The following is a 133,810-nucleotide window of genomic DNA, read 5'->3' as shown; positions in this document are numbered from 1 at the left end:
CTATCTGTGACTAATCACAGCACTGTCTGGAAAAGTTGGAATTATGTTTGCTGATAGTATGACAGAAATCAGTCTGACACAGCAGCAGGAGTTAGCCAGCTGGCACCTGAAGCCTTTATGAGCCATTTGATAAAATTATGTTCCTGTATACTGCCAGTAAACTTTCATCTATCAACATCTCCTTAAGAGTAACCAAAGATTCTCCATCCATCTCCCTTTTAATAGTTTACAAAGACCAATTGCCTACAGATAAAAATGTGATCTCTCTGTTTCCTTAAAATCCTATTTTAAAAAAGTGTTCCTTGCCCACATGAGGAAACACCTCCACATCCACCCAATCAAGCTAAAGATCTTGTATTGTAATCATCCCTTCTGGGCAGTGATAACAACCTTTTACAGCCCAGGCCATCACCAGCTCTGATCTCCCCACCATCGAAGGGATCTATCATAGTCGCTGCCTCAAAAAGGCAGCCAACATCATCAAAGACCCACACCATCCTGGCCACACGTTCATCTCACCACTGCCATTGGGAAGAAGGTACAGGAGCCTGAGAACTGTAACTTCCAGGTTCTGTAACAGCTTCGTCCCTACAGCCAATAGGCTATTAAACACTACAACATCATAACCTATGAACTACAATAGACCACTAGACTAAGTGTTCACACGGGAGGGCTGGTCCCCCGACGCAATATTCCACCTCTCCACCAATTCCAATATTGGTGGCCAGTGGGGGGGGGGGCTTTCTGGAGCGCTGGTATGGGTTCTTGGGGTGGCAGCTCAGTCCCTCAAGCCTGATGTGCTGGCAGCTCACTTACGACTGGTGGGCAGGCAGTTGTCTCATGGCTATTCCTTGAAATTCCATTTCAAGCAGGGTGCAAGGCCACCAAATTCAAATCAGCTTCATATCATTTCATGCAGGTTGCAACGCCACCACATTCAAATGTAGTTTCATACCATTTCATGCAGGGTGCAAGGCCACCGCATTCAAATGCAGTTTCATACCATTTCAAGCAGGGTGAAACCACCATAAAACCACACTAAACACCAAACTCACAGTTCAGTAGACATTCAGTGTGTTCAGTTGATTCACAGCTCAGGCAGAGTCGTGACCTCCCCCTCCCTCATCATGCAGAGTGAGCCACACCCACACTTCCGGGTTTTATAACCCCTCCCCCTCCCACCAGAAAAGGTGTGGCCTTTATGGCGTGATTGACTGAAGAGGGATTCTCAACATTTTTTAAACACTAATAACACTTTTATTTTTCATTGATGGGAAGAATTCTCTGCACCTGCTGAGCGGATGGGAACTGAGTAAGATGGTCAAAAATCACAGCCATAAATGGTAGCGTTTTATCTAAAATCAATATACAGTGCAAACAGGAAGTTACCCAAACCACCATTTGCAGTAGTGCCTTTTAACTTCAACCCAATTCACCATTTGCAGTAGTGCCTTTTAACTTCAACCCAAAGCACCCAAACAACTATTTGCAGGCAGTGCCTTTTTACTTCAAACCAACCATATTTTCATTTTCAAACCACATTAAGGGGACTCACAGTTGAGTGGACATGTGTTCAGTGTTATTCAGAGCTCAGAGAGACGTAACCCTCTGGCTTCCTCCATCTTGCAGAGACTGAGTGAGGCACACCACTTCCGGGTTTTATAGTCCCTCCCCCTCCCGGCAGCAGAGGGAATGGCAAATTTAAAAAAAACATTAATATCTCTCTGATTTTTCAATTATGGGAAAAATCCTCCGGTCCCGGAAGGCGGAGGGGGGCTCTGAGCGAGGTGGCCAAAAATGGCGGCTGTAAGTGGCGGCGTTCTCTCGGAAATCACAGCACAGCGAGCCAAAAGCGGCCTGGCCGAGCACGCGGTAAGAAGTGCAAAGGAACTAATGGAATGCTCACACAGGGCCGGCTCTGATGTCTATCTCAATAGACAATAGGTGCAGGAGTAGGCCATTCGGCCCTTCGAGCCAGCACCGCCATTCAATGTGATCATGGCTGATCATCATCAATCAGTACACGGGGTTCCTGCCTTCTACCCATATCCCCTGACTCCGCTATCTTTAAGAGCCCTATCTAGCTCTCTCTTGAAATTATCCAGAGAACTGGCAAAGAATTCCACACTCACAACTCTCTGTGAGAAAAAGTGTTTCCTCGTCTCCGTTCTAAATGGCTTACCCCTTATTCTGTGGCCCTTGGTTCTGGACTCCCCCAACATTGGGAACATGTTTCCTGCCTCTAGCATGTCCAAACCCTTAACAATCTTATATGTTTCAATAAGATCACCTCTCATCCTTCTAAACTCCAGAGTGTACAAGCCCAGCCGCTCCATTCTCTCAGCCAATGACAATCCCGCCATTCCGGGAATTAACATTGTAAACCTACGCTGCACTCCCTCAATAGCAAGAATGTCCTTCCTCAAATTTTGGGACCAAAACTGCACACAATACTCCAGGTGTGGTCTCACTAGGGCCCTGTACAACTGCAGAAGGACCTCTTTGCTCCTATACTCGACTCCTCTTGTTATAAAGGCCAACATGCCATTCGCTTTCTTCACTGCCTGCTGTACCTGTATGCTTATTTTCATTGACTGATGAACAAGGTCAGATCCCGTTGTACTTTCCCTTTTCCCAAGTTGGCACCATTTAGACAATAATCTGCCTTCCTGTTTTTGCTACCATAACCTCACATTTTTCCACATTAAACTGCATCTGCCCACTCACCCAACCTGTCCAAGTCACCCTGCATTCTCATAGCATCCTCCACCCAGCTTTGTGTCATCTGCAAATTTGCTTATTTGTTTACTCGAGTTACTCAAGCTACGAAACATCGTCCGCGACCCATCTCCTGGGATCTTCGGCTGAACTACTCATGTCACGGCAAACTCGCTCCACCCTACCTATGGCCAAGCAACTACTAGAACCACAAGTTCGTGCACCGTCGGTGATCCAATCCCAGCTCCAACGCCGCCACGACATACAAAGAAAATACTATGACAAAACCAGTTCTCCGCTTCAACCGCTCAACAAGGGACAGGTTGGCCGCTTACGGTCACTCAGAGGTTACGACTGCCTTGGAGTCATTCTGGGGTCAACCGCAGAGCCACGCTCTTACCTTGTCAGTATTGACAATGATATCTATTGACGAAGTCTCCAACACCACCTCCCGGTTAATGAACCGGCACCTCCACATCCTTACCCTGACCAGCCTGCCGGTCTTCCCTCACGCTCCACGAATGCCACCCCAGCGGTTTCTCTACCGGTGCCAGCGCCATCCCTGCCTTCCCCGGTGACTTCTCCGCGTTCACCCGATAAGAGACTTGATTCCTCAGAGAAGGATGAGGCGCACGAGGGGTACTACCATACATGTGCAGGTCATGTCTGCAAGGCAAACCCGCTGATTGGAGAAATCACTGGCTTTACTTGAGCAGTGCATGACCTGTTTTGTTTTATGTGCTCATATATGCACAGGCATGTACAAGTAAAATAAGAAATGCCCACAGCCTATGCTGGTGTTTTACAATATGCTCCACTAACCACTCTATATATGCTTTACTTCTTTAAGAGGAAGGATGTAGATTAACCCTTATTAATCCATGCAATTTATAATCTCCACTACACATATGTGCATGCCACCCATTACACGATTACAGTACTACACAGCTTTACACTAACAACGTCAGCCGGCTCACACAAGCCACGTCAAGCTGGATATGAATGGCTGGCAGTTCAAATGTTCCGGATTACTTATGGAATAAAGATTGATCTTTCACTATGTGTGTTGTCATGGATCATTCACAAACAATATCCTTCTTTGTTCTGATTGTAGTAGGGAGCAGAAAGCTGGAAGAGAGGTGGGATTAAAGCCTGGCAAGTGATAGGTGAATACAGGTTAGCAGATGGGGATTGATTATCAGATTGTTGGACAAAGGTCAGAGATCAAAAAGAGAGTTAAGGGCCTGTCCCACAGGTGATTTTTTAGGCGATTAGGCTGCCGCCTAGGAACATCTTTCTATATCTTTCAATTAATTAGGATACCTAACTGTGTCGTGATAATGGAAGATGAAACTAGGATGATCAATGCTACAGTGTTATCCTGGAATTTCTGGAAAGCAACCTGGAAACTGCTGCAAACTAAGAAATGAAAATCGTCACTATGCACATTGAAATTGTGTGTTCTTTTTCATTTTAGGACATTTCTACTTATTCAATATTAAAAGTATTTGAGTAACAAACTTGTCTAACTAAGAGGAATGATGAAAGGCAATTGTTCTTATTGACAAAAACCTCTAAGAATTCATTCAAGCAGTGACAGTGACAAAAAACTGGACTCAGTAGACAAATGTAGAAGACCAGAGAAGGTGAAATAAAATGTTTGCAAAAGACATTAAAAAAAAATAGACTAAAGTAAAGTCATTGAATAAATTATAAACAAGACCAAAGACCTGAAAACAGTGTTTAGGGGGTTGTGTCCATAGAAATCAATGAACTGGAGTGCGATGGAAGGAATTTAATATGTTTTTTTAATGATTTAACGTACAGTGTAAAACTCTGGAGAAAGAATAGAGAACAAAGAATTTTAGAAAATTCAAATGTAATTATTAATGTTAAATGTTAGTAAGAATTTCAAGTTCGTGCATCTCGCAACACAGCACGTTTGCATTTTTACACACGGCTAATGCAGTAATCTCTTTGTGAACGTTTATGTCAGATAACAGAGATTAAATTACATTCTTATTTATAATTTAAAATCTATATATTGTGCACAAGGTAGATAAGGTGCTAAATGTATGTACCTTTCTTATCTTTCCTGTTACAATGCCACATATCTGATGCCATTACCATTTTAAGCCAAGTGTTAGAGAACAGGAAATGACTTTGAGATTACAAGGAAATTCAACATCAGTTGTTGAGCCAGGTTGCCAGATACTGATCAGTAGTGATCAGTACATGTTAGACCCCAGTCAGATTTTCTACACCATTAGATCAATACTCTGGCTGGTGGCTCCTTAGAGGACTGCTACCAAACTTCCTCCTGATGGGTCAGTTAAGGGCCTGTCGCACCAGCATGCGATTGTATGCGTCTAGTGCGACCAAACGTGATGGCTTGAGGCGTACGGCCTTGCGGGGCTGGTCCACTTCCAACCGCGGAGCCGTCTGGAGTTGTGCGGGGCTGGTCCCGACATCACACTCACCAATCAGCTAGGCAGGAGGCGGGCCGACTGAATTTGGACGTCACACGGCATCGGGTGGTTACGTCATCACGCAACGGCACGCCGGGCGGTGATGTCATCGTGCAACGCCACGCGCTAGGCGTACGCCGTTAAGCTGCATACGGCGTCGAGACTCTGCGTACGCCCGTCGAGGCGCTGCATACGGCCTCAATGTGGCTGCGTGCCGACAGGTCGTTGCCGCGCGGAATTTTTGGACAGTGTCAGTTTTTCAGAGCCCCACGCGATGTCGGGACCAGCCCCGCACAACTCCATACGGCTCCGGCGATCGAAGTGGGACTGGCCCCGCGAGGCCGTAAGGCTCAAGCGACCACGTTAGGTAGCGCTAGCCACATGCAGTCGCATGCTGGTGGGACAGGCCCTTCAGTCTTTGACATCTGCATCTGTATTTTGATTTCCACAATTCCCGCTCAATGGATTCATCCACCAAATCCAGTGATAGGAAATAAATGTCCTCAACTGAGTGGCTGGAAACACTTCATCACTCAGACCCTCAGCATTGTGGGCCCAACACATTCTTTCAAATGAGTCACCAAACCTTGTTATAAATTTAAGTGCAAGTTATGGCCTCGTTCTTTTTCTTTACTTTATCTTTAAGTCTTTATTTAAAATCTAACTGTTTAAAGTATTTTAAAGTACATTTATTTTTGTTATTTCTTATTTTGTTAATAATTATTTACTTTAAGTATTTGTCTGTTAAAACTGTTCCTAAATATCTTGGCTTATCAGAGATATTGAAATCCAGTTAAAGAGATTAAGCAGGGCAGTAAGCAGTCAAAAGATAAGCAGGGCAGTCATGGAGCTGGGCCTCAAGTCCCATTACTCAAGTCCAAACTGTTGCTCACACCACTCTCTGCCTCAGATGATAACCGTAGCATTTAATCTATGGTCCAGTCTATCCCACAAGTGAGAGAAGGGGGGAGGGGGAGAGGATGGGAAGTGGCAACAAGTGCAGGCAGCAGGCTTGATCAACCATATTGAGTTTGTGAAGTTCATCAATGCAGAATTTTAACTCACCTATACTTAATTCAAGGAAGTAAGAAAAACAGAGCCTACACTGGTGCCCTATCATTACAGCATTGTAAAAAAACAATCAGTCCATCATACGAACGCTATACAAGACAAATTTAATCAGTTCTATTCTACAGCTCTTTCCTTGTATTGCAGTAATATTTCTCCCCTCAAATATTCATGCAAATTTCTGTTGGCTACTAAATCTGCTTCCATTGTATTTTCAAGCAGTATGTTCGAGGGGTAAACGCAAAATGCTGGAGTAACTCAGCGGGTCAGGTAGCATCTCTGGTGGAAAAAGATATGAGACGTTTCTGGTCGTGACCCTTCTTCAGATTATGAAAGGGGACCGAAATGTCACCTATCCTTGTATGCCCGATATATTAACTGCAGTTCATTACAAGCAGAGTGACCATCTTTTATAGAGACTGAATTTTGCCCATCTTCTTCTACTTCTTCTTGTGTATTGCTTGCACAACCTAAAGTTGTAGGACAACTTGTTCTATTTGATTGTGCACCCAGGTTGATTGCATTCGTCGAAACCACGCGAAGGTTGCAATCTCCCACCCCATTTTGCCCGTTAAACAGAGAAACAAAAAGTTGCAGATTTACATAAAAGAACATTGATGAGTCCTAACCCAAAATGCCGCCTATCCATTTTCTCCAGAGATGCTGCCTGACCTGCTGAGTTACTCTAATATAATAAAGGCCCTATTTCCAGCAGAGTACTGATTTTTTTTTACCCTGGAGGAATTTGTTAGAGCACGTTGTTAAAAGGGGATTATGGGATGTTTCTTGCTGCTTACTTCTCAGAAAAGAACCAAAAATAATAGGAGATTGGTCTTTTGACAAATAATTAACCAAATAAACATCACCCTGGAATTCTGTGTGGATGAGATAAAATTTAGCCTTAATCTCCGCTAAGTCAATGAGACTGATCATGCTTGATCAAGCCTGTTGTCTGCACTCGTCAGGGTTATTTATATGGTCTCAGTTGACATGCAAATGTATCTCTGAATCAGAAGATTGTGGGTTCAATTCCCATTTTGGACAGGAGCACAAGAATCTAGCTGCCACTAGTGCAGTACTGAAGAAATATTGCACCGGTCAAAAATGCTATTTTTCAGATTCAAAATTAATAACACCCTAACCGCTCTGTCAAAGTTACAATATCACCAGAAACAGAATTTGTTCATTGTAATTTTGTTGTTTGCATTGTGGGACTTTGCTGTGCACAAATTGGCTGCCATACCTCCTAAATAACAAATCCACATCAAAAAATAACTCAGTTATCTATAATTGGATTTAGGACATCCAGAAATCAAGAAAGACAGGATTTTAATTAAACATTTGCTTCAATAATCAATGGTGTACAAAGAGGGTTTATTTCAATGGCACATTAAGCAGAAGCAAAGATGTGCGATGTAATACACTCAACTGCATCATTCAACAGAACAATTAGCTCATAGTATGGAATTCAATACAGGATCACATTGTTCACAAATGTACCTGCACTGTGAGAGAGGTATATAGGTTAATTTGGAGACTATATCTTATTGGCACATCATGATATTTCATGGATACAGGGCACTACTGAGTGTATTCATTATTATTAGCTAGTTCATGATCAGTCATCTGTTTCCATAATCTGTTGGTGGCACTTAAACATACAGATGGTTTGCAAATTTTGATAAAAACAATAAATGCACATTTTCCAGGAATCAAGTGTTTCCCAACAGTTTGAGCAAGAGAGTGATACATATGTTTCAAATTTTCCAATTATGATTGATGCATAACAATGACTTCAATGTAGAATTCCACTGTCATTCAAGACATATGGGTGGCAAAGCCGTGAACTTCGCATGGTCCATGTGTGACTTGTATTGATGGGATACAAATGGAATGGAAAATGGAATACAAATGTCATCCTATGCATATTGTACTCTGTAAAAATCTACAGTATGAGCTACACACTGAGATGATGGTGAGGAGAAGGAAGAAGCCAAGGGCTGAAGTCCTTGCAGATTGGGGAAGTGCTCAGCTCAGAATATAGCCTGGTTACTTCCCTTTTTCAGACTACAGGGCATGATTCAGAATATTACAAAATATATTTTTAACAAAAACTAATATATATACTCTTGTGCCCTATACTCTCTTATGTACCATGATTAATTTCAGCATATTTAAAAATGTTTAAATTATTCTCAAAATAATTCCAATTAACCTACTTATGATTTTGATTACAGTTCACCTTTATAAATGACAATCATATCTAAATGCAAGTTCATTCTGCCTGCTCAGAGATAATTTCTATTAATGTAATGGCATCAATTTAAATAAGATTTGAAATAAAAACAAAAGTGCTAGAAAACATAGCAAGTCAGACTGCATTGTGCGGTGAGAGAAAACCAGAGTCATTCCAGGTCAATAAACTTTCATTATTTCTGATGAAGGGTCAATGACCAAAAACAAACTCAATTCTCTCCACAAAGTGCAGACTGACCCGCCAAGTGTTTCCAGCACTTAAAAAATAAATAAATAATTCAGTATCCAGCAACTCCAATTATTTGATTTTCAATTTCATGTCAACTTCTGGGAAAATCGAGGCACAGCTCCTCAATTTCATCACCTTTGCTACAAACTTTAATCTAGCCTTCAAATTCACTCACTCCGTGGCTTCGCACTCCATCCAGCCATTCTGTCCCCTGGCACTCTCCTCTGATCATGATCTTCAAACACCCTTTCCCAAATTATCCAAAAGTAATACTGGTATATTGAAAGTGATAGTGAACTTCATCATTGTCGTCTGCAATACCATGATCACAGGGGAAAGGGCACAGGTCAATATTCACCCGCTACCACTGTTCCTTCCCCTATGATAATTGAACTGCAAAATTTTGCCTTCACCAAGCCTCTCTGTGAAGGGCAACTTCGTACAAGGACAAAAAAATCTTGACAGGTTCTTCCAGGATGTTCAGTAAGAATGAAAATTGTTTTGCAGGATAAGCAAATGTGCATAATTATGTATGTTGTTTTATTTTAAAGACCACTGCATTTAAACCGCCGTACAAAATTCACAAACATTGTACAACTTTATGCGTATTTGCACAAAGCACTGGATTTTCACTCTGTACTTTCATTAATCCCCAGGGCTATCATATTTCGACAACCTTGTATAATAGTGGGATAAATTACCATTGTATTCATTTGCAGTTCTTGTACTTTAGTTATTCCATGCCAGCAAGTCCAGTGATTCATTGTGTACTTGTGCTGTGTTGTGTACTTCTGAATTAGCTTTTTAAAATTTATTTTGACAAACAAAAAACAAGTGTAGCTTGCTGTCTACCCTACCACTTCCCACAGGTGTTTGTTGTCATTCAATCATTTACTGATGCACTGAGATTAAATCATATATGTAAAATGACTATACAATAAGACACGCCATATGTTTCAAAAACTTTGCATTGCAATAAAATGATTGCAGCTCTATTCTTACTGTTCCCTGTTAATGTGTAATATCTTAAGGTACAAGAAGACCTGGCATGCTGGTATCCAGAATCTATATTCATTTACAAAAAAGATTGTTAAACTTCCTCTCTATTGTCATTGACTTTTAGTAAACGATTGGTCATTTTCAAGAGATGTTACATTATTTACAGTATACTAAAGGGAAGGAAGGGATTGAGCGAGATTTTGCAATAACCTAATACATTCTACTCAACATCAGTATTTTATATCCTCACAATTTACAGGAGATTTCACCAGGTTTAGATAACGTATAGATATATATGGTTAGCTTAATTATCATCAGGATAGCTAGTTACACTCTGTCCTTTCCAAATGACCATGACACATATGTTGGCTAATATTTACACCATTGCATTTATTTTCTTCCATCTTAATTTTCTTCCAAGTAAATACTGAAATATTATTATGATTTGGTTTGCTTTTGCATGAGGAGTCTTTTATTTCTGTAATGGTTGAAATTAGTTGAAATTCAGCAAAATTATAGTTTCTGGTTCCAGAACTTCTTGTATTTCTTAACACGTTTCATCATATTTGTATTTCCCATGATCACGACTTTGAAATTAGTCCATGGGATTATAGGGGATCCTAAAATTTAAACTATTTTAGTGGAGGCATTAAACCAATTAATTTGCTTAATAGGGTTGCTGAAACAGTGGTGCGAGAAATATTGGGCAATACTTTAATATTTATAAATGTAGTCTGATCATTTTACAAATAAAAATATTAATAAGAGTGACTGAAGCATAATAAAATATTTATAATTACGGTAAATCCAGACAGTTCCTGGATTACACAAGGGATCTATTCATGAGACCTGTCCATATACCGATTTTTCCATAGGTCGGTATTAGCTGTTTCTAGAACTACCAATATTGCAGTGCCTCTATAAATTAATTGAATATCCTCTGTTCACCCTAACACTACCCATAATGAAACTATCCAGTTGTTTATGAAACCACATAACCTTTTTTTATATTACTATTGTTACAAAAATAGGAGAATTCACATAAAATCAGATCACTGTAAGTCAAGTCTTCCATAAATTGGAGAGGGCTTGACCCTTCTTCAGACTATCGGCCTGGAACCTAGCCCGGAATCCAGGTGAGTTGACTGCTTCAGCCTGTTGGCAACCGGCGGTGGAGGCGACGATTAGTGGAGTAATTGGTCGCAGCCCACAGGTAGCCAGAGTGCAGGTAAGGGTTGTGTGGTGGCGGCAGGCGCTGCCTGGTAGCGACTGGGGAGCTTGGTGCTGGCTGGGGGTGGCGTTGGCTTACCAGGGGTTGCGTTGGCAGCCCGGCCTGGCAGTAATGGTTGGTAGGTCTGTCAGCTATAACTGAAATCTGTTATAAAGAGGTCCCTAATAAGGAGGGTTTACTGTATACTCTTTCATTAGACATTGAAAGAATATGCCTAAATGTTATTTAACATTATCTTATGAACTGGACATGTTAAACTCCTGAGGTTCTCTAATTAATAGCTGGGAAACTCCAAAGAATACTTCAGATTGTCACAGTGGTTCATTAAAAAAAAAAGAATTGCTGACTGATTTATTTCATCATTCTTATCTTAATCTACTATACACTTTTGTATGGCTTTGTGTTGCTTAAGAATAAACTGAATCAATTGTTTTCTCAAATAAACATATTGTTCCTCGTTATCTTTCATTGACTGCCATGGTTTAGAGAAAATCTTAACCGTTGAATGCCTAGTATTCTCCAAATACTTGCCAATCCAAAAATATTATAACTGCTTGATGTGCATCATACCAGCAACATGGTAGGTTGGTCTATAAACTAATTTCTTTCATAATGTAGAAATATATTTAATACTGTGGATAGAATTATCACCTCCATGGTTCATCATTACCCTGAATCACAAATTTGTGGTTTCTAGTCACACTTCAGAGATTTAAATACGACACCCAGGCTGACAATCCATCATCACACAATGGTATAACTGCACTGTCAAGTTTTAAATGGCATAGTAAACCAAGGGCTATTCTATCCTTGCAAGTCGATATAAATATCCCATGGCATTGAGTAGGGGAGTTCTCTCTCCTTGGTGACTGCCAAAATGTACCCTTGATTAAAGAAAATTACATACTTTTGACATTTGGTCAAGAACAAATTGTCTGCAATGTTTCCTATATTACAAAAGTAATACACTTCAAAAGTACATCATTGGTTTTGCAACTTCCTTGTATAGCAAACTGTATGATTTAATGATCACGATTTACTTGATTGACGTGGAACAGACCCAATCGTAACCTACTCCTGGCTGTCAATGCTGAGTGTTGTGTGTGTTTCTTCTCACTCTGCTGATTAGCCAAGAGACCAGGGGATGTTACCACAGTAAAGAAGTTCATGCCTAAAATAATTAAATCCGAACTAATTAAATAAATGGATCAGAGATGGCAATAGCTGTAACAGATAGGAATGGGTGGACAGTGACCATATTTGCAAAGAGGGTTGGCTGCTCGAGGAATCGTAGTTCAGAGTTCATGACCTGGAGTCTGAGTTTCAGAGGCGGTGTTATATCAAGGTGGGGAGAGTTATCTGCACACTGTTTTTACATAACCCTTTGCTTGATCAGTATATAGGGGCAGAAAGGTGTGTCTGCAAAATATGCAGGGAGAAGGATCCATTGGGTAGTTGTGGAAGCTCCTGTTATTACCCTTACTATCATGTGTGAGGTTATTATGTTTAAGAAAGAACTGCAGATGCTGGATAAATCGAAGGTAGACAAAAATGCTGGAGAAACTCAGCGGGTGAGGCAGCACCTACTTCTTCGCTCCATAGATGCTGCCTCACCCGCTGAGTTTCTCTGGCATTTTTGTCTACCTGTGAGGTTATTATCCTTTGTTTGGATAGGGCGAGGACTGCAGGGATGATGTGCTAACCATCCATAACACTGTGGCACTGGGGGGGGGGGGGGGGCATACAAGTAGGGAGAGAAAAGAGAAATACAGCAGGCATAGGGGAAAGCAAAGTGATAGGATCAGATTTTTTTCTCTGCAACAAAGCTAAAGAGCTCCAGAGGCAGTATCTCCTGTCCTGTACCAGGGTTAAGTACCTATTCTCTGGGCACAGAGGAATTTGAATTGATGTGGAAGATCCAGTTGTCACACTGCATGTATGATCTAACAACATAAGTATGTCTATTAAGAAACCCTCTACTGAGAGATAAGAGCAGCTCAGGAAAAATTAAAAGCAGAACCATTAAGGCAATAATCCCTGGATTATTACCTGAGACACATTGACAGAGGGTAAATGAAATTAGGGAAATGAACATATGGCTCAAAGATTTGGCAAATCACATAACTAATGTTATATTCTAGACTTTAAACTAATCAGAAGGGAGGAGATTCAAGTGAAGGGAAGTTCAATACATCAAGGGAATACTAGTAGCACAGAACAGTGAAGTGGTGAATGAGTATCAAAGCTTTTCAGAAGGGGCTGAAAATATAAGCAAACATTTACTGCAGAAATTGTAATTGGAAATAATTCACGATTGTAAAAAGTCAGAGTTTAAGGTTCTTTACCTGAATGTCTGTAGCATTTGTAACAGGATAGATGAATTGGTGGTACAAATAGAAGTAATGGAGTTTGATTTAATACCGATTACAGGCAACATGGTTGCTGGACGACCAGGACTGGGAATTCTATATTCCAGGTTATTTGATGCCCCTAAAGAATAGGCAAATAAGGAAATGATGCAGGGTAACTTTATTAATCAAGGAAGGTTATTAATGCGGTGCTGATCAGTGATATAGGAGCAGTGGATCATGATGTTGAATCATGTTGGGGAGAAATAAGGTATTGGAGAGGAAAGAAGACACTGGTGGTCATGGTCTATCGACCCCCAATGTGGCTTCTTGATAGAAACAAGTTTAAACAGCTGTGTAAGCAGGGACCTCAAAGCTGTGTAAGCAGGGACCTCAACATGGTAGAACTCTTCCTCAACTTAAATAAGGTCAATTACAATGAGTTGAATGAAAATTTGACTGGAGTTTTGAGGGAACACAGGTTTAAGGTAAGGTCAGTGGATGAGTAGCGGCAGATAGTGCATAATGCAGAAACGGATCCCCGTCTCAATGGGAACAATAAACAATCCATATTTGGCAAAGGAAGTCAAGCGAAATATCAGAACAAAACTTCAGTATGCAAAGCAGCAACAGCCAGTGATTGACGAGAGGACCAAGACATTTTATGAAATCATCAATGGAAGATTGAAAAGAAGGGATAAACTTGATTATGAAAGTAAACAGTCAAATCAGATCATGAAAAGTTTGGGTATAACTTTGGATATATTGAAAAGAAAAGGATAATTAAGGTAAGTGTGGCACACCAAGAAAATGAGACAGTTTTAATCAAGGGAAACAAGGAAAGAACAAATAATTTAAACAATCAATCTTCACAGTGGACGACACTGAAACATTACCAAAATAACGAATGGTCTAGTTTCAAATAGGATGGGAAATCTCGTAGCAATCATTATCACGAACAGCAAAGAATTGTACTAAAGGTGAACAGGCACCAAACACCTGCATCCAAGGGTTCTAAATCATATTAATTGCAGAAACAGATTTGGTGAAGTTTCTTCAAACTCATCAAGTTACTGAAACATACTGGAAGATTGACAAACTGAATGTGACACCTTTGTTCAAGAAGGAATGGAGACAAAAAAGTAGGATGCTACAGGTCAGTTGATGGTAGAATTCTCAAATCTATAACCTAGAAAGAACAAGTGGTCCATTCAGAAAATGTTAATGCAATCAAACTAAGTCAACTTGGTTTTATGATAGTAGCTGGAGTTCTTCAAGGATATAAGAATAGCGTCAATAGAGGATAATCTATAAATGGAGTATACTAGTATGTTGCAAGAAGGATATTTGGACTCTGCAACAGGATACAGTTAGGTTGAGAGTGTGGACTAACATGTAGCAAATGGTGTTTAAGGTTGGAAAGTGTATGGTAATGCACTTCAGTGGGAAGAATTAAATAGCAGATTATTATCTAATTGGAGAGAGACTGCAAGCGAGTGTCGTGCAGAGGAGTTGCTCCTGTGTATGAAGCACATAACAAAAGCAGGAGGTGGAGCAAGTGAAGGTTAATGGCATTTTGGTCCTGGCAACGGGGGTGGAGTTTTAAAAAAAAATGAAATCATTGTGTTAATAGTACAGGGTGAGTCTGTACATGGAGTACTGTGCACAGTTTTGGTTCACTTATTCAAGTAAGAATATACCAGCATTGGAGACGGTCCAGAAGAGTTTAACTGGATTAAATTCCTGAAATAAACAGGTTGTGCCATCATGACAGCCGGAAAAAAAATACAGTCTTTGATGTTGAAAAGAATGAGGCATAAAGATGACAGGACAGGGTGGATTTAGGATGTTTCTAACAGTGGGAGAGTCTCAATTGAGGGGAATATATAAAGGGACAGTCGTTAAAAACTGAGGTAGAGAATTCCAGACATCCTGACAGAGAGTGATGGCTCTCTGTAATTCTCTATCCTGCTATGGAGGCTACAGTTACAGTATTTAAATAAGAGAAAGATACATTTGCAAAGACTGCGTAATTGAGGAAGAAGTGGAACTGACACAGAGTTGAGTCCTGAACCGGAACAGTTATGACAGGGCTGCCAACTCTCACGCTTTGAGCGTGAGAATCACTTCCTCAAGCAAACTCTCACGCCCTCACGCTGATCATAAATTTCTCACGCTCTGTGGTGAGAAATTCTGTGATCAACATAAATTTCAAAACTCGGATAAACTGCATGGTCCGCGGGTGTTGGAGAGCCGGGGCTGAGGGAGGGATGGGAAACAGAAGCAGCGGCGGGAACAGATGTGGGGAGCCGGGACTGGCGAGTGTTTGCCGAGCTGCGAGTATTTGCGGGGCTGGCGAGTCGCTCGCTGCAGCTCCGGCTATGGAGCAGCTTCAGTGCAAGTCCCGGGCCGTCGGAGGCGTCGGAAGAATTGTGCCGCTGCGGCGAGAGTCTCTGTGCTGAAGGGACAGACTCTCAAAGGGAGGTGGAGAGAGGGAGACAGTGGGGAGAGAGAGAGAGGGGGAGTGAATGGAGAGAGAGAAGAGGGAGAGGGGGGAGAGAGAGGGGAGATTGAGGTGGGAGAGGGGGAAGAGAGAGGGGTGAGAGGGAAGAAAGAGGGAAGAGAGAGAGAGAGGGGAAGGAGAGGGTAGGAGAGAGAGGGGTGGTAAATGAGAGAGGGGGAAGAGGGAGATAGGGGGTAAGAGAGAGATGGGGGCAAAGAGAAAGAGCAGATAGAGACAGAGGAGAAAGAGAGAGGTGAGAGAGCCAGGGGGAGAGTGAGGTGGGAGGGATAAATGGGGGTGAGAAAGGAGGAGGAGAGAGAGAGGGGGGAGGAGAGACAGAGAGAGGGGGGAGAGAGGGGGAGATAGAGAGGGAGGGAGAAAGAGAGAGAGAGGGGGGAGAGAAGAGGGGGAGAGAGATAAGAAAGAGAGGAGGGGGAGAGAGAGTTAGGGGAAAGAGGGGGAGAGAGAGAGGGGACGAGAGAGAGGGGGAGAGTGAGGTGGGAGGGAGAAAGGGGGAAGAGAGAGAGAGGGGAAGAGAGGAGAGAGGGGGTGGAGAGAGAGGGGGGAGAGAGAAGAGAGAGGGAAGGGGAGAGAGTGAGAGGGGGAGAGAAAGGGGGCGAGAGGAGAGACAGGGAGAGAGAGAGAGGGGAAAGAGAGGGGGAGGGGAGAGATAGAGGGGGAGAGAGAGGGGGGTTGAGAGGAGAGAGAGCGGAAAAGAGGGGGGGGGAAGAGGGGAGAGAGAGAGAGAGAGGGATGAGAGTGAGGTGGGAGAGAGAGAGGGGAGAGAAAGAGAGGTGGAGAGAGAGGGGAGGGAGAGAGTGGGAGAGAGGGGGACGGAGAGAGAGAGGGGGAGAGGGAGAGGGGGAGAGGGAGAGAGAGAAGCAGGGCTGCCAACTCCCATGCATTGAGTGTGAGAATCACGCATTTCACCAAATTCTCACGCTGATCACAAATTTCTCGCTCTGTTGTGAGAAATTCTGTGATCAACGAAAATGTCAAAACTCACATCAACTGCATGGGCCGCGGGTGTTGGAAGCAGAAGCAGCAGCGGGGACAGATGCGGACGGGGAGCGGAGCTGGCGAATGTTTGCCGGTCTGGCGAGTCGCTCACTGCAGCTCCGGCCATGGAGCAGCCTCAGTGCAAGAGTCCCAGGCCGTGGGAGGCATCGAAGCATTGCGCCGCTGCCGTGAGAGTCTCTGTGCCGAATTCGCCCAGGTGACCGGCATGGATCAGGCTGCGGCTCGGTGCATTCTGGAGGACAACCAGTGGGGACACCCTCCTACTCCCCCCTCCCCCCCCCCCCCGGTCGCTATGCTCCCTCGGGCTTGGTCTCTCGCAATTCCTCACTCCCAACTCTCACCCAATGTTGGCAGCTCTGGTTATGACCATGTCAAATGTTGGGGCAGGTTTGAGAGGGCAAGTGGCCTACACCTGCTCGTATTTTCTTCTGTGCATGATATAATTTCTAGCCAAGTGAAGACACAAAGTGCTTGAGTAACTCAGCAGTAGCGCAGCACAGTGGCGCAGAGGTGCTGCCTTACAGCTCCAGAGACCAGGGCTCAATCCTGACTACGGGTGGTGTCTCTACAGAGTTTGTACATTCTCCCCATGACCACGTGGGTTTTCTCCGGGAACTTCAGTTTTCTTCTACATTGCAAAAACGTACAGGTAAGTAGGTTAATTTGTAAGAACTGTAAATTGTCCCTGGTGTGTGGGACAGTGCCAGTGTACGGAAGATCGTTGGTCGGCATGGTGGGCTGAAGGGCCTGTTTCTGGGCAGTATCTCTAAACTAAAAAGGTCAGAGCATCCATGGAAATCATGGATAAGTGATAATTCAGGTCAAGACAATTCTTCAAGTATTTTGGTTTGTAATCTGTTTAGCCCTATTTCTTTAATTAAAATGTTGCCACTCGAATTAGGATTACTGGATCTCCAGTTGAAACAACCCTTCTAAATGACATAATTGGGAAACAATGATCACAAAAATTAAAGAGATGTGCTGGAGTAACTCAGTGGGCCATGTAGCATATCTGGAGAACATGAATATATGATGTTTTGGTTTGGGGCCCTTCTTCAGACTGATTGTGGTAATGGGGTACGGGGGGGGAGGGTAAGGAAGAAAGCTGGAAGAGGGGTGGGGGCAGGACAAAGCCTGGCAAGTGATAGGTGCATTTTGGTGAGGGGGGGGGTTGATGGACAGATGGTTGGGCAAAGGTTAGAGATGAAAATACTATAGGTGTGAGATAAGGATAGAAGATCTGCGAATTGTGAAGTCAGAGGAAGGAATATAGGCGGAAGGGAAGGGGGAGGAGAAGGAGGAGAAAAATTGCCGTGAGTCCAGATGGGGCACATGGAAGAGATGGGGGGAATAAAAGGGGGGAGGGGATAGTAAGTTACTTAAAATGGAAAAGTTACCTAAATTTCAATATGGTTTGTAAGCTACCCAAGTGGAATATGAAGTGCTGTTCCTTCAGTTTGCATGTGGCCTCACTCCTGGCAAAGGAGGAGGCCCAGAACAGAAAGATCAGTATGGGAGTGGGATGAGTTAAGTTTAGTTTGGAGATATAGCATGGAAACAGGCCCTTCAGCACATTGAGTCCATGCCGTTCTGTCCTACACACTGGGGGCAATTTACAGAGGCCACTTAATCTACAAACCTGCACATCTTTCAAATGTGGGAGAAAACCAGGGCACCTAGAGAAAACTCACACAGTCACAGGGAGAACGTACAAACTCCATATAAACATCACCCATAGTCAGGATCGAACCTCAATCTCTGGTACTCTGAGGCAGCAACTCTGCTGGTGCACCAAGAGGTAATTATTTACAGTGTCGGATTTGAAAATGAAACATCTGGATAAAAAGTATATGATTAGAAAAAAATGTAAGATGAGTAAAAACAAAAGCTACTTTGGTCAAATGGAAGAAAAAATAATAAACGGAATGTTTTATCAACAGCTTTCAAAAACGAGTTTAGAAAGATGGGGGTTCTTATCGAAACATATAAAATTCTTAATGGAATGGACAGGCTAGATGAAGGAAAAATGTTCCTGTTGTTGGGGGAGTCCAGAACCAGGGGTCACAGTATACAAATAAGGGGTAGGCCATTTAGGACTGATATGAGGAAAAACTTTTTCACCCAGAGAGTTATGAATCTGTGGAATTCTCTGCTACCGAAGGCAGTGGAGGCCAATTCACTAGATGTATTCAAAAGAGAGTTAGATATAGCTCTTAGGGTTAGTGGAATCAAGAGATATGGGGAGAAAGCAGGAATGGGGTACTGGTTTTGGATGATCAGCCATGATCATATTGAATGGCAGTGCTGGCTCGAAGGGCCGAATGGCCTACTCCTGTACCTATTTTCTATGTTTCTATAGGTTATCAGCACTTGGTGTTTTACATCCAAGGACTCTAAGGGGAATTTGAGAAGATATAGTACTTGCCTTTAACATAACTTAACATAACTTTTTATTTAATGCATCAATAAATAATTTGAAATGGAAACTAGATATGTGCATGACAGTGAAAGGAATGAAAAGTTATGCTGACAGGAATAGATAATGGGGCCAGGTCCTGTCAAGAATAAAAATGTTGACATAGAAATGTTGGACATAATGCCCTTTTTTCTGTGCCTTACATTTTTTGTAATTATATGTAAAAGTAATTGTACCAGAAGACTGGAGATAACGGTATAAATCTTTAATAATGAGGATATAAACCAGATAATTTTTGACTAGTTTGTCCCTTTTCAATTTCTTGTACTCCATTAAGGCAAGATTTTTCACTTCGATGAATGCTTGGCACAATGATCTTGGCATCAACCTCACTTCTCCAATTGGTGACTGTTCAATTTCCCGAGATGAGTCTTTTTAGCTTGTTGTTGGCGGGGGGGGGAGGGAGTGGAGGTGGGTTTGGTGGGTGATTAACTGAAGGGCTGGGGAGGGGAAGAGGAAGGAATATGAAAATTAATCTTGCAACTCTGAGGCTTGCAGTTGCAAAACAGTGAGTTGCCTCCGAATCAATTGAAGAGAAGGGCCCAATTTTTTTTTAAAAGGAACTAGTGAGTGCTGAGTGCAACTCAGCAATTCTATTCTCCCATAGAGGTGGTGGTTGCAAAAACACAACAGCACGATGAAGTTGCATGGTTTCTTTTCAGTCATGAAATAAACTGTGATGTTTGGTGCAATTTACCACATGATGAGCATTCACTCAATTGTGAGTAGGTATTTTCAATGTTTTTTTCAACTATTTTTGATTAGCTGATGTGGGCTCTTGGAGCCCTGTCATCTGATCCCCTTCTTGCAGCCAACCTGCCCCCCAAAAAATGTTAGACAGGATAATGGACTAGAACCTGCTGCCAGCACCAAACCATCAACAAGTGAATACAAACACAAGTAGGCATCTGTTGCACATCCTCTGCCATTGATTTGCTGGTGTTCCAGGCCCTTTCACTAATACCAAGGCTTGCGCAATCTAATGTGGGAAGGGTGCATCAGGGTCAATGGTGGTGGGGAGTGAGGGTGCTGGGAGATTACACAGAATCAGCCCTACACTCAAAATGCCAAATTAAACATTGGCAAATGGCAATGTTTTGCCACCAGCGTTTTGTTAGCAGTCAAAAGTATGAAGGATCTTGAATGCTTCTGAATATGTGATAAATATTTTATTTTAAATGGCAAATAAAGAGCACTTCATATGCTGACTATCTAAACAAAAGCAGAACATGGTGGAAATATTCACGTCAGACAACATCATGGAGGAGAAAATTCTTGACAAAGTACTGTTTTAGCAGAATGGCAACAGAAAATGAAGTGTCAGCTGATAGTGGCCTGCAGTTTAAGAAATACTATTGTAAAGTGTATGAGATTGATAGCTCCCACTGAATGGTGAGGTAAAATTATAGTGCATAATTTTAAGATAATTGTTAAAAATGAATTAAAATGGAAGTTAAAAATAATCCTTTTTAATAAATAGGAATTTGGTATATCCTGTGGACTTCTAATCAAAATAAATGTTCTTTTTAAACAGAAGTCCATACATTATTTGAAAATTTATTAAGCTAGTTGCTTTCAAAATGGTAATTCACAGAGTTTGGAAAATGAGCAAGAGAGCAGGATTAGCCTAAGTGGCTTATGAATAGAAAGACTGGCAGAGACACGATGGCCAAATCTGTCTCTGTGTTACACCATTTCAAGACTCTAGTGCAACAATGTGGCATCTCCCATTTCCCACACAAGCCTTACAGTGCTGCCTGAGAGAGGCAGCCAACTGTGCCAAACTGATTCAATACCCACTAGAAACTGGTTTGAGCTAGCCCAGCCTTCTTCCATAGAGGACCACAAACAGGCAACTAACGGCCTTCTGTTGATTTTTTTCAGGCAGCTTTTTCAACAGAAAATGATATAAATCTGCATTTCAGGTTTCATTTGCTTTAATTGGAACTTATCTGAACCGAATCAATTGTGACATGTACTTATCTTACTCATTTCCTGTGAAGTTGCGTGAGGGAAGATTTTATTTCTTTAAATAAGTCTAACATCACTGTCACACAACTTGTTTCTATCCCCGTCTCCAATACCACCCTCTTCAGTTTTCCCTCCCTTAGATACAGTTTGGAATAGGGAACACACTTCACTTCACCATCATTACCTTCATGTTGATGTACATTTTTAATGATACCAATGAACAAGCTTCAGTAGATTATTGAACAGGATGTAATGTGTGCCACTCATTCGTCATGAGGTTCTGTGGTTGGAATCAGCTCAGGTAATAAGAACCCTCCACTATTTGGACTGTATTATAAATGCCAATGGGTTGTGGCAGAGTGGTTCCAGCTAGATTCTTATCTCCATTATACCAGGAACAAATTCTATACTCGACACACTGACCTTTTTGCCACTGAGTTGGCTGGTATTTTCCTGCTGCTTCGTGTATACAAAAATGAAGCAGTATTATTGTTTGAAGTAAAATTGTAAGCTTTTTTTGTGAAACTTAAATGTCAAACTGCTATATTTTTCTGCAGAATTTTAACAAAGCATAAACACTATTTAATCAGTCTCACTTTCCTGCATATTTTACCCTAAAAAATTATTACCCTTTTGTTCCTTATTGTCTTAAAGCCTTCAGCTATCCTTCCTGTGGAGCAGCATCCTGTCATTTTCCACACTTCCTTTCTAAGTTCACTGAGTATAAGAAAGCAGCAAGCCTGTCATGTTTCCTATTTCAAGCACACTATAGGTCAATAAAAGCTAACACATTTTTTTTAAGATATTATGGGATAATAAATATCAACAAAACATATTTATTTCTATGCTGCGAAGCACCATGATAAGTAACAAGTAACTTTTTCATTAAAATTAATTAAATTATCTCCAATTTATGTGCATGTTTCTCCACTTAACTCTTTAGAAGCAAAGGGTTGACAATTTTAAATCCCTGTTAAACCTGAAAATCTGCTTTATAATTGTTTCTACTATTATTGTACCAAATCTATGGTTTTCCACCAAGTACATTTTTGGCTGCTTAAAGGCACATGTGAATGACTGGGAGGTTGTTGCAAATTACAGCAGAGCTCCACTAAGCTTGAAACGGATTCTGCTGAGTACAGCAAGGTTACCCCAGAGGAAACCATGTCACAGATTACTTGTTTCAACTTACTGATGGTCTGCTCCATCTCTTCTCAGATGACAGAATAGCTTCTACTGTTTGCAGGCTCCTCATTTACTTGCACGATCCAAGCCACCATTAGATGGCTTTATTATCCAGTAGCCATCCTATGGTTTGTCATAGTGTTAACATTTGCTGTGGCCAAAACAGCCATTGTTACTGTCAGCTGCCATGCATGATGACCTAGATAATGCATTACATATGGTCACGTGCCCATTGGACAGTGTGAGTGGCAATTCGTTGTGGTGTTACATCAAATATAGTGTACAGTGGATGACACCCCATAACTACAGAAAAGTTACTAGCATTGAACAAACTCTCTGCTGCCCCGATTTTCTGCTTCAAGGAGAGAGACTGCAATAGAGCTAGCTCTCTTTGAATTACAGGATCTGAAAGATATTGCAATATCTCCAGTCCAACATTAAGAACTAGTTCATAAAATATATGCCTATGGTTACTTTGAGACCCATTATCAGCATGTCCTTGCTTTGCTCTGGATTTATGAATGTGGCCGTAAAAGTAACTAAGTAAGTAAGTAAGTTTATTGGCCAAGTATTCACATACAAGGAATTTGCCTTGGTGCTCCGCCCACAAGTAACAACATGACATACAGTGACAGTTACGAATGTCTCAGAAAACACTAAACATTAATAATTATAATAATAATAATAATAATAATAATAATAATAAGGCATTAATGATAAAACACCATTGATCAAGCATGTGAACCAACAAAATGCCAGATCAAAGGGAGGCTACAGATTTTTGGCTGTTACTCGTGGATAAAAATTGTTTTTAAGTCTGGCTGTGGCAGCTTTGACAATCCGGAGTTGCCTTCCAGAGGAAAGTGATTCAAAGCGTTTGTGACCAGGGTGAGAGGGGTCAGAGATGATCTTGCCCGCTCGCTTCCTGGCCCTTGCAGTGTACAGTTCAACAATGGGGGTAAGGTTGCAGCCAATAATCTTCTCTGCTGATCGGACGATTCGCTGCAGCCTCCAGGTGTCGTGCTTGGTGGCTGAGCCAAACCAGACCATGATGGAGAAGGTGAGAACAGACTCTGCGATGGCTGTGTAGAATTGGACCATCATTGCCTGTGGCAGATTGTGCTTCCTCAGCTGCCGCAGGAAGTACATCCTCTGTTGTGCCTTTTTGACTGTGGAGTTGGGGATGGGGGATTTCAATGAGGCCACAATGACTGAGCACAGACATTTCACGTGATGTTCTGTGCTGAGACCCTGGCAGTAGAATTGCTTCCTGAATATTCCAGACAGATGCAAATCATGCAGGTCCTTCACCTCCCCTTGCAGTAGCTTGGCTAGCTTAGTGTGCCTCTGCTCAATTTCCCCCTTGTGCCACAATTTAAAGAGAATGCTTACTAATACAGCATGGTCTGTGAATACCAGGTTTCTCACTAGTTTAAACTCAATACAATCCTTACCACATCCTTTGCTAGGAATTATTAACAATTTGGAAGAACTTTGGCAAGCAAAGACAATGTCCAGAATCATTGAAACATTGAATATTAAATCAGTAACTATCCCAAGAACAGTTATTTCTCTTAAATATCATAGAAACATAGAAAATAGGTGCAGGAATAGACCATTCAGACTTCGAACCAGCACCACCATTCAAAAGATCATGGCTGATCATCCAAAATCAGAACCTTGTTCCTGCTTATTCCCCATATCCCTTGATTCCGTTAGCCCTAAGAGCTAAATCTAACTCTTTCTTGAAAACATCCAGTGAATTGGCCTCCACTGCCTTCTGTGGCAGAGAATTCCACAGATTCACAATTCTCCGGGTGAAAATGTTTTCCCTCATCTCAATCCTAAATGGCCTACCCCTTATTCCTATACTGTGACCCCTAATTCTGGACTCCCCCAATATCAGGAACATTTTTCTGCAACTAGCCTGTCCTCTTGCTACTGGGTTAGCTGTATGCATTTAATAGAGACCATTTGCTGGAACACCAATCATTGAACATCGAGCTTCAATGTGACAGCATTAACTCGCAAGCAGACAGCATGATCTGAAGAGTAGGTTTGCAGATGACACAAACATTGGTGGAGTGGGGATAGTGAGAAAGATTGTGTAGAAAAGAACTACAGATGCCAGTTTATACTGAAGATAGACACAAAATGCCAGAGTGACTCAGCAGGTTAGGCAGCATCTCTGGTGAAAAAGGACTGGTGCCATTTCAGGTTGGGAATCTTCTTCTGAAGAAGGGTCCTGACCTGAAATGTCACCTATCCTAACCTACTGAGTTACTCCAGCTCTTTGTGTCTATTTTAGAGAGAAAGGTTGTTTGTCAAAATATTACAACAAGAATAAGATCAATTGGAACTTTGGGCAGAGAAATAGTAGATGGAATTTAATCTGGACAAGTGTGAGGTGGTGAATTTTGGAGGTTGAATGCAAGAAAAAAGTAAATGGCAAGACCCTTAGGAGCAATAACGTACATCGGGATCTCAGGGTGCAAGTCCATAGCTCCCTGAAAATGGCAACACAAGTGGATAGACATAAAAATGCAAAAAGCATGTTTGATTAATTGCTCCGGGATTATCTATAAAAGTTAGGAGGTTACATTATAGATTTATAAAATTTTAGTAAGGCCACATTTGGAGTATTATGTGCAGTTCTGGTGGTAAAGAAGGCATACAACATGCTTCCCTTCATTAGTCGGGGTATTGAGTTCTGCTTGCTGCATGACAAGAATGATGTGAAGGCTTACACGAGGGTACAGAAGAAACTCATTAGGATATTGCCAGAATTTGAGAGTATTATAAAGAGAGGTTGGGCACTTAAGTATATGTAACTATCCAAATGTCTTTTAAATGTTGTTATTGTATCTGCCTCAACCACTTCCTCTGACAGTTTGGTCCATATATGGGCCATCTTTAGTGCGAAAAAGTTGCCCCTTAGATTCCAATTAAACATTTCCACTCTGACCTAAACACGTCCTCTATTCCCTTGATTCCCCAACCCTGAGAACAAGGCTGTCCCTCATGATTTTATATACCTCTATAAGATCATCCCTCAGACTCCATGGAATAAATTCCCAAACTACCCAACCTCTCACTATAATTCAGTTCCTGTTTTACTGCACTTTATCTTGCACTAAATATTATTCACGTTATTCCCTTTATCAGGTTTCTGTACACTGTGGATAGCTCAATTGCAATCATGTATTGTTTTTCTGCTGACTGGTTAGCATGCAATAAAAGCTTTTTGCTGTACCTCAGTACATGTGACAATAAACTAAACTAAAGTAAACTATTCACGATCAAAGTCCTATTCTGGTTTTACTTCCGAAAATACAACACTTGCACTTATCTGTACTTAACTCCATTCGCCATTTCTCAGCCCACTTACCCAGCTGACCAAGATCATACTGTAATTCTTGCTAACAGCCTTCACTTCACTTCTTTTTCCCTTTCTCTTTCTCTATTTCTATTTTGCTCTCTCATTTATTATATTGTTTACAGGGTACTATGTTTACATATTCTGTTGTGCTGCTGCAAGTATGAATTTCATTGTTCTATCTGTGAGATAGGATAATAACACTCTTGACTCTTCTACAATCCCACCTATTTTAGTGTCAGCTGCAAACTTACTAATCATGCCTTTTACAGTCTCATCCAAATCTTTGGCATGAATAACAAACAAAAAAGGGCTCAGCACCAATCCCTGGACTAAACACTAGTCATGGGCTTCCAGTCTGAAAAACAACCCTCCACCATCCGCATCTGCCTCCTACTGTTGTCAATTACATATCATAGCTGTTCCAATGTATCCAATTATAGTGAAGGTTTTCTAATTAAAAGGTGATTCACCCAAAATGTTAACTGTTTCTCCCATCACAGATCCACCTTTTCTCTGTTATGCTAATTTTTTCTAACTAACTTTACTAAAGAAATTGAAAGTTTCCAGGTGCATGTTTTCCAACGGGACCTGCAGGTAAAGACCATGACCTTGGAGGCTGTCTGTGTGGAGTTTGCACGTTCTCCATGTGACTGAATAGGTTTCCACCCACATCCAAAGGACACACGGGTTTTCAAGTTGTTAGGCCTCTGTAAAATTGCCTCTAGTGTTTAAGGAATAGATGAGAAAGCGGGATAATATGGAACTACTGTGAACAGGTGACAGAGAACTTGGTGGGCAAAAAGGTAGACACAAAAAGCTGGAGTAATAATAATAATAATAATAATAATAATAACTTTATTTATAAAGCACTTTAAACAACTGCAGTTGCCACAAAGTGCTGTACATGAGAACTCATGGACAAAATGTTATTACAAACCATTAAAAACCGTAAAACAAAGGACTAAAAAACAGTAAAAATATAAAAGACATTAAAAGCACTAAGAACAGGAGCAATGTCTCAACCAATGTCGAAAGCCAGAGAATAAAAATGAGTTTTTAGGGAGGATTTGAAGATGGACAGTGAGGGGGCCTGTCTGATGTGCAACGGCAAGGTGTTTCAGAGTGCCGGAGCAGCAACAGAAAAGGCTCTATCCCCTCTGAGCTTCCGCTTAGACCTTGGTACCTCAAGGAGCAGCTGACCTGAGGCACCGGGCAGGAGCATATAGGTGGAGCAGCTCAGAGAGGTAAGGCGGGGCGAGCCCATTCAACGATTTGAAAACAAATAAAAGAATTTTAAAATGAACTCGAAAGTGCACTGGGAGCCAGTGAAGGGAGGCCAAAATTGGCGTAATGTGCTCCCTCTTTCGAGTTCCGGTTAAAAGGCGAGCGGCAGCATTTTGAACCAGCTGGAGACGAGCCAATGAAGCTCGTGCGACTCCAGAGTAGAGTGCGTTACAGTAATCCAGCCTAGATGTAATAAAGGCATGGATTACTGTTTCAAAATGCTGCCGCTCGAGAATGGGCTTCACCTTTGCCAGCTTCCTTAGGTGAAAGAAGCTGGACTTAACCACCGCGCCTATTTGTTTATCTAGTTTAAAATCACCGTCCATCCGAAAACCCAGGTTTAAAACAGTTGGCTTTACGGACAATGCCAGTGGACCCAAGTCAACAAAGGGAGGTTCACGGCAGCCATTGGGGCCAAACAAAATCACCTCTGCCTTTTTTTCATTAAGTCCCAGAAAGTTTAAGGCCATCCAGGACTTAATGTCCTCAAGACAAGACAGAAGTGATTTTAGAGAATAGTCGTCTTCTTTCCTGAGTGGCATATATAACTGGCTATCATCTGCGTAAAAGTGAAAGGAGATGCCATGCCTTCTAATTATTCATAATTGGTAAATAAAAATGGATATGTTTTTCTCTTCATTCACTGCACTGCCAATTCAATACATCCATGAAGCATTTAAGAGGTTGTTATACAGGACCCAGGCCTTGGTGTCCAGTGGTAGCAGAACCATAGACTGTGATTCTTCCACCAAGCCCTTGCTGTGACTGCGCTGAGATTCAGCGCACCTCTCAGTGTACTCCGTCACGTGGAATGTGCCAGTTAGCAGTTTAGAGTTTAATTTTCAAAGGTTTCAAAGGTCTTTTATTGTCATGTGTACCAATTAAGATAGTGATATGCGAATTACCATACAGACATACTAAAAAAGCAACAAGACACACAACAACGTAAAAATTAACATAAACATCCACCGCAGCGGATTCCCCACATTCCTCACTGTGATGGAAGGCAATAAAATCTAATCTTCCATCATTTTTCTCCCACGATCAGGGCAGTCGAACCATCCGTTGGGGCGATCGAAACTCGCACAGACGGCGGTCGAAGCTCCTACAGCTTGGCGTTACTGATGTCGGTCTCTGACCAGAAACAGCGAGCTCCATGATATTAAAGTCCGTAGGCACCCGCGGTGGAGCTCAGAGGTCGATCCCTGGCAAAGGAATCGTGGGGTCCGTGATGGTAAGTCTGCAGGTACCCACGGTGGAGCTCTCGAAGACGGTCTCCAGCAGAGGCCGCCAACTCCTCGATTTTAGGCCGCGGAGCGGACGGAGATACGATACAGAACAAAAAAAATTGCATCTCCGTCAAGGTGAGATATTAGAAAAAGTTTTCCCCAACCCCCTACCCTACCCCCCCCCCACATAAAACCAGCTAAAGAACACTAAAAACATGCATTTAATACATACTAGAAAAACAATGAATAAGAAAGGGACAGACAGACTGTTGGTGAGGCAGACATTGCTGGCACCATCCGGTGGTCACTCACATTTAGTTTAGAGATACAGCGCGGAAACATACCCTTCGGCACACCGACCAGCGATCCCCGCACATTTACACTATCCTACACACGCTAGGGACAATTTACATTTATACAAAGCCAATCAATCTACAAACCTGTACCTCTTTGGAGTGTGGGAGAAAACCAAAGATCTCTGAGAAAACCCACGCGGTCACGGGGAGAACATACAAACTCCGTACAGACATCACCGCAGTCGGAGTCAAACCCGGGTCTCTGATGCTGAAAGCGCTGTAAGGCAGCAATTCTACCGCTGCATCACCGTGCCACCACCATAAGCAGTCGGCCAGCCAAGGTCTTTGTGTGTGTGTGTGCGTGTGTGTGTGTTGGAGAGTTCTGTTGATGAATTCTACCAAGTAGTTTTGACGGTATGCTCAAGAAATCATTCCCTCAGATAAATCTTGTCCTTCTCCCAGAGAGCCTGAAGGAGACTCCATGCTGACCACTACCAGATGGCTAGTCAAAATTGTTCCTCTGCCAACATTTTTCTAAAATTTTGCTTACAATTCATTTGGCTGCATCTGGAGTATTGCATGCAGTTCTGGCCGCTTTATTACTGGAACAACGTGATAGCTTTGGAAAAGATGCCAGGTTTAGCAGAATGCTGCCCGGTTTAGAGGGTATTGGTTATGTAGAGAGGTTGGGCAAACTTGAAATGTTTGCTCTGGAAAGTTGGAGGGCAAGTGGAGACCATAGAAGTCTATAAAAAATATGCGAGGCGTAAATAGTCAGACCTTTCTCCCAGGGTGGAACTGTCAAAGACTAATGGGCATAGTTTTAAGGTCAGAGGGGGAAAGTTTAAAGGAAATGTGCAAGGCAAGTTTCTTTTACACAGAGAGTGGTGGGTGCCTGGAACATACAGCCAGGGATGGTAAAGGAAGCAGATATAATAGTGGTTTAAGAGGTCTTCAACCCGGCAGATGGATATGCAGAGAATGGAGGGATATGGATCACATGCAGGCAGAGGAAATTAGATTAACTTGGCCCATGTACTGTTTGTATGTATTATGTATGTTCTATGTATGAATGACAGAGAGTGCAGCATTCAACTGAAACACAACTGAATGGAACATTGTGTGACGAGGCAAGGCCCAACCTTTGCAAGACTGGGGATGAATACAATGTCCCCTTTGAAATGGGTGACACCACTGCCTGTCATCTTATTTCTTTGTGCTTCCTGATGGATTAAACAAAAGGCTCTGTAAAGCACATGGCAGAAGAAAGTGAGCAGCCTTGTCTAACTCCAGATTTGATGGGCTGGTTATGCAATTCATATTCATTCATTTGAACTGTCCTACTGATATCTGTGTAAAGCATTTGCATCCAATTCCTGATTCCTTCCCAAAGCCCATATTGCAGAGCAGGTTCATCATGTATGTCAAGACCTTCTGCTAAAGGCCTCGCCTGGTCAGTAGCGTAAGTCCACCCATCTGTCCAGCATGTAGTCAATGGTATCACTGAGCAACACAAGGCTACCAGAGCCTTTCCTGCCAGCCAGAGTGCAGGATCATTGACAGACTAATCAATGATGAGTTTGCATGTATCCTGAGCATTGCATATTGAAGTGGACAGATGCTATGTGCCCAGTGGCGTAGCGTGGGGGAGGCCAGAGGGGCGGTTGCCCCGGGCGCTAAATTTTTAGGGGCGCAAAAAAATTGTTGGATAAATCTTTTTTATAAAATGGCAAAAAAATTTGTTCTAAAGGCACGCTGCACCTCTTTGGCAGCCTTCCCCTGAATTATTGTAATAAAATGTAAATTTTTTTGCCATTTTATAATTTTTTTTTATCCAACAATTTTAACCAACCAGCGATCTCCGCACACAAACTTGGGACAATTTACACTTATACCAAGCCAATTAGCCTGCTGCCTACAAACCAGTACATCTTTGGAGTGTGGGAGGCAACCGAAGATCTCGGAGAAAACCCACGTGGTCATGGGGAGAACGTACAAACTCCATACAGACAGCACCCGTAGTCAGAATATATCTCAGCCATAATATCTAAAAGAAAGGAATCTGGTGCCCAGGGCAGGAAAAGACGAAAAACAGAACAAGAACAGCTTGCTAAACTAACTGGAAGTCTTGACAGATTTATTGTGAACACTGCTGATAGCACCAGTGATGAAAGTACACCAGAATCTGTATGTCCAGATAATCCACTGCCTGTAAACTGTTCACTTTCTGCTTTAGAAGCAGAGACAGCTTTGCCTGAACATGCTTCAACATCTGGGCAGTCAAGTGCTCTTTCAGAGCATATTGATATGAAAGTTTTCACTGATATTGGTTATTGGCCAGAAAATGTAGATCAAACTTTGAAAAATGAACTTGTTAAGAGAGGGACGTCTGAACTGCAGAATAAAGATGCATTTTTTTCCAAGAGATAATAATGGCAGATCATTCTCTAAGGATTGGTTTTATATGAATTTAGATAATGGTGAGACAGTTTTAAGGACATGGTTGCTGTATTCTCCGGTGAAATGTGCTGTATATTGCTTTCCTTGCATGCTTTTTCAAAAAAATAAAGGAAGAAGTTCTTTTGCACAGCCAGATGGATTTAAAACATGGAAAAAGCTAAACCCCAGAGTATTAGATCATGAAAAAAGTTGCCATCACGTCGAAGCATTTGAAAAGTGGAAAGAACTTGAAATGCGACTACAGAAATGTGAAACAATCGATGCTGCTGTTCAGATAGAACAACAGAAGTCATTTGAGAAATGGAAAGCTGTATTATCAAGAATTCTTAATTGTGTGCTGTATTTAGCCAGACAATCCTTACCCTTGCGTGATCACTCAGAAGATCTAAGTGCAAGTGATAACTGTGGAAATTTCCTTGAAGTTTTCAAGTTACTTGCCAAATATGACCCAGTTGCTAATCAACATCTTCACAAAGTTCAACAAGCAGATGGCTATGTCGTGTCTTATCTTTCTCCACAGAGCCAAAATGAGTTCATCCAACTACTTGGTGATCACATCCGAACAGATATCTTTCAAAGAATTTTAAATGCCAAGTATTACTCTATCATGTTTGATAGTACACTAGATATTTCGCATACCGACCAAATGTCCCAAGTAATTCGTTTTGTGCATATTGAAGATACAGAAGTCACAGTTGAGGTGTCCTCTATCGACTTCATTCAGTTACATGGGAAATCAGATAATGAAATGACAGAACAAATTTGTGACAAGTTGCAAGCAGATGGTCTAAAACTTGAGTACTGCTATGGACAAGGATATGATAATGCTGCAACTATGGCTGGCCACATACCTGGTGTTCAGAAACGTATTCTAGATGTAAACCCCAAAGCAGTGTTTGTGCCATGTAACAAGCACTCACTTAATCTTGCTGGTGTACATGCAGCTAGTGTTGGAACAAAATCTGTGACTTTTTTTGGCACTGTGCAAAAAGTGTACACATTTTTCTCAAGCTCTACACACAGGTGGGATGTTCTTAAAGAACATGTGCCAGTTAATGTGAAGCGATCCTGTGACACAAGATGGAGTTCAAAGCATGAAGCTGTACACGTTCTTGCTGAGTACACTGAAAAAATAATAGAAGCTTTGGTAGTCTTGAGGGATGGATTAGATGAAACCTCAGAAAGTTAGTTTGCATTATGACCTATCCTTTCTTTGCATTCCTTTATTTTTGGAGCCCAGTGCTTACTGAAGTGAATGACGCTCAGATATACCTACAACAAAGAGGACTTGGACTTGATCAATGTGTTCAAAAGCTAAAAGCACTGACTCTATTTTGTGAGGAAAAGCGTGATTCTCTAGTCACAGAGGCAGCTGAGAGAGCTATGCAGATATGCAATACATATGATATTTCTACAGAAAGAAGAATTGGAAGACGAAAGAAGATGTCAGGTGAAAAAAGTAGTGATTCTGGCTTAAGTTTAATTCAGGAAACACGTCGGGAACAACTTGAGGCAGTAGATAAGCTAACAGCTGAAATTACAAAACGTACAGTACAGATGAATACACTTCATGAGCTATTTGCTTTTCTGCAAATTCAAACATTGTTAGATGCAGAAAAAGATGACTTAATTGTTCGACACATTCAGCATTTATGTGTGAAATATTCTGACTTGAATGCTACAGCTATGACTGCTGAAGTACATCGTATTAGACGCCATATTGCTTTATTGAAAGAAGTTCATCCAGAAGAGAGCATTTCTACATGGACAGCTTTAGATTTGCTTTGCTAGATAATTAAGTGGAAGCTGCAAGAAAGTTTAACTAACATTGTTGTGGCACTGAGAATTTTTTTAACAATTACTGTGTCCAATGCTAGTTGTGAAAGGGGTTTCTCCAGTAACCTTGCAATTTTGTCTATTGAGAGAAATTTTCATGTAAATTTTGATAGTGTAATTGAAAAATTTGCAAAAATAAAATCCAGAAGATTTTAAATAAATGTAATATACTGACAATGTCTAACATTTAATGTGTTCTGTTTCCCTATTATTCGAACACTTTGTAATACTTTTATTGGAACCTGTAAAATGTTGTTACAATTTTGAAATAAATATTAATGGCTGCAAAGAAGTAATTTTATTTTATAAATAAATAAATACATTTTATGCAAGTGTAATTATAGTAACAAGTAACAAGTAGCCTTTATTGTCATTCAGACCTTGCGGTCTGAACAAAATGTTGTTGCCTTGCAATCCTACATATAGTAAAAATGACTAAACACACAATAAACACAAATTAACATCCACCACAGTGAGTTCACCAGGCACCTCCTCACTGTGGTGGAAGGCAAAAGTCTTAAGTCTTTGTCTCATCCCTTCTTATTCTCACTATGCGCCGAGGCCGCTGCCGCTGTCCCAGCCGCCGCTGTCGTCCACTGGGCCCGCGGTCGGGTCGAGTGGCCACTGCCGCCGGAACGTGCCCCAGCTCTGAGTTCTGGTCACCGCTGTCCCAGCTCCGAGGCCAGGTCGCCGCTGCCGCTGCTCCAGCTCCGATGCCGTGTGGCCGCTGCCGCTGCCCCCGCTCCGAGGCCAGGCCGCCGCTGTCGCTGTCCCAGCTCCGAGGCCAGGCCGCCGCTGTCGCTGCCGCTGCTGCCGTCCCAGCCGCTGCCGCCGCCGTCCCAGCTCCGATGCCGGGCGGCCACTGCCGCTGTCCCAGCTCCGAGGCCAGGCCACCGCTGTCGCTGCCACTGCCACCGTCCCAGCCGCTGCCGCCGCCGTCCCATCTCCGATGCCGGGCGGCCGCTGCCGCTGTCCCAGCTCCGATGCCGGGCGGCCGCTGCCGCTGTCCCAGCTCCGAGGCCAGGCCGCCGCTGCCGCTGTCAAAGCCGCCGTTGCCGCTGCCCCTGCTCCGAGGCCGCCAGCTCCGCCATTAGGCCTCGGCGCAGGCGGAGACGGAGGATACGACAAAAGAAGTCGCATCCCCCGAAGGAAGAGAGCAAAAACGTGTTCCCCCCCACCCCCCTCCCCCCACATACACAACATAATAAACCAAAAATCAACTAAACAGGACAAAAGAACAACACAAAAAAATAAAATAAAAACAGACAGACTGCAGGCGAGCCGCAGCTGCTAAGGCAGCGCCGCCATCTTTTTGTTATGTTGAGAAAATAAATACAAAACTTGGATTTATAACAGCTCATGGGCCATGGCTAGCCTCTAATGAGGAGGCGCAATATTTTAAACTGCCCCGGGCGCTCAAAACCCACCCTACGCCACTGTGTGTGCCACACATCCATATCAAAATGGCCATCCCATGGATCATCTCAGTGGGTTGTGTTCCTTGTTTATTTTGCAACTGATGTACAACAAAGGTATCATTTTGGCTGGTGTGTCATGAAATATGTTAATTGCTAAAGTTGGTGCATAATTGCATACATTCTGACTGCACGAAGGTCAGTTATACCAAAGATGCTCTATCATCTTTGCGTTACACTAGTGTGGACCCCAGACAGAAATGCCTCGTTTAATTTGGTGAAGGTCACCATTTTATCTGGAGAATCTTGCTCACATGATTCACCCAGGTAAATCCTATTCTGCGGTGCACATTGTGAGAGAACACGTGCTGCTGTACATGAACCTTTATCTAGGTAACATTATTTCAATTATAAACATGGCCAAAAGGATTGACAATGGAAACATAAAAACAAGGGAAGAATTTATGGGGTGTGTTTTTATTTACACTACACAGGCACATCGTTAATGCCCTCACTATTGTGGTAATTATTGTCCATTTATGCACATAAAATTGTTTTTATATTTCACTTTACTTGATTGGATTATAAAAAGAAAAATCTCTTGGTTACAAAACCAATGGAAATTACAATTAAAGGAGTCGTTTAAAGTTTACTCATTTATTTTTCATTTTACATCACCCAAGTTCATCCTTCAATAAATCTCATGAAAATTGGATCATTATCACGTTGCAAATTATTTGAGTTTGAAATGCACAAATCGCCTGCAATGTTTCCTAGTTTTCAGTAATTATGCACTGTTGCTATAGAAATGCACACCTTGCTTCTCATTTATTTATCACTTCTCACATTGTGCTGGAATATCAATAAGCAAATCATTGTTCACTGATAGACATTGCCAGGTAAACTACCTTGACCATTTGTTACAATATATGTTTGGTCCATATCTTTTCTGGACCGACTCACAGTCTTGTCAGTGTACTGTCCATTAAACACGCTTTTACCCAGAGCAGCTTCCCTGCCGTGAACATCCGAGAGAACTATGAGCTGATTGGTGAAGCACAAGACAGCATGTTCTTTCTTGTGTAGGCAACTGGCCTTGCCCAGAGATTTGTCTAGACAACTGCTTTAGCTAAGCCTGCAGTTGACCACTTGTCAAAGCTGCCATTGACATACACAAACATTCAAAACGTTAAAATTGAACATACCACGAATTTTCCAAAAATCTTTAAAAGCAGCCTTCAAATAAAAATATCAAAGCACATAATTTAATTTATTACATTTAAATTAGCTTAATTAATTTAAAAAGTAATTTAGCTTTTCCTTGCACTCACTCCACAGGCAGCTTTCATGACATCTTGGGTGTGAACGTTACAGAACAATAGGATATCCCCGGCAATCGGCTGAATGAATGTTCATCATTTCCATGTTCATTCAGGGGACTAGTGTGTTTGCACACAGAGATGGAGGTAAATTTCAGCACTTTTGCCTAGAATGGGTTTCTCCAAAGCCTTGCAGAATTTGATGGCGGAAATCCTTTAACTAGAGATTCTGCCAAACAGACAGACAAATTGACAATCAACAGCCATCTCAATTAGAGAGGTAGTTACGGGAGAAGCCTAATTCACAAATCATAGCTTGAAAAGCAATTGGTGCATTGGAAGGAGACATTGTGGATTGACATGGCTGGTGGTGTCCTGAAAATTATGTTTGGGAGAGTCCAGATCTTTATCAGATCTAAACAGATATTTTAGTTTAGTTCAGAGAAATAGCGTGGACATAGGCCCATCGGCCCATGGTGTCTGTGCCAACCAACAATCCCCGCACATTAACACTATTCTACACACACACACACACACACACTAGGGACAATTTACAATTTACCAAGCCAATTAACTTACAAACCTGCATGTATTTGGAGTATGGGAGGAAACCGGAGCTGGCGGTGAAAACCCATGCCGGTCAGGGTGAGAACATACAAACTCCATACAGACAGCACCCACAATCTGGATAGCACTTGGTCTCTGGAACTGTAAGGCAGCAACTCCACTGCTGCACCACCATGCCACCCCATCTTCTGAGTGCCAACATTCCCGAATGCTCTGTGGTCACAGTATGTTTATACTGGCCATGATTACAGGGGAACCTTCAAGGGTGCTCAAGAAGAGTAATAATGGGCAGTGGGTCAGTCAATTACCTCCAAAATGAAAGCAGACACATTTCAATAACCAACCATTATGCGTAGGTGGATTGGGCCCAGTACCTTAACTACCCCAATTCCAGCCAAAACCAACATCATTTGTGAAGGGCAATGTTGCTCTTGAATTTCAGTCAAATATTGCTCATTTATTAATGCAAGAAAGGCCCACTCAACACCTTCTATCTGGAAGTATATTTAGAGCGCAGAGAGCTAGGCCCTAACTTACCAATGCATTTTGCTTTTCGGAATGTTCCTGATTGCATTTAGAAATTTGTTTCCATACAAAAGACTATTGTGCAGTATCAAAATTATTTTTCTCTCTGTATCTTTTTTTAAGATAGTGACAAAGGAAAGGTCAATAGGGATGATTTGATAGGCAGGAGAGATTAAATTACCTCATCCCTGCTGACTTCCATTCTATCAGAGACTTCACCTTCTGTTCTTCCACCTCTCCCATTGATCACATCTTAAAACATGTAGTTCATTTTTTTTCAGTTCTAATGGAAAATTATCAAATGATAAGTTTTAATTCAGGAAAGTTGTGCTCAAATATTCTAAAATATTCCATGATTAATTTGTAATAAATGAGACTTTTCTCCTGGTGAGCTGGAGAAGAGGCTGGATCAAAACTTCCTGCGACCAGATACCTGTTGAGGTGTCGCTTAGAGTAGATCTCTTTCCCTTCTCACACCTGGTTGATCAGGCAGCAGTGTTCATAAATCATAGGAGCGGAAGTAGGCCATTCAGCCCAGAGTCTACTCCGCCATTCAATCATGGCTGATCTATCTTTCGCTTTCAACCGTATTCTCCTGCCATTCCACATAACCTTTGACAGCCTTGCTAATAAAGTATCCGTCAATCTCTGCCTTAAAAATAGCCAATGACGGCATCCACAGCCATCTGTGGCAATGAATTCCACAGATTCACTACCCTCTGACTAAATAAATGTCTCCTCATCTCCCTTCTAAAGGTACAGTGTGTCCTTTTATTCTGAGGCTATGCCCCGTGGTTCTAGACACTCTCAATAGTGGAAACATCCTCTCCACATCCAGTGTTCCCCGTATTTTGCATGCTTGGGAGGCATGACCTATGTAGAGCAGGCTCCTCAAAGTGCTGGAGAGATACTGCCAATGCTGTGTTCACAAAACTCGCCAGATCCTCAGGCAGTAAGGAGGAACTTGTTTCACTTTCCTGCATTGCTATCTTCACATTCCTGTTTGATTATTGTATATTGTACATACGTTTTGGTTTTCTTCATAAAATTTTCCTTTCATCTCAATATAACTCTTTCATAGTTTTGTATTTGTGTACTGGAATGTGTAACAATAACCCTCAACCCTATAGCAAATAACTGGTTTATAAAATTATTTTAGAAAGATAAATGTTACCTTGTGCAGAAGCTGAACTATTCTAATTAAAGATAGTGACAATAATTCACAACACGTATTCAAAATGCATTTGTTATGTTTCTTTATTAAGATAAATCAAAGTTATTACAAAGCCTTGTAAAAAAAAAATATAGTTGGAAAGCACTGAAGTAAGCACATCCTTTAAAAATAACAGCAAAGTAGTAAGTAATTAACAATGAAATTAGTCTGAATAAGCAAACTGGTTATAGGTTGTAGTTGATGCTATGGTCTAATTATTAAGAGTTTATATTTTACTTTCAAAATAAAGGAAAGAAAATTCAGTCAATCTTTGTAACCAAGGTGGTCAATACCACTAGTCAATAACTATACACATAACTACTTTTAGTTTCATCTGCATTCCTCATCATTTTTAAGATGTCAAGCGAACTTTATTGGCACAGTGTACTGCCATACTAACAAAAATCATTCATTCCTTTCCCATGATTTTGGATGGCCTGGAGTCACTAAAGGAAGATATATTTTCCTGCATGAAGTGAGACACACTTCTCAGTTTTTGTTGTACTTTAAAATAAACCAACGGCAAAAACCTTTAAAGGATGTGGTACAGATCAATTAAGCTTACCAAAATAAATGGCAGAAAAATGACAAAATTTAGCTTACTTTTAATGTAATATAGTCAGCAAAAGTGAGCACTTCAGAAGCTATACATGAAGTATAGACAGTACATCGAAGCAACAATTGTGGGAATGTGTACTGATTACAGTAAGTAAAAACAGACGGTAATGCTGTTTGAGATGAATGTTTACGTATATAAGGTAGAAAGTTAAATATTGTTTGTGTTTATTTAGAGCAGTAAATCTATTCAAAACTAATGTACACATCCATTTAATTTTGAGAATTAATAGAAATGATTTATGGAGTTTTTACAAAGAGGTCCATTTGTTCGAGGTTTACTGACTTTTTGATGTCAGTTGTCATAATTTTAGAGACCTATTATCTCAGATTGATTACCAGGAGACATACAGCTAATGATATTGTACAGAGATATGGGTTCTTCAATGACAATAGCTAACCTCGACTGGTATATGTATTAAACGTAAATTTAAACGGGACTTTACATTATCCACAATGATTACAAAGAAATCACAAAAAATGTAAGATTAGAGGTAATTTAAATTAAACAATTTAGTGACTAAACATCTAATTGAATAAACAACTGTTAATCTAAAGAGAGAAACTGGTAAATATGATGCTGCCTATGGTTTATATCTAATTATAAAGCTTGGATCTCTAAACTGCAAGCAGTCAGAAATAGACTGAATCCAGGACATTTAACTTGTTGAATGTTTATACAATAGGATCTAGAAATAACATCCTCTTCCTTTCAGAGTTTAACATCCCCCAGGGGAGGCTGGGTCCAATCCGTTAGTTGTTACACATTTAAAACTGACTAATTAAGTTGCAAAACGGTCACTTATTACCAGACAATCACACTTCCATTTCCCTCAAGTGAAACAATTCACAAATAATGCAGATGTAGTTTTGGCTTTACAGTCCAAGAACACCATCGACTTGTTCAGTTGTGCCAAGACTGGTTAATTTCCTTTTTCACAGATACTCAGCAAAGTAGTCCTGTAATCCCCTGAAGTTTCATCCTAAAACCACAAACAAATAGTAAAATATAATTCATATATAAATTTAGGCACAGGTGAAAATCATAAAGTACAGCTGCCAATCAACTTCCATAACTCTAATGTCTCTACTTCCTGAGAAGATAGCGGAGATTCTGTGTCAGAGAGGATTCTACAAGAGGACTCTTGAACTTCTAGATATTAATTGGTTGCATCATGGCCTGGTTCACCAACTTGAATGCCCAGGAACGAAAAAGGGGTGAACACTGCCCAGTCCATCACAGGTTCTGACCTCCCCAGCATCAAATGGGATTTTTTCGTGTTCATCTTCTAAGTTTGCACAAGTATTTGAGAGTCTTCAAGGTACAACAAAAATTTTTATTACATTACTTCAATGCTGGCAGCAAGACAACTCAAAATGGGTGCACACACAGAACCTGACTGGACACACAGACTGTCTACAGGCAGGATAAACTATATACAAAACATCTCCCTTTGTCCTGTGCAGCGCCACCTGCTGCACGGGAGGAGCAATGAGTCCTCCCACCCCACACAGTGCACCAAACATCACAGATTTATAGGAGTGGCTGTGTGAAAAAGGCAGCCAGCATCATCACAGACCCACACCATCCTGGTCACACACTCATTTCACCACTGCCATCGGGAAGAAGGGAAGAAGAAGGAAGAAAACTGTAATGTCCAGGTTCAAGAACAGCTTCTTCCCCACAGCCATCAGGCTATTAAACACTACAACCTCCAATAAGCTCTGAACTATACAGACTTGGGTGCATTGGTTTTGTCTTTTTGCATTATTATTTGTTTGTTTTGAATTGAATTGAATCCTTTATTTGTCATTCAGACCTTTCGGTCTGAACGAAATGCTGTTGCCTGCAGCCATACATGTAATAATAACAAAACACAATAAACACAAATTAACATCCACCACAGTGAGTTCACCAAACACCTCCTCACTGTGATGGAGGCAAAAGTCTTAGAGTTACTGTCTCTTCCCTCCTCTTCTCCCTCTGTGCCGAGGCGATACCCCACCGGGCGATGGCATCAGTCCCGCGGTTCAAGCTCCGCGGCCCGGGGGTGGTCGAAGCTGCCCGCAGCTGTTGCAACGGGTGCTCCGGAAAACAGGCACCAGCCTGTGACCTACGAGCTCCCGACATTGTCCTCCACTGGCCCGCGGCCGAGCCCCGGATCCAGGTCGCCGCCGCCAGAACGCCGCCTCAGCCGCCGTAGCACCGTCTCCGCCCCGCACCGGGCCGCCTACAAGGCAGCGTCTCAGCCCCGCACCGGGCTGCCCCCACGAGAGCACCTTCCAGCCGGGAGCCGGTCCGCCCACACGGCAGCGTCTCAGCCCCGCACCGGGCTGCTCACACGGGAGCGCCTTCCAGCCAGTAGCCGTGCCGCTCACACAGGAGTGCCTCAGCCCCGCGCCGTCCGCCCTCACCGGAGCGCCGAGTCGTGCCGCTACCCGGACGTCGCCACAGCTCGAAAAAGGCCAGCCTCGCGTTGGTGAGTCCTGGCTGGCTCTACCTCCGGACCCTCGAGGTCGGTCGCAGGTTGGAGGCCGCCAACTCCGCCATTAGGCCTCAGCGCAGACGGGGGAAGAGAAGGGGGATACGACAAAAAGTCGCATTCCCCCGAAGGGAGAGACAGAAAGCTCTGTTTTATGAGTATGTGTGCGTATATATGTATATATACACTGAACTTTTCTTTCTCATTTATTATATTATTTACAGTGTATATGTTTACATATTCTGTTGTGCTGCTGCAAGTAAGAATTTCATTGTTCTATCTGGGACATATTGCAATAAAACACTCTCGACTCTCAACATAAGAAATGCTCCACGGAAGTTAATCCTCCCATTCCTACAGATACTGACTAGCTTCTTGCAGCTTGCATTTCAGAAGAACACCTTGCCGTCCTCTGCTACAGTTCAATCTTCCTTTGCTCAGAGTATTGCCTCTGGGAATTGTGAGAGCAACTTAATGCAGAAGAAAACAGATGCAAGACCCAGCGACTGGAGGAGGAAAATGGAACTGGCAGTATGTGACCCAAGGATGAAGTGGGAGATGATGCAGACTCAGTGGTGCTCAATTTGTGTGAGGTGCAAAGTAGGGTGCAATATTACTTCAATGACTTGCATCTCCACAACATTATGCTGTAAATAGTTTAAACAAGTTTGTGCAGATTACTTCAGTGCAGTTTGTGCAGATTACATAAATCAAATTAAAACTACTTATTATTAGCAATCACAATATTTAAAGTGGCAATCCTTGTATAAGCTTCATCTTCAATTTATCCTGATGTGGCAAATGTGATATAGGTTAGAGATGCAGCATGGAAACTGGCCCTTTGGCCCACTGAGTACACACTGCACCATTGGTCACCTGTTCACACAGGTTCTATGTTATTCCACTTTCAAATCCACTCTGACATATGAGGGGCATTATATAGAGGCAAATTAACTTACAAACCCCGTACATTTTTGGGTTGTGGGAGGAAACCAGAGCACCTGGAAGAAACCCAAGCTGTTAGAGTGGGTACATGCAAACTCCACAGTCGAGGTCTGGATTGAACCTGGGATTCTATCGCTGCGATGCAGCAGCTGTTGTAGCTGGGCCAATATATTAACACTCAATATAGTAACACTGGAAACGCTCAGCAGGTCACGCTGCATGTGTGGAAAGAGAAAGAGTTCACTTTTCTGGTTGAAGCTCCTTCTTCAAAATTGGAAGAGAAAAAAACAGCTTTAAATTGCACAAAGGGATAGATAAAGCCAGGGGTGGGGAACCTGTGGAATTAAGGCCGCATGCAGCCTTCTAGGCCATTAAGTGCGGCCTTTTGAATGAAACCACATTTTGTAAAACAAATCCTTTTATTTTTATTAATGTTTTTATTCGTCTTTTATTATTTTTTATTTTAATCTTAAAATGAAGGTATTTAAAGTACCAAAGATCTAAGAAGATTCAACGAAATAATCTGCCCCGACTGACGGCCACAATTAAAACATTAGTAAGTCACGAGGGCTATTTTAACACCTGTTAAACTCATGATTTAGTTCTAATGCAACTCTAGAAAGCAGTCACAACAAAGACATTAAAAGGTTAGTTAACTTTAGAATTAACAATTTTTTTTCATTTTCTTGAAGTTAGTACATAGTAGTTAGATTTTTACAAAATAATGTACATTTTGAAGTATATCTAATTGAAGTTTCTTGGATGCGGCCTTATTAGATTACAGCTAACGCAGCATTCCAACATGAAAAGGTTCCCCACCCCTGGATAAAGCAAAGGGAATGTCCCAGATATGATGGGGCGAGGTCAGAATGGTCATGGTAATATGCTCCTGAAGAGGTCATATGTATGACAGACTACGAGGGAAGTTAAAGAATGAGAAGATAAACAAAGAAAAATGTCAAAGCAGTAAAATATGGGCCTGTAGCTGTGGTAATGGCACGCAGATAAGACAGTGTCAGTAGAGAAATAAATTAATTTCATATTACCAATGGAGCAAGTGGAAATTGTGAAGGATGATGAGAAAGGAGGCAAGGATCAGGAAGAGTAAAGATGAGAGCAGAGGTGCTGAAACTAGATGATTTACAGGCAAGAGTTCTGCCAGCTATGGTAAACCTATTATTTGGGAAGAAAAAAGGCGATTCTCCAGGAAGACTTATGGCCCTGTCCCACTGTATGAGTTCATTCAAGTGCTCTCCCGAGTTTTAAAAAAAAATCAAACTTATGGTAAGCACGTAGAATGTACGTAGCAGGTACGTCGGAGCACGGGGACGTCTCTTAGCGGCTCGTAACGCTAATGGCAGGTACTCGGGAAACGCGGTAAGATCGGGAAGACTCGTGAAGATTTTTCAACATGTTGAAAAATGTCCACGAGAGCCCCGAGTACCGACGAGCGGTCATTACTGTAAATCTCCGAGTTCGAATCAGGGCAAACTCGGGAAAACTCTTTGAATGAACTCGTACAATGGGACAGGGCTTTACTGGACCAAGTATGTTAAAGGTGGAAGAACTGGGAGAGTGGAATGGAATGGAGTCCTTATTGGAGGCAGGGTAGGAGTCTATTGGCTTGTAGCAGATGTATGTCACTAATCTATTCCTTAGATAGAAACAGAGAGAACCGGATGTGTTTCACTAACTGATCTCTTGAGACTGAGGCCAAACCATCCAGAATGTGTTGGGAAGATTCAGGGATAGACCATGAAGTGAGAGCAAGATGGAAATTGGCTGCAAAAATAATGACATTTTCAAGTTATTGACATTTTCAAGTCAGGAAACAATTTCAAAAAGGTCTTGATCAGGAAGAAAATTGAAAAAAAAACTGTTTTTAATCAATTGGGAAAAACACAAACTTTTGTATTTGAGATGGTCACAGACTAAAATAATGCTGGACACAGTTCACAATGCATACAGGAAATGTCATTGCATAGGCTCAAAGATATACTGCACTCGCAGCAGATGGGAATCCTTCAACGGGTTAGGCTTGAAAGCAGGGCCCCAAGCGAAGGTCATCACTGAGGCAACAGAAGTAATGGGTTATCCTGTATCAAGATTCTTAGTTGACTTTTTGGCTTAGCTGCAAGGTCTCATTGCTGCATTCTATGAAACACATCTTGTTAGTATATGCTGGCAGCAGTCCAGGTCTCTTACAAATGGTGCAGTGATTATAAAGGTTGGATTATAGTCTAGGTCTGTTTCTTTGTCATTTGCTTAAGGGATGTAGTTATTGCTGGAAAGGAGACGTTTATCATCCATTTATAGTTCTACTGAACAGAGAATTTAATTGCATAGGTGGATCTTGAGCCACGCATTAACCAGAGTGAGTCAGGATGTTGGATTTCCTTCTGTGAAGGATATAACCAAAGTAAATGGGATCTTATAACATTCCAGTGGTTTCACGGTCACCATTAGATCAACTTATTTAAATTTAATATCTATCTGTAATAATGAGAATCAAATGTGCCTCAAAGAATTGATAATTATGAAGTAATCATGTAATAATTTACAGTTGAATAAAAGAATAATATCATGTTTGCTGTATATTAATTATGTAAATAAAGAACAAAATCAATTACATCCCAACTAATATTTCGTGCAGATTCATCCTAAATCATTTATCATCCAGGGATTTAACCAAAATGTATTTTACATGATCATATATAAATTAAAAATTATGAGAATAAAAACATAAAAATCAAGTTAGCAACAGTATATCTTTGTTTTCCTTAGAAGAATTGTTCTGTAAACTAGTTCATTTTATGGCAAAAAATATTGTTACGCTGTTCTTTCGATAGGAAATATTTCCACAATTCATGATATATGAAAATTCTCAGAATTATTTTTTCCCTCATTGCCCTATAATTATGGGTACCCCACCCTCTGCAGAGAGTGATTATCATTGTCAAGTATAAGGGAGAACAAGTGGATGTAATCGGTAGTAAGGAAGGCAAACGCAATGCTAGCATTTATTTCAAGAGGGCTTGTATACACAAACAGGGATGTAATGCTGAGGCTCTATAAGGCGCTGGCCAGGCCGCATTTGGAGTATTGTGAGTAATTCTGAGCACCATATCCGAGGAAGGATGTACTGGCACTGGAAAGGGTCCAGAGGAGGTTTACAAGAATGGTCCCAGGAATGAGTGATTAACATATGATGAGAATTTGACAGCACTGGGCCTGTACTCACTGGGGTTTAGAATGATGAGGGGGGACCTCAATGAAACTTACCAAATAGTGAAAGACTAGGACATAGTGGATATGGCAAGGATGTTTCCACTAGTGGGAGTGTCTAGGACTAGAGGTCATAGCGTCAAAATTAAAGGTTGTTCCTTTAAGAAGGAGATGAGGAGGAATATCTTTAGTCAGAGGGCGGTGAATCTGCGGAATTCTTTGCCATTGAAGGCTGTGGAGGCCAAGTCAATGGATATTTTTAAGGCAGAGATAGATTCCTGATTAGTACGGGAGTCAGGGGTTATGGGGAGAAGGCAGGAAAATGGGGTTAGAGGGAGAGATAGACCAGCCATGGTGGAATGGCAGAATAGACTTGATGGGCCGAATGGCCTAATTCTGTTCCTATCACTTATGACCTCATGTTATTTTAGATTAGATTTTAAAAGGGCTTTTGAAAAGGTCCCACATGGAACAAGGTTAGAGCAGATGAAACCGAGGATGATATTGAGAGTTTAGTAACACACAAGAGATAGGGAGTGAGAATCAATTGATCTTTTTCAGGTTGCAGGTTGTGACTTGCAAGGGATTGATGCCTCAGTCACAGATTTTCACAATCTATGTCAACAACTTGGCGAAGTAAATCAACTATCATATTTCCAATGTTGACAATGATAGCAAACTAGCCTTCCATACATTACAAGGGTGCAATAAACTGGAGTAGATGGTAGAGACCCAGCAGAGGACAAATGGCCTGAACCAGGCACAGACAGAAGCCTAGACACGTGCTATGACTTGAGTGTTGTTCTGTTCATTGCACAAACCTCCCCATATGTTCATTGAGGAGGATCAGTGGTTTCCCACACATCACTGTCCGACACAACTGCTCTTTTATTCATCGCAGAACTGGGAAGTGTTTCGGCATTTATTGGGGATGATGGCAGAGTTAGATACAGCTCGTTGATCTGAGAGAAATCCGAAACCCATCACTATCAGCTGTAGAACATGGAAATAGTCAAAGAGTTTTCAATGACCAAAACTGAGGGAGACCAGTTGAGACAACTGGTTTATTTACAGTGAGTATATAAGACCTACCTCGATCATGGAATACAAGGATTTGCCATAAGCTTTCATATATTCATCTTGAATGTCCAGCAGATCCATTTCCGATCTACTGACCAAGATTCTGGAGAGTGTATGCTCATCAGTGCCAAGACCCTGAAAACAATATTATGAAAAATAATTATCTATTCATGAAGCATATCTACATGCAATATTTCTATATTTGAACAAATGATACATCCTATGTTGATCATAGATTAGGAATGTTGGGATTTATTAAAAAAATATTTTTACTATTTTATATTTAGGATGAACTTTTCAATTCAATATTTATTATTGTATTCTTATTAGTTCAGTTACATAATAATTACATGAACACAAGAAAATAGGAGCAGAAGTAGGCCCCCATAGTGATCAATTTTTCAAAAGTCTACTTCCACCTTAAATACTTCTAATAATTTCTACAATCTTCTCAAGTAGAAAATTCCAATGATTCATCACCCTCTGAAAATAAATGTCCATGTTCATCTGCTTCAGGGACAGCACAGAGGCACAGCAGTAGAGCTGCTGCCTTACAGCGTCAGAGATCAGAGTTCAGGTGCTATCTGCATGGAGTTTGTATATTCTCCCTGTGACTTCGTGGGTTTTCAACAGGTGTTCCAGTTCCACTCACACTCCAAAGAAATACAGATTTGTAGCCTAATTGGCTTCAGTAAAATTGTAAATTATCCCCAGTGTGTAAGATAGTGCTAGTGCACGGGGTGATCACTGGTCGGTGCAGACTCGGTGGGTCGAACGGCCTGTTTCCGTACTGTTTCTCTTTCTTTTTCTAAAGTCTAAATGACCAGCCTCTTATTTTCTGACCATGTAGATCGCTGATAGCCTTGCCTTGGAGTGAGATTGTAGTGGATCCTACTACAGAGGTTTGAGGACAAGTACCTGTTTTGACACTTCCTCACAGTGCCAAGGCAACACTTTTCAGTTGAGTTATTAAAACTGAACTCCATTTTCCTCAAAGAGATGGACAGATAGCACTCTTTGGCAATGAAAACGTTATCCTTGATAACCTCCTCAATATTTATCCCTCTGTCAATGTCGTGAAATATGGATTATCGGGTTATCATCATGTCATTTTCTAAAACAAACTTGAAAACTTTGTATCTTAATGCAAGGAGCATTCGTAATAAGGTGGATGAATTGAATGTGCTGTTAGTAGTAAGGAATATCATATAGTTGGAAATATGGAGACATGGCTCCAGTGTGACCAAGGTTGGGAATTAAACATGCAGGGGTACTCGATATTCAGGAAGAATAGACAGGAAGGAAGAGGAGGTGGGGTGGCATTGCTGGTTAAAGAGGAGATTAATGCAATAGCAAGGAGAGACATTAGCTTGGATGCTGTAGAATCGTTGTGGGTAGAACTGCGAAATAGCCAAGGGCAGAAAACGCTTGTTGGATTTGTATACAGACCACCAAACAGCAGTAGGGAGGTTGGGGTTAGCATCAAGCAGGAAATGAGGGATGCGTGTAGCCAAGGATCAGCAGTTATCACAGGCGACTTTAATCTACATGTAGATTGGGCCAAACAAATTGGTAGCAGCGCTGAGGTGGAGGATTCCATGGAATGTGTACGGGATGGTTTTTTAAACCAATATGTAGAAGAATCAAATAGAGGACAGGCCATCCCAGGCTAGGTATTGTTTAATGAGGAAGGATTAGGGAGCAATCTTTTGGTGCAAAGCTCCGTGGGCAACAGTGACCGTAATATGGTGGAATTCTGCAGTACGATGGAAAGTGACACAGTCAATTCAGAGACTAGGGTCCTGAACTTAAAGAAAGGAGACTTTGAAGGTATGACGGGAATTGGCTTGGATAGACTGGCAAATTATACTTAAAGGGGTGACAGTGGAGAGGCAATGGCAAAGATTTAAAGACTGCATGGATGAACTCCAAAATTGTTCACCCCTGTCTGGTGAAAAAATAAAACAGGGAAGAAAGCTCAACCATGGCTAACGAGGGAAATCAAGGATAATGTTAAATTGGCCAGAGGATGCAGCAAACCAGAGGACTGGGGGAAATTGGCCAGAGGATGCAGCAAACCGGAGGACTGGGGGAAATTGGCCAGAGGAAGCAGAAGCAGGACTCGGGGAAATTTAGAATTCAGAGGAGGACAAAGAGGTTAATTAAGAGGGGGGGAAAAGAGCATGAAAGAAAGCTTGCAGGGAATATAAAAACTAAAAGCTTATTTAGATATGTAAAAAGGGAAAGATTAATGAAGACAAATGTAGGTCTGTTACAATTAGAAATAGGTGAATTTATAATGGGAATCAAAGAAATGGCAGAACAGTTAAACAAGTACTTTGGTTCTGTCTTCATTATGGAAGACGCTAACAATCTCCCAGAAATACTAGGGGACCAAGGATCTAATGGGAGGGAGGAACTGAAGGGAATCCACATTAGTCAGGAAATTGTGTTAGGTAAACTGTTGGGAATGAAGGCAGATAAATCCCCAGGGTCTGATGGTCTGCATCCCAGAGTGCTCAAGGAGGTGGCTCTATAAATTGTGGATGCATTGGTGATCATTTTCCAATGTTCTCTCAACTTTTGATCAGTTCCTGTGGATTGGAGGGTAGCCAATGTACTGTAACCCCACTTTTTAAGAAAGGAGGGAGAGAGAAAATGGGGAATTATAGACCAATTAGCCTCACATCGATAGTGGGGAAGATACTTGAGTCGATTATTAAAGATGACATAACAGATCATTTGAAAAACAGTGACAGGATCAGTCAAAATCAGCATGGATTTATGAAGGGGAAATCATGCTTGACTAATCTTCTAGAATTTTTTGAGGATGTAACAACTAGAATGGGTAAGGGAGAGCCAGTGGACATGGTGTATCTGGACGTTCAAAAAGCCTTTCACAAGGTCCCACACAAGAGATTACAGCACATGGTATTGGGGGTAGGGTATTGACATGGATAGAGAACTGGTTGGCAGACAGGAAGCAGAGTAGGAATTAACGGGTCCTTTTCAGAATGGCAGGCAGTGACTAGTGGGCTGCCACAAGGCTCAGTGCTGGGACCCCAGTTATTTACAATATATGTTAATTATTTAGACGAGGGAATTAAATGTGGCCTCCAACTTTGCGGATGACACAAAGCTGGGTGGCAGTGTGAGCTGCGATGAGGATGCTATGAGGCTGCAGGGTGACTTGGATGGGTTGGGTGAGTGGGCAGATGGAAAGGAATTGGACATATGGGTCTAAAGCAGCCAAATGGAATTAGCATAGTCAGATTCACAGCTGGCTTGGACGAGTTGGGACAAAGGGCCCATTTCTGCGTGGTACCATCTATGACTCTAGGTCCAGGTAGAACAGTTTGGGACAGTTTTCAGAAGTGGTGAGAACCCAGACCAAAAATCAATGTTCCAAAACAAGAGCAACAGGGGAAAGGTTAAAGTCCCCAGAACCTGTAGATCATCAAGTCTACCTCTGGTATTGCAATTGGTTAATAGACAGTGGTATAGAAATATTGCATTCTCTCTTGTTACAATCCATCTAAAAAGAGACGCCATGCATAACTAAATAGTTTGAAATGGAAGCAAGGAATATATAATTCTCGCCAAATTCATCATCACCCACCATCACCATTCACTGCAAAATACATCCTGCAGACAACTGAGGTTCAAGCAAATATCCTAACCTACGGTAGTCACATATCCACAGGAAGCAATAATGTTGACATGGAAATTGTAAAGATAGTGGGTGAAGCCCTGTGCACATGCTTGGTTAATCATGCATAAAGCTCTGACAAGGTGGAGGCCCAAGGGTAGCGGGTGAACTATTCACCAAGTTAGACACAAAAGGTGGAGTAACTCAGCGGGACAGGTAGCATCTCTGGAGAGAAGGAATGGATGACGTTTCGGGTCGAGACCCTTTTTCAGACTGATTAGGGATAAGGGAAATGAGAGATATAGACGGTGATGTGGAGAAATAATGAACAATGAATGAAAGATATGCAAAAAAAGCAACAATGATAAAGGAAACTGGCAAGTGTAAGCTGTTTGTATGGTAAAAATGAGAAGCTATGGAACTTGGATTGGGGAGGGATAGAGGGAGGGAATGCTGGGACTAACTGAAGTGAGAGAAATCAATATTCATACCACTGGGCTGTAAGCTGCCAAAGCAAAATATGAGATGCTGTTCCTCCAATTTGCGTTTAGCCTCACGCTGACAATGGAGGAGACTGAGGACAGAAAGGTCTGTGTAGGAATGGGATGGAGAATTAAAGTGTCCAGCAACCGGGAGATCAGGTTGGTTCACGCGGGCTGAGCGAAGGTGTTCCACAAAACGATCACCCAGTCTGCATTTGGTCTCGTCGATGTATAAGAGTCCACATCTTGAACAACAGATACAGTAGATGAGGTTGGAGGAGATGCAAGTGAACCTTTGCCTAACCGGAAAAGACTATCAGGGTCCCTGGACGGAGTCGAGGGAGGAGGTATCGCGACAGGTGTTACATCTTGTGTGGTTGCAGGGGAAAGTACCTGGGGAAGGGGTGGTTTGGGTGGGAAGGGATGAGTTAACCAGGGAGTTGCGGAGGGAACGGTCTCTGCGGAAGGCGGAAAGGGGTGGAGATGGGAAAATGTGGCTAGTGGTGGGATCCCATTGAAGGTGGCGGAAATTTCCGAGGGTTATATCTTGTATGCAACAGCTAATGGTGTGGAAGGCAAGGACTAGGGGGACTCTGTCTCTGTTGCGACTTGGGGGAGGGGGAGCAAGGGCAGAGCCGCAGTGTACTGAGGAGACACAAATATTCACCAAGTGCTGTGCTTATGCCTCAGGTTGTCTATTGTAGAACACCAGCAGCCTGTGAAGAGTCTTCAACTGCATAAGCCCCAAACATTGATAATCAGAACCCATGAGCAGCTGAACTGAACCTCAAAAGAAACATTCCGAATGCAGCAGTGTGAAATTTCCATTTTTCAATCCAGTTTTCCTATGATAAGGGAGTAATGTTTAGTGCAAGGTAAAGCCAGCAAAGTCCGCTCAAGGATAATCCAAGGGGCACCAACGAAATAGATAGTAGTTTTAATCACTGTTGAAATCCTTGACAAGTAAACTCAATAGAATTGGTCCAGGAAGCAAACAGCATTAAAAAAAATGAAACAATGAGTATAACGCAGAAGACATTGTGATTCCAACCTACCTTTACACTTTTGTGGATTCTATGAGCAAAGTAGGCAGGTGGAGACTTTGAGCACTGAACTGAGCCAAAGAAAAACAGAAAATATCATTTAATGGAACATCAAAGCCTTATCAGTGTCGTGTCTTCCTCCTCCCCTCACCCTTCATTATGACCATAAGTTTAACCCAGAACAAATATAACAGTGAGGCTTGAGAGTTCATACATGATGAGAAGTTAAAGAATATACATTACAACCTTCACATGGTAAGCTAAACTTTTATTGCATGGGCTCCTGAGTTCAAAGGATTATGTCTCATTTCCACATGCGCGTTAATTTCTCTCGTGTTTATTTAGTTTCCCATTACAAAGAACTACAACATCTATATTACTAAAAGTCTTCGTTGTGTGTGTGTGTGTGTGTGTGTGTGTGTGTGTGTGTGTGTGTGTGTGTGTGTGTGTGTGTGTGTGTGTGTGTGTGTGTGTGTGTGTGTGTGTGTGTGTGTGTGTGTGTGTGTGTGTGTGTGTGTGTGTGTGTGTGTGCGTGTGAGAGAGAGAGAGAGAGAGAGAGAGAGAGAGAGAGAGGCACAATCTGGGCACAATCTGGTTAATTCCTATTTTTTTCCAAATGCTAGACCACAGCCTTCCCATTTTCACACATTCTACTCATTTTTTTCCCGTGGAGGTGATATACATCTTCCCGTCACATTTCCATCTATATTTCTGAACTTTTTGATCCTTGAAATTTTAAAAACAGCCCAAACTCAACCAGTTTTGAGAAAAAAAATCCGACTGATGTCACAATTCCTCTCATTGTTCACCAATCACAATGGGCTCTCAAGCTGGCTGCCGACTGCCACAATGACATCACAATGGGCACAATCCTCCCCTCTCCACTCCCCTCTCCCCATCTTTCCCCCTCTTTCTCTCTCCCCTGTCCCCTCTCTCACTGTCCCCTCTCCAACTCTCCACCTCTTTCCTCTCTCACTTCCCTCCCCTCTCTCTCCTCTCCGCTTTCTCCCCCTCAATAGCACAACAACTTCACTATCTCCCCCTCAGTATATATATATATATATATTTCTAATCAAAAGAGTGGTGGAATATTGTGTTGGGGAACGGGTTGCGTTGGGGGACCAAGCCTCCCGTGTGACAGGGACCCAACGGGTCCCACTTAGTCTAGCACACCTTAAAAACAAAAGACAATAGATGCTGGAGTAACTCAGCGGATCAGGCAGCATCCCTGGAGAACGTGGATAGGTAGCGACATAAACATGCATCTGCACTTCCTTGTTTCAACATTATACACCGTAATAGTTTTACTTGCAGAAGTTACTTCCATTTTCAATGCAGCCTAGAAAAATACATTTTCCTTAATTCTTCTTTGAATCCTAATTTTCTGTCTGTTTTTATGATCCCTGGTTTTGAATCCTGCACACTCTTATGGAAACATTTCCACCACGTCAGCTTAATCAAATCCTTCCATAATCATAAAGTAATCACTCAGGCTTCTGGAGAAAAATGCATCAACCCTTTTCAAAACCCTGATTGATTTCATCTTTTTATCTAGTCCTTGAATGATGTCTTCCTCTTCCATCAAATGGTATTGCATTACTGATTTTCCATGGTGAGGTCAGAGAGATTATCTCTCAACATGTGTATAGCTACAGGCAAACCCCTCAATGATAATGAACCCTTTCTCAATATGGGGCTTGCAGCTTCAATAATGGATGTCTTGGAGTCTTGGTTGCCTAACATCAAAGAAAGGACAATGGGACTTCTTGGTTGTACATTTTCTGGGAGCAGAAGGTCATCAGCATTCGCTATTTCCCACAACAGTTGGATTCATAAGTAACTTGTGTGAAACCTGATCCATGATAACTGATCTGACCCTGGATCACAAGGAGGCGTTACTCATGGCAGGGCTTGATTAAGCCAACGCCTCCAAACGCTTTGACAGTTTGTTAAGTTTCCTGCCCAGACTTATCCCACTGTCAGAGCTGTTAAGGAAGGGTTTTGATATTCACAATCTTTTAAAATTAATTTACTCTAAGTTACATTTTAGAAGAATAAAAGTGGAAAGCACAAATATATTTAAAATACACCGAAGCAAACACAAGTAAGAAAAGTAGCAACTGCCTGAAATTTTATTTTATTTCTGAATCCTCCCTTCTCCATCGAAATGAATAGTCACTTAAATTGCATCTTGTTAATTGTAATTTTGGGGTAATTTTCCAGCAGTGAGCTGTGGGGAAGTTCAGGAATTCCCAATTTGTGAAAGTTTGTTCAGAAGTCTAAAGCTTCTTGACAGAAGAGAGGAAAGTACTGACAGTTCTACACAGAACCATCAACATTTCTTATCAAGAAAACCCAGCATGCTGTACAATGATGTGAACATGAGTTGTATTGTGTATACACACATTAGAGAAACTTATTTGTTCTGAATGGCTCTTTAATGTGCTGTAAACTTAATATAATTCTGCATAATTCATTCTCTCCAAAACCAGTACTCACAGATTCTGGAGTAATCCCAAGGACTTTAATGATATTCCCATTTTATCTATTGCCAATTGTTCCATATAAGGACATGTTGGGCAATTCGCTTGATGTGGTTTATTCACTCCTAAAATGAAAGGATTTTGATGTATGGGGCCCTAACAGAAGACTTCCTGCAGATTTTCATGGGAGGTTATTGATCCCTGGCACAGTTTGATAGAGTTGTGCATGGAACATGTGATGTGCTTTATGATCTCAAAGAGAAATATCCCCAAATTCTATATTTTTCCTCTAAACTGTCTTAAGATTTCACTTCTGATTCCTTTCACAAGACTTCTTTATAGCTGCTGTGAAAAAAAAACTGTGACACATCATCAAACCTCCCACATTGCTACTTGGGACAAAATCAAAAAACTATTCACACTATAATTTTGTTCATTTTAGGTAGATGTCTAAACATCTGCATGAGGCACTACCTCAGGAAGACAGTACATATCATTAGGGGTAACCACCATCCAGGCCATCCCCTCTTCTCAATGCAGTTATCAGGCAGGAGGTACAGAAGCCTGAAGTCACACATCACCAGGTTTATAAACAGCTACTTTCCACAACTATCAGGTCTTTGAACTGATCTGCACAACCCTAATCCCACACTGGCCATAGAACACTGCAGCCCACCTCTTGGACTAACATGGACATGCTTTTCTAATTGTGTTCTGTAATAATGTTTTGTTTCTTGCAGATTTTTTCTTTTAATATCTTGCAGAATTTGCAGTGTGTGTGATTTATGTTTAATTGATGTTTTAGTGTGTTGACTGGGTCTATGTGCCTGCAGATGCTGCTCAAGCTAGATATTCATTGTTCCTGTACCTCATTGTACATGTGCATATGCCAATAAAAGCAACTTGACTTTTTCAACTGTCCTCTGCACCACTGGAAATTTATAGAGAGTTCATGAGGGTGAACTCTAACAGAATTGAATTGTACTCCTGATATCTGACTTTCCTTAATAGCAGGACCTTTTGGATAATTCCCATTACTAGTATTTTACTTTCTCCACTTCCTTAAATTCCAAATGTGTAGGAAGGAACTGCAGATGCTGGTTTACACCAAAGATAGACACAAAATGCTGGAGTAACTCAGCGGGACAGGCAACATCTGGAGAGAGAATGAATTGGAAGAACGGTCTGAAGAAGGGTCTCGACCCGAAACGGCACCCATTCTTTCTCTCCAGAGATGCTGCCTGTCCCGCTGAGTTATTCCAGCATTTTGTGTCTATATTTTTTAAATTCCAAAACTTGTCATGGATATAAGAAGAACAGAACAAGTACTTCGGGTTCAGTATAACAAATATGTCTTACAGGAGCGTTATTAATCAAAAGCTCTTCTATGCCCTGTTACATATAAGGATATGAAAGAAGATCAAAAGCTCAGTCAAAGTGGTTGGTTTTAAGAGGTGCCTTACAGGAGTTAAAAGGGGAAGAGACAGAGGGGCTAACAAGGAAATTCCAACTTAGGGCCTTAGAGATTGACCACAAATGGTGCAGCAATTAAACTTGGGATCTACAGCTGACCAGAATTGTGGGAACATGGAAATCTTAGAGTGTTTCTGGGCTCGGGACGTTATACAGGGAGGGGGTAATTAACTCACAAGGGATTTTAAAACATGATAGGAGGTTGAAAGTTAAATTTGAATTAAGACAGTGTTTAAAGATAAATCTTTTGAGTCCTGAAAGCATTGAGATAATAGCAGAATGGGATTTAGTAAGTCAGTAACATTTTAGTTAGCTCCAAGCTCCTCAGGTTTAGAAAGACATTGTAATTTCTTATTTTTTGCCTGACCATGCTATAATTAATCAAGTTATCTTTCTATTGTTCATTCAACTTCACAATTTCTTTTTGAGTCTATTACTTTTTGGATCAAGTCATTGGAAATTTGTCAAAAAGGCGTGTACTTTTCTGACACCCCGAGGTTGACTCAATAAAGAATTGTTCTTCATTGTGTTGTACTGAGGACAACATTATCAAAAACACTTTCGCTTTCAATATTCCTAAATTTGAAGAGGCTGGAATAAGTCCCGAGCAACTCAGATCACTATCCAGCAATTAATTGGAAGTGCAGGAGGAAGTCAGCTGTATAAACCCATCTGGTCAAATATAACCATATAACCATATAACAATTACAGCACGGAAACAGGCCATCTCGACCCTTCTAGTCCGTGCCGAACACGTATTCTCCCCTAGTCCCATATACCTGCGCTCAGACCATATCCACTACCCAGGCTCGAATATGCTCTTTCATGAGGCACCACAGCCAAGTTATAACCAATGGCAGTAACTACTTTCACAAAGCACCCAAAAAACACTTAAAACACAAAAAATGACAGATTCACCTTTGGAAGGAGGAAGTAATAAAAATCAGAGGGAAAATAGAAGAAATGTGTGCACAGTCACATACACACATATAGATCAACAATGCTGACGCTTGTGTGTCAGTTTGACTCACCCAATGACAACATCAGTCTCTTCAGATCTCCAGACATTTCACTTGTAATGCTTTCTTCTATGGTCTTGTTTGTTATGACTTTATATTCATCAAAAGCTAACACAAAGAAAATCACAAATATAGTTCATTATTTTTTTAATTCAGATTTTGGAGGAAAATGGAAACAGAGTCAAATGATCTCTTACTCATTTGTAGCTGCGAAGGACTCCTTAAGCACAAGACCTCCATAAACTTAATTTCATCTGTTCCCAATCTCTTCTCACCAGCTTTGAAAAGTGCCTGGAATATAAAATTTAAATGGTCACAGTAATGGATACAGCTAGAGTGGTTGTAACAATGAAACATGCTGGCAAGAACCCATCCCTTGTACAGTTTACACAAGCTATGTTTGAAGGAGTAGACTTCATAAACAGTTTTACTCATTCTACAATTTTTTGAGGGACCCAGTGAAATATTTTTTTGATTGAGAACTAAGAATAATGCTAAATGCTAAAAACTGGGACATCACTTGCTTTTTACTTCATAAGGACCAGATAACGGAATCACGAAACAAATAAGCAAGAAGAATTTGAGATCTTAAAATGGAATTTTACTAATTAATCAATTATAGAAACAAAAGTCTGTTTGTTATCTGTAATGCACTCCGAAGACAATGACATTGTTTGCTGACATAGCACAACATGAAGCATTTGCAAAGATCTGAATGTCATTAGGAGAGAAGGATTTAACAATTTTCCTATCCAATTGTTGGAGACATTGAATTTCAGTGCATATATTCTTTTGATATGTCGCTTTTCTGAGGAGCAAATATCCTACTGCTGGATTTACCTCAGATATTCTAGCAATTTTGCATGAGAGTCCTGGCAGTTTCTTCTTTCATTGGAAAATCAATACTTCTGAATTAATTTTTGCAAACCAATAAGCCAAATTATCTTGAGAAGTGCATGCAGACAGGTTCTCAGAACCCTGCAGTGGAGCACTAAATTCAAGGTTAAGGTCAGTTTATTGTCACATGGCAGAGTCAGGGTATATGGGGAGAAGGCAGGAACGGGATACTGATTGTGGATGATCAGCCATGATCACATTGAATGACGGTGCTGGTTCGAAAGGCCGAATGGCCTACTACTGCACCTATTGTCTATTGAACTCTAATCAATAAATATTTGGAATAAGCAAAAGGATAATGGCTGTTTATAGATTCTCAATTTATATTTGTATAGCTAATGGAGTGCAAGTGTTGAAACCGAATTGTTAGTATCAATTAGTGCTATTGTTAAGTGGGAGAGGACTTACTTTCCAATCGGTACTTGATTCGTTGCTCCTCACTCTAACAAAACTATTTGATATAATCTCAATATTCAATTCAAATCAGAGTCTGAATAATACCACAGTATTCTTAACAATTTTATTTTGTTCAGCAGTTGATGAATTCATATTTTCCAAAATATAGCAACATATTTGCAAAATTGTATCTCTAGTTCGTATAATGAGAATTATCTACAGAAGATTCCATTAATGCGCAATGTAGCTCATTTCAGAAGTGATTGTGGTCAAGCTCAAATATCATGATGTCACTTTTGGAAAATGTATTAAAATAGTGGGTATATTTTTTTGTAAGTGGTGCAGGGGAGTGTTCAGGCAGCATTTTAAATAATAATAATAAGCCATCATTAATCAGACTTCTTAATTTATACAATAGCTTACCTCTGCATCATTTTTAAAAAGTCTTTCATCCACACCCTGGCAGTTTTCATCCCTGCGAGCCTGGTATTAAACAAAATAATGAAGACATTGCACAATATCCACTCAGTGATTGTGTAACACTCAGTATGAGAGATGCTCTAATGCCCTAACACATGGAAGCCAAATTCTTTCTGCAGGCATTTAATCTCTTCTCCTCTAAAATTATTTAGTTATCTTTCAAGTTTGATCAAAGTCTCAACCCTAAAGGGCCTGTCCCACTTACGTGTCCTTGCCACGCAAATTACGCGACCTCGTCGTCGCGTTGAGGAGCACGGGCATCGTATGTTTTTAGTTGAAGACCTAAAATACTAAAACAAGCCCACAATCCAAAAAGCCACCCAGCCTATTACTGGCTGGCATGCACTGTTTTTAAAATAGTAAATGTCCTCAAAGAAAATAAATTATTTGAAGTCATTGCACTTCAAAAGTAATTGAAATTTGTAATGCACCTTGAGTATCCTGCAGGCATGCTAAAGTGCTATATAAATAAATTCTTGTCATCCATAACGTGATTATCCACTCTTGTGGATGGTATACTTTGGTAAAATTCGTATGGACCTTCTCAATTGTGGTAAAGAGGTTTCCCAGCTGCCTATGTGATAAAACATGCAATGGGTTGATATTCAGAGAAATAGTTATTTGATGCAATACCTCCAGCAAGATGAGTAAAGCTCTTTTAAGATCTCCTGATGTTTCTTCAGCAATGTCCTTTGCCAAGTCACTTTTATATTCTAGGAAAAGATTATTTGTGGAGAAAGGTGTAAACATTTATTCCCCCCTCATTGAAAAGAATTGCAGAAAGCAAATATGCGCGTAGTACAAGAAACAAGAAATTACAAGAGACCATCTCTAACATCACAATAAATTGAATAAAATATTTTAAATGAAAAATTTGAATCAATGGAGAATAATAAGTTAACTACATTTGCAAAAGATAACAAGTATATTGGTAACAAAGATATCAATAACATACTAATGTGTGTAGCTAATATATTTAAGTGAGCCCCAGCAGCACTAAGCATTAATGTTAAAAGCATAGTGCTGCTGATATTATTCTTAACCACCAAGACCGAAAAAAGTTACAAGTTAAAGGGGAGTTGAAATTCATCAGTACAGGTGCACAACCTTTTATCCGAAAGCCTTGGGACCAGACACTTTTCGTAATTCGGAATTTGTCGGTCTTCGGAATGGAAATTGTTTTGCGTAGATTTTAATGGCTGGCTCAGTGGTAGAGTGCTCGGCTCATATCCGCAAGGTCGCGAGTTTGCGCCTTGATCCCGGCAGTTCCTCGGTCGCGAGTTTGAGACTTCAATGTAGTTTTTTCTTGCAGAATAAATGTCTGTATGAAATGCAGTGTGTTGAATGAATTCCTGAATTTATAAATGTGACCGCAGCATTGAATCACCTCTCGCACTCATGTCACCCTAGCGGGGCTACATGCCCTTAGGCGGCCTAAGGCGACATTTTCACACTCTTATATCCGTGTGCAGCAGAGGCGACGTGCGTTTGGCGCCAAACGTGAGCTTTGGTGTGCAGACGACATCCTGGAAAAAATGTCCGGTTTCTTCCAGGTAGGCGATATACCCTCCCGGGCAATATACCCTCCACTTCTCTTTTATGAAGGGGATTTAGTTCCCCTTTCTTCCAGGACCGACCGGAGGTTCCGCTGTCACCTCTGCGGGCCGCCCTCGGTGAACGCTCACTCAACTTTGTCTTGGGATTCCTACTCTCCCGCGCAATGTACCCCCACCTTCTCTTTTATGAATGGGGATTTAGTTCCCCTTTCTTCGAGGACCGACCGGAGGTTCCGCTGTCACCTCTGCGGGCCGCCCTCGGTGAACGTCCTGTCTCCCTGTCCCTGGGATAGTAGGGGGCGATCAAGCAGCACAATACCACCCTCCCCCTCCAACTCCAGAGGAATCCGCTCCCCGATGGGCCGCTACGGCGACAAGTGGCAGTTCGCCCACAGCCCGAGCTGCGCGACCCCAAGAACAAGACGTACCTTGCACACCATCAGCTTCTGCCCATACGGGGAGCGTGTTCCTCTGGAGTTGGAGCGGGGCTGGGCTGGAGTTGCTGATCTGGGATCTCCGTGCTTGCAATGGGCCTGGGGGTCGGTGTCCCGATGAGGGGGCTGTGGGCGAACTGCCACTTGTCGCCGTAGCGGCCCATCGGGGAACGGCTTCTGGTGGTGCTGATGTCTCCGGCCAGTTTGCAGTTTTCCTCTGGAGTTGGAACGGGGCTGGGCTGCTGCTGGCTGTGGGTCTCTGGGATCTCCGTGCTTGCAGTGGGCCTGGGGGTCGGTGTCCCGTTGGTCCTGACGTCTCCGGTGACTGGCACTGACCTGCTAGCATTGCCGACATGAAGGCAGTGCATAGCCCCCGCGGCGGTGCAATGGGCGGGGAGCTGGAGAGGGGAGGGAAGGGGTCACACACATGGCCGGGAAGCAGAGGGGTGTAGGTGGGGTGAAACTGAAGGCAGCGACAATCTGCTGCTGCTGCCTGCCCGCTGAGTTAAAAAGTTCCCACGCAAGACTCACGATACACTGTGTATCGTGCTACCGTGGGAACTTTTTAACTCAGCGGGCAGGCAGCAGCATATTGTCAATTATTAACCCTCCCGCGCAATATACCCTCACCTTCCCTTTTATGAATGGGGATTTAGTTCCCCTCGGTGAACGTTTTCAAGGACCTTTCTTCAAGGACCGAAAAAATGTCCGCTATTCGGAGGTTTTCGTTATTTGGATCTTCGGATAAAAGGTTGTGCACCTGTACTGGTTGTCCAGTGTTAAAACAGTGTTAGCACCTGCCTATCCTGTTTTTGAAAAGCCCCAGAAACTGAACTAAAATTTGTTTGTGCCCATTTTAAAATTGTGCTACTTGGTTTCAGAAACCTCAGTCATTACGAGTCAACTTTTTATTATTAGCAGCAGGGGTTCATGCAATTCTGTCCTCAATCAGCAGCCCTTAAGGAGTCACACCACTTGCCCAGCTTCTGGATGTGTTTACAGGGGATGAGCACACTCCAAGGTAAAGAGGACAGGTGCTTAGTGCTCTCGTGGAGCACAGTGTGCGTGTGTGCAAATATACTTCTGGCTGGAAGATCCAGGGAGGTGTCTGACGGCATGGGTGGCCACTCAGAAAGCCTGCATTTGGGAAGCTGAACTCTGCAGTTACTTCATCTTCAGTGGGAGACCCCGCAGCTTTAAACCATGGCCTGAAGTTCTAGATTCCCACAGGTTTTCTACTCATCCACCCTGTCAAGATCCATTAGGATATTTTAGATTTCTGTTAAACGTTCCTTACTTTCCAATATCTAACAATACAATGCTAACTTTTCTCTCTTAATATGATGCACCATTGGGGGCATTAAGCTAGTAAACCTTTTCAGAACAGTTTAATGCATTGACATCCTCCCTCATATAAAGCAAATACTGTACATAGTGCTCTAGATATAATCTCATCAATGCGCTACATAACTGTAACATGATCTATATTCAATTCTCCTAGAAAAAACTGCCAGCTGTCTATTACTTTTCCCAAATACCTTGCACATTGGCATTTTTATGAATTATGAACAGGGGCACTATCATTTATTCATATATTAGAGATCTGCAAGCTCTTAATGTTCAGATGATATGCTTTTTTATTTTTTCCTGTTAAAATGAACAATTTCATATTTACTCACACCATTACTCTATTTGGCTGATCTTTACTCACTTGATTCATCGATATCCCTTTACAGCGTCCTAACAATTTACTAATTTTCAGTGCAATCAACAAATTTAGCAACCATCCTTTAGTGCCTTCTCCAAGTTTGTCATATACATCAATGATCTGGATGATGGTGTGGTAAATTGGATTAGTAAGTATGCAGATGATACTAAGATAGGTGAGGTTGTGGATAATGAAGTAGATTTTCAAAGTCTACAGAGAGATTTAGGCCATTTGGAAGAGTGGGCTGAAAGATGGCGGATGGAGTTTAATGCTGATAAGTGTGAGGTGCTACATCTTGGCAGGACAAATCAAAATAGGACGTACATGGTAAATGAGAGCAAATTGAGGAATGCAGTTGAACAGAGGGATCTAGGAATAACTGTGCATAGTTCCCTGAAGGTGGAATGTAGATAGGGTGGTAAAGAAAGCTTTTGGTGTGCTGGCCTTTATAAATCAGAGCATTGAGTATAGAAGTTGGGATGTCATGTTAAAATTGTACAAGGCGTTGGTGAGGCCAATTCTGGAATATGGTGTACAGTTTTGGTCGCCAAATTATAGGAAAGATGTCAACAAAATAGAAAGAGTACAGATGAGATTTACCAAAATGTTGCCTGGGTTTCAGCAACTAAGTTACAGAGAAAGTTTGAACAAGTTAGGTCTTTATTCTTTGGAGCGCAGAAGGTTAAGGGGGGACTTGATAGAGGTCTTTAAAATGATGAGAGGGATAGACAGAGTTGACGTGGATAAGCTTTTCCCATTGAGAGTAGGGAAGATTCAAACAAGAGGACATGATTTGAGAATTAAGGGACAGAAGTTTAGGGGTAACATGAGGGGGAACTTCTTTACTCAGAGAGTGGTAGCTGTGTGGAATGAGCTCCCAGTGGAAATGGTGGAGGCAGGTTCGATTTTATCATTTAAAAATAAATTGGATAGGTATATGGACGGGAAGGGAATGGAGGGTTATGGTCTGAGTGCAGGTAGATGGGACTAGGGGAGAATAAGTGTTCGGCACAGACTAGAAGGGCTGAGATGGCCTGTTTCCACGCTGTAATTGTTATATGGTTATATGGTTATAAGTAATTTATACGTATTTGAAAAAGTTGGGGCCCCAATCCCAGTCCCTTTGAGCTTCAATTAAATTTAGTTTCATTATGGAGGTTTACATTTGTAATGGCACATTCTTGAAGTTCCCCAAACATGTGACATTGGTAATAGTGAATATGGGAATTAGTTTTTGGTCAGAGATACCCAAGGAAATCCCCAACATTATATTTTCATATTTGACTAATAACATGCTACTACTTTGTGCCGCTAAAAATGAGAAATCCTGAGCACCACTCCGAAAATTCAATGGGGAGTATCACAGTTTCCTTGGGCACTTTATATCATGGTTCTACTCTGGAAAGATTATAACAGCTTGCTGCCTAATCAACTCAATTTATGTTTTCATCAGGCAGAAGTGGAACTACCAAAACCCAAGGAGGAGTGCTTGATCAGGAATAGGAAGTGAGAGTTCAGATTTCTCAGTGTAGCACACGTGAAACCATAAATTTGCACTGATTGCAATTATTTATGCCATTACCCATATAATATGGGTACAATATTGCTGATTATCTCTTCCCAAGCAGTAAGCAAAGCTGTGTATTTACTCCAAGTACATATTCTACATAATCACTAAAAGGAAAAGGTCCATTCAGTATAAAATATTCAATTTGTTTATATGATCTGAGGGGATTAAAATAATCAATACATTTGCTGCTCAAAATAATCTGATAATTAAAATTGACGTCAGAATTTGAAGCCAAATTATTGATTACTCAAGACTGGATTAAAAGGATAGGGATAACCGATTGTAACCTGTCTTGGAGTTCAGTCATTCATTGTATTTATTAATGACTTTAGGAGAGCTCCCCCTCCCCTCCCCCACTCACCATCAACAATACCACAGTCATATCTGTGGAGTCATTTAAGTTCCTTGGAACCATCATCTTCAGGGACCATCGACTTCGCTGTCAAAAAGGCCCAACAGAGGATGTACTTCCTGTGGCAGCTGAGTAAACACAATCTACCACAGGCAATGATGGTCCAGTTTTATACTGCCATCATAGAGTCTGTCCTCACCTTCTTCATCATGGTCTGGTTTGGCTCAGCCACCAAGCATGACATCCGGAGGCTGCAGTCCAACATTCCATCAGCTGAGAAGGTTGTTGGCTGCAACCTTCCCCACATCAATGAACTGTAAACTGCAAGGGCCAGGAAGCGAGCGGGTAAGATCACCTCTGACCCCTCTCACCTTGGCCACAAACTCTTTGAAGCACTGTAAGGCGACCACGGCTTGTCAAAGCTAGACATAAAAACAGCTTTTTTCCCACGAGCAGTAGCTCTACTCAACAGCCAAAAGTCTGTAGCTTCCTTGTACTCTGGTATTTTATTTCATTCTTCACATATTTAAATTATAATGTTTCATTTTTCATTATCTACTGTATATCATGTTGTTACTTGCAAGCAAAGCACCAAGGCAAATTCCTTGTAATGTATACATATTTGGCTAATAAAATGTATTCAATTCAATTCAATTCTATGATTCTGTTCGTGGGATACAATCCAAATTTCCAAACTTGCCAATGATAAAAAGGGAGTAACATTGTTAGAAAGTAGAGATAGAAATACAAGCAGATTATTAATTTAGAGTAAGTGAATGGTCTAAATAGGGAGAAGGTTGGACCGTTTATGGATAAAGGAGGGAAATATGTTCAGAGTTTGCGGATGTAGGCGAGGTCCAAAAACCTTCTTTTCACCAAGAAGGACATGGAGGATAGCAAGATTCATGTGGCGAACACTAATGTGCAAGGGCAGATGGAGATTAAGGAGGAGATGGTCTTGGGGGTCTTGAAGAGCTTCAAGGTGGATAAATCCCCAGGACCTGAGGGATTTATCCTAAATTATTAAGGGAGGCTAGAGGGGAAATTGCAGGAACTTCGACAAAGACCTTTGTGTCTTCTCCAGCTACAGGTAAGGTCCCAGAGGACTGGAGAGTATCTAATGTTGCTCCAAGAGAAGTAGAGGGAATCCAGGGAATTCTAGGCCACATCAGTGGTAGGGGAGCTATTGGAGAGGATTCCTCAGGATAGGATTTTCTCCCATTTGGAAGAAAATGGGTTAAGGGCAGTCTGCATGGCAGGTGGTGTCTTACTAAATTGATCATGTGTTTTGAGAAGGTGATGAAAAGTAGGGCGGTGGATGTTGCCTACATGGATTTTAGCAAGGCATTTGATAAGGTCCCCCATGGTCGGCTGATCCAGAAGATTAAGATCAACAGTGACTTTGTCGTATGGATTGAGAAACGGCTTACTGATAGAATATAGTGCTGTGGTGGTAGGACTATATTCTGTTTGGATGTCCCTGACTGGTGGAGTTCTTCAAGGATCTATGCTGGGACATCTGCCATTCATGATATATGTAAATAACATGGATATAAACGTACACAGTTTGGTTAGTAAGTTTGTAGATGGCTGATAATATTGATGGAGTCATAGACTGTGAGGAAGGTTGAGAAAGTATACAATGGAATATAAATCAGCCCCAGAAATGGGCAGATAAAAATCAGATGGAATTTAATTTGAGCAAGTATTAAGTGTTGCACTTTGGGAGGACAAATATAAGAGGAAAATATACAATGAATGGCATGACCCTTAACAACATTGATGTTCAAAGGGATCTTGGGGTTCAAACCTATAATTTCCTGAAAGTGGCAACACAAATAAATAGTGGTAAAGGAGGTGTATACAGTAGTATGCTTGTTTTCATAGGTCAAGGCATTGAGTTATAAGAGTCAGAAAGTCATAATGCAGCTTTATAGGATTTTGGTTAGGCCACATTTGCAGTATTGCATGCAGTACTGGTTGCCCCATTACAGGAAGGATGTGGTTGCTTTGAAAAGGGGACAGTTGAGGTTTACCAGAATGATGCTTGGATTCAAGGGTATTAGCGACAGGTAAAGTTTGGACAGATTTAGAGGTTGGACACACTTAGATTGTTTCTCTGAAGTGCCGTAAGTTCTGGGGAGGCCTGGTAGTGGTATATAAAATTATGAGAGCCATAGATAGTTTGGACTGTCAGAATCTTCTTCCCAGATTGAAAAAACAAACAAATACCAGAAGGCATAGCCTTAATGCGAGAAGGCCAATGTTTAATGGAGGTGCAGGGCAGGTTTATTTTTAATATACAAAGAGGGTGCTGAGTGCATGCAATGCGTTGCCTGGGACGATGGTTGAGGCAGATACAATAAATTCAAGCGACTTTTGTATATGGATATGTCGGGAATGACGCAATATGGATTGCTTGCAGGCAGATAAGAATTGCTCTAGGCGTTAAATGTAGGAAGAAGGGTTCCAACCCGAAATGTCACCCATCCTTGCTGCCTGACCCGCTGAGTTATTCCAGCACTTTGTGTCTATGCCCGCTCTTGACATCATGTTTGACACACACATTGAGGGCCATAGGGCCTATTATTGTGCTGTATCGTTCTATGTTCACTCTTTGAAAAAGAGAGTTCCAAAGAATTATGAAACAAACTATTTCCTGGAATTTAGGTTAACAGATGGTCTGATCTGAGTTTAATATATAGAGATACATGTTTCAGCTCGGTTGAAAGATATTAATTCTGCTGAAAGGCAAGTCTAAAACATGGGGGAAACATTTAAAAATTTGAGTCAGAATCTTAAGAAGCAGACAAGGAAATAATTCTACAGAGAAAAAGGTAGCACAAATATGAACTATTCATTATTTAATTATTTCTTACTGTATTGGAAGTTAATTAACCCATCAAGTCCACGTCAGATCATATTGCTCATAAATTTCCCCTGTAACCAATTCTCCCCACATTTCCATCAACTGCTCCCTGCTCCTTCCCTTCCGATTACCACTTAACTAAACAAGGGGCAAATTACAGTAACCAATTAACCTAACAATTTGCTAATTTTTGAGATAAGGGGGGAAACTGGAGCATAGAAGATAGAATATCTAGCACAGGAATCTGCCCTTCAGCCCACAAAGTCCCTGCTGACAATTATGCCGTTAAACGAATCACCTTTGCCTGCACATGGTCCATATCCCCCTTTATTCCCTGCATGCAACACAAGAGGAAAACCCACTCAGTCACATGCAGAATGTATAATCTCCACACAAACTTCACCAGAGGTTAGAATTGAACCTGTGTCACTGGAACATTGAGCTAGTTGTTCTATTGGTTGTGCCACTCTGCTGCACAAATGTTGATTCTAAATATGAGAATGATAATTATTTACAGTTAAGAAATATAATAAAAAGCATAAAGATGAACTCGGACAATCTATATATTACTAAAACTCTCATCTTGTTTGTTTTGTGACTCTGTTTGCATGCATGTTTGTGTGTGAGTGAGTCATGCCCTGAATTATGCCAAAACATTACACAATAGCACTACAATGTTTGGACCACCTTACTCACCATTGTCCTGTGGTGTGTCGTATCAAGTTTAGTTCAGATTGATGGTATATTTTACAAGTTATTGACAATTTTAAACTTTACAAAATCCAGTTTGAGAAAAATCAGTTCAAGTTACAGTGGCAGTTAGCAGCTATGACGTCACAATGGGATCTCATTTATATAAACTACCGACTTAACTTTCCACTATAAAAAATCCAATTGCACTTGCTGGCCCTGCCAGTTACAATGTTGCAAATCACAGGACACTGAGTCCTGGCAGCAATTGGATTTTTAAAGTGAAAAGTCACATTTTTAAAGTTTAAAAAGAGGGAGGGTGAAGAGGAGGGGGAGGGAGTGCTGGGGGACAAGGGGAAATGAGCCCCCCACCCCCCTGCGCAGTTAGGGGCTATGGGTGAGTAGTGGAATATTGCGTTGGGGAAACAGTGAGTGTTGGAATATTGCATTGGGGAATAGGTTGCGTTGGTGGACCAGGCCTCCTGTGGGGGCTATGGGTGAGTGGTGGATATTGCGTTGGGGAATGCGGTGTGTTGGAGGACCAGGCCTCCCGCATGACAGGGACCCAACGGGTCCGTCCAACTTGGTCTAGTTGATCAATAATATTCTCACTGTAAATGGGAACAAGCTGGTGGAGTTACCCAATTACCTAATTAGCATCAGACAGCAACTAGTATATTTTATTGTTCCAGGAGCTCTATAGAACATTGATTTTAGTTGTTAATCTGTTAGGAAAAATCTGCAGGAGGATGATAAATTGATGATATATTTTAATCACACTATCAGTTTAATCAATGTATTAATGGGGTACTTTTTGAAGCATTTGCAATGATTACTGTCACAACTACTGAATCTACTGATTAAGTTTATACAATTCCAGCTCATCTTCTAACGTGGATTCCAAATAAAATTAAAAGCACAGAAATATTTGTTGAACCCTGAATTGGGAAAACGCAGGCTCTTTTTAAGTACTGAATGCAATGAAAACAAATATCAACCTCCTTGGTAGGCGTCCCTTATTTCTCTTAATTGCTGGTTGGTTCTTGAAGCGAGGATTTCAATCAAAACATTTTCATTTGTGCCAGGACCCTAAAAAATTAAATTAAAGGAAATTTTAGAAAAGATGTCAAGTTGAGGTTAACTCTATTTCTATGTATCTTTTCTTCATTATCCCTGTCCCAAGGACTGAGATGAGGAAAAACCTTTTCACCCAGAGAGTTGTGAACCTGTGGAATTCTCTGCAAAGGAAGGCAGTGGAGGCCAATTCACTGGATGTTTTCAATTTAGCTCTTGGGACTAAAAGAATCAAGGGTATGGGGAAAAAGCAGGAACAGGGTACTGATTTTAGATGATCAGCCATGATCATATTGAAAGGCGGTGCTAGCTCGAAGGGCCGAATGGCCTACTCGTGCACCTATTTTTCAGTTTCTTTGATCTCTGCAATGTTTACAAGAATTGGCAAAATCTTCAACTGCTGTGTAATCTTGTGTGGCAGAAATCCAAGTGTCAGTAAAGCAGGTGTCTGCAAAATTATAAATTAAAGTCTGCAGGTTTGTGCGGGTTTGAGAGTCTAAGATTTCATCAAAGCGCTCAATGTTTACAGTGGAAATAAAAACTCGAACGTTACTGAGAATCATAAAGTGGATAAGAAAAATAAAATTGAGTAAGAATATTTGCTCGAGAGCTTAAAAAAGTAGTTAATGGAATCATTGAAAATTCTGGCACAAAAGGAGAACAGTTCACCAACAGAGCATCTGTGTCAGTCCAACTACCAAGATCTGCATCCATGTAGCTGAGTAATTACAACTCTTTCTGCTGTTGTCCAGGTTCCTTGTAAATATAGTGAACCCCATTACTTCTGAGGCAATTTCTTTATCCTCAGATTTCCTCCAAAATGCAATTTAATCCATGTAAAGCATCCAATTCATACGGCATACCTGGCCGAATAGTAAAGACCTGTATGGTCCTAGCTGGAGTATTCAAGGGCATCTTTAACCTCTTGCTTCTACGGTATAAGGTTCCCACCTGTTTGAAAAGGGCATCTATTCTACCGGTGCTCAAGAAGAGCACGGTGACCTTCCTCAGTTACTTCTGTTCCATAACACATAAATTCACCATAATTAGATACTTTGCGAGTTACAGCTTCAAGTTCCTGAGTGTTAACATCTTGGAAATCTGTCCTGTGCCCAGCAAATAGATGTAATCAAGAAGGAGGCAGAAGGAGTGCCAGTGCCTTACTTTCTTACAAATTTCAAATGATTTGTTATGTCTGTGAATAGTCTAACAAACCTTTGCTGATATACTGTGGAAAGTAGAACTGATTACATCATGGCCTGGTATGGCAATTCCAACACACAGGTCCATCACTGGCACACCCTCCCCTCCATGGAAAGCATCCACATGAGGCACAGCCGGTAACTATCATCGAGGATACCCACCATCCAACCCCTGCCCTCTTCTCACTGCTACCATTGGGTAGGATGGACCGAAACCTAAGGTCCCAACTACCAGTTTCAAGAACAGGTACTTTTTACAACAATCTGGTTCTTGAACATACCTGTACAACTCTAATCCCACCTTGACAATAGAACACGACATGCCATCTCTAGCACTACCATAAACTTGTTTATCTCTCATTGTGATTTTGTTGTTCTGCATACTCTTTAGTTTAGAAATTTTATGTGTTCAATGTATAATTTATGAATAATGTTTTGTAGTTTCAGTTTAGTTTAGAGATGCAACATGAACCTTCTGTGCCCTCAAGGTCAACTGTGGAAGGCGCTCCCGGAGCACAATGGCTGAAGGTGGCCGGGCAAGAAGAGGGACAATGGTTTGTGATATGATCCGGATGGATGTGATGGCTGCAACGGGCCTTTATGGACAGCTGCAGCTGAGACTTTGAAAATGGTGCCAAAACCTGACGACTCTTACAAATGGTCTGTTTCAGTACACTCTGCACTAAAACTGTCATGGGTTCATCTTGTCTGGAGAAAATGTGGCTGGGTAGGAACTGTGAATAGTGAGTCCAAGAAGTGTACTGGGTCCAGGCAGATCCAGTCAATGTACAGGTACAACTGAATGTCTCTTCAGTTCTCTGCCATTTCACCAGTTGGATCAGGTGCCAATCCACAAATTACCATTTCACAATTTATCACCCCAAGCTTATAGAAGTATCATACTGCAAGGCTATTCTACATGCTGACTTTCCAATATTCCAAGCTTGGCTATACTGGTTTGCCCAAGCACAATAAACCATAGGGTCCAGGAAAATGAAAACTTTCCTGGACAAAATGAAACCTATTTGGTTCGATTTTAGACTGCGATAGATTGGAACATTTAGACAGTGTGTTCAATTCCTTTCTACTTTTTTACACGTGCAGCCACACTCACTTAGCTTTAAAGTTATTTGTCACTTATTTTTGTTTCCATCCATGTATTGACATATATTGGTTCCCATTTTATTCCAGGCACATCCCAGTTTATTAGCTGCAGCTGCAGTATGTTATTGAGCTTTCAGTAGGGTGATGATAAATTACTTCCTCCATCAGAACATTGACACAATTGGTCTCCATTTGAGAACAATAACATGACCGCCAGATAAACTCGCCTCTGCATCCTTCAGTTCAAAGTTGGTTTCCGTGCAAAGTCCACTGAAAATTCAGGCATGTTATGGCAGCACAAAACAACCGATAATTGACACTGGTTATGAGCATCTGGGAATGCTGTCCGATTCACCTCTACACAATTGTGAACATTGGACTTTGTCTATGGAAACAATGCACTACTATGCTGAGAACTATATTCTGGACTCTGTATCTTTCCCTTTGCTTTGTATTTATGGATTGTATTATCTGATCTGTTTGGATAGGATACAACACAAAGCATTATGCTTTACCTCGGTACTTGTGACAATAATAAACCTACACCTATTGCCTCAGGGCGCAGGTAGAAGGTGGGGTGTTGATGGGAATGTGAAGGGGAACACAACTTGGGTAGGGATTAGGCAAAATAAGTGTTGATGGTCATTGACTGAATGGGCCCTGTGTCTTTGCTGCATCCCTCAATGACTAACACAACTGAAACCATTCTTCAAATTGAACATTAATACATGCTATTGTATCATTATTGATAAACTATAATTATTCAGTTCCTACATTTTGTTTGAATGTGGACAATAACATTTAAAACAGCAATGGGAAGGCACTAGAGCAAAAAAACAGCATATGAAAACCAGGTCATTCACCAAGTCTAGTAATGGTAAGAGATGTATTATATTGCTGACTTACTCCCGTACATGGAACAACGGGAGTGCCAAACCAGGCACTAATTCAAAATGCCAAAGTGGTGGCATTTGAATGTTTCTGAATGGCTGGAACAGAGGCTGCTGGGGTGCACATTAATTTAAGCCCGTCTTTCTCCGATTTCCAACTCCTTTATGAACCACTTCCTCCAGTAGGAACTTGCAAACAGGCTTTTAAATATTGTGAACTTGACAGTCTCACTATTCAATATTGCATGATGTTGCTAGTGGAAATGAAGTACCTGTGTACTTAATGGAATTTAGGGTTGGTAATAGAGTTCAACTATGGACTGCGTCTTTGGTTGCAGTATGGACTTTTGTTTTTTTGTTGCACTGGCATAAGGTTATTAATTTATTGAGTTTTTGATTATTTGTCTATGTGCATTGCGTTATAGGTTAAGCTGTTGCAAAATTCTCATTGTTTCATTGTCAGTACATATTTCTATTAAACACTCTTGACATTCTCTTGACTTAACACCCATCTCTTTTTAAGTTCAGTTATTTGAAGAACAAATTTACTATTCTTTTTATCTCCTTTTGTTAACATTTATCATTTAGACAAGTAAGCCAAGATTTGAAGCAATCACACTATGAAGAATTCACTTAGGAATCCCTCACAACTCTCAGATGTTAATGACTGAAGTCTGAGGGCAGAGGACATAAATGTGTTTTTATCAAAACAGGCCTAGCTGATCTTCTCCTATTCAGTTCATACAGATGGTGCCAGATCCAGTTTTTGAAACAAATGATACATTGACAATCTGATTTCTGAATGAATGAAAATCAAATTCACATCCAAAACAAAATCAAACCAACCTCCATTGATCTTTTTAACTCCTTTGCATCAAATACTGCTGGTGGCGTCATCAGAGCAATGATCACAGTTTGAAAGTCACCCGAGATGTCACCTTTTAAATCATCAATCAATTCCTGATAATAAAAAAAAAAAACAGTCAAACAGTAATGAAATAAAAATGCAAAATAAACTGTGGCCATTTTAAACTTAATTACTCTACTACTAATTCTACGGCTACCAGTGACAGTATTTCATGTGCCCCGATATCCCACACTGCATTTATATAAAGCAGTCCAGCACAGGAGCAGATCCTTTGGCTCATAATGTCTGTGCTGACTATGAAGCCAATTTAAATTGCACAGCAAACATTAAATTTTAATCTGCCTGCAAATGTTTTGTATCCCTCAATCCCCCTCTGTTTATGTGGCTGTCTAAATGCCTCCAATGTTGCCACCTTATCTGTTTCCACCATTTCTCCTGGCAGTGCTTTCTAGGCACCTCTAATTTTGTGTGTAAAAATCTTGCCTCATTCCTTCTTTTAAACTTCCACCCTGTCCAATTAAAGCTATGCCCTTTACTATTTGATACTGTATAAATAAAAACAGATTATCGACCCTATCCATCCCTCTCATAACTTTGTATACATTTATCAGGTTGTCCCTCAGCCTCTGACACTCCTGAGAAAACAATCCAACTTTGTCCAATAGCTCTTTGCAGCGAATACTCTCATATCTAGGCAACATTCTGATGAACCTCATTTCCACCCTTTCCAAAGACTCCATATCCTTCCTGTAATGGGATGGATTGTAAACTGTACATAAATTGTAACTTCCAAACTTTTACACCCAATAACCCACCTTATTTTCAACTCTTTCGTTTTCCACTTTCAGGGTGTTATGGACTTGCACTCCAAGATCCCTCTGTACATCAATATTCTGAAGTGTTCTGCCTTTTACCATATTCTTCCCTCTTACATTTGACTTTGCGATATGCAACACCTCACACGTCTGGATTAAACTGCAATTGCCATTTCTCTATTCAAATTTCCAATTAATCCATGTCCTGCTGACAACGTTCCTAATTACCGACAACTCCACCAATTTCTGTGTCTTCTGCACTCTTACTAATCATCCCACCTACATTTTCATTTTGCAATAATTTATATATAATCAAAAGCAATATAGATTCCAGCACTGATTCTTGCAGAACACCACTGGTCACCAATCAGAATAACACCCACTCTTCTATCGCCAAACCAATTTTGAATTCAATCTGTATGGATCACATGTGAATTGATCTTCTGGATCTTGTTGAAAATGTTATTAAAGTCCCTGGACATAACAACCACTGCCCCATTTCAATGCCTCCTCAAAAAATTCAATAAAACACTTGCCGCAGACAAAGGCATGCACTCTGTCCCTAATTAGCCCATTCTCTTTCAAATGCATCCAAATCCTATCCCAAAGCATCTTCTCCAGTAGCTTCCCTGTCACTGACGCGAGGCTCATCAGCCTATAATTTCCAGGTTTATCTCTACTTCCGTACTCAAACAGAGAAACAACATTGTATTCTCTCCAGTCCTCTGGGACCTCACGTGTGGTTTGAGGGGAAACAAAGATCTCCGTCAATGCCTTAGCAATCTCCTCGTTCAATGTATTAGGATCGATCCCGTCAGACTATGAGAACTTTTCCCAGTTTAAACATCTTCAAGTGAGCCAGCACCTCCTCCTTCTTCTTGATAATGACACACCCTTGAATATCAGCATACCTCCCCCAGGTCCTGCATTCCTCATGTCCATTACTTTTGAGAATCCCAATGCATAGTACTCGTTTAGTACCTTGCCCATTTCCTCTGGCTCCTGAAATAAATTCCTTCATTTGTCCTTGAATGGTCCTAGCCTCTCCATTTTGCCTTCCCGTATCCCCTTCCCCTTATATTCCTTCATCTGGTTTCACATTTTACACCTCCTCTCCTCATCTTTATTTCACACTTTTTTTCTTTTCATCTCTGGTCTTTATCCAACCATCTTCCAATCTAAAAAAAACCCTCACCTGTATCCACCGATCAGACTTTGTCCTGCACCACCTCTTTACCAGCTTTCACCCCCCCCCCCTCCCCTCCCCCACCCTCCCAATAGAAATGTCACCCACACATGTTCTCCATGCTGCCTGACCTGCTCAGTTACTCCAGCACTTCGGCTTTGTTAGTAAACCAGCATCTGTGGTTCCTTGTGACTACCCTTTGCCTAGTTCCCCTCCTGTTTTTCATGTATTCGGAAAATACCCTGAGATTCTTTTTAATCCTACACCCAAAGGATATTTCATGGCCCTGTTTAGTCCTCCTGATTCCACATTTAAGTTATCTCCTCCTCCCTTTATAATCCTCAAATATCCTGTCTAAGTTCAGCTTCCTAAAGCTTACATGTGCTTCCTATTTGTTTGTGACTGACTATGTACCATTGTTCACATTCTCAGCTCATCTAAAGCACATCGCAACTAATCAACTCTTCATGTCAACACTGTTTTCTTGTGGGCAAGCGCAGCAAATAAATAAATTATCAATTCATAAACTGAGTGCATTGTTTGAGGAACAAACATTGCCCATAGCTGTCTCAACTGAACTCCCTACCTCCCCCATTCATCAAGAATATTTGTTATTCAATTGACCAGACACATCACAGATAAATTGCTATGTTAAAGGCAAATTAATGGAAATGAACATAGGGCAATTTTAATAAGTAGGTAATCTAAGTTGCTAGTTTATGGCCAAGCAACATCGAATTCTTCATTAATTAAAAAAATACTACCAATTGATTTAAAACATTGTTGTGTTACAACATGATAAAAGCATAATAATTCTTGGTTCAGTTTTGCTTTCTGCTCTGTTTGAACAAGTGTAAACATCCTGAGGCTACCTTTGCTGGCATGTTCATGATCAGTTGCTTTGTGCAATCAAATAACCATACACCTGGAAGTTAAACTTTTCTGCTAAAACATCTGGTCCCTTTGGAAATGGTTCAGACCGAAATAACTTGTTAACATCAGACTTCCCTAACACAATTCTGGCTTTTATGTTGCCAGTGCTGAATATTTCAAAGAAAACAAAGAAAATGCAGACCATAAACCCATCTCAGATTCTTTGAACATTTATTGCTCTCACACTGTGGGGTCCTGGTGGGGCTGGGTAGAGCAGAGGGGTTGGTCTTTGCTGGCAGTAAACAAGATTTGGCTTGTGGAGTCAGTTGGAGTGAATGTTAGGAGGAGAGTTAGAGGAGCACAAGGGCCAACCAACACAACCATTTAGCATGAAGACACATTTATCGCTAGTGCATATTTACCACGTGTCGCATTTGTTTTATATCCCTTATTTTAATATTTTAAATTAAATATTACACTAAATTTCACATGGTTCTCTGGAACCAAAATATAGGCACAGAAAACCTGCACTATAAAATTGTTTTCTGTATTTAGATTGAGGTGTGTATCACTTGTCCATTTTGACCATCACAATGAACTCCCACTCCCCCTTCCCCAACACCCCCATTTCCTTTCATGCTAGTTCCCAAAATAACCCCTGATGAGTTTAATCCATCATTAAAAATGTTGGTGGTAAATAGCAGAAAATATACTAGCAAATCAGACATTTGAAGGAAAAGAATTTTAGCAAGCTCAAATAGTGTATTTTTAAAACAATATAATTACTAATTGGGTTGGATGGGTTGTCAGTGGATTTACCAGAGAGCATAAGTATATGTGTTTGATTCACCATTATGGTAACTTTACAGATGTAGCTATAGTCACAGAGTGATACAGTGTGGAAACAGGCCCTTCGGCCCAACTTGCCCACACCGACCATCAATGTCCCAGCTACACTAATCCCACCTGCCTGTACTTGGTCCATACCCCTCCAAACCTGTCCTATTCATGTACCTGTCTAACTGTTTCTTAAATGATGGGATAGTCCCAGCCTCAACTACCTCCTCTGGCAGCTTGTTCCATACACCCACCACACTTTGTGTGAAAAGGTTACCCTTCGGATTCCTATTAAATCTTTTCCCCTTCACCTTGAACCTATGTCCTCTGGTCCATGATTCCCCTACTTTGGGCAAGAGACTCTGTGCATTTACCCGATCTATTCCTCGCATGATTTTGTGTTATAATGTTATGAACTGGTCCCAAGTTGAATTAAGGGGCAAGAACTATGAACAAGTGGCAAAATAACGACAATCATCTTAGTTCTTGACTGGAGACCTTCACATCCTTGTTAGTGCAGTGTCATTGTCAGAAATGATGGATAATGTTTCTAATATAAAGGGAAGGTAAAAAAAATAACCTTACTACAGAAAAATAAATTTTGTTTTGGCCAAATACAATACTTCAACCACTGACCATAGTGACCATTGATCTGTATGTATTATTTTCATGTCAAATGTCCAGCCATGAAGCCAAAACTTAACCATTAACTGATGGCCTATCTAAATAGCCTGAATGTTAATACGCACACGACCACAGGTTCCCTTATAATCTTTGCAGATCATTTGGCGTTGCCAGTTGCTTCTGTGTGTCAGGATTTCAATGATTACTTTCTCGTTAGTTCCTAAAATAAAATTGAAAAAAAAAAGAAAATCAGCTTCACAGTACAAGTGATTGAATTTTATATGTATGGGCAGAAGTTAAAGAACATGTAGTTCTAGAGAAATATTCCTAGTTCAGTAGTTCAGTTTAGTTTATAGTCACATGTACCGAGATACAGTGAAAAGCTTTTGTTGTGTGCTATTTAGTCAGCAGAAAAACAATACATGATTATGATCTAGCCATCTACAGTGTATAGCTACATGATAAGGGAATAACGTTCAGTGCAAAGTAAAGACAATTAATGTGAAAGCCAGTTAAAAAAGGAAATTAAAACGTGGAACCTACAAGTAGCTCAACTAAATATCACCAATCCATTTTGTATTTTACGGCAAAATTCTACAATTGCAAACTGGCCAGTTTTCTCCGCCCATGAAATGAGGAATGTAGTGCAGTAAGACACATTAATATAACTGTAGGATATCTTCTTCCTCATTATGAAATACATATTAGTCAATAGCACTTCTTTCCTTGCCAGCATGACATTGAGAAGGAAAACATTATTTTGAATTTATAATTAAATTTACCATGTATCTCCTAATTATTGGTGAACTGTGAGAATGTCAGAGTTCGAGGTGAGGACGTGAAGAAAGTGGGTAATTATGGAACCAGGCGCTGTTGATCTTGAGAGCCACTTGGTACAGCCTTGGTTCTGCATTTATTAGAACATTACAAGCTTTCAAATGTTTTTGGATGTAACGTATCCAGTTAAGCCAGTTAGTGTTACTATTCAATGTTATTACTTCTGTATATTCAGCAGTTCAATAATCAATGGTCTCATATGGAACATATACATCGGACTTGATATATATATATTTCCACATAGAACCTCTCAGTGCTGACTTTATGCCTAGCTTTATTCCTGACTTTTGAAATGGTTCACAGATTAGAAAAGATTTTCTGTATTCTGTATTTTTCTGTATTTCTGTAATGATTTTCTGTATTTCTGTATTTTTTGTCTATTATCCACAATCAATGAAAGATTGCGAAAAGGACACAAAGTGCTGGAGTAACTCAGCGGGTCAGAAAGCATCTCTGGAGAACACGAATAGGAGACGTTTTGGTCGAGATCCTTGTTCAGACTGCCTATTGCTGCAAATGATATAGTGGGACTCAGTGATCAGACACTGAACCTATGGAAAGATTTGTCACCAAATTAGATTAGGATTCACTATAAATCTGAATGCCCAATAAGAGGAAGATCCCAGCAGGATATCATCAATGCAATTTAGAAAGAGAGGTCTGATGCAGACTCCCCTAAGTACAATTAACGTTGCACGAAAGACTGGTCAAATAAATTATTGTATTTTTGTTTTGATGAGAATGAGATTCTGTATTTTAAGACACATTTTAACAATTATATTCACAATACTTGAAACTGCAGAGAAATTGCCACAAAGTGGGCAGCATGGTGGTGCAGTGGTAGAGTTGATGCCTTACAGTGCCAGTGTCCTGGGCTCGATCCTGACCATGGGTGCTGTCTGTACAGAGTTTGTACATTCTCCCCATGATTTTCTCCCTGTCATGGGTTTTCTCCAGGTGCTCTGGTTTCCTCCCACCCACCAAAGACGTACAGTTTTGTAGGTTAATTGGCTTTGGTAACGTTGTAAATGATCCCTAGTTTGTGTAGGATAGTGCCAGTGTACGGGGACCGCTGGCTGGCATGGACTCTGTGTGGTGAAGGGCCAGTTTCTCTATTTCTCTAAACTAAACTAAGCAAAGTGAGCATCTCCAGAAGATTACTGCATTTGTTATAATGTGTACATCTGGCATAATAAACTGATTCAATGATATGAATTAAATTTCTAGAAAAAGTAAATATAAAGGGAGATGGATGTTTATCTCCCATTAGCAGTATTTCTTTGATCACTCAACATAACTTCAATGGATGATTGATGTAGCTGAAAAAATGGGCTTAAATGGGAATGAGCATCAGCCCATGAAAGATACGGCAATGGTAACTATCTACATGAACATTTCTGTTGAATTAATAGCTGACCTTACTGATCTTGCATGTCCAGGATTAGTGTTTATAATACCTATAAGCCCTTTCCCATATGTTCAAAACAACAAATGTGTATCCAGTTTGACTTCAAACATATCCATAGCATTTGCAGCAACCAGTCCAAAGGATGGAGTGCTCCACATTCTCACTCTCCAAGAGACGATAGATTTGAGAACAATTTTCATCAACATTTACCTTCTATACTATTCAATGCATCTATCACACTCATTGTTTTAAATTATCAGTTTATGATAAGAGCAAGATCTACAAAGGGAATAATTAAAATTTTAATAAGTATGTTCCCATGTTAATAGTGATAAATGCAAAGAGCAAAAAATTTAATGCAGGCATTACTTCAGTGCCACTTTAAAGTGCAAATTCACATTTAACCATTGCTTACCCAATCCTACTATCGCATTACGTAGACTATTAACATCCCTGCCAATATTGAAGCAAGGGCAATCTTTTATGGTCCCACGAGTTCCAACCTGTAAATGAAATTATTAAAATTATATTTGTACAAGCCAACTGTTTTACTGGTACATTATTTTGTAAACAAACATATCATTATTTATTTATTATACTTATAGCCAGCATATCTTGAAGCTTATTTTTTATTTGTAAGATGCACAGATCTGGTTCTAATCAAAGGAGGGAAATTCTTCTCCTGTACTTGTAGTTCAATTGTAATAGCAAGATTATCAAATGTTAGTGTGTTATTATGGTGCAAAGAGTATATAATGATACAAATCATGCAATATTTACCAATAGCAATCTTCACATCTAACACTAATAACCACACTGCCTCACAAAAGCAGCATTGATAATCAATGATCTGTCCCATCTTGGTCATTCCTCTTCTTCCTCCTGCTCCCATCCAGCAGAAGGTACAAGAGCTTGAAAGTGCACACCACCAGATTCAGGAACTGCTTCTTCCCCTTTTTTATCAGGCTTCTAAATGGTCCTTCCAAACGCTAGGGTTTGATTCACCTGTACCCCATTGTGGACTTTGTCAATGCGCTCTAATGCTGAGAACTATATTCTCCTTTCTGTATCTTTCCATTTACGCTATCTATTGTACTTGAGTTTGACGATTGTATTTATGTATATTATGTATCTGATCTGTTTGGATAGCCTTGCAAAACAAAGTGTACCTTGGTACATGTGACAATAATAAATTCAAATAAACGATTCAACAAATGAGCACAAAGAGTGGCAGAAGCTCCAGTGAAAACGGCTTTCTGTATAATTAGACTTTGCAATTCATGTTTGAATGGAGCCTCTTATGTGGCAGGCACAACCCGGCACAAGCACGGGGAAGATTTTGCATTGGAGAGATGGGAAGTCTTTGAAGGTCTCTCAACACCGGCAACCTGCAAGGACCCGCTCTCAGTCTCATACTATGCTCCCTGTACACTCTCAACTTTGTGACCAAATTCTGCTCTAACTCCATTTACAGGTTTGCAGGCAACACCACTGTGGTGGGCCAGAACTCAAACAGTACAGGAAGGAGATAGAGGACTTAGTAACTTGGTGTCAGAACATCAAACCTCTCCCTCAATGACAGCAAAACAATGGAGTGAGTCATTGACCTCAGGAAGTAGGATGGAGTACACATCCCATTTTGTATCAATGGTGCCAGTGTGGTGATGGTTGAATGTTTCAAGTTCCTAGGTATAAATATCACCAATAATTTGTCCTGGTACAACCACATTGACACTACAGACAAGAAAGCATACCAATGTTTTTACTTCCTCAGAAAACTGGAAATTTAGTAGGTCTTCAACGCCTCTTACCAATTTCTACAGATGCACTGCAGAAAGCAGCTGATCAGGAAGTATCACATCCTGGTTTGCCAAATGCAGCCCAGCGCATCACACAAATCAATCTCCCTCTATCAATTCCATCTACGCTTCATGTTGCCTTGGGAAAGTAGCCAATATAATCAAGGACCTCTCGCACTGTGGTCATTGTCAATTCACTGCCCTCCCGTTGGGCAAAATATACAAAATCTTGAAAGAACGTAACACCTGATTGAAGAACAGCTTCTTTCTTGTTATCAGACTCTTGAATGGACATCTCATATGCCAAGGATGCATTCCTGATCTCCCAATCTACCTTGTTGTGGCTCTTGCACTTTTTTATCTGCTCTCTCTGCGGCTGCAAAAATATTTTGAAATTTTGTTTATTTTCTCTTTTGCACTAACTGTTGTACCTACATATGATGTGACTAGACTTGTGTATGTTAAGATCTGGCTGGATAGCACGCAAAACAGTTTCTTCGCTATATCTTGGTACATGTGACAATAATAAACTCATACCAAGAGCCTATCAATGCAGCCCATACAACGGAGTGGAAGACATAACCACATGCTCAGGCCTGGAGACCCGAACTTCAGCAGAGTGATGCATTAACATTGTAGGGGATTTAAAGCTCTGGGACAACATTTTCTTTTAGTTTGTTACTTAAAATTGGATTAATCATAGGTTATGGGACTGACAGTAGTTCTCTAACTACAAATGCTTTTTTCTAATAAGCCCATTATCAATAGGATTTTTTTTAATGGATTCTCTCTCGCAGTTTTTCTTTTGTTTTCTGACTAACTTCTTTAAAAAAAAAAAAGAATTGTCACCTTCGCAATGAAGAAACAAAACAAAATTGTAGATGCTGCAATCTTGTGCAAAAAAAGTGCTGGAGGAACCTAACAGGTCAGACAGCATCTGGGGTGGAGATGGACATTTTGGGTCAGTCTGAAGAAGGGTCCCAACCAGAAATGTCACCTATCCATTACCCCCACTGATGCTGTTGAGTTCCTCCAGCACTTGTTTTTTTGTTACCTTGACCACAACCAGTGTCCTTTTCTGCAACTCAACTACTTTGTCTTTTCACTTTTCCAGTTCTGATGTGAAGCACCCACTCTGTTTCTCTCACCACTAATGTTGCCAGACCCGCTATGTGCTTCAAGTATTCTCGTCACTGTTCATGAGAATGGTACTGGGATAATTTACAAGAAAGTGTCACATAGATCAGTTTTATTCATCCCAGCAAGGTAAATGGTGCTAAGATTGAAGACGTACGTGGATTGGAGTCTTTGATAACAAGGACAATAGAGAGGAGGTATTCATAACTAGTGTTATAACAGTAACATTAGATTTATGTAGTTTGTTCACATGAAGGGCAGGAGAAACCTTAAAAAAAAAACATAGTCCTGAAGGCAATGCAGTAACACTTCTGGATTGTCAATTAGTGGCATCATTTTCCTACTCTAACATACTATTGAAACATCCTGACGTGTCAGTGTGGAAACACTATTCCATTAACACATGTTGTCAGTAAGCTACTATGCCTGAAGGGTGTTAAAAATATTGATAGGACAACATCATTATTACTGATTCTTTGACCCGACCGCAACTCTCCACTGGGATCAAGGGATCTGGTAAATTTACTTAATAGGCTCCATTTATGCTTTTGCATTTAATGGAAACAGCGATTAGATTCAGATTCAGATTCAATTTTAATTGTCATTGTCAGTGTACAGTACAGAGACAACGAAATGCATTTAGCATCTCCCTGGAAGAGCGACATAGCAAATGATTTGAATAAATAATAATAAGTGTCCGGGGGGGGGTGATTGGCAATCACCGAGGTACGTTGTTGAGTAGAGTGACAGCCGCCGGGAAGAAGCTGTTCCTGGACCTGCTGGTTCGGCAACGGAGAGACCTGTAGCGCCTCCCGGATGGTAGGAGGGTAAACAGTCCATGGTTGGGGTGAGAGCAGTCCTTGGCGATGCTGAGCGCCCTCCGCAGACAACACTTGCTTTGGACAGACTCAATGGAGGGGAGCGAGGAACCGGTGATGCATTGGGCAATTTTCACCACCCTCTGCAATGCCTTCCGGTCGGAGACAGAGCAGTTGCCATACCATACTGTGATACAGTTGGTAAGGATGCTCTCGATGGTGCAGCGGTAGATGTTCACCAGGATCTGAGGAGACAGATGGACCTTCTTCAGTCTCCTCAGGAAGAAGAGACGCTGGTGAGCCTTCTTGATCAGAGTTGAGGTATTGTGGGTCCAAGAGAGGTCATCGGAGATGTTGACTCCCAGGAACCTGAAGCTAGAAACACGTTCCACCTCCGTCCCGTTAATGTGGATGGGGGTGTGTGTGCGTTCGTTCAAAAGAAAACGTTCTTATATTTCATATTCTGCTTCTTTCAAAATTGCAATGAAAAATATATTTTGGTACAGTTGATTATGTCAGTTAAACGAGTTCAGGAAATACAAAAGTTCCTGTTTACCACTTGTAAACAGTTATAATGTGGAAACATTGGGCTGGATGTTAATATCATAACACAAAAGGTGCAAGGGGGGATTCTGGCAGTGTGTGGGAAAGCAGGAAGTAATTGCATTGTTGATTTTGCCCAGCCACTACGTTGACAATGCACATCCACATTTTCGCACCTGTTAGAGAGAACGGACATGAAGGAAACCCGTGAGTCGACTTCAATTCCCAAACTTAAAGGAACAATCCAAACAAATTACTTGGAGTTTGGGATTGAGAGCAGCACAGAAAGAATTGATAGAATGAAGTCCTGACTATCAAACATTGCAGCCAATTCTGGTGTCCTCACCCAGGGTGTAGTGCTAGGTGCTGAAAGGTTTGCGTCCCCTTTTGACGAGTATCAGTATCCTGATGTGGAAGCAGAGAAGGCACGGTGATAGGTCAGCAGCAGGTATCATATCATGGATTCAGCACAGGATCCCTGCAACCTCCTGCTCTCCACTCTGAAGGTCTGCCCTTGAGACCAATGGGCAGAATGGTGGCACAGTGGTAGGAGTTGTTGCCTGACAGCGCCAAAGACCCGGGTTCAATCCTGACTACAGACACTGTCTGTATGGAGTTTGTACCTTCTCCCCATGACCTGCGTGGGTTTTCTCTGAGAGCTCCAGTGTCCTCCCACACTCCAAAGACGTACTGGCTAATTGGCTTGGTAAAATTATAGATTGTACCTAGTGCGTGTAGGACAGTGTTCATGGATTGCTGGTTGTCATGGATTTGGTGGGCCAAAAAGCCTCTTTCTGTGCTGTATTTCTAAACTGAACTATACCATGTGACTGAAATATCACAATTAAATTTCCAAGTCTTGGTCCATAAAATGAATCGTTTGCTCCTTTCTATCTGCCGCCTTGCATCTGTCCCTGGAGTGAGCTGCCCTGGAGACCATCGCTTTACAGGATTAACCTCAACTCTGCTAACTGCATAAACTCAGAACAAACATGCACCTTCCCAGATTTGCACATGCACTTCTGCATGGCACCATAATTATAATCCAAGATCTTCAGGCAAATTTTAAATGCTTCCAGGAAGCATCAAGTTTGCCTCCAATTGCTGACGCCAACGAGGGCAGATGGCTAATGACCATAATGGTTATTGGGACTGCCCAGGAATTTTGCTCATACCTCCAGAAGTATTTCCACATGGTTATGCATTGATATTGAGGGAGTGCTCGAGTTTGATGAAGAATCCCGTGCGAGTTAAAAATAACTTAGTCTCCATATGTACCACGAGGACAAGGTTGCCTGGCTAAGCATACAAACTAGCTAGGAACTGCAGATGCTGGAATCTTGAGCAAAACACAAAGTAACTCAGCGGGTCAGGCCACATCTGTGGAGGAAATGAATTAGCGCCATTTCGGATCAACATCCTTCTCCAGACAGATTGTAGTAGGAGGGGAGAAAACTGGAAAAGAGGCGAGGGAAAGACAAAGCTTGGCAAGTGATAGGTAGGTACAGGTGAGGGGATGTTTGATTGGCAGATAGGTGGAATAAGTGGAATAAATGTAACATCTCCTGCAGTGGCAAAGGAAAGTGCTTGGGGAGGCCGTGAATTGGGTGGGAAGAGATGAGTAATCTTTACAGTAGGTGCTAAGTGGCGGAGATGGAAAGATGTGGCAGGTGCTAAGATATCTATCATTTGAGTTGTGCATATGTTGACCACCAACCAACAAACTACAAACCCCTGAAGGGATCAAGGAGCAAGTTGTAAACAGTGCAGTGTGGCCATCAGTTTTGCTGCAAGCTTTCAATTGGAGGCTGAAAATGACTGTCAATGTAGACACAAGGAACTGCAGATGCTGGAATCTTGCTTAGAACGCAAAGTACGGGAGTAACTCAGCAGGTCAGGCAGCATCTATGGAGAACATGGATAGGCAATGCTTTGGATCGAGACAATTCTTCAGACTGATTGGAGTAGAAGTGAGAAAGCTGGAAAAGAGGTGGGGTCGGGACAAAACCTTGCAGGTGAAAGGTGTACGCTGTACAGTGGTGGGGGGAAGGGGGAGGTTTAATTGACTGTCAATGACTAAGCGAGACAAAAACCTTATGCACAGATATTCAGGCACTTAAGGTTTTTGCTTTGGTAGCAGATTCTGTATTCTGGGTCTGGCCTCCTGGCTTGTTGTTTCATTTTTCTTAAGAACTGCAGATTTGTAAAGAACAAGCTGGTGCTGCACTAACCAGTAGTAGTAACAACAGTATATTACTAGTGCTACGTTGTTATGGCTCTATACCTGCAGACCCAGGTGACACACTTTTTAATGTGGCAGCAGAGTTCAGAGCAGAGCAGATCTGGCAGCCATGCTGACCTCAGACTGGAGACCTAAATATAAGAATGGGGGGACAAACCTTCAGACTATCCAAGTGACAAGTGCAAGTACTGCAAAAAATGTCTTTCACAGCAGCAAGTCAAAAAGGGCTATGAATTGCGATATGCAAAAATATATTTACTTGGCCAAAACAGAATTAAATCACTGCAATTAAACAATTAACATATCACAACTAACCCTTTGCCTCTCCCGAGCAGCTGGAGTTGACCTCATGAATTAGCTTTCAATCTCTTATTTTTATAGATCCCCTGCAGTGGGCCAGACCTTGACCAAGGATGAGGCAGAATACAGGAAGTAGATAGACAACTTAGTATCATTGGTGTCAAGGCATCAACCCTTCCCTCAATGTCAGCAAATGAAGGATTTCAGGCAGCAAGGTGGACTGTATCAATGATACAGAAGCAGAGATGGCTGGCAGCATTACTGACATAAATATCACCAAGAATTATTCCTGGCTCAGCCACATTGTGGCTATTGCAAGGCCGCAAACCATGCCTCTATCTCCTCAGAAGAATAATTAAATTCAGCAAGTTCGCCCATGATGCTCACCAATTTCTACACCAGCACCATAGGAAGCATCCTATCAGAATACATCACAGCTTGGTTTAGTTACCGCTTTATCCAAAACTGCAAGTAATTACAGAGAGTAGTGAATACAGTCTAGTTCATCATGCTTCAAGCTGCCTCAGGAAAGCAGCCAACATAATTAAGGACCACTCATACCCCAATTATTCTCTTCTGCCATCAGCTAGAAGATACTAAAGTTTGAAAGTTCCAGTTTCAAAAACAGCTTCTTCCCCACTGTCATCAGACTCTTGAAGAGACCCCTCATCAGCCAAGGTTGTGCTCCTGATCTCCCAATCTATCTTACTGTGGCACTTACATATTTTTATCAGTGCTTCTTCATTTAGGTGTAACGCTATACTCCACACTCTATTTCCTTTCTCTTTTTGCACTACCCATTTTACTCGTGCATCGTTTGATTGTACTCAAGGTAACATTTTATCTGGACAGCACACAAAACAAAAGCTTTTCACTGTACCTCGGTAAACATGACAATAAACTAAACTGAAAAAGCAAAGTTTTTCCACTCTATTATTGTACCGCGGTACACGTGACAATTGTAAGCCAATAACAATATCAAATTCTCAGAAATGTATTCAAAAGCCTTGTTAAAGACAATGCGCAAATTGGAGGAACAGCACCTCATATTTCGCTCGGGCAGCTTACACCCAGCAGTATGAACATTGACGTCTCTAACTTCAAGTAACGCTTGCTTTCCCTCTCTCTCCATCCCTCCCCCTTCCCAGTTTTCCAACCAATCTTACTGTCTCCAACCACAATTTATCTATTTTTCCTTTGTTGTTACCTTCTCCCGGCTAACAATGATCTATTCTACATTTTCATTGATCTCCATACCCTTTGTTCTGCTTTCACACCTTACACTTCCTTATCTATGCATCTCCCGCTCCCCTGACATCATTCTGAATAAGGGTCTCGACCCATCCCTTCTCTCCAGAGATGCTCCGTGACCTGCTGAGATACTCCAGCATTTTCGGTTTAAACCAGCATCTGCAGTTTCTTCCTACACCTCAACTCGTGATATGGTCCAGTTTATGCTATGTAGAAATTAAAGCTTCGAGGAGCCATGTGGTGTGGACTCTTTCAGTATATGCTGGTTGCCAATCCCCTACCCTAACAGAAGTCAGGCTCTTCCGCAGATAGAGGTATCCCAAAGCCAATTGCCCAACCCTTGAAATAATTGGTTATAATGCAAGATGGACAGAAAGCTGAGAGATGGTCCCTGTAACGGCAGATTGGCCACTACAGTCCCTGCTGATCATTCAGTCCAGTGGACCTCGGTAGACTGTAAGAGATTAAAAAAATGGAAAACATGAAGAGAACAAACACCATTCAGAACAATCCTACATTCTACATAAAGCACATGCAGCAAGTCAAATGTTGCCCAATACGAAATGATGCCAACTGCTCCACATTTGACATCAAACAAAAGAATCATGTTAATAGCTGTTAGTGGAGCCCAGTGAACGATTAATAATCTGATATTACAACTGCTTCTTTTTAATTTAAATGTATATCCACCAGCAGGGAGACAGAAGCATACTCACAAACGCATTGATGGGCATTGGAACCACATCTCCTCCTAGAGGAAAATGTTCCCCGACACCACCACATCGAACAAAGCCATATCCACCTGTTGGCACCCAGGTTTCATTCCCCCCAACAGTGGGCTATTAGCCATGAGAAATAAAAATAATAATTTGCAAGTTAGGCATTTTTAAAACAATCAGATGTGTTTTTTATAGAGGAATGATAGATCAGCCATGAATGAATTTTGGTGGACCTGATAGGCCGAATGGCTTACTTCTGCTCCTATAACTAATGAACGTATTCATTCGATGGCGAAACCATCACAATCACAGCGTACACACTTCAGATTTTGCTCTCGAGATGGTGATGGGGACCCACTTTTTGAACTACTGCAATCCAGGTGATAAACTGTGCATTTAAGTAGGAAGCCTGATCCAACTACAAGGGAAATGAGGAAGCTATTTCAAAGTCGGGACAGTAACTAACTGCATAGGTATGCCGTGATGTTCCTGTGAGCCTTTTGCCCTTGTCTTTTTAGACATAGGATTGGGAAAAGCTGTTGAAGGAACCGTGGGGAGTAACTTTGGGGCTTCTTGGAGACGGTGATGGAGGGGGTGGAAATTTAAGGTGGTCTTATTCTGCCAATCATGTATTCATCTAAATTTCTTATTGTTGGATCCACATTAATCCAGAAAGCAGCGATTGTTCCATCACAGTACTGGTGTACTTGGTTACAAAGATAAGGAGCTCCAGGTACTGGACTGTTGCAGGATACCCAGCCTCAGACAAACTCCATTCAGGTGTCTGCTCCAGTTAGGTTATTGACCTGTGGTGAATGCCCCACCTCGATCACCCACGGGAGGCACGGTGGCACAGCGGTAGAGTTGCTGCCTTAAAGCGATTACAACACCAGAGACCTGTGTTCGATTCCAACTACGGGTGCTGTCTGTACAGAGTTTGTACGTTCCCAACCTGAGCACGTGGGTTTTCTCCGAGATCTTCGGTTTCCTCCCACACTCCAAAGATGTACAGGTATGTAGGTTAATTGGATTGGTGTAAATGTAAAAAATTATCCCTAGTGTGGGTAGGACAGTTAATGTGCAGGGATCGCTGGTTGGCGCGGACTTGGTGGGCCAAAGGGCCTGTTTCTGCGCTGTTTCTCTAAACTAATCTAAATTAAACTGTGGTCAATAAATGTCAGTGTGGGAATGATTAGGGGCAGTTCATTTCCCCTGGAAACCTGTTTGTAGCCGAGATGACTGGCCTGCAACACCCACAACCAGCTTCCTTTGTGTGAGGTGCAAGACCAGCTGGTGAGGGGTTTTGCCATGGATTTCATTGACTCAAACTGCTGAAGGAACTCAGTTTGGTAGGTAGCATCTGTGAAGAGAAGGGCGGGCAATGTTTCGGGTCGGGACCCTACTTCAGACTTCTTTGACTTAATTTTATAGAGCGCACCTTAATGCGACAGTCGATTGAAAGGACAACCGCCTCTTCAAAATAATATCATAGAGCACATGTCACTTTAAAAAAAAACGTTGGGTGGAGTAGCCTGGGCCTGGTCCCAAGGGATGTTAGGATTTTCAGTAGTTCATAAGTGATAGGAGCAGAATTAGGCCATTTGGCCCATCAAGTTTACTCCGCCATTCAATCATGACTGATCTACCTCTCCCTCCTAACACCATTCTCCTTCTCCCATAATCCCAGACTAATCAAGAATCTATCTATCTATCCCTGCCATAAAAATATCCATTGACTTGGCATGCACAGCCTTCTGTGGCAATGAATTCCACAGATATATCTTTGCAAACTATTTTTAATTTTCTTCAAGCCCTACTGGAAATTGTTTAGAGCAGACAGGATAGATCCAGTTATTTCGTTTGTGCCATGTTTCAGTCCCTGTTGCACCTCCAGGTTCCTGCTTCCTCCACTGCTGTCTATTGATCATTTTCTTCTTACTCCTGTTACCGCTGCTTCCCATACCTCTCTGCTGCACCTCCAGGGAGAAGCCCCCTGAGGATTCTGCTGAAGCAGACGAAATTCCAATATAAATGGTGTCCCACAGTCATGCAGCACAGGGCATAACTGGACTTCCTATGCCAACGTTTTCCTGTTCAAGTCGATCAGGTGGTCACCCTATTGCAAGCTCTTGCTTCAGGTACATCAGCTGAGGTCTTTCTATCAAGCACAATGCTGCCAGACCCAGTATTCTATGCAGGAGCAATCACATCTTCTGTGCTCTGCTACACTCACTTCACCGCTATTTCATTATGTTATGCTACATTCAATTTTCTGCTACATTAGACAATAGACAATAGACAATAGGTGCAGACAATCGAGCCAGCATCGCCATTCAATGTGATCATGGCTGATCATCCCCAATCAGTACCCTGTTCCTGCCTTCTCCCCATATCCCCTGACTCCGCTATTTTTAAGAGCCCTATCTAGCTCTCTCTTGAAAGCATCCAGAGAACCTGCCTCCACCGCCCTCTGAGGCAGAGAATTCCACAGACTCACCACTCTCTGTGAGAAAAAGTGTTTCCTCGTCTCCGTTCTAAATGGCTTACTTCTTATTCTTAAACTGTGGCCCCTGGTTCTGGACTCCCCCAACATCCGGAACATGTTTCCTGCCTCTAGTGTGTCCAAGCCCTTAACAATCTTATATGTTTCAATGAGATATCCTCTCATCCTTCTAAACTCCAGAGTGTACAAGCCCAGCTGCTCCATTCTCTCAGCATATGACAGTCCTGCCATCCCGGGAATTAACCTTGTAAACCTACGCTGCACTCCCTCAATAGCAAGAATAGAGGGGTCCATTTTTGTGGATGTCAAAAAGGAGGAAAAGAAGATTTGCCTTTTTCCACGAGTCCAATAACCTGATGTTGTGTCAGACATCAGCGGAAGCCGAATGAAGCAGCACTACAAAAGTATCACAATACAGAACAGGAAATACAAACCAACAAGTAAACTGTACTGACATTACATGTAATGTACCGTAATTACTTACCTTAATTAATCATGTAATTAAGGTCAGTAAAAAATAATAAAGAAACATTCCTGAATCAATATAAAAACAGATTTGAACAGCAAATACGAGCCATATGTGTAATGACTTTAACCAGTCTAAATAAAGAGTAATACCCACCAAGATTATTTCTCAGTATTAGGGAGGATAATTCTCAAAGTTAGATCTATGTTCTCTCAGAAGTAAAACAGGTCTTCAAAGCAAAAGGTTATGCAAAATACATGGATGCAACTGATCCAAGGGCAGTCCCCATGCCACATATAGGTGTGGTGTAGGTTGCAAATGCCACATAATAACCTACTTTGCTAAAGAGGATCAACCTTCCTGTAATTTCATGCAGATCAGAAATTCCCCTAAATATAGCTGTTAGAATTTAAATACTGATGAATTCTACATAGAATTATAGTATTGTACAGCCGCAGAAGTAATTCACCCATTTACCAATGTATCAACTTCGCTAAACAAAAACCTGCTGTATTGAACCACCTCCCTCCTCTCACCCATCTTCCTTGTAAATCTTTAATTTTCCCATTTCTAATTTCTTATTTATTTTTCCGCTGCTGCCACTTTTTCTAGTCCTACCAATTACTGCATTATAGAAAATAAAATACTGGTTTCTTTCATTTTTTTGGTGATAATTTTTAATTTACACCCTTCAGTTACTGGCTCGTTTATCCATTAAAATATTTTTACTCTTGTTTACCTTATAATTTTGAATCTCTTCAATAGACGTTTCTCTTTAATCTCAGATTTTAATAAGAGCGCTATTTTCCTGGTGTCATTTTCCCCCCAAACATTTTCTGTTTACCATCAACCTTCCAATCCTCTCCATATGTCTAAAGTACAGTGCTTATTACAGGACCAAAGAATGTTAACTCTGCTTGTGAAGATTCTCCACAAATTTTCTATCCAAATCTCCCCCAGTCGCCCTTTGACTTCCATCTCATAAGACTACACACATACAACAGAGACTACGGCAAACGGCAAAGTTAAGTTAAAGTAATTGGAATTAAATTCTAGCTCAGTATCGGTAAACCATAAAACTATTAGACTGTTGTAAAATCTATCTGGGTCACTAATGTTCTTCAGTTAAGGGACTCTGTTAACCATACCTGGTCTGGTCTAAATGCAAGTCTCAAACAATCAACTTGAGTGACTCATAATTGCCTGCTCAGTTAGAACAGTACAGACAGAAACTCACCTCTTTAGCCCACATGGCCTGTGCTGAATGTCCATGATCCCATCTACCTGCACATGGTTGATACCTCTCTCTTACCTGCCTGTTCATGGCCCTAACTAAATAGCCCTTAAACAAGACCACACAAGGTTAACCTTGTCAGGAATAACACATGGCATATGAAGCAGCTTCAACAAGAACTTTAATAAAATACTTCTTTTTTTAAAAAAGTATTTGGGTGCTTTGATTCCTGGTCTGGACAAAAAAACATTAACTAAACTGCTGTTGATCAGCAGATGGTCCATACAACAAAAAACCAACATTGCTTGCCGTGACAACATCTGCAAGATAAGCATTTTAAAACATTTCAAGATTACCATCCAATATTGACATAATCTGACACCCAGCCACTGAAAATATACGTGAAGCCTTTTTCAGTGGCAAAAATATTCCTTTAAATTAAACTGTCGCAATTCAGACATCCCCATTCCAACAAGTAACCCATTTCCATCCTTCAAGGGTGCATTGTTTTGATCTTGAACCTTCCACCTTGCACAGACTTCTGTTGAATTGAACTTCTAACTTACCCAAGGAGATGACATTTCTGCTTCACTTAAGAATGTTGTCGAGGTTGAGAGCTCTGCAAAACAAAAAAGTATAAAGTGAGTTTGTTAGTCTGTAGAAAGCAATATGAAATATACGCGCACACACATTATTGAAAATACCCCAGGTACACAAAAATGCTGGAGAAACTCAGCGGGTGCAGCAGCATCTATGGAGCGAAGGAGATAGGCAACGTTTCGGGCCAAAACCCTTCTTCAGACTGATAGGGGGTGGGGGATGGGGACGGGGAGAAGAAAGGAAAAAGGAGGAGGAGGAGCCTGAGGGCTGAGGTAGGAAGGGGAGGAGACAGCAAGGGTTAATAGAATTGTGAGAAATCAACGTTCATGCCACCAGGATGCAGGCTCCCCAAATGGAATATGAGGTGCTGTTTCTCCAATTTCCGGTGTTGCTCACTCTGGCCGTGGAGGAGGCCTAGGACAGAGAGGTCGGATACGGAATGGGAGGGGGAGTTGAAGTGCTGAGCCACCGGGAGGTCAGGTTGGTTAGTGCGGACCGAGCGGAGGTGTTCGGCGAAACGATCACCAAGCCTACGCTTGGTCTCACTGATATAGATCAGCTGACATCTAGTACAGCGATTGCAATAGATGAGGTTGGAGGAGGTGCAGGTGAACCTCTGCCACACCTGGAATGACTGCTTGGGTCCTTGAATGGAGTCGAGGGGGGAGGTAAAGCGACATGTGTAGCATCTCTTGCGGTTGCAAGGGAAAGTGCCCGGGGAAGGGGTGGAGCGGGAGGGAGGGAGTTGACAAGGGAGTTGCGGAGGGAGCGGTCTTTGCAGAAGGCAGACAGGGGGGGAGATGGGAAGATGTACCCCAACTTTGTACAAACCTTCGACTCACACACCGAGGCATGTGGCTTCAACGGTCAAGTCTAGTAATCCCAAAGAGCTCGACAAAATAAAATCCGGAGACTCAAATCCAAATATAATTACAGAAGCTATAGAATTTAAATTGTTAATAAATTGGAATTTGGAGGAGTGAATGCAAAAATGAATCTTATTACTGATGTCTATGAAAGCTACAAGATTGTTGTAAAATCTACATAATCACTCACATCCGTTAAGGGAAGGACACAAGGTTCCGCCATTGGATTGCCTCTAAATGCCTCCTGAAGTAGCTCAGTACACTAATCAGACATACCATTACCAAATACTATGTTCAAACTGGGCAGACAACTTGATCTAGGCTCAAAGTTCAGTTTCAACAAAGTCAACTGCAGCCCAGTCACTATTACATAGTCTTTCTCTTAAACATCGGTGGACTCAGTCTGAATTGCAGCACAATAGCCGGACATACTTATACTCACAGAACCTGAAATGATTCCGAAACTCAGAAATGACTCAATTATACTTTATTGTCACGTACACAAGTACAGTGAAATGCTTTGTTTTGCATACAACCTGTAAAATCATACAGCAGACCTCACCAAAGCAGTACACAATAGTCGCCATGCTTTTGTTGATGACAAAATCAGAAAGGTTCACCAAACAGTCCACCAGACAGAACCTTGTCTTACAAATCAATGTACCAGACTCCACCGTCGCAATCCCTGGGTAGTTTAATGCCACTGGCAGGCCAAACCCACCAGTGACAGCACAGTGGTAAACAGGTAAAACAGACAAATCCTTAATGTCATAAGGTCATAAGTGACAGGAGTATAATTAGGCCATTCGGCCCATCAAGTCGACTCCTCCATTCAATCATGGCCGATCTATCTCTCCCATCTAACTGCATTCTCCTGCCTTCACCCAATAATCTCTTACACCTGTACTAATCAAGAAACTATCTAACTCTGCCGTAAAAATATCCACTGACTTGGCCTCCACAGCCTTCTGTGGCAAAGAATTCCACAGATTCACCACCCTCTGACTAAAGAAATTTCTCCTCATCTCCTTCGTAAAAGAACGTCCTTTAATTCTGAGGCTATGACCATCAGTCCTAGACTCTCCCACTAGTGAAACATCATCTCCACATCCACTCTGTCCAAGCCTTTCACTATTCTGTATGTTTCAATTAGGTCCTCCTTCATTCTTCTAAACTCCAGTGAGTACAGGCCCAGTGCCGACAAATGCTCATCACAGGTTAACCCACTCATTCCTGGGATCATTCTTGTAAACCTCCCCTGGACCCTCTCCAGAGCCAGCACATCCTTCCACAGATATGGTGCCCAGAATTGCTCACAATATTCCAAATGCGGCCTTACCAGAGTCTTATAGAGCCAGCATTACATTCCTGGTTTTGTATACAAGCCCTCTTGAAATAAATGCTAGCATTGCATTTGCTTTCTTTACTACCGATTCGACTTGCAGATCAACTTTTTGGGAATCCTGCACCAACACTCCCAAGTCCCTTTGCACCTCTGATTTCTTTATTCTCTCCCCATTTAGAAAATAGTCTACGCCTTTATTCCTACAACCAAAATGCATGACTCCACACTTTGCTACACTATATTACATCGGTCACTTCTCTGCCCACTCTCACAACCTGTCCACGTCCTTCTGCAGAGTCCCTGCTTTCTCTACACTACCTACCCTTCCACCTATTTTCGTATCATCTGCAAACTTGGCCACAAAGCCTTCAATCCTCTCGTCCAAATCATTAATGTAGAAATATATTTATCTATCAATACTATTACTAAAACTCTCATCTTGACCACTTCAGGTCTGCGTTGTATTTAATTTTGCGCAAAAACGGCACCCTATATCGTTAGGATTTGTCCACCACCTCACTTACTGTTCTCCTCTGCTCCAAGCGCACTACGTTTTGTTCCGATCAGTGGAATATTACAAAAGTTATGAAGGTTTAAAAAATCGTGAGATGAGCAGATTGGTCTTCTCGCCTGTCAGTCATCAGGAACGTAATGCCCCTTCCAGCACCCGCTGTCCGGTGGAGAGAATAAAGCTGAAGTGGACTGCGAACGAGGGGACTGGGCTCTGCGAACGAGGGGCTGGGCTCTGCGAGCGAGGGGCTGGGCTCTGCGAACGAGGGGCTGGGCTCTGCGAACGAGGGGCTGGGCTCTGCGAGCGAGGGACTGGGCTCTACGAGCGAGGGGCTGGGCTCTGCGAGCGAGGGGCTGGGCTCTGCGAGCGAGGGGCTGGGCTCTGCGAGCGGGGGGCTGGGCTCTGCGAGCGGGGGCGGCAACCACGACGAAGACCCGGGTGCCGATATGTGCAGCCGGGGACGAGAGCTGGTGAGTGAGTCTGGAGCCGGTGAGTGCTGTCGGAGCTGGGGTCGGGAGCCACTAAGCCTACACACACCCCTCCACACCCCCCACACCCCCTCCTACCCCCACACCACCCCCTCCCCCCCACACCACCCCCTGCCCCCCACAGCTTTAATAAATCCCTTTTCCACTTGCCGTGCCCGTCAGCTGCGCCTGCGCAGTGATACCTGCATGTTCTACGTCACAATGGGAACCCAATGGGAGGGAATAGCTGTGCCGCCGGAGAGCCGCTAGGAGTGGATGGTGGGGTGGGGGGGGGGTTTGAGCGGGGGGGATGGAGTGAGTGCGTGGGGGGGGGGAAGGGCAAGGGACAGAGTGGGGGGGGTGAGAGGAGGAGGGGGGATCGCAATGTGAACCCATCATCCGCGCCTGCGCAGTTGGGGACTATGAGTAAGTGGTGGAATATTAGAATTGGTGGAGAGGTGGAATATTGTGTTGGGGGACCAGACCTCCCATGTGGAAATGGGACCCAATGGGTCGCACTTAGTCTAGTAATATATCATACTGTATGTGTCCTCAACATTGACTCCAGGCCCCATGAAATCTCTGGGCAAGGAATCCTCCTCTTGATTATCATCCAGCATCATCCTTGTGGTCAGTGGTCCTCCAAGTAGCAATGTTACAAAATTTTGAGATTTAAAAAATCAAGTCTGTAATTTATCCCATCAGATAAAGCATAAAAATAAGTTTAATTTGACACCTAATTCACTTTCATATCTCAAGTATTTAAAAAGTTATGGCCATTTTCCTACTCGGAAATTAGCATCTTGTTCCCTATTGATTTTCTATGGACATAACAAAAAAGCCCATAACCTTCTTAAAAATTAAGAGAACTGAATGAAATTTTCAGTTATCGTAGATTGAACCATTCTGAAACAAATATAAATTAATCTTACTTGGATGACCTGAAATTAAAACATATAATTAGTTAGTTACCCAAGTGTAGCTAATTTCAAACTTCAATTACTAGATCTAAACATCTATCCATTTCTTAATAAATGATTAACATTTTTAAATAGCCTAAGTGTCCAAATAATATTCATAAATAATTCACAATAAAACATGATTTTTAAATCTCATTTACATTAATTTATAGGCCAAATGGAAGGAATTTAGTGTTTAATTGCTGTAAATTAAAGTCCATTTTAAATCAGCTTTCTAGTGGGATCCTGTGAACGCGCTGGTTTAGAACGTTCACATTGCGGTAGATTTGTGCCTCAAATGCCCAGAAAAATACTGCGGGATATAATGGGCCCAAAATGAGCTACTCGCAATATTAAACTTTGTATAAAGGTATCTTAAGAAGCCCTTTTTAATGTAAAAATAAGCAGCATACCTTCAGTTATTTGCTCTATGCGACCCTGACAGCTGCCGGTGGTCGCGGGTTTAGAGATTGAATTTTAAACTACTATAACTATTATACGAGGCCTTTAAAACTAATAATAGCTTTTGCGACGGGGTCTTCCAGCGATTTTTCGATAATAATTAACTAGGCTGAACATCTTCAATTTGAACAGCCTAGAGAAAATCGCGTTTTAAACCCGCCCCCCTCTAAACGGCGCCAAAATCGCGCACACCCGCAGCGACAGATTTTCAGCGATGCTTCAGGTACGCTTTGCAACATACCTACTCCAAGTTGAACAATGTTTGAAAGCACTGAAAGTAGCAAGGGAACAGAATGTACTCTAGGCAAGGTCAATGCAGCATCATATAATCAAGCTTGCTGACTCCAAGAGGACTTAAGGGCCTGTCCCACGATCAAGCGCGACCAAACCAGAAGCGGGGGCCGCGCGGAGTTCGAGTGATCCCCGTACAGGGCCTGTCCCACCAGCATGCAACTGCATGCGGCGAGCGCGACCAAACCGGAAGCGGGGGCCGCGCGGAAGTCGAGTGATCCCGTACGAGTTTACGTGAAGTTCGAGCGAAGTCCAAGGGAAGTTCCGCTAGGCGTACGCCGTCAAGACACTGCATACGGCATCAAGGCCCTGCGTACGGCCTCAATGCGACTGCGGGCCGGAAGGCCGTTGCCGCGCGGAATCTTTGGACAGTGTCAGTTTTTCGGAGCCCCATGCGATGTCAGGACCAGCTCCGCACAACTCCATACGGCTCCGGCGATCGAAGTGGGACCGGCCCCGCGAGGCCGTACGGCTCAAGCAACCACGTTAGGTCGCGCTTGCCGCATGCAGTCGCATGTTCGTGGGACAGGCCCTTTAGCTGCCAGACTGGGTCTGCAACAGGTAATGTGAACCATCACGAGGTGCAAACTCACATGATGTTGCCCTCATGATTCTATCTGTGAAAAATGCTTCGGTCCATCACTACAATGTTTGAAGTGGCCTTTATGCAATTCTTGTGGAGACTTGCACTACTATTATTATAAAGCCAGGGCATCATCCTTTGTTCAATGAGGAGCAGAATGACTGCTGAGAACAGCACCAAGCATGCCTAAAACTACTGAGATACTAGCCCAATGAAGCTCTAGCACTGGGCTACATTTGATTCATATAGAAAAGAAAAACTTTAAATAGATCGAGCAAACAATCTGACAACCATAGGATCACTGGTCCATGAATGGTGGCAGACAATCAAATGGTTAGTGGAAGGACAAACCTACAAGAGCATCATTTTTCACAATGACAATATTGAATTATTAAAGAAGCATTTGCAATCACGTTCAGGTAGAAGGTTCAAACAGATAAACCTTCATCTTGGTTTCCACCCAAGATCTCATGAATCACAGAATTTAATCTCCAACCAACTCAGGTCACTCCACACAATATCAAGAAATAGCTGAGAGCAGTGGATACAACGGAGCTATGGGATCATAAAATATCCTAGATCTTATACGAGAACTGGTTGCACCTCTGGACAAACTGTTTGAGTACAGTTACCGCATTGGCACTTGCCTTATAACATAATATGCCATTACAATCCCTGGGTATGTGTTGAGAAGTTCCTATGAACTTCAGTTTTAAAAGACTGTCCCTTATTCATATCACTGTGCTCCCACTCAAGATTCTCCAACTGCTGGCAACAACTCAACATTTACCTTGTTTCAGACCCTTTTGTGTCATATATGTTTCAATTCTTCTAAATTTTAAAGAATACAGGTCTAATATGTTTTGCCACTCAGGATAGGACAACCCTCTTATCTTAGTATTAGCCTGAAGAACTTCACTCTGGCTTTACATTTCACTCCACCTCTCCTCGCCTTTTCTGACACCTTTTCACCTCTGGCCTTTGTCACTTACTACTCTCCCCATCTATAAATCAACCCACATTCAATTGTACCCACCCATCACTCGCTGTCTTTGCCCAACCTCCACCTCTGTTCTATCTCCCCCCCCCCCCCCCCTACTCCAATCAGTCTTAAAGAACCCAACCCAAAACATCACCTGCCCATTCCCTCCCCAGATGCTGCCTGCCCGGCTGAGTTCCTCAAACACGTTATGTTTTATTCTGTTGTTTGCAGGGCCTTTAGCTTAGTGAACTCCTTTTCTACTGCCTCCAATGCCATTCTATCTTTTTGTAAATAACAGAACCAACGCTGCACATAACTCAAGATGCAGACTCATTAGTAAATTGCCCAACTGTAATTACAGTTTTTAACTATAATTTTCTTGTAATAAAGGCCAATATATAATTTCCTTTCTAACCTGCTACACCTGTCTGTCAATGTTTTGTGATTGCTGCAAGCATACCTGGACTCCTCTGCAATCTTCCTCTGTTGAGGTACGAGTCTGCCTTTAGATTTCCCTTCCCAAGGTGCAAGACCTCACACTTTCCTAAATCTGCCAGGTTTTCACCCAATCACTCGACCTATTGGCGGCACGGTGGCGCAGCAGTAGAGTTGCTGCCTTGCAGCATTTGCAACGCCGGAGACCCGGGTTCGATCCCGACTATGGGTGCTGTCTGTACGGGGTTTGTACGTTCTCCCCGTGACCACGTGGGTTTTCTCCAGGATCTTCCGTTTCCTCTCACACTCCCAAGACGTATCCATGTCCAGTTGCAGAGTCGAAACATTCTCATCACGACATGCCTTCCCACTTATCGTCATGACATTAGCAAACTCAGATACATTAGACTCTGCCCCATTCCTCCAATTCATTCATGTAAATATTTGCGAGTCAATAACTGACTCTTGGGTCAGAATTGAAATGTCTTGGATCAGATCAGAAATGTCTTGGGACACCACCTTCTTCCAGCTTGAAAAATGGCACATTTTTTCTAGCTGTGGCTTCTATCCGATAACCAATTTTCAATCCATACCATTACACTTCCCCTTATACCATGACCCATTACCTTGTGTGCAATTATTTTTATGTGGCACATGATCAAATGCTTTCTGAAAATACAAAGTTGCTACATCTATCGATCCCCCTTTATACCTCATTAAAGAACTCTAGTAATTTTGTCAAACACGATTCACCTTTCATAAAAACTTGTTGACTTGGATCGATTGTATTTATGCATCTCCATTTGATTGCTTCCTTTTTCCTTGATCATACTCCAATATCTTGTGAAGAGTAGTTGTTAAGCTAATAAGCCTATAGTTACACAGTTTTTGACATCCTCCCTTCTTGTAGTATGCAGTTCCATTTGCAATTTGCAGTGTGTGTACATCTATAATGTGCATCGCAGTTAATCATTAACGCTACTTTAACAGCACCTCCCAAACCACAAGCCCAACCACAAAATATATCAGGGCAGCAGATCCTTACTGTAGGTCCTGTATTACACTGACCTGGAAATATATCACTGGTCCTTCATTGTCACTGGGTCTAAATCCTGGAACTCCTTCCCAAACAACACAACAAGAGTACCCTTCACCAGAAGGGCTACGGCATTGGAAGAAGATGCTCACCACTGAATCGAAGGTGATTAGGAACAGGCAAAAAATGATGGTCTCAACAGTGATGACCAAATCATGTCAATGAATTTAAAGTAAGTATTTACCCATTAGCACAGATCCTGCCATAGCATGCAGTAAACTCAGAAAGGACATCCAATTGGGATGGGGGCATCGGAGATGTCCTCATTCTTTAGGGAACGGGGGTTCCCCTGTTCGACTATAGATGAGGCTCTCACCAGGGTCTCCTGTTTATCCCGTAGCTCCACTCTCACTCCCCATCCCTCCACTCGTAACAAGAACAGAGTCCCCCTTGTCCTCACCTTCCACCCTACCAGCCGTCACATACAACAGTTAATCCTCCGACATTTTCGCCACCTCCAATGGGATCCCACCACTGGCCACATCTTCCCATCTCCTATGCTACAAGTTGCACATCTTGACAATGCCTCCAACTATTTTCCCAGCTGCTATGGGACCCATTACACTGGTAGATCATCGAACATTGAACTGTACAGCATGGGAACAGGCCTTTCAGCCCACAATGTCTGTGCCTAATGTCAGGGGATATGGTGAGAATGGCAGGAACAGGGTACTGAATGTGATGATCAGCCATGATCACTGTGATCGAAGGGCCGAATGGCCTACTCCTGCACCTATTGTCAAATATAATGCTAAGTTAAAATAATCTCTACTGCTTGCACATGATACATATCACTCCATTCCCTGCATATCCATATGCCTATGTACAAGTCACAAATCCCACCATTCTATCTGCCTTCACAACCATTCTTGGCAGTGCATCCCAGGCACCCGCCCCTCTCTGTGCAAAAGTCGTGCCCCGCACAACTCCTTTAATCTTTGCCCCTCTTACCTTAAACCTATGCCCTCTGGACTTTGAAATTTCCATCTTGCGAGAACATCGCATCCCATCCCATCCCAGAAATATATCAAATGGTTTCCAAGCAGCCTTTGTAAGCCTTTATAAAAGATGACAAATCCTGAAACATTAGTGCTGAAAACTTTCAGCAGGCGAGGACAATTTCCTGGCCAGAATAGTCACGGTTGCTGCCACCATTAAAGCTTATACATCACCTTTCACCCTCTAGCATCCAACATTACACTGGACCCTTGACTGGTTGAGGTCACAACTCACAGCAAAACCTCTCCTTGTCCCCATTATCATGATATCTCCATAAGAGACAAATGGAAGTGGTATCCAATACAAAGTCCCCCTGATGCAGCTAACAGCAGCCATGATCAGGTACATTCAGACAGCCTTCCAGCCCATTCCCTCGAGAGCTGTCGTGGGAATGAACTTGAGGAACTGTGGATTGTACACATGTAATTTTCACAGTAAAAAAAAGTACAATTGGTATTACAGATCCAAACTTCATTTGTAGAAAGGAACTGCAGATGCTGGTTTATACCAAAGATAGATACAAAGAACTGGAATAACTCAGAGGGTTAGGCAGCATCTCTGGAGAAAAAGGATGGGTGATATTTTGGGTTGGGATTGAAGACGGGTCTCAACCCGAAACATCATCCATCCTTCTTCTCCAGAGATGGTGCCTGACCCACTAAATTACTTCAGCACTTTGTATCCATTTTCAAAACTTCATTTATTGTTTCTTCGGTTAAAATCTGCAAAGTTATCTTTCGGTTTGTTGTGCAGCGTTGCTGCAGCATTAGAGAGCTGAGAAGCAGTGAAGTTGTTTGGAATTAAGATACAAATCTCTGGGAAGATCTTAGGCTTATATGGAGTTTATCTGTCCAACAGCAAAGAACTTATGGCCTTTGCTAGGGAGAGGCAGAAAAAAGTAGTAGCACTGGCCAGGTCTTGCATTCTCCCTGCGATTCTGCATCCAACTCGAATCATAGAAATGATCAAGTAGAGCACAGACTAAGGCCCATTTCCCCCTTGTGTCTTAGACGCCTCTCTGAAACAGCTATCACCCCCTCATGCCCTGCTCTTCTTTCTCAGCCTCACATTTTTGCCTGTTTACATACAGACATATCTTACACTCACACATATCAGACCTTTACAATTCTATTTTCAGCCAAGATTAATACAGCCAAAAGTGCTATCATCTTGCTCTTTATTATTTTAAATCCGCATTGCGGGAACATGGAGGATTTTATTAAAATTCAATTAAGCAACTGGATTTGAAAAAGGTTTACTCCCCCGAAGGTTCCAGCTGCTAGGTTGATATATGGTATCAACATATCTTACTAAAACTCGTACAAAACACAAAGCTCTTGAATCGATCAAACTGTTAGATATATCTCGGTTTCTTTTGAGACAGGATCGTCATGTTCTGGTTATCACTGAGATAGTTTCAGTCTGTTGTTGGACATTCCTTCAAGCACTCAAAGCTAAACATCATGCATTTGGTATAATTACAACGCAGAGCACATAATAATCATTAACAATTCAGCTAATAGACAACAGCAGTATAACCAACTGGAGACCCAACTAAGATGGCCACAAATCAAAACTAATTCACTCAGTCTCTCATTTTCAAAAAGTAAGATAATAAAAAGGAAGAAATACGTACATTTCAAACTTATTATGAGGCATTCAGATACAGCTAGAAACAACAATTTCCATAGTTTAAATCACTCCTTTCAGCAGTCACATGGTAACATTAAACCTGCCTTTACTGTTCTATAAATCGTCAGTTTGTATCTTCAATTTGAATTAAACGAAGAAAAACTTGTATTTACATAGAACCTTTAACATAATGTAACAGAATATTATATTCACATTTTAGTTAAGATTGCCTCATCTCTTTCTAGGTACTAGACCATGAGTGTGACCAAAAGATTCATCAATCATTTAACTTTATCCTCATTGCAAGTAATTCTGTAGTTTCTAAACAATATTCCTGAGAAATATTATTACTGACCTTAATGAGTGAATCAGAATATGTAGGAAGGAACTGCAGATGCTGATTTACACCGAAGATAAACACATAATGCTGGATTTACTCAAGCATTTTGAGTGAATCCGAGTGGCATGTGATCAGATATCGTCTTGCCGACTTGTTTTGTTCCCGCAGGTCTGAGAATAATGGCCCTCATTTGCATAAAAGTTGTGAGTTACACACTCAGGCCAATTTTCAAATCTTCCATGGGAAACAACAAAATCATTGGGAATCTGCTGAATGAGTCAGTTGATAATCCAGGAAAGGGGAGAAGCAGGCAAGTGGTGGAGGAGGAGTTCACATAGACATGACTGTTTTATGGGACCAGAAGGAGTACTCTCACCTCAAGATAGAGGTGATAAAGACTTTCACCTGTCGCTTGAGATAGTTAAGGCAGCTCCAAAAAACCCCACACAATTTTACTACAAAAATGTACAGATTGTAGGTTTAAATTGAAAAGGCAACTTTTTCCACACAGGGTATGGGTGGGTATGTGAAACAATCTGCCAGAGAAGGTGACAATATTTGAAATACCCTTGTACAAGTACGTGATCAGGTTAAGACAGGATATGGGCCAAATGAAGGCAAATGGGACTACCTTAGATGGGGTAACTTGGACAATGTGGACAAGATGGGCCAAAGGGCCAGTTTCTATGCTGTATGACTCTACACATGGGAGGGGCTGCATGTGGGGAGCCTGTAGGTCTATCATATTTTCTATTACAGGCCTTGCCATCACCTATTTAAGATCATTTTGAGAGGGAGCATGAGAGGAGCTAATTGGGATTCTACTGCAGCATCCAATCCAATCCAATCAACGGTGGAAATTATCATCAATCAGGTTCCCAGAACTGATGCAAGGCACCAACATCCCACTTTTAAAAAAAGGCGGGAGAGAGAAAACAGGGTATTATAGAACAGTTAGCCTGACATCAGTGGTGGAGAAGATGCTGGAGTCAATTATAAAAGATGAAAAAGCTGCACATTTGGATAGCAGTAACAGGATCGGTCCAAGTCAGCATGGATTTACGAAGTGGAAATCATGCTTGACTAATATTCTGGAAATTTTTGAGGATGTAACTAGGAAAATGGACAAGGGAGAGCCAGTGGATGTAGTGTACCTGGACGTTCAGAAAGCCTTTGATAAGGTCTCACATAGCAGATTAGTGGGCAAAATTAGAGCACATGGTATTGGGGGTAGAGTGCTGACATGTATAGAAAATTGGTTGGCAGACAGGAAAAAAAGAGTAGGGATTAATGGTAGGCAGTGACTAGTGGGGTACCGCAAGGCTCGTTGTTCGGACCGCAGCGATTTACAATATACATGAATGATTTAGATAAAGGGATTAAAAGTAGCATTAGCAAATTTGCAGATGACACAAAGCTGGGTGGCAGTGTGAACTGTGAGTAGGATGCTATGAGGATGCAGGGTGACTTGGACAGGTTGGGTAAGTGGTCAGATGCATGGCAGATGCAATGTAATGTGGATAAATGTGAGATTATCCACTTTGGTGGCAAGAACAGGAAGGCAGGTTATTGGGAAAAGGGGAAGTACAACGAGATCTGGGGGTCCTTGTTCATCACTCACTGAAAGTAAGCATGCAGTAAAGACAGCTAATGCCATGTTGGCCTGCATAACAAGAGAAGTTAAGGGCCTTTCCACTTGGCGATTTTTTCGGCGACTGTCGGCATCATTGACTGACGTATCAGGTCACTGAAAAAGTCACGGCATGATGTGGCGTGATGTGGCGTAACGCGGCGTGATGACGTATTGACGGTATCCTCAACTGTTGCAACATTTGCAACTGTTGCAACTCAACAGTCTCCTCAACTGTTGCAACATTTTTTTGTCGCTGTTGGATTTTAAAATGTTCAAAATCTTTCGGCGACCTGATACATCAGTCAATGACGCCAGCAGTCGCCGTAAAAAGCACCAAGTGGGACAGGCCCTTTAAGTAGTGGAGCAGAGAGGTCCTTCTGTAGTTGTACAGGGTCCTTGTGAGACCACACCTCGAGTATTGTGTGCAGTTTTGGTCTCCAAATTTAAGGAAAGACATTCTTGCTATTGAGGGAGTGCAGCGTAGGTTCACCAGGTTAATTCCCGGGATGGCGGGACTGTCATATTTTGATAGGAGCAGCTGGGCTTGTATACACTGGAATTTAGGAAGAGAGGGAATCTTATTGAAACATACAAGATTATTAAGGGATTGGACACGCTTGAGGCAGGAAACATGTTCCCTATGTTGGGGGAGTCCAGAACCAGGGGCCACAGTTTAAGATTAAGGAGTAGGCCATTTAGAACGGAAATGAGGAAAAACATTTTCACCCAGAGAGTTGTGAATCTATGGAATTCTCTGCCTCAGAAGGCAGTGGAGGCCAATTCTCTGGATGCTTTCAAGGTCTTACCTTCCACTACCTGCAACCTCCGGCAACCACCTGCAACCTCCGGAAACCACCTTCAACTAGCATCGCAACTGGCTTCGACTAAAAAATGACCGATTTTTAAAATGGCAACCTATTTTTAGTCGCGGCCGGTTTTGAATTTTTTGAAATAATCGCCGGAACATAGAAGAAGCGGAAACCTCCGGGAACCGCACGGAAACCTTGGGTGTGGCGCAAAGTCTCCAGAGGTTTCCGTTCAGTGGGACAGGGGCATAACTCTTCCACACAGTTAATATGAGGCAGAAACTTTGCATTTTCTCAGAACTTCTCATTTTTCTAGTTCTGCACTTTTGCTCAATTTTATTTCCTGGAATCTAATATCAGGGACAGTTACTTCACTGTAAGTCTATTACCAATCAATTAAGAAGCAGAATTGGATGCATTCTATAACATATTAACCCCTGAGCATGTGCATTTTACTTCTCGATTTCAGCAACAGATGAAATCATCAAACAGTGTTCCCTATTGTTCCTACACATTCTCAGACTGTATGCAGATCACATCACAGCTTTAGTAGGTGGCGTTACATCCACACTATGCATGTTATTCCCTTTCCCATTTCTCAATTCTAACCATATTGATGTGGTCACAACAGAACCCCACAAAATCTCTTTACTTTCCAATTCAGAAATAGATCCCTTTAAAACACTGTCATCCCAGCATTTCAATGCTTGACATACTCTCCTGAGCAAAGCTCTCAGTTATAAGTTAAAAAAACTCTCTGACTCCTGCATCCTCGACTCCGCACACCTAAATTATTTCCCGTGTAACTTGCTAGATATGTTGTTTTTAATTGTTGCCTAATTATTAATATTGAGTGCAATTACAATACAACATAAGTGAAAACAAAATGAATCAAGTAAAAATAAACTGTTCACATACTTCAGTCAACATGTTGCCGTGTAATACAAAACGACATCATTCAGTACTTACAGCAATCAGGGTTTAATAGTGTTGTAACCTTCAGTTTACAATATACTCTTTTACCCACCAACAAAGTAAAGTTAAATATTTTCTATTTTATACATTTTTGATTTTTTTTACCTTAACCTTCATGTGACCTTCCTCCTCAAATAAAGCAGAAGTGCTCTTGTACTCAGGGAAGCGACTTGCTCAGGGGCTCCTTTATATACTGTACATAATAACTGATCGGAAATGATGCAGTTTGGCCAGTGCAATCAGATTCTGCGGTTTGCCATGCAAAGCTACAGAATGGCTCGCCTTGGTCTAGAATTACAGGGTTATTCTACAGCCACACCACAAACGAGGGATATTGGCCTCATCAGCAATTCCAGATGCTCCATAAAGTCTCCAGATCACATGCTTTCATGTAGTACAACGTGTAACTAAAGAAGGAATGGTTCTTTTAATGGCATTCTTCCTACTATAAAGACTAAAAATAACACAAAATCCCATTTTCCGTACACCTCAATTACATTTGACAAACATACATACATAATAATTTATTCCATGGAGCCACACTTAATCTATATGTTTAAACACACTTTATGAGTTTACATCTACTGTATGTATCTATATAGTCTCCGTGTACACAGTAGCTCCATTGTTTGCATCGGTCGCATGTCGGTCACAGTGCTCAGCAACTGTGGCTCTGAGTCCGAGCCCCTCACTGTGGAAACGGGGGTCAAACAGGGATGCATCATCACACCCACCCTGTTTGTCATTTTCTTTGCTGCCTTACTTCACCTCATTGGTGAAGAGCTGCCACAATGGATCCCAATCCTCTACAGAACTGACAGTGGACTCTTCAACCTTAATAGGTTGAAGGCCAAGAGCAAAGTCAGTAACACGGCCATCATGGAACTTCAGTATGCGGACGACTGCGCCATTGCAGCACACTCTGCAGAAGACCTCCAGGGCATCCTGAATGCCTTTGCCAAGGCATACAGAGCCATGGGCCTAGCCTTAAACATCAAGAAGACCCAGGTCGTACATCAACCTCCGCCCAACCAGCCGTCTACCCAGCCCACTATAAATGTGGATGACACCACTCTTGAAAATGTTGACCACTTCCCCTATCTTGGCAGCATTCTTTCCTCAAAAGCTGACATCGACTCTGAGGTCAATCATCGCCTGAGTTGTGCCAGTGGAGCCTACGCCAGACTCAGGAAAAGAGTCTTTGAAGACCGAGACCTAAAGGCTCAAACAAAACTGCTGGTCTACAGAGCTGATGTCCTCCCCATCCTGTTGTATGGAGCCGAGTCATGGGCCACCTACAGCAGGCACCTGAGAGCCCTGGAACAATACCATCAAGGAAGCCAACATGACCAGCATCACCACCACAATAATGCAGCAGCAACTTCGACGGACTGGCCATGTCATCTGCATGCCCAACACACGTCTCCCTAAACAAATCCTGTACTCTCAACTGAAGGAAGGATGGCGAGCCCCCGGCGTGCCAAAGAAACACTTCAGGGACAACATCAAGAACAGTCTGAAGAAATTCCACATCACATCGAGCAACTGGAAGCACATTGCACTGGACAGGCGCTCCTGGAGGAAATCATGCAGGAAGGAGCTGCACGTCATGAAAAGGAACTACGCCGTGTTGCAGAGACAAAGCGGCAGCACCGTAAGGAGAGAGAGAAGGGGCCTCGTCGACTACCAAACACCACCAGTCTCCACTGCCCACGTTGCACCAAGGTGTGTGGATCGGGGATCAGCCTCTACAGACATCTGCAGACCCACAAGTAGACGACCCTATGGAGAGGAGAGGACAGTCATACTTGTTTCAAGTGACCGCCGATGAGTCTCTGTGTACATTGTGTACATTGTTCCTATCTAATTTCTAATTTTTCTGAATTCTAAACCTAACTTTCCTGCCAAATATTAAATAGTTTGCTGTTTTAACTTTAAATGTTCTCCTGCAAATTCGTAAAAATTTGCAAATATGGAAGATTATCTCTCAAACTGCACTTTTCAAGTTCAAGTTCAAGTTCAAGTTCAAGTGAGTTTATTGTCATGTGTCCCTGTATAGGACAATGAAATTCTTGCTTTGCTTAAGCACACAGAAAATAGGAGGCATTTACTACAAAACAGATAAATGTGTCCATATACCATAATATAAATACACATGAATAAATAAACTGATAAAGTGCAAATAGCATAAAGTGGTTATTAATAATCAGAGTTTTGTCTGAGCCTTTTATTAAAATGCCAAGAAATTGTTACATTTTGGAGTAAATTTTCCTTGTGTCAAATTTAAATTAGAAAACTACGATAGAAAAAGGTTTTGTTTATTTTGAGCTTCAGCTTTCCTGATGTCCAAAACTGCTTGTAACTGAATAGTTTTGGAATAAAGCTTCATAAATCAAGAAAGATTTTCATCATGATCGTTGAGGTTCTGCAAATAAAATGGTTGATTTCTTCCATTTGTATTTGGAATAATCATGAGGAAAAAGCAGATGTAAATGCATTAATCAGCTTAGCATTTGCGCAAACAAACTGCAGAGGTTCTTTGCGCAAACAAACTGCAGAGGTTCGTTACCTGAACATTTTGGATCAAATATCTATCTAGGATACCATGGTTTTTCTTTGGACAGTTCTCAGAAAAGGGTGTCAGTCTCAGGGGTATGGTGTTGGGAGTGTAAATGATGTGGCCTGCCCAGCGGATTCTGTGGAGTAGCCAGGGCCTTAACACATGGGTAGTTGGCCTGACCCTTGTGTTCAGGCCCTGTCAGTATCCTCTCCATGAATACGATACTGACATTATACTGCCTTATTCTTCCACTGAATTTGGAGAATCTTGCAGAGGCAGCATTAGTGGTATCTTTCCAGTGTCTTGAGATACCTGCTGCAGATAGCGTCCGTCTCAGGAGCATGCTGGTTGATCTCAATGGGATCAATGAAGCAGGCTGAATAAAAATGAATAGATCAGGTTTATGCAAAGTTATTGAGGAGCAATTTAGTTTCTATTTGCAGAGTGCACATAGATGAGATGAAAATATTTGAATTTGAAGTTTTAAAAATTCTGCAGTTAGAATTGAGATTGATGCATTGACATACACAATTGATACAGCCACTTATTTCCATATTGATTCAAAAATGCAAAATCAATTAAAAATAACTAATCAGAACAGGAATTGCATTGTTAGAGACAGAAAGAAAGAGCTTATCTTCCAACAGTAACTTCCATTTCCCTAATGGGAAGCAAACCACTTCAAGCACATTGTGCTGAGGTCGTATACCTTAAAATAATTCATTTCCATGGTTGAAATGTACAAATGAGCACAGCCAAGTTCTCTTTTTCACAATCCAAACATTTGATCCAAGTCTAGTACTACTGAGCAACTAAACTGGCAACTACTATGTATCTGTTGCATTGTGTGTGATTAAGCTCACAGCCTAGCACATATGGCACTTGGACACAATTAATTTCACATATTATTCAGATTTCAACGGGAAGCTTTCAAATTCTCACACATTAACTAGTGCTGCACAACTATTGGCTATTTAGAGCAATCACGTCGGATTTTGATTCCTCACTCAAACCTTATGCCCATCATATTTCCCTATGCTGTAAGGTCAAAGACCTTCTCCTGGTTCAAGCTGACCAAGTAAATGCCCATCGCTGTCCCATACAAAGGCAACTGAGTAGCAGAAGACGGACAGAGATTATGTTGCTGGGTAGAGTGCAGTTCTGATCCAAGTGGATTACTAGCTCCATCGCAGAATTGACTCAACCGGTGATGATCTTGTAATTTACATTATGCAATTAGATGAATCTCCGTTTTTTGATATTTTACCTCTCTCCCTTTTGTGTGTACCTGCAGGCTATGAGACCTTAATTTGCAGGTAGGCAAGCTTCCCTTTGTTCTCTGTTTTCTTCGATGTCTTTTGCTAGGTCCACCTGTAAGGATATGGGCATAACAAAATAATGATCCCAGCAGTAGAGTTGCTAAACTCAAGGCCACCTTGTTCGTGGACAACTGTCGCTCCACAGAATGGTGACCATATGCAATGAGACTGCACCAATCCGGGGCACCAGAGAGGGCTGCAGCAAAACTGAGGCCATATTATTTGGTAACTGATCTGACTAATTCTTTGGTTCTTAACCAGAAAGTGGAAGGTATTGGGAATATAGGGCCAGGACAAGAACTAGATGGAGCAGATAGCCAGGGTGAAGCCTACAATGGAATTGTGGAAGCAACACTCAGGTTTGTTCATGTATTTGCTCACGAGGAGTGATGTCGCTGGTAGTGCCGTCATCCACTGGCCATTCCCAATTAAATTGAGATGATAGTTTAGAGTCAATCTCACTAATGGATTTGATATTACATGGAGCTGAATCAGTAAAGATGTTAGGCTTCCTATACTGAAAATAATTCTTAAAACAGTCAGGCAGCCTTCTGGTTACTAATATTGAGACTAGGTCTACTTTATTAATTCCAGATGTATTTTAATTAATTTACATACTCCAGGTATGGCATGATGAACTTGAATCTGTAGAGCCATCTAGCATGGATTCAGGTCCTTGAGCCCAACTAGTCCATGCCAACCAAGATACTCCATCAAAGCTAGTCCCATTTGCCCGCATTCAGTCCATAACAATCTAAACCTTGCCTGTCCATGTACTTGTCCAAGTGCCTTTAACATATTGTTATTGTACTTGCCTCAACTACGTCTTCTGGCAACTTGTTCCACCATCCTCAGAGTGAACCATATACCCACCACCTTCTGAGTAAATTGAACCCATGTCTCTGGACAAATGATATAGATGTTTCAATAGACAATAGGTGCAGGAGTAGGCCATTCGGCCCTTAGAGTCAGCACCGCCATTCAATGTGATCATGGCTGATCATCCACAATCAGTACCCCGTTCCTGCCTTCTCTCCATATTCCCTGACTCCGTTATCTTTAAGAGCCCTATCTAGCTCTCTCTTGAAAGTATCCAGAGAACTGGCCTCCACCACCCTCTGAGGCAGAGAATTCCACAGACTCACAACTCTCTGTGTGTAAAAGTGTTTCCTCATCTCCGTTCTAATGCCTTACCCCTTATTCTTAAACTGTGGCCCCTGGTTCTGGACTCCCCCAACATCGGAAACATGTTTCCTGCCTCCAGCGTGTCCAAACTCTTAATAATCTTATATGTTTCAATAAGATCCCGGGGTGGGAGATTGTAACCTTCACGTGGTCTGTCCTGTTTCAACGAATGCAATCAACCCAGCGTGCACAATCAAATAAGATCAAATAGAACAAGTTGTCCTACAACTTTAGGCTGTGCATGCCATATGCAAGAAGAAGAATAAGGTCCCCTCTTCTAAATTCCAGAGTGTACAAGCCCAGCCGTTCCATTCTCTCAGCATATGACAGTCCCGCCATCCCGAGAATTAACCTTGTGAACCTACGCTGCACTCCCTCAATAGCAAGAATGTCCTTCCTCAAATTAGGGGACCAAAACTGCACACAATACTCCTGTCAGCCCGGTAGTTATCAGACGTGAGGTGTTTGTGGTGTTGTAGTGGGTAACAGAAGGTGGGGCTCAATTCTAGCTCCTACACTGCAGCAGAGACCTATTCCACTTTAACTGGAGATTGAGAGTCACTCATTTCCACAGAGATGCAACGTACAAATCTCCAGAGAAAGGAAGAACAATATACCTGGCATCTTGATAGCTGCCTGCGTGTGTAGCCTCATTGAGTTAGGGGTGGAACCCCAATGTACAAAGGGCAAGGACTATTTGTTTTATCATCCCCTGACATTGCAAAGGATGGAACTGCTGATGTGTTTAGGAAAGAACTGCAGATACTGGTTTAAATCGAAGATAGACACAAAATGCTGGAGCGATTCAGCGGGATAGGCAGCATCTCTGGAGGGAAGGAATGGGAGACGTTTCGGGTCAAGACCTTATTTCAGAGGGTCTCGACTTGAAACATCACCCATTCCTTCTCTCCAGAGATGCTGCCTGTCCCGCTGAGTTACTCCAGCATTTTGTGTCTATGGACCTGATGATAGCTTGGTTGTGCCACTCAGTTGGGCAATGCCTTCCTACTTGCTCCTCATCACAAATTTTGTGCAGAAAATTACCTTTAGAGTAGCAATCCAACAAGCAGCAATCTGCCTCAAAAACCTATGTAAAAGGCATGATTAGAAAGTTTGGAAATGACATTAAAATGGGTAGTATTGTAGACAGTGAAGGTGGTTACCAAGAATGACAGTGGGACCTTGATCAGCTAGGCAAGTGGGGGGGGGGTCAAAGAATGGCAAATGGACCCACTCATGAGTGTGAGATGTTGCATTTTGGGAAGTCAAACCAGGCAGGACAATCACCGTGAATGGTGGGACCCTGGGGAGTGTTGTAGAGCAGAGGGATCTAGGAATGGATCTATATTATTCGCTGAAAGTGGCGTGGCACGTTGATAAGGTGGTAAAAAACACTTTTGGCATGCTGGCCTTCAGGAAAGGATTTGAGTATAGAAGTTGGGATGTTATGTTTCAGTTGTACAGGTTGTTGGTGAGGATGGACCCGGTGCATGGTCTTTCAGTTTTGGTCACCTGCTCGGGGAAGGATGCCATTAAACTGGAAAGAGTCCAAAGAGGATTTATGATTTTGCCAGGATTTACCAACCTGTGCTTCAGAAAGAGGTTGGCCAAGCTAGGACTTTATTCCTTGGAAAGCAGGAGACTGAGGGGTCATCTTGCAGAGCTGCATAAAATCACGAAAGGAATAGACAGAGTGAATGCATAGTCTTTTCCCCAAGGTAGGGGAATCACGAATTTGAGGGCATTGGTTTAAGGTGAGAGAGGAAAAGGAGAAATAGGAACCTGAAGTGCAATATATTTACAGAGAGGGTGGTGGATATTTGGAACGTGCAGCTAGAGGAAGTAGTTGAGGCAGATGCAATAACACAATTTAAAGGACATTTGAACGGGTGCATGGAGGGGAATGTTTAAGAGAGATATGGGCCAAATGCAGGCAAATGGGACTAGCTTAGATGGGGCATCTTGGTCAGCATGGGCAAGTTGGGGCGAGGGGCCTATTTCTGTGCTGTATGTCTGTAATTTTATGGGAAACATTAATGGTAGAAGTCTGTCAAACTCATTTGGCGGAAAGCCTCATCACCAGGGCCCTCAAGCAAGCACCAAACCTGGCGGTGAGGTGCCCTCTCTACTGGAGCCGTCGTGTATTGCCACTGCTTGCCGCCTTGCTGGGGGATAGGACCATCGTCCATTTCCTTCTCAAATGGGTGGTTGCCAGAAAGGCCTGGAAAGAGAAACAGCGAGGTTTGTCGAGCTTTATCCCAAACAGCTGTGTGGAGAAGAGCTCTGTGCTCTGAGAGCTGTTCCCAAGGACATACACTGAGACAAACACCATCTGCTCTGGACGGTTATCAGCTTGATGAGAGGCACACTCAGTTGTGCCTGAAACTCACACAGAGCTGTTTATGCCCAAATACTGTAAACTGGTGTGTTCCCTGGCCCCAACCACACACTGGGGAACTCACTGACCCACCAAGGGACCCTCCAAAGACGCAAGGTCTGTAGGTTAATTGGCTCTCCCCCTCTCTCCCCCCCTCTCTCCCCCCCTCTCCCCCCCTCTCTCCCCCCCTCTCTCCCGCGTCTTAAGACCCTCATGCCATTGCACACTGGGGATCTTCGATCTATAAAACAAACCCTCTGAAACTTTGGCCATAGAAAATATATAACAGAACAAATTATGTTATTTTGATAATATGAAAACCAAACTGTGAATAGTGACAGATGAAGTGTGCAGGTGGTAAATTTCATGCTTCATGAGGTGAACGACAACCTGGCCAGATGATGTGTAGGAAGGATCTGGAGATGCCGGTTTAAACTGAAGGTAGACACAAAAAGCTAGAGTAACTCAACGGGTCAGGCAGCATCTCGAGAGAAAAGGAATAGATCGAGACCCTTCTTCAGACTGAGAGTCAGGGGAAAGAGAAATGAGAGATCTAGATGGTGGTGGCTGTTTAGTGTAGTTTACAGATACAGCCCACCAAGTCCACGCCAATCATCAATCATCTATTCACGCTAGTTCCAGCTTATCCCACATTCATCTACTCCCTACAAAATAGTGGCAATTTACAGGAGCCAATCAATCTGCAAACCTGCACATCATTGAATTGTGGAAGGAAACCGGAGCACGCGGAGATGACCCACGCGGTTAGAGGCAGCAGCTTACCGCTGCGCCACTGTGCCTGTTCTGAAGCATAATCTTTTAGTAGCACAGTTGACATGTTCTAAACCGGTATCTCAGTTGCTTCTTTATATCAAGAGAAGTGAATTAAATTACCAGAAGTCCAACTGCTGTGAGACTCAGCAAGAAGCACAAATGGATCACCCACCTGGCACCTCTGTAGAGGATTGGTGCAAACATGACAAGCATTCCCTTCAGTCAGTGCAATGATGGCCGATTCTCTTCCCTGGTTACGATGGAATAAAGTTTGCTTCACTTTACTGGGTAGCAGAGCTGGTAGAGCTGCTGCCTCACACGCGATCCTGACCTTGACTGTATGGAGTTTACATGTTCTCCCTCTGACTGTGTTGGTTTTCTCTGGGTACTTCGGTTTCATCCCACATCACAAAGATGTGCAGGTTTGTAGGTTAATTGGCCTCTGTAAATTTCCCCAAATGTATAGGGAACAGATGAAGAAGAGGGATAATTAATTATAGAACTATTGTGAATAGACGATCGATGGTCAGTGTGGACTCGATGGGCCGAAGGGCCTGTTTCCATGCTGTATCTTTAAACCATACTGAACCCACATAGAACTCACGTAGAAATAGCTTTATGGAGCAAGATGCTCTTTCTCAACTACCTCCAACAAAATTCTAAAACCATTTACAAGGGCTGGACTATGGCATAGTTCAATCACAAAATCATTCCCCGTTGTTATCTGAACAGTTAAAGATTCAACATATTTTGAAATGAATTTTATTGTCATTTGGTTTATTTGTCATTGGGGTAAACAAGCTGTAAAAGCTGTGATGGAAACAGAAACTGCTGAGAAAAACTCGGTATGTCTGGCAGTATTTGTGGAAAGAGAAACTGAAGTGAGAAGAGCCTTCGACCTGAAACATTAACTCTGTTTCGCTTTCCACAACTGCTGCCCAACATGTTGAGTGTTTCCAGTATTTTTCATTTCTATTTCAGAATTCCAGTTTCTGTAGTTTTTTGATGATTTTCAAAAACATTTGTGATGTTGATGTTAGCTGCTGTTGTATAGTGTATGTGTTTTTAATAGCATTCTTTTTCTATATAATATAATTGCAAAAGTCAAGTCGTCAACTTTATTTGTTACATACACATACAAGATGTACAGTGAAATGATAGTGGCAATACTTGTGGGATTGTGCAAAACAACAGAACAGAACCAGTATTTACATTAAAAAAAGAAGACACAACACTATTTACGCCCTGGTGAGATCAGAGTTTACAGTCCTGACGGCCTGTGGAAAGAAACTCCGTCTCATCCTCTCTGTTTTCGCAGCGTGATAGTGGAGGCGCTTGCCTGATCTTAGCAGCTGGAACAATCCGTTGCTGGGGTGGTAGGGGTCCTTCATGATCTTGCTGGCTCTGGATCTGCACCTCCTGTAAGGAGGGGGGGGAGTGTAGTTCCTGTGGTGCATTCGGCCGAACGCACTACTCTCTGCAGAGCCTTCCTGTCCTGGGCAGAGCTGTTGCCAAACCAGATAGAGATGTTTCTGGTCAGGATACTTTCTACAGCCCCAGAGTAGAAGCACTGAAGGATCCTCAGAGAGACTCTGAATTTCCTCAGCTGCCTGAGGTGGTAAACGTGCTGCCTTGCCTTACTCACCAGTGCGGCAGTGTATGTTGTCCATGTCAGATCCTCTATGATGTGGACTGCCAGGTATTTAAAGTTGCTCACCCTATCCACAGTGGCCCCATTAATCCCCAGTGGCGTGTACATCCTTGGTTGTTGTGCCCTTCTAAAGTCCACAATCAGCTCCTTAGTTTGTGTGACATTCAAGAGGAGGCTGTTAATCTGACACCAGAGTGCCAGATCAGCCACCTCCTCCAGGTAGGCCTCATCGTTATCGGAGATCAGGCCCACCACCAATGTGCCATCAGCAAATTTGAGGGGCTGAGGACGCAACCCTGGGGAGATCCTGAGTTCAGGGTCAAGAGGTTGGAGGTATGTCTCCCAATCTTGACCACCTGGGATCTGGCGATGCGAAAGTCCAGGACCCAGGCACACAGGGGAGTGTTCAGTCCCAGTTCCAGCAGCTTCTCAGCCAGTCTGGTGGGGACTATGATATTGAAAGCTGAACTGAAATCAATGAACAGCATCCTCACGTAGCCCCCCTTCTGGCTGTCAAGGTGAGAGAGAATGTTGTGCAGAACCTGGGAAATTGGATCATCCATGGATCTGTTCGGATGGTATGCGAACTGCAGCGGGTCCATGGTGCGAGGGAGGAAGGCGCAGATGTGATTTTCGATCAACCTCTCGAAGCATTTCATGACCACCGAGGTGAGGGCCACCGGTCGGTAGTCATTCAAGCAGGCTGGAGAGGCATTCTTAGGTACTGGGACAATAGTGGATCTCTTGAAGCAGGTAGGGACCACGGTCTTGGCCAGGGAGAAGTTGAATATTGTGGTGAACTTTAGTACTCGCTTTCCACGTGTTCACACGCATCAGAGCCCTCCTCACGTCGTGCTCGGACACCGAGAATGTGTACACATTCCCAGCGGCATGCCTCACTCCAGCCTCGCTAGCCAGCGCATTGACGATGTTGGTGTTAGCCGGCGAACTAGAGGTGTTATTGCCCGCCTCAAATCGTGCATAGAGAGAGTTCAGGTCATCAGCTAAGGAGGCACCGGCACTCCCGGTTGAGGGGGTAACTACACTATATCTACATGTTGAATCACAGGCAGCTTCTCAACTCCATGAGATTCCTCTGTCGTGCCTCCTTTAACTGCACTTTCTACTAAGGTTCCCACTGAGGGATGTTTGAAATCCCTGTTAATTTGATTGCTTCTGTACCTGCAGTGGATTGTGCAGACTACTGCAAGATAAATATACGAGCTACATATTTGAACCTGGTTACTGCATGCATGCCAACATCCTCCTCACGAGACCATATCTGTTGGCAGCTGCGGAATGAATTCATCATGCCTGCACCTATTATTATTGCAGTCTTAACATGAGTTCAATTTAGTCTTGATCACTGGACATCAATTATCCACACAACCTTCAAACTTGCTTAGCTATCAATTGTGAGGAGCCAAGTTGCAATGTCTGTGTAACCATGTGTCAGAAAGTCTGCATTCTGTGATAATGAATAGGTTCGAGCAGGGCCTGTGGTTGGTAGCTACTCCTCTAATCATTTCCAACTCAATCCATTATTTTATTACTAATAACCTGTGACCCAGTCAGTGTGTAATCACCCCATCTACAGCAATAACGTACTTCCGTTGCACCTTAAAATATCACTTACCAAGGGTGGTAACGTGTTGCATCTCATAAGTAATGGTGCTTGGTAGATGCCTCTTTTCCACTAGTATTATATTAAAACACAGTAGTTAAACCTTGAACTAATTTAGGTTACAAATTCTGCTTGAGAATCTCATATCTATCTTGTAAATAATCTGCCTGTATAATAGTATCATACTTTTATGGGTTTCATTGTATTCTGTAATCTTCTACAGACTTTCTTCTATTTCTTAATTCTTTGTGACCACAAGTGCAATTGTTCTCGGATATCTTGCCATATCTTTTATCTGTAACTGACAATAGTGGACTTTGATGCAATATCAGAGTTAATTCCTCTTTTGCATCGGTGAGCAAGAATAACATGGCTGATGAATCTTGGCTCACATTGTTGTTGTTTGTTTGTGATGGAAATGCTTTTCCACTCTCCTGTGAGTTGAACAGCTGTCTGAATGGAAAATGTGGCATTTACAGCCACTACCTGGCGATTATGACACTGCAGCTTCATTTTAAGTGAAGGTAAATCAAAAAAATCAGAAATGTTAGAAATCTGAAGCAAAGTGAAAATCGCCTGGAAATTGTATTGTAGAGACAACAGATTAACTCAGTTTCATGGTTTTGTGTCTGTGAATACAATACCCTTGTAAATACAGGAATTCCCCAGCCAATTTGTTATTATGTCACAAAACTATTGAGTGAGAAATAAATATCAGTGGTTTCTATCTTGTTGGTGAAAACTCATCCACATTTCTCCTGCTATATTTAAGAGGGAGTTAGATGTGGCCCTTGTGGCTAAAGGGATCAGGGGGTATAGAGAGAAGGCAGGGATGGGATACTGAGTTGGATGATCAGCCATGATCATATCGAATGGCGGTGCAGGCTCGAAGGGCTGAATGGCCTACTCCTGCACCTATTGTCTATGTTTCTATTCCATCAGTCTGGTCCCAGCCTGAAACATCATCTGTCCATTTTCCTCCACAGGTGACTTTTAACCCACTGAGTTCCTTTGAATGTTTTTTTTTTTTGCTCATGTCTATCACATTGCTTTGTCCCTTGTGGGAAATGGGAGTAAAAAATGCAAGGAAGAGTGTGAAGAAATGATACACCATTGTGTAACCCAGCTGACTGTTGTGGAGAACACCCTGGAGAAAAGAGGCAAAACTGCTTCTAATTGTTGAGATAGAGAAACAGCGTGTTAATAGAAAGACATTGAGAGAATTGCAAATAGTCACTACAAATACTGCCTGAGTTTCGTTTGCGAATCTTTTCTGGAGTTTGTATGTTCTCCCTGTGACCACATGGGTTTTCTGTGTCTTCTGGCACCACTGCAATTCTCGGCCTCGTGACGGTCGGATGTGCAGTGTGGACCAGGGGTGAGACTCGATCCGAAAGGTCACCTGTGCATGCCCTCCAGGGATGCTGCCTGATCTGCCGAGTTACTCCTGCACTTTGTGTCCTTCATCATTGCACAAGTGTTGATCAAAGCAATTGCTTGTCAATATCAATGGTGTAACTAGCAGTCCATGTTCTTTACGAGACAGTGGTGTCTGATTACCATGGGAATGCTTGTGTGGATCAAGTCAAGTGGTGGAAGGGCAACCTCATCCCCAAACAGAGAACCGAGTCCACGGCCACCAGTGGTCACCCCATACACTAGCACTGTCCTGTATATTTAGCCTACAAACCTGCACATCATTGGAATGTGGGAGGAAACTGGAGTACCTGAAAGAAACTACGCAGTGAGAACATGCAAGCTCTGTAAAGCCAGCACCCATAGTCAGGATCGGACCCGGGTCTCTGGCGCTGTAAGGCAGTAACTATTCCCCTGCACAACTTTGCCGAGCCAATATATTCTACAGAACTGATGTCGAAAAATGGCAACAAAGCACATTCACTACAAGGTGATATTTAAATGAAGCTCCCATTAACTTCACATAATTGCTTCTTCATGTTTTCCTTTGCCAAAGGAATGTGTACAATGCACAACACAGCTGAAGATCTATTTACTCTACTAACGAGTTCATCCTACCTACCTGTGTCATTTTATTTACACTGAAGGATTTATAAGGCTAACAGGGGATCATGTTTAATTCCCTTGGCAGAAAGCAAACCAAGGGAGTGCGATAGAGCTTGGAACTTAAACCACTCCTTCACTGTCCTAAACGACTTCCCAGCTGTCTTATTTTATGCAATTGACAAGTTCAAGTTCAAGTGAGTTTATTGTCATGTGTCCCTGATAGGACAATGAAATTCTTGCTTTGCTTCAGCACACAGAACATAGTAGGCATTTACTATGGCATTGACAAGCGACTTGCAACAAAATTCATGTGTTAAAATCTGCCGAAGCTCCCTGCCTCTCCGCCTGGACAAGTTAATCATTTGCACTCCTGCCCAGGGGCAAAACGATCTCTGTTAGTGTAATAACAGAACTAGCAGCTGATGACCAGGATATGGTTCCTTGTTTGGAGTTTGGAGTTTACCATGCACAGAAACCCATTATTATGCTCGAGGATCTCCAAGTCTGCTCCATAATTTGTGTCTGCTCCTTAGTCACTCACGGGACATTGACCATTCAATTTACCTGATATTTAAACACATTTAAAGGGAAAAGTCCACTTTAAGGTAAATCTAATTCTCCATATTCTATATTTGCATATGCCAGCTCATTGAGTGTAAAGCTCTTGGACTTAAATGAATGACAGACAACATTTACAGATTTATAGATTCTTTAATGTGTAGAGGAATACTGCTGGAATAATTTACATGTATAAATGAAATAAATTATTTGTAGACGAGAGTGGCACGGTGGTGCAGTGGAAGATTTGCTGCCTTACAGCGCCAATGACCTAGTTCAATTCTGACTACGGGTGCTGTCTGTACGGAGTTTGTACGTTCTTCCTGTGACCCGCGTGGGTTTTCTCCGAGATCTTTGGTTTCCCCCCCACACTCCAAAGGTTTGTTGGTCAATTAGCTTGGTATAAATGTAAAATTGTCCCTGGTGTGTGTAGGATAGTGTTAGTGTGCGGGGATTGGTCAGTGCGGACTCGGTGGGCCGAAGGGCCTGATTCCGCGCGCAGTATCTCAAAACTAAACTAAACTAAACTAGCTATATTCTCATTCTAGAACCTGTTTCTTTATCGCGCATTGTCTTGCAGATTTATCAGAATCCAAAGGGTAAGAATTCTAGATTTGCTCCTACCCTTCCAAATCCTGGGAGTTATGCCATCACCCATCAGTGCACTCATCCATCCAGTTCAGCTGTGGTTTATGGAGTCTACCACAGACCCAGCTCCAATCATCTCTTAACCAAATACAGCATTCCAGAGAGCATTATCCAACTATTTCTTAACAACTTCAAGAGTTTTCACACATCTGGAAGGGAGGAAAGTCTGTTGCATGTGTTGATCACTTCTCATTGGCCTTTCAAATCCTAAATAATTTTAAACATCACAGATGAAACTAATTCCCACAAGGCAAGCTGCACCCTCAGCATTATATGCTGTGGAGGAAGGGAGCGGCAGAATCCTACCCTGGTCTATCTCAGAATGATTTATGAATGCTCACTGACATACTTACGAATGCTTAAAAAGCTAAGGTATGCGAGGTGATCACCCACAAACTTGTCGGTACCAGTTGGGGTGCAAAGGCTGGTGTTATCCTGAGCTCTGCCATCACTCTGGTTTTTTCAACAGCTGAATATTGTGCTTCCAACTAAGTCTCTGCTTGTCACACCAAACCCATTGATATGCAACTCATCGAGACACAAGAGACTGCAGATGCTGGATTTTGGAGCAACAAACTGACTGATACTGAAATGTCAGCCATTTCTTTGCCTCCACAGATGCTGCTTGATGCGCTAAGTTCCACCAGCAGTTTGTCTTTTGCTCAGTGTACAAATGAGCTCAGTAATGAGTAAGTTCTGGAACTTTAAAATTAACTCAATTTCTTTCAAAAATAATCCCTCCTCCTATAAGGCACGATTGCAGCGACATATTTCAGTGGTGTGCGTATACAAGCATACATATAGTATATACATGTACATGTGTGTGTATGTATATATATTCACGGCAGGTATGTATATATATATATGTATGTATGTATATATATATTCTCTGCAAGGAGTAAGGAGTAGCAATCTGGACTTCCTTACTCCTTTAAGAGAATTTTATGACTTTCCATCGATACTGATTCCTGGGATGTAAGCATCGTTCTACCAAAAGAGACTAAATACTTTGGGGTTTAGAAGAATAGGGGGGAACCTTATTCAAATATTTCAGATCCTAAAGGGTCTTAACAATGTAGATATTGGGATGTTATCACTAGTCGGCAAAGTCTCGAACAAGAGAAGGGGCCAGTCATTTAAAACAAGTATTAGAAATTTCTTGTTGCAGATGCTGAAGAAATTCTGGGAACCTCTGGCATGGCGGGTGGTGGAAGCCCGTCATTAGAAATAGTTACATTGGAGGTGGATAAATGTTTGATAGATCGAGGAATAGTGGTTGGAGAAATGGCAAAAAAGAGGAATTGAGGCCAGAATAGACCTATCAAAGCCAGTGCGGAACAGCGACGCAGCTAATAGAGCTGCAGCCTCGAGTGCCAGAGATCTAGGATCGATCCTGACCTCGGTGATGTCTGTGCGGAGTGGTGTGCACATTCTCCCTGAGACCATGCGGGTTTCCTCTGGGTGCTCCGATTTCCTCCTGCATCCCAAAGACATGCAGGTTTATAGGTTAATTGACCTCTGTAAAATTGATTAAATTTGCCAATTCCATGTTCCAAGAGGGGAGAATGCTATTGCTCAATCATTAAATTCCACACCCTTCAGGCCTGACCAGCTTCCAAACGTGGCATCAATAGATTTATTTTTCACTTTTGTTTCACTGAATCTACAATGGAATGGAAAATTTTATTGATGTATTCAAAAGAATATCATGATGTTCCCACAATTAGAACCAATGCTATTCTGAAATATACCTTAGCGCCATTAAATCACTTTTAATACAGTGCTTTAGTGAGTGTTAGAAATTAAGAATTTATGCAAACCCGAAGGTCCAGTACTTATTGTCTCGTTTTCGAGGGGATCACCTGATCTCATCTTATGTCAGAAACTGGGTATGAAGCTCGTGGGTTGAGTCTCGCTGTGTTTGACCATGTTCTGTGGAATCATACCACGTTAGGTAATTTAGCAATCAGTTTATTTATCATCAGCTCAACAAACCGATGTAAAAAAAAGAAATTCTAGCACCACAATTGGTTCATTCAGTTACTAGCTCGGATAAGATGAGAACTCACTCTGATCCATACTGAAAACGAAGGTTATCTGTTTTCTTGTTTATTTGCACTTAAATAGCAGAATAACTGATGTCAGTAATTTACCTGAGGTCTGCTTGTGCAGACAGTAATCTTACAATTCTGATATGATTTGTCACACAGCATAAATCTGACATAACGCTTGAAGTTTACTTGTACTACACCACTACACAGGGTATAAAAGCTACAGTTCATGATACATACAGTGCTTTAAAAATATTACAAACCAAGATTTCACTGGGGGTGTGAAAGACACCTGGATATTAACAATACCAATGTCTGAAGAAGGGTCTCGACCTGAAATGTTACTTATTCCTTTCCTTCAGAGATGCTGCCTGTTCTGCTGAGTTACTCCAGCATTTTGTATCTATCTATGGTACAAATTAACCTGAATTAAACTTGCCTCCAAAATGGAATTGCACTTAAAAAAGTAGGATATGTATACACTATGTTCTGTGGAGTAAAATGTGGAGTTAACAAAACATGATCTAATTCAGATTTTTAAGATATCTAAAGATTACATTAAGGATATTGTCAAACTGTCTTTGAAATTTTCATTTGTCTCAACCTCTTTATTGGTTTAGTGAGTTGCAAACTTTCACTGCCCTTTGTTGAAGAAGCACCTTGTTATTACCCACAGTAAGTCCAGTTTTAATTTTGAAGGTTTGTACCAAACCAGAACCCTATCATTCACAATTCTCCAACATTGATGATCAATATGGGCCAAACCACCATACATAACAAAACAGACTTGAATATCTCAATATTTTCATCTACAAGTACATGTGAGGAAATCAGTTGGGGCCTACAATGAGGTGACTGCCTCAGGGTGTGTGTGTGTGAGCGTGTGTGTGAGCGTGTGTGTGTGTGAGCGAGCGTGTGTGGCTGTGCATGTCTGCGTGTGTCTGTGCGTGTGTGTCTGTGCGTGTGCGTTTCTGTGCGTGTGTGTGCCTATGCCTACATGTGCCTGTGCGTGTGTGTGCCTGCGTACGTTTATAAAGTCTCTGCAAAAACAATGTTGTACAAAAACCAACCTTGCTCTGATCTGCCATCACTGGGCAACACCACTGATCTTGTTGTCCATCTGTGACATATGCAACAAGGGCCCAGAAAGAAAAATCCACGAAGTTTGTGACCAAAGAACTGAGCACCTGATTGTGTTTAGCCATTGGGAAGTGATTAAACTCCATCACTACAGAACACAGCAGTGGTACGCCACACATGCCCCAATGTGTTTCAAGTTCAAAATGACAGGTTAATTTCTTCTGCATTGGGTGAAAAAATGGCATGCTTAGAGTGGTTTGAAAGGACAATTAAAAAGTCAAGAGTCTTTCTTATTAAATAAAATGTGCTTTATTAGGTGAAAATATCATGTTAGGTGATTTAGCAGTCAGCTTATTTATCATTAGCTCAACATACCGATGTAAAGAAAATAAATTCCAGCACCACAATTGGATCATTTAGTTACTAGCTCGGATAAGATGAGAGCTCACTCAGTCGTCTGATCCATACTGAAAACAAAGGTTAATGGGTTTTCCTGTTTCCTTGTTTTCTTGCACATAAATAGTAGAATAACTGATGACGGTGGTCTACCATCAGCGAGACTACTGAGGTATTTTTGTGCAGACAGTACAGTAATCTTACAATTCTGATATGATTTGTCACACAGCATCAATCTGACATAAAGCCTGACGTTTACTTGTACTCCACCACTACACAGGATATAAAAGCGACAGTACATGATACATACAGTGCTTCGTAAAATGATACTGGTTTAAAAATAGCACAACCAAGATTTCACTGGGGGTGCAAAAGACACCCAAATAATTAACAATACCTGTCTGAGTTTGGTCTGTCCAAAGTTTTATCACGTATAAAAAATAAGTTGAAATAGCTTTCACGTTGAAATAAAGCTGATGGGTACAACAATCATTCCAAAACACAGAACCTGATGTGGTACAAATTAATCTGGATGAAATTTGCCTCCAAAATGGAATTGCACTTCAAACAATAGGATATTTACATATCTCATCCAATTATAAACTAACTTTTACATGACAATACGCATACGAGTGCATAGCTGGAAACAATGCAATAATACTCATGTAATTTCACAGGTATGTTCACACAAATGATCAGTCAGCCAAGCTATAAGAGAATGAAAATGCATTAATATTTAAAAGCATGCACAGTGATTGAGCTACCGGTAGACAAATGTTAACAGAGATTACAGAGAGACCGGAGATAATTCACCAAAGGCATCCATTTTCAGAGTTTTGCACTTGATTTAACGAGCACTGTATTAATGCTTAACATGCTTGCATAGAACGAGGTAGCTCAATTGCAAAAATGGATCACACTGCACAATCAGTAGCACTCAAACCAGTTTCCCTTTTGGCATTAAAATAGTTTTTTTTTTAAAGAACCACTCTCTTCACTGCCCTCACCTACCCCCCTTCCCAACCAAAAAATACAAATGTTATGACAAAATCTGTCAATCATCAAACCTCTGTTCCATCCTGCAGATTATTTTGCAGCTTAATGTTAAGGTTTATCTGCTTAACCTTGACACCCTTTACCCGAATAACATCATCATTTTTATTCAGTAAGTTGATGTTCTTCGAGCTGCAGTGTTTGGCATTTAAGTTCTTTTCAATCCTGTTCAGTGTTTTGTTACAAATTTCAACTTTTGTGTTCAGTGGATATTCCTCCGGGATCTCATTGGGGAATTTCTTCTTGTGCTTACACTTTCTCGCTACAAAGCAAGCGACGGTAAGGAAGAGGAGCAGTAGCAGCACGGCACCGGCGGCTCCACCTATTGATGCCTCTTTGTGAGAGGTTTGTGCCAAAGCCTCCAATTCCAGTCTCAAGGTCTTCATGTTGGTGCCATTTTTCACCTGCTCATGTTCGTTATCGTAAATGAGAGAGTCGTCGAGTGTCAGCTTGCCGTTGCGGCCCACCAGGTCTCGCTTGCTGCGCGTAAGTTGGTAGCTGAGCGAGCGCTGAACCCGTGGGCCAGACAGTGACTGTGGACCAATAATGTAGATGACTTGCAAGTACCACTGATGGCCGGCTTCCACCTGAGATGAAACAGCCAGAGAATGGTGCATGAAGAAAATCGCATAGGCAAGACCCAAGTAAACTGACACCCCCACCCACATTCACAATATGAAATACTGCACCTACAGCTAATGAAGTTGCCAAGTAAACAATCAACACGGCGCAGTAAAGGAAGGGACGCAAAGTGCTGGAGTAACTCAGCAGGTCAGGCAGCATCTTTAGAGACATGGATAGATGACATTTCGGGTCGGGACCCTTCTTCAGACTGATTGTGGGGGAAGTGAGGAGAAAAGGCGGACGAAAGAGAGGGTGGGGGGGTGGGGAAGGACAAAGCGTGGCAGGCGAACACAGGCAGGGGGAGGGGGGTCTGATGGCCAGATGGTTGGACAACGGCCAGGAATTTAAAAAAAAAACAGGTGAGAGACAAAAGGAACGAAGAGCTGAAAATTATGAAGCCCGAAGAAGAAATGTGGGTGGAGGACAAGGGGAGATATAGGTGCGTCCATCCCAGACAGAGGTGGGCGGGGGGGGGGGGGGGGGGGGGAGATAAAAGTGGAGGGGTTGCGCTTGTTAGAGGTTACTAGAACCTATTATTCTATTTGGGTAGCCTACAATTCAATGCAATGTATATTGAATATTCCATTTTCACATAACCAACCAGAGATAGATTCTTGATTAGTACAGGTATCAGAGGGTATGGGGAGAAGGCAGGAAAATGGGGTTAGGAGGGAGAGTTTGATCAGCCAAGATTGAATGGCAGAGTAGACTTGATGGGGCGATTGGCCTAATTCTGAGCTTGTCACTTATGAACCCCCCCCCCCCTTCCTCAACCCACCCCATGTTGCTTTCCTACTGAAGATAGACACAAATAGCTGGAGTAACTCAGTGGGACAGGCAGCATCTCTGGAGAGAAGGTGATGTTTCAGGTCCAGACCCTTCTTCAGTCTGAAGAAGGGTCTTGACCCGAAATGTCACCCATTCCTTCTCTGCAGAGATGCTGCCTGGCCCGCTGAGTTGCTCCAGCTTTTTGTGTCTATCTTCAATTTAAACCAGCATCTGCAGTTTCTTCTTACACATTCCTTTCCTACTGGTCCATTTAGTTCCCCCTCCACGTTCACCTTTTCCAATCCTCCCCTCCACTGTACCTATTCATCTGCCCATCATCCACAAACCTATCCACCTTGGTTTCTTCTCGTTGGCCTACCTCTCATATTTCCTCTCCCATCTGGCAATCATCCTCCCTTTATCTTGGTTCCACATTCAGCCTCTGTCTCTACCTTCTCCCTGCCACTGGCTCTTCCCTATACTGGTCCATCTGCCCATCACCCCATCCCTCACCCGATACCACCTATCAGCAATCAGGCCTGTTTCACCCCTCTCTTTACTTCTCCAATGCATGGTCTCGACTTGAAACATCAACTTCCACTTTGCTTCCACAGATGCTGCTAGACCCACTACCTCCCTTCGCTAGTTGACTTTCTGCATCACCATCCCAGTCATCAATGTATAAATGTTTGGTGCATTCCTTGCATTAGAAGGATATCCTTCCTTAAGTAGGGAGATGGGACCTGCACACAATACTCTAGTTGAAGTCTCACTGGAGCCATGTGTAATTGGAGCATGATATGTATACTCTTGTACTTAAATCACTTACAGGAAATTGCCCGCTATTTCATGACTAATAATGGCAATTCAGTGAACAGACAAACCTTGTAAAGAGCATCCACCTTCATTGTGAAACCATCCACTCCAGGCATGTCCCTCATTAGATGGAACACTGGTGCTTCGGAGGCAAACTGAGCATCAAACGGTACATCGTGAAAATACTTATCTGTTACTTCTGGTTGGTTCCGATCCTTATCAAGAACAAAAGGACAAGTATCAATAATCATCCAGAGCCAACATTTGGAGGTAATCTATCATAAGCATACTAAATCTGCTTATGATCCACACATCATACTGGATGATGCATAACTCATTTGACATTTCAAATCCCATGATATCTAGACCAGGACTGCAACACAAGCCTCAGACTCCTCCCAAGATGTCCTGGTGCAGGATCCAGGTGATAAGACATGGAATATCCTCAGTACTGGCCAGCACATCGATGTAATTACAAAGAAAGCCCATCAATGCCTCTACATCCGTAAAACTTGCAGATGTGTTATGTCGACAAATATTCTCTTGCTCGTCTACAGGGTAGAGTTCCACAGTTCTCCACATTGTTTCTCTTGAGGTCACTTCTTCCCCAGTAACAATAGACATACCAGGTACTGCCCTGCCTATGGTCATTTGTGGCTGGCCCTGATTGATCCTGGTCTTCTTCTCAGCTCCAGCTCTTCAACTCTCACCCCCTCACCCCTTACTTTCAGCCTGAAGATGGGTCCCAACACAAAACGTCACCCATCTTTTTTCTCCAGAGATGCTGCCTGACCCGCTGAGTTGCTCCAACGTTGTGTCTCTATCTCTGATTGCTTACATCACGGCTTTGTTTGGCATCTCGAATACCCCAGGAACGAAGGAGGTTACAGACGCTGTCCCATCCAACACAGGTACTGACCTCCCCACCTTCGAAGGGATCAATCGGAGGAGCTGCCTTAAAAGTGCAACAATTTTAAACATTTGCAGTTTATCAAACCTACCAAAAGGAGAAATCTATGCTTCAGATGTTTGTTGGGCTGGATGCAGCCATATTGTGGACCCTCATTATAAATAGTTCCGGTTGGATCGAAGAAGGGGACATAACCATCCTTCCCCGTGCACAGATACACCTTCTCTAGTTGTAATCGGTAGGCAGAGTTGAGGTTCTGGTCAGGATTCCACAGCACACGTCCATACAACCGTTGACCTATTAAAACAAGAAAAGTACATGAATCACCCTCTCCAGGGCAATGTTCCACAATGTAGTTATTAGCAATGTTCTGTTGTAATTTGACACATCTTTCTACATGCAACCACATACAGATGCTGCCTGACCCGCTGGATTACTTGTCCTTTTTTAAAATAAACCAGTAGAGTCATGGAGTCATACAGCGTGGAAACAGGCCATTCGGCCCAACTTGCCCCATCTACAGGAGTTCCACCTGCCTGTGTTTAGCCCATATCCCTCTAAACCTATTCTGTTCAGGTACCTGTCTAAATGTTTCTTAAACGTTGCGAAGTATTTGAAGTTGCTTGTGTTTCTCAACTTCTCCCAAGTATTCTAGTACCTGGTGGTAGACACAAAATGCTGGAGTAACTCAGCGGGACAGGCAGCATCCCTGGAGAGAAGGAATGGGTGACTTCTTCAGACGAGTACTTGTTTTATTTCAGACAATGTGCCAGGCTAAGGCTAAGTAGAAGCTGGTGAAAATGGGCTGCACAAGAATTGGCCTTGTCTTTAACCAAGTGCAGAAATTCTAGATACAGCTTTAATTATGGGAAGTTATGTATAATTTAAAGTACAACTTTAAAATAGTACAGATCAGAAAAAAACCCTCAACTTCTGTTATGTTTGGAGTCAGAAGAAAAAAAAATAATGAAAGGCTTCAGAAAATTGCTTGACTCTTAAAATGTAACTGCGGTGGTTTATTTGTGTTCTTTTGTAGTTAAAAATAGATCTCAAAGTTTGCTTGCTTCCTTTTGGTACAGAGATGCTGAAGACTGTTCCAGAGAGTCAAAACAATTACACGACTTCACTGAGAACTCGGATAGCTAGCTGGTCACTATCATTTATAAAGAGCTTTTTTATCTCTCAGATGGACAGTTCAGCAGGAAAGGAACCATTCTTTCTGAAGAAAGGACAGTTACATTGGCTGACAGTCCAGGCATGAGTCCCACTCTCTGCCCGTGGAGCAGTGACAAAGGCAGTGATCAGAACATCATGCTTGCCTGAGGAAGAAGGAGATGTGTTACTCATCAACCTCTCATTTACAGAAAGAAAATGAGAGGGGTCTCGACCCGAAACGTTACCTATTTCCTTCGCTCCACAGATACTGCCTCACCTGCGAGTTTCTCCAGCATTTTTGTCTACCTTCGATTTTCCAGCATCTGCAGTTCCTTCTTAAACATTTTTGTCTACCCTCATTTACAGAAAAGTGTGTTATGAGAATGGAAGAGAGTGTAAAGAGCTCTCCCTGCCACAAATATGTGACTTAATTGTTGTGTATTTAAGTTATGAAAAAAAACAAGGGACTGCAATGGATGACAATTCATAAAATTCCGCACATTCCATGGATTTATGGTAGAATAAGAGAATCATAGTCATACTGCATGGTAACAGGCCCTTCGGCCCAACTTGCCCACTCTGACCATCATGCCCCATCTACACTAGTCCTACCTGCCTGCATTTGGCCCATATTCTTCTAAACCCATGGAGGGATGGAGGCACAACATTTGGCACTCTTCAGTCTTCTGGCACCTCACCTGGATTTAATGATTACATCGTAAATCTCAGCCAAGACACCTACAATTTCCTCTCTTGCTTCCCACAGTGTCCTTGGAAATATTTAATCAGGCCCGGGAGATTTGTCTACTTTCATACGCGTCAGGACCTTCAGCACCTCTTCAACTGTAATACTGACTGCTCTCAAGACACTTCCAGTGACTGCCCCAAGTTCCCTAGTCCTCAGGTCTTTTTCCGCAGTAAAAACCGAGAAGAAATTCTCGTTGAGGACCTTGTCCATCTCCTGTGGTTCCACACAGCTTTGATTTTTGAGCGAACACATTCTTTCTCTGGTCACCCTTTTTCCATTTATGTACTTATAAAATCTCTTGGGATTATACTTAATGTTATCTGCCAGAGCTACCTCATGTCCCCTTTTTGCCCTCCTGATTTCCTTTTTTAGCTTGCTCCATAGTTCACAAAACTCCTCCAGGGACACACTTGAACACAGCTGCTTATATCTGCCCCATGCCTCCTTCTTACTCTTGACCAGAGCCTCCATTTCCCTCCATATCCAAGCTTCCTTACGTTTGCCTGCCTTGCCCTTCACCCAAACACGTGGATTTCCTAGACGCTTGGCAGCACAGTGACTTTACTTAGTTCATTCCTTTAATTAAAATAGTAACATTGGAATTTAACACTTTGCTCCACAATTTGGTTTCAGACTAGGTTCCTGGTTATGCTCAGTTTGCTAAAACTGACACGTGTCTTTACTAGTCAAAATAACAGAATAATTTAGCATGAGACTAGGATTCAAGACAGAATGACACTTTGTCATTAGATTACAGCATCCTGATGCTATGGCAGTCTGCGCTATTCTCCATGAAACTGGAATCATTCAGAAGGGTCATAGGTATACAAGAAGGAAGCAGACCTTTCCACTCAGCTCGTCTATTGCAATTAAGTTCCCTGTCGAATCAAGAACATTTTGCCTGTATTTGGCCCACAGCCCTCTAAACATTGTCTATCCATGCACCTTCCAAAAAACCTTTTATATCGTTGTAACTGCATCTGCCTCTACCACTTCCTCCGGCAGCACATTCCATATACCCACCATCCTCTGTATGACTGCATGAAAACGTTGCTCCTCAGGTCCTGTTTAAATCTTTCTTCTCACACCTAAAGACTAGGCCCTCTAATTTTAGACTCCCAAATTCTGGTAAAAAGACTGTGCCCATTCACCTTCTCCATGCCCCTCATGATTATATATGTCTCTATAGCTGAACTCTTTATTCAACAGACTGATTGACTTTGGTGAAGAAAAAATGTGCGTGAAAGAGCAAGAATAGTACTCACAGTTCAGCTCCTTGTTCCTGTAAAACAACAGTTTGGTTGTTCTGTACTGAACTTATCCAAATTTGTTCTTGGATTGACTAACCAGAGGCAATAACCTTCTATGATGGTCTTTGGCTAAATGTCTTACTATGTCCTTGGCTAAATTACTTATTCTGGCTCTGATCTACCAATACTAGATATTTTTTAGTGGCAGGTTGAATATGGGGTTTTGAACTCTCCTTTCTGCTGTCAAGGGTTTGCTATAACTTCACATCCCATTCCTATTAATGGTGAGTGAATGAATGGTGAGTTGGAAGCTCATTTAGAAAATCATGATTCTTTGACACATGAAGGACTTTCACTAACCACCATATTTGGACAATACTGGGTAAGGAACCCAGCTGATGCAATTCCTTGAGCGTCACCTGGTGCTACAGCAGAAACGAAGGGTTGTTTTACTTTTAAGGGAATGAGAGGAGCAACTGTTTTCTCCCAGAACAAAAAAATACCTTCCTCTATGGCACATGCTCCTTCCCAAACACCCCATGGACAGAGTTCCAGAAGGTCAGAGCCACAGAAGGTCTTATTCAGATCATCAGACTGCCAGCTGACTGTGCATTATGGCCACCCAAACTATGTTTGTGGAGGTAAACTGACCCTATTCTTTCAGAAGATGTATTTAAAAAGAACAAATACTACAGCCAATCAAATAAAGATCTAAACAAAGACAATAGATTGCTTACTGATTAACAAAATTAATTTGACTCTTGGGTATTTGTTAGAAGTTTGTTCTGTGTCTGGACCTGGGTCTAAAGTCAATGCTAATTAATCCTTAGTTTACTTTTTTCTATCCTTGGATGTAAACCGAGATAATTGAGCACATAATCTAGACTTGACGTTACATCAGTACTCCACTGTTAGAAGTACTGCATTGCAGATCAAACATTAAACTGGGGTCACATTTGCTTTCTCAGTTGAAAGTAAATATTTCAATGGGAATATTTTGAAGAAAACCTAGCAAGCTTTCTTTTCTTTCCCAGCTAACAGTTACCCCCTCAAGCAACACATAGAAAGAGGTCATCTGCTTGTCA

General features: G+C 42.0%; 2 protein-coding genes across 4 annotated transcripts in view; both read right to left on the bottom strand.

Annotated features, from left to right (window-relative positions):
• Positions 1-38,023: 38,023 nt before the first annotated feature.
• Positions 38,024-107,330, bottom strand: anxa3 (annexin A3). Of its 2 annotated transcripts, XM_033023898.1 has the most exons (14): positions 107,262-107,330; positions 92,741-92,793; positions 87,969-88,091; positions 79,578-79,665; positions 77,043-77,137; positions 72,561-72,674; positions 68,443-68,533; positions 58,899-58,978; positions 58,209-58,268; positions 56,690-56,783; positions 56,505-56,600; positions 51,530-51,588; positions 46,356-46,478; positions 38,024-39,593 (listed from the first exon to the last, which is right to left on the bottom strand). In XM_033023898.1, the coding sequence occupies exons 2-14, from the start codon at positions 92,753-92,755 to the stop codon at positions 39,534-39,536; spliced, it is 1,098 nt and encodes a 365-aa protein (XP_032879789.1). In that variant the 5' UTR covers positions 92,756-92,793; positions 107,262-107,330; the 3' UTR covers positions 38,024-39,533. The 2 variants fall into 2 exon arrangements, with proteins under 2 accessions (XP_032879789.1, XP_032879798.1); XM_033023907.1 differs by lacking the exon at positions 87,969-88,091 and having other exon boundaries at positions 107,262-107,327.
• Positions 107,331-125,295: 17,965 nt separating this feature from the next.
• The window catches only part of fras1 (Fraser extracellular matrix complex subunit 1), a 518,669-nt gene continuing 510,154 nt past the window's right edge, over positions 125,296-133,810 (bottom strand). For both annotated transcript variants that reach the window (XM_033023871.1, XM_033023878.1), the window contains 3 exons: positions 129,664-129,869; positions 128,731-128,877; positions 125,296-127,041 (listed from right to left, as the gene is read on the bottom strand). In XM_033023871.1, the coding sequence (XP_032879762.1) occupies positions 126,463-127,041; positions 128,731-128,877; positions 129,664-129,869 (932 nt within the window). In that variant the 3' untranslated portion in view covers positions 125,296-126,462. The remainder of the gene's footprint in view (positions 127,042-128,730; positions 128,878-129,663; positions 129,870-133,810) is intronic.

Source organism: Amblyraja radiata, chromosome 1 (genome assembly GCF_010909765.2).
Source record: "Amblyraja radiata isolate CabotCenter1 chromosome 1, sAmbRad1.1.pri, whole genome shotgun sequence".
NCBI lineage: Eukaryota > Metazoa > Chordata > Chondrichthyes > Rajiformes > Rajidae > Amblyraja > Amblyraja radiata.
Note: the sequence above shows the minus strand (reverse complement) of the source record. Positions and strands in the feature narration are given on the sequence as shown.

Coding starts and splice junctions, on each gene's coding strand:
- anxa3 (XM_033023898.1), bottom strand. Junction 72,675..77,042: donor ATAAGGGAACCTGTGGTCGT/GTGCGTATTAAC, acceptor TTTTATTATCAG/GAATTGATTGATGATTTAAA. Junction 58,269..58,898: donor CTTTACTCATCTTGCTGGAG/GTATTGCATCAA, acceptor GTTTAATACCAG/GCTCGCAGGGATGAAAACTG.